This window comes from Eretmochelys imbricata, chromosome 7, assembly GCF_965152235.1.
Source record: "Eretmochelys imbricata isolate rEreImb1 chromosome 7, rEreImb1.hap1, whole genome shotgun sequence".
NCBI classification, from domain to species: Eukaryota; Metazoa; Chordata; order Testudines; family Cheloniidae; genus Eretmochelys; species Eretmochelys imbricata.
Window position 1 is genome coordinate 50040832 of NC_135578.1, and position 142017 is coordinate 50182848.

The 142017-nt window shown below is 51.0% G+C and overlaps 2 protein-coding genes across 12 annotated transcripts; both read left to right on the forward strand.

Annotated features, from left to right (window-relative positions):
• The first annotated feature begins 27567 nt into the window (after window positions 1-27567).
• On the forward strand, window positions 27568-52700 carry CAMKV (CaM kinase like vesicle associated). Its single transcript, XM_077822527.1, has 10 exons — window positions 27568-27662; window positions 42462-42593; window positions 43986-44060; window positions 45120-45258; window positions 45767-45887; window positions 47619-47694; window positions 48226-48362; window positions 49553-49631; window positions 49907-49994; window positions 52446-52700. The coding sequence occupies exons 1-10, from the start codon at window positions 27568-27570 to the stop codon at window positions 52698-52700; spliced, it is 1197 nt and encodes a 398-aa protein (XP_077678653.1).
• A 6153-nt stretch (window positions 52701-58853) lies between these two features.
• On the forward strand, window positions 58854-120720 carry TRAIP (TRAF interacting protein). Of its 11 annotated transcripts, XR_013346635.1 has the most exons (18): window positions 58868-58903; window positions 59720-59884; window positions 62051-62108; window positions 63520-63603; window positions 76279-76318; window positions 79049-79176; window positions 81243-81337; window positions 81853-81966; window positions 82948-83035; window positions 87304-87393; window positions 87694-87782; window positions 93642-93797; window positions 94051-94099; window positions 95649-95774; window positions 96474-96524; window positions 97234-97442; window positions 107353-108530; window positions 109711-109775. XR_013346635.1 is itself a non-coding variant. In XM_077821640.1 (17 exons), exons 2-17 carry the CDS (start codon window positions 59787-59789, stop codon window positions 119975-119977), a joined length of 1404 nt encoding a protein of 467 aa, XP_077677766.1. In that variant the 5' UTR covers window positions 58868-58903; window positions 59720-59786; the 3' UTR covers window positions 119978-120720. The 11 variants fall into 11 exon arrangements, 8 of the variants coding, with proteins under 8 accessions (XP_077677763.1, XP_077677766.1, XP_077677768.1 ...); XR_013346636.1 differs by lacking the exons at window positions 107353-108530; window positions 109711-109775 and adding an exon at window positions 119945-120720; XR_013346634.1 differs by lacking the exon at window positions 109711-109775 and having other exon boundaries at window positions 107353-108965.
• Window positions 120721-142017: the final 21297 nt, after the last annotated feature.

A 142017-nucleotide genomic window follows, 5' to 3' on the forward strand; every position in this document is an offset into this window, starting at 1 on the left:
TGTTATTTAAGGAATAGCATGTGCTGTCCTCTCCTATAAGATCAGAACATATAGCTTCACACATATATTGCATTGCCACTCAGGGAGTAATGCAGTAAAACCCTTACACCTCCCCATCCCCCATCCATCTGCCCTTATAAGGATATTCACACTCACTGTGCAAAACAAATCAAGCCTGGCTCTGAAGGCAGGAGTGAGTTAATGTTATCAGAGAGTCCCTGGGATTATTACTAATCATATTTAGTGCTGGTCTTCTCTCGCTCCATGCACTTTCTGCTCAGTGGATAAGCACTGCATGGGTGGTGGTGGGGGGCTGCCACACAGAAAGGGGAAGTGGCATGCTCAAGGTCCCATTGCAAGACGTGGTCAGAGCCAAGAATAGAAGCTGGGTCCCTGACTCCCAGCCTAGTGTCCTATCCCCTGGCTGTCTTTGCCTCCACACCAGCACTGTTTGTTTGCTTACCCTCTTCTTTCCTTAGCCCTGTTGAAATCTCTGCTCCCAAGGCAGGATCAGACTTTGCACAAGGCGCTAGCTCTGAGGCATAGTGGGGCAATCTGCATGGGGGGAAGTTAGTGTGACATGACTGGGGCCACAGAGGCCTCCCGTCTGTTCTCTCATCTACCCCTGTTAGAAGTACATACTTGGGGACAGGGAGCATAGAACAAGTGGCACATGCCCTTAAGGCCCTTGTAGTTATGGCATCCAATATCCTAAACAAAGGAAGGCTACATCTGTATGGACAACGGGAAGCTAGAACACAGGAACTCACTGTGCATAGACCGCCCAAATGAGGAAACACTCAAATCCCCACTTCTTAAGGTATGTCTACATTACAAGCACTACAGTAGTATAGCTATAATATTACCGATACACCCAGGGTAGCATACACACCTGCTAGAGCAACAGAAGAGGGTTTTCTAGCACTATAATAAACTCACCCCAGGGAAAGATATTGCCAGAAGAATTCTTCCATCAGCCTAGTAGCATCTATACAAGGACCCAGATCAGCTTGACTGCACCTCTCTAGAGTGTACTTGCAGCTAAATTAACCTAAAACATAGACAATACCTTAAACTCTAAGCCCCACAACTAAACCATAGTAACTGCTGAGCTTGTATTTCATCACTGAAACAAAGTTAACTACTCATGACATCAGTGTGACCTACTCACACCAGGGCATGTCCAGCACAACCTCTAGGCCTTGCATGACTACAGTAATGACAATAATCTGTTCTAATGTATACAATCCAAACATAAACAAAGGCCAGCTAAAGCAACAAAATTCAGAAGGTGGAATTCTGGGGAAACAATATTCTAATTTATGTCAATGGGTCTAGCCAGAGCTAGGTTTTCCCCATCTCACCTACAGGAGGAGCAGAGAGTTCCATTCCTCTAAATCAGGGGTGGCCAACCTGTGGCTCCGGAGCCACATGCAGCTCTTGAAAAGTTAATATGTGGCTCCTTGTCTAGGCACCGACTCCAGGGCTGGAGCTACAGGCGCCAACTTTCCAATGTGCCGGGGCGTGCTCACTGCTCAACCCCTGGCTCTGCCAGAGGCCCTGCCCCCATTCCACCCCTTTCTGCCCCCTCCCTAAGCCTGCCATGCCCTTGCTCCTTCCCCCACACCCAGAGCCTCCTGCACACCATGAAACAGCTGATCAGGAGGTCTGGGGAGGAGGCGCTGATCAGTGGGGCTGCCGGTGGGTGGTGGGGGTTCTGGGAGCGGGGGGGAGGTGGGAGGATGTGAGGTTGCTGACATATTACTGTGGCTCTTTGGCAAGGTACATTAGTAAATTCTGCCTCCTTCTCAGGCTCAGGTTGGCCACCCCTGCTCTAAATCTTCTGGCCTTGGGGCTGACATGGGAGATGGTGGGAAGCTAGAACCCAGGGGAGTTCCCTCTGAAGGACCAGGGTAGGCTGCAGGCCAGCTGGGTCCAATTTGCTCTGGGTTTTGGTGGTTTTTGAGGAACTAGGGCAGAGCTGTTTGAGACAAGGGCATTGGAACAGGGTGTTTGCAGGCAAAAGGCAAGGCAAGTGTGAGGGTGGTTTCTCTAGGCTGTGAGACAGTGAGGCAACCACCTCTAGATACGGGGGCAGCATCCATGGGCTGACAGGTAATACAGCCTTCCACCCTGAGAGCCCATGGGAACCCAAGCCACAGGCTGCTATTGTAGGTGTCCATGAGCCACCACTAGCCCACACTATTCGACATCTCACAGTACAAATGAGAGTAGGTTTGCTGCCCAGAAAATGCCCTGTGAAGATGGATTTCCCCTCCCCATAACTAGCACCTCAGTTTAAAGCAGGCTTGGTACCAGTGTGTGGATTTCAGTCTGCTGCAGAGCCCATTCTGTTACTCACACAGCTTTATTCCTGCATCCATTTGGGGGAACGCTGGCTCTTTCCACATAACATAACAAGCACAATGGGGCTGTAATCCTGACTGGGATCCTGAGACACTACTGACATAAATAAGAAACAAAGCCTAAGGATGATTAAATGCAGACCCTAATTTAACAACAGAGAGCCATTCAGCATAAGCTAGTAGTTAGACCCCAGGGATGACTCCCCGATTCCAATCCCAGCTCTGGCAGTGAGGCAGCCTTCACTATGCAGTGCCTCAATTTCCCTTTCTGTTACACTAATCTTGGTCCTGTGGGTGTGAGTCAGATCACATTTGTTAGGCACTTTGCCGCTATGAAGGGCTGGTGAATGTTTCAGCACCAGAACTAGCGCCCTAGTGACACTGAGGGCAGGCTGGTGCTGCACATGTGGGCTGCCCCCAAAGCTCACCTGCTCCAGGTCAGAGTGGATGATCAGTGTAGTCCTTTCTGACCCTATGGAGCACCCTGGGGGAACCTGCAGTGTCTGTGGGCCCCCCAGTGGAACTCCGTACCCTGGGAGTGCTCCTCTCCATGGCCTGCACCTCCCTCCCCATTACGGGCCGCTGGCAGCCCGGTGACGCCCCCAGCTGCCCTCCCCAGGCAGCCGACCCGGGGCTGCCCAGAGGGAGCTGGGGGGCCCCAGCCCAGGCAGCACACGGTCCCCAGAGCAGTAGGAACCTAAAGTTTGCCGGTTACGTCAGCGGGCCCTGGCCCCGCCCCGGGGCGGGTCCCTATCAGTCCAGTCCCTGTAACTTTCCCACGCCGAACTCTGGGGAGATGCTCCAGGTGCCCGGAGCCGGGAGCGCGCTTGGCTCCGTCTGCTCCCCCCTCGACCCCCCCACCCCGGAGCCTGCCGCTTAGTGACACCCGGCTCCCGCAGCCCAGGCACGGCGGGGCGGGCGGCACAGGATCCCTGAGCGTCTGGGGCAGGGCTGAGGGACCCGGCACCTTCCCGCGGCTGGAGCAGGCTTGCAGGTGAGCCCGAGCGGCCGGGGGCGCGGGGCCAGGCTCGGGCTTCGAACTCGTTCGATCTGGAGGGAGGGGGCGCGCCCCGCATGCCCCGCGCCCCGCTGTCAGTGCTGTGTGGAGCCGCGGGCTGTAATTCGGACAGGTGCTCGGCTGCCGCTCCTTCGCGTTGAGAGAGTGACTCCGGTATGACTCTCCCCCGCACCCAGGCAAGGGGACAGCAGCGCCCACGGCAGGGTGGAGGCAGGGAGGGTGCAAGAGACTCGCTGCGCCTCCCGGGGGGCGGGGCAGGGACAAGGAGCAGGAGGCGGCTGGAGCCGAGGGGGGGGGGGTGCCTGGACAAAGTTACCTGGGGAAGGAGCCTGCGGCGGTGCCTGGGCACTTTGCCGGGGAGCTGCCGCCCCCCCCCCAGTCACTAGCGGCTCCTTCCCCTGCAGCTAGCTGCAGGCGCCCGGTGCAGCATGTGCCGGGGGTGGGTGCTCTGCTCTGCTCTGCTCTGCTCTGGCAGGGAGCTGGCACCGGGCGGGAGCCATCGGGGAACAGTGCCCACGGGCCAGCGCCCCGGGCTGCCAGGCGGGGCTATCCCGAAGCGGGGGCGGCGGGGTCCCCCTGGCCAGGATCCTGGGAGCTGAGGGCTGATCTGCGCCCAGCTGGGGCTGTTTTACCTTCCATCCCCTCCCCCAGTTCACTCCCTTGTGCGAGACATGGCGCTAATTTCCATGACAACCGCTAATGTCACAAATAAAGGGAAGGGGGCGGGTAGGCTGGGCTCTAGCGGGTGCCCAAGTTTTGCCAGGCAGCATGGGGGGGGGCACGTCCTGGGCGAGGGGGTCTGTGTGCGTGGGCCGCGTGCTGTGCCAACGCTGGTGTGGGGGTGGGTGCAGCATGCCTGCATCTGTGGCCATGCCCGCCTGCGCGTGCAGGGGTGCGTCTGCCTTGCTCAGCCTGCGCGGGCAGGGGGCTCGCAGGCAGCCATCCTGAGGCGGGTAGGGGGCACCTGTGGGATCGTGCGCTGACTGAGCATGTAGAGTTGGAGGGTGTGTGGGGCCATTGCTGGGCAGGAGGGGAATATGTTATCTTATAAGCATAACAAGTAGATCTCTTCCCCCCCCCCTCCCCCCAGGGATGCTGACCTCCAGCAGGTGCAGCGACACGGGGTGAGGGGCCGGGCCCCGCAGCGCTGGCCGCCCAGAGGCGGTTTCCATCCACTCCGGCAGAGCCTTGCACGTGCTCAGGGCTGTGACACCAGCCATGTGTGCTGTGTTTGTCTCAGGAGAGGGGGTGCACATGTGATGGCCATTTATGTGAGAAGGGGGCAGGGTTTGAGTTCTGCCGCCCCCTGTGAGTCCCTAGCTGGAGCCCTCTCACAAAGCCAGATGTCCCCACCCCTTCCTTGACCTTCATTCGTGGGGTGTCAGGCACTGGCTCCTGCCCCAGACCCTCAGTGGTGCTGGTGTGAAATTGTTTCATCCTGCCCTCTGTATGTGGCTCTGGCTGGGCTCTGGTCTTCTGCAGGGTCATCTGGGCAAAGTCTGGAGGGTAGGGCTGGGGCAACCCTGTGGTCCTCCTCAACCTCCCTCCCCCCAGTCTGTCTGATCTCTCTACCTCCTCAGGATGGACTTTGCCACCTGCACTCCTGACCACCACCACCCCACCTCAGATCCCTCCTGCTGCCTTCCCTCGGCATGAGCTCCCTGATGCAGCCCCCAGGGGCTGCACTCTTCATGCAGTGGCTTTGCGTGCGCCCTCAGGGACAGTGGCACCTTGCCGCTGCTGGAGGCGCTGGAAGTTTGGTGTCATCCTGCCCACTCCTCTGAACTTACAGCCATTTCGTGGCATTGGGACCCATTGGTTCATGCTGCCTGGTGCCTGCACATTGCACTCCAGGGCACTGAGGAGAAATATTGACCTGAGCACAGCAGGCTATAGCCAGGAATCAGAAGTCTACCAGCAAACTGTGGTATAGGGAGTCAGCTGGCTGGGGGGAAGGAGGGGGCACAGAGCCCTGGAAATCACTGCTACACCTGGGGTGGGGTAGATCTTTAGCAGTGTCCCTGGTATCCCCAGACCCAACGTGTGCAGAGGAGGCGGACTTCATCTTACTGCTTTCCATGCCAGACCCCCAGGAGTGTCTGGGCTCAGTCTTGACCTAGTATACATGGGTGCAACTTCCCTGCCTGCAATGGAGTGGTGTCAGCTTATGCCAGCTCTGAATCTGGCCTGCTGGGGTCTCAGGGTTTCAACGGTGTGTTGCTCTTTTCTCCTTAAATCTCCATTGAAGCAGGTGCTGGGGGACCCTGACCCGGTCATGCTGTCCTCCCCAGCCTGGCCATTGTAAGATCCTTCCCTGCTTAGTTTTGTGCAGTTGTAGGATTCCCCCAGCAATGAGAGGTTATTTCTTGGCCTGATCTCCCTCTCTGTATGTGTTCTATTCCTTAATTCCAGCCCCATGGCCCCAGGTGATGGTGAGTTCTGGCCTCAAGACAGACCCCACTTCAGTGCAAGCCCCAGTGCTCAGGAACTGGTGCTGGGGTCAGGCGCATCGGTATCTCCTGCGGAGTGCAAGTCGGGCTTGGCTCGTGGAGGACCTAATGTTACCTGGGACTGTGGGGGGCACGTCCGAGCTGCCTGGGATGCTGCAGAGCCAGTGCTAGGCTGCAGGCCACTTGGTAGGAAGCAGCATGTGGACTCAGTCTCCCTCTTGCTTCCTGGGGCACTGTGCCCCAGCTCGTCTTTCACAGGGAGGAGCTGGTGGATGGGGCTGGTGAATTCTCTTAGAGTATTGTGAGTGGTTGTTATTGGGAGCCGGCAATGGTTTGGATGTATTGTTCCTGTCAGAGTTCATGGGCTGGGTTTTCCCCTCCCAGTAGCCCCAGCACCATGCTGGACCGCAGGGGGTGGGAGTGCTCACTGAAGTCAGAGATTGTCTGTCTGTCTGTCTCCCCTCCCTGGGGCTGGGGCAGGACTGTTGCTAAGCACGGGCCTTGCCCTGGTTTGGGACAGCTGCTGGAGGGGTTTGCAGAGCTCCATGTGCAAAGGCAGTTGGTTTCAGGTGTGAAAGCAGGAGTCAGACTCCCTGCTACCTTGCTGAGGAGCCATCAGTGACTACAGGCTGGGCTCCAGCCTCTGTGCTTCAGCCAATCACAGACACATGGGGTTAGAAGGGACCGCAAGGATCATCGAGTCTAACCCCCTGCCAAGATGCAGGATTTGTTGTGTCTAAAAGCATCCTTGGCCCCCTTAAAAATGCCTCCTAATGCACCTAGCAGGCTCTGCAGTGTTACTCAAACTTCCAAAATGTTTCTGTCCTTTTAACTCCCTTTCCAGCATGTGACTCATGAGTGTGATGTGGCAGTGAGTTCCACAGGTTGTCATCAGCTGAGACTCCCTCCTATTCTCCTGTTATGGGATAGGAAGGAACCATGTCATTTCCACTATATCCTTCAGGATCCTTACAAACCTCAGCCAAGTCCAATCGGAATAATTTGCAGTTCCAGATGCACTGACCCCAGCAACCCCCAACTCTTGTATGTAATATCCCCTTCCTTCTATCACCCTGATCTTCCCCCCCATCCCCCACTGCCTTTTCCTGATCTGTTCTCAACGTTCACCTCTAAAAGGACAGGATGCAAGTACAGGGTTTGAAGTGTGAACAAACCACTGATTTATAGAACAGCATTTTCCCCTCCCCATTCTTTTAATACAACCCAGCAGCCGATTTTCCTTTTTTCTGCTGCCATGACTGATGTTGAGGCTATTAGATTCAATGAAGGCTCTTTCCTGGGGTTTCTTTATGATCTGCAGCCGTCTCACTTCGGCTCTGTTCTTCTCAGATCTCACAAGCTAAGTAGGGTTGGTCCCTGCATGATACTTGGTTGAAAGAGCTTTGAAGGGTTCCCTGCATGGAGCTCTGCCAGTACCCCTTAGTCCCAATCTGCAGCCCCCTGCTATGCCAGCCCTGTGCTTCTATCCCATCCCAGCTCTGCCAGTGCCACTCAATCCCGACTTAGCGCCTCTGAGGTCCATGTCTGTTACTTCTTGCACCACCATGAACAATCCCTTTTAGGCTATTCTGGGGTCTGATATCACAGCCCCATTATTTAGGTCCATCTCGGAACCCTGATCAGTGGCTGTTGCTCTTCCCTCTGGGTACAGTCCCTCTCTAGTCAGACGGTGTCAGAAGAGAAGCCACTATTTCTGGAGAGGTAGCCCAAGCGCTGCCCAGAGCAGGTTGTCGCTTCCCGGGTACGTGACACCAGTGCCTCTGAATAAGCAAAATCGCCCCGCTCACTGCTCCATTCTCTGGCAGCCACCTGCCTAGCTGGAAATGGAAGCAGAGCTCCAGAAAGCTCTAGGCAGAGGCAGCTGCTTGTTAACCCCCAAGGTCGGGCTGAGGCTGCAACGGCGGGCTGGACAGATATGAAGCGAGTCAGGCGGGGGCTATGTGGATGGGCTGAGGACAGGTGAGGGCTGGGAAGCTAATTTAAAGCCGCAGTACAGCAGCAGGAATGTTTACGTTGAATCGGGCTCCTTGGCTTGTGAAAGCTGCGTCATCTCTTCATGCCATCCACGCCCTGCCTCCCACTTCCACAGCTATTGTGTCTTGCACTGTTGCGTCTTGTCTTAAATTAGATGCTAAGCGATTGGGGGCAGGAGCTGTGTATGTGTGTGCATAGTGGCCCTTCCCCAGTCTGGTTGGAGGTCTGCTGTGACAGAAGAGCATCAACAAACTCCTAACTTGCCCGCTCCCCTTGCCACCCCTAGGTCTCTGCTGGCATCATCAGGGTGCAGATCTCTGCCACTAAAGTGCCCATGACTAGAGTTATGCTCCTGCTGTGTCGACTGCAGCTGTCCCACTGCAAATCCCCTGGTGTTCCCTCCAGCTCCTTTGAATTAGCTCTGCCTCCCCTGCTCTTTGTGACACCACCTTGTGCGGTCTTGTCTGCGTGTTCACACAGTTAGCTTCCCACAGAGCTTTAACGAGGATGTTAGTGAAGCTGGACCTGTGCCCAATCCCCACACAGCCTCTTTTCCCCAGCTGGGTACATGGATGTAGGTCACTGCCCCAGGCCATCCATGGGGCCTGGTCACGCTCACTGAAGTCAATGGGAGTGGAGGACATGTGACCCCTTTAAGGGAGTACTCAGGATGTGCAGGATCGTGCCCAGCCAAGCCACGTGAGGTGTCGCTGGATGCTCTGGAATGATGCTATAAAATCTGAGTTACCCTGCCCCGGCTCCCCTGAGCAGCCGGGCCCATGATTAAAGAAACCCAAGAGCTGTCATGTTTCCCTGGCATGGCCTCTTCCTTTAGAACACAATGTGCTGCCTATTGTTCCTGGTTCCATTCTTCTCGAACGGCTGCCAGGGTCTTTCCTGGTTAGTGCCTATTCTGCCTGGCTGAGACAGTCAGACCTAGCGGGCAAAGCTCTCCTTTGCTATGTGAGAGCCTGGCTCTACATTCACTCTTCTCCCGACTTCTGCCTCTCTTCCTCCCCTTCCCCCACCCTCACACTCTCTTCCACCACCACCCCGTCCCTAAAGGTGCCATTGGTGGGGCAGTGGCTCTGTTCCAATTCCCTCGATATCCAAGTGCATGGGAATGCCACCTGATCTGTGGCTGTGCAAGCCCAATCTAATCCTCATGACACTACCCCCTGGTGGAGGAGACTGGAAATGCAGCATCCACTGAGGTAGTATTAGAAACTTGAGGTCTTCACTTTATTGCTTTTGAATTCTAGTAACACAATAACAGATACACCCAGGAAATAGCTCTGGTGTGTCTCACTGTTCTCTGAATTTTACACGGCCCCCACCTTTTTAATGTGGTGCAGATTGTGTTGACAACATCCACCTGCATTGACAAAATTGTTAGGATGTGTGCAGTGATAAGCTGCCAAAATCTTAACAACCAGTTCCCTCCTCACCCCACGAGGGGGTCGTGGCCCCCCCCGCCCCTGGGGACTCCTGCCCCATCCAACCCCCCACGTTTTTTGACACCCCCCCCCGGAACTCCTGCCCCATCCACCCCCCTCCCCTGTCCCCTGACTGCCCCCAGAACTGGGCAGGAGGGTCTCGTGGGCCACTGTAGTGGGTGCCCACCCCACCCCTAAGAGCCAGAGGGACCTTCCGGGGCGCAAGGTGGGGAGTCCTGGCGGTGCTTACCTGGGGCAGCTCCCAAAAAGCATCTGGCAGGTCCCTCTGGCTCTTAGGGGCGGGGGAGCGTCCGCTCCCCCCACTGATCACATCAAAAGTGGCGCCTTAGGCTCCAACTCCGTGGGTGCTCCAGGGCTGGAGCACCCACGGGGAAAATTTGGTGGGTGCAGAGCTCCCCAGCCCCAGCTCACCTCACCTCCGCTCTGCCTCCTCCCCTGAACGTGCCACCCCACTCTGCTTCTCCGCGCCCCCCACCCCCAGCTTCCCACAAATCAGCTGTTCATGCGGGAAGCCTGGGAGGGCTGAGAAGCAGGCGGCAGCTTTGCACTCAGGCCCAGGGAGGCAGAGGTGAACTGGGGCGGGGAGCGGTCCCCCCCGCCCCCCCCCAGCCTGGGTTACCTGCTGCGGTGCGGGTGGCCTTCCTCGCTCCTCCCTGCCCCAGCTCACCTCTGCCGCCCTGGGCCTGAGCGCAAAGCCGCCGCCTGCTTCTCAGCCCTCCCAGGCTTCCCGCATGAACAGCTGATTCTCGGGAAGCTGGCCGGGGGGCCAGCGGAGAAGCAGAGCAGGGCGGTGCATTCAGGAGAGGAGGCGGAGCGGAGATGAGCTGGGGCTGGGTGCAGGGCGGGAAGCTGCAGGTGGGTGCTCTGCACCCATCAAATTTTCACCATGGGTGCTCCAGCCCTGGGGCACCCACGGAGTTGGCAGCTAAGACGCCACTTTTGGCTGGTTGTTAAATTTAGAAGCCCTTTTAGAACCGGTTGTCACTCGCGGGACAACCAGTTCTAAAAGGGCTTCTAAATTTAACAACCGGTTCTAGTGAACCGGTGGGTGAACTGTCTCCAGCTCACCACTAGATGTGTGCATGGGGAGAACAGTGGTGGTGGGAAGGAGGAGGGGAATTTGAGATTTTGGGCTAAGCACGTTAGCTGGCTGTTTCAGGTGAGCCAAAGGGACACGTGCACAGCTATCGCTTGGGGCTGTCTGCAAACTCAGGCAGACACCATAAGGCTGGGTCATGTATTAAGGGTTTTCTTTGTGACTATAAGAATGAGGATTTTTAAAAAAACAAAATTAATCAATTCTGGAGCATGATTCAGTTGCAAAGGGTGAATTCCAGAACAAATTCTGTGGCCTGTGGATGCACAGGGCGCTGAAAACTAGGTTCAGATTTCCCAGTGATTTTTCCCTCCTTCATTTTCGTTGTCAATGACAGTTTTTTTTTAAAAGGCACTCAAATTACTCAGGAGTCAAAAATATTTCAGTCGCCATTCTTGTGAATTTTACTGTATGTCCCATGTTATTTGTTTTCCTTAAAGCCCCAGCTCCCAGAGTCATGTTATCTCTCTGGAAAAAGTTCCTTTCATTCCCTGGCCCCCTTTGGGTTTTGTTTGGCCTTGTCACTATGCCACCTCAGCTGATTCTGGGTTCAATCTCAGCTCCTGGACTGGTTCTAGTGTCTAGCCACATGGGCTCCAGAGGAATGGTGGGGGCTTGCACTCATGGGGAAGGATAGCCCAGTGGTTAGGGTGCTCCCTGGGATTTAAGACCTGGGGTTAGTTCCTGTGTCCACTGCAGACTCTCTGCGTGAGCTTGGGCCAGTCGCTTCATCTCTCTGGGCCTCAGCTGCCCCATGGGGACAACAGCCCTGCCTGGCCACCCAGGGGGCTATGGTGATACAGATGTGACAGATGGTGAGGTGCCCACGTACTAGAGTGATGGAGGCCAGAGACGTCCCTAAACCAGATGAGCATTACCAGGCTGCATTGTCTTGCTCCCCCTGCTGCCCCCCTGTCACTAGACTTGTGTCTTCCAGCATCCAGCACCCTGGCCCAGCGGTGCAGCAAACTCAGTTCTGTTCTGCTCTTGTCCAGTCCAGATACCCCCACACACGCCTGTTCTCTTCTGGCTCATGCCCTGCGTCCTCCCATGCCTGGGCAGGGCTCCCTTGGTGTTGCCCTGGAAGGTTGCTGCCGCAATTCTGCCACTGCCTGGCTCCTGCATAGGGTCCCCCGATTTTATAGGGACAGTCCTGATATTTGGGTATTTGTCTTGTTTAGATGCCAATTACCTCCCCACCCCCGTCCCGCTTTTTCACCCTTGCTATCTGGTCACCCTACTCCTGCAGCACAGGCCCTGGCGAGCAGATGGTTGCTGAATATGGGCCACTGATGGCGCTGCCCCTGTGACTAACCAGAGGAGGCCGGTTCTGTGTGCCGGCTCAGCCCACCAGAGTGCTTTGGAAGTGGACTGGTGCTGTGCTCCCCTGCCAGGGCCTGAGACTCAGTCGCTAATTCTGGCTTTCCTACTCCTTATTAGATCCATAAAGTAGTAGAGCATTTCATTATGGGCCGGAGAGCGGCAGACAATGCGAGTGAACGCTACCGTTCACAGCTCCCTCCGGTGCCGTTCCAACATGCTACATCTTACACATGCCCTGCCATGTGTGCCGCTGTGCCCAAGCCCCTGGGGCCCCACCTCAGTGCCTAACGCCATCCCTGCTCTCCAGGGGTGTTAATGCGGCACATCCACATAACCCCCATGGAGTGGGGCAGGGAGAAGAGAATCTCCCCCCATGACATGGGGCTCCAGCACCTTCCACATGCAGGCAGCTCAGGACTCTGCTACCTTGCTCTTCTCTTCACTGCTGACGGTGGACAGGTGTATGCAAGGGAGGCCCTGATTCCCCAGCAAAGATGGGAAGGGTCCATGGGATGCTGAATGTAGCAGGCAGAAGAAGCCAGGATGGCGTGTCTTGTACCTACGGAGCAGGAAGCTCCTGAGAGGGCCTGGGGCAGGCTGAGATGAATGGGTTGAGTGGGGGAGGAGAAAAGCAACTGGCCCAGGCTGAGGGGGCCCATCCTGGGTCCTGCTTTTGTTGGTGCATTGGCTGCCAACATGGCCAACACCAGGGAATTTGAGGGCTGGACACCTGAGTCTTTATGGCTTGTGCTAGAGCCAGACTCTATAACAGCCCCACTTCCTGCATGATGTGTAACCTCCCCTCCCCATTCATTGGCCAGTGAAATCTGCTGTCCCTTCCTGGGGAAGCTAGCTGAGGGTATAGGCAGGGGCTGGGCAGTCTGGGCAGATCACAAGGTGCCAGGCTGGCAGGCTTCCAGGGGACCCAGCCCCACATCCTGGGTAGGGCACAGGGTGAGTGCCTCCTGCTTCTGGTGTGGGTCAGGGTCCCTGCATACCACAGCTTCCTCTCAGTGCTGAGCACAGCCTGCCCCATGGCAGCTCCCTCCAGCAGGAGAAGGCAAGGCAGGATGCATGTGAATCCCAGGCCTTGAAGCTGCGCTGGGGCTCACCCTGCTGATTCTGAACCTATCTGTGAGGTGCAGCTCCCTGCCAGCCTGGCACAGTGTGTCCTTTGCCCTCCTGCCCAGGAACTGTCAGCACCCATCCCCCAACCAGTCAACCCCTGGCCTCCTTGCTTTTCCATTGCATGCTGTCTGTGCCCCAGCACCCACTAAGAACGGGGCACTGAGACTGAGTTTAAACTGTTGTTTAATGGGTGCGAATCTGGTACTTGTTAGTCACTGATAAAGCAAAGGAAAAGGAAAGCTCCTCCTGCACAGTTCTGCCAGTGCCCCTCACTCCTGCCTCACAGCCACCTGCTTGCCCAGCCCTGGGCTCGTCCCTGAGCTCTGCTGATGCTCCTCATTCCCGACCAGCAGCTTCCCTGTTATCTCAGGCCTGGGCCCCCGGATATACACCCTGCCAACTGGTTTGGGATGTGCCGAGACAGAGCAGTGAGATCTCCCTGAGCCCCTTCACTCCCCAGGACAGGAGTGAGTGAGGTCATGGCCCATGCCTCCCCCACCCAGCACCACATTCCTCCCTGCAGCCTGTCACGGACTTACAGGACTCGTGCTCTCTCCTGGCCCCATAATGTCCCTGGAAGGAACCCCCTTCAATGCAACAGCCCTTCTCAGGGGACCATTCTCTCTTGGGGGTTAAGCCGTAGGCCCCTCTGCCTCTTGCTAACACACCTCTCTGAGCCCTCAGCACGCCTGTCTCTCGCCATGGGCCCCTCAGGGAGTCCACTCTCTCTGGACCTCTGGGGCCTCAACGCCCAGAGGGAATAATGAAACCCTGTTCTCTAGACTGGAGTGACTCTCGTCCAGTGTAAAACAGGATGATTTGTGAGCATCTGAACCCAGCACAGGAAACTCTCCAGGCCTAGCATCCCTCAGCACCGTACATCTAGGTCTGTCCCGTGTCCAGGTGGGCTCTGGATGCTTTCTCTCTGTCTAGTCCAGCAGCCCCCTCCTTCCAGCCAATCATCCAATATCATCTCCCCCAACAGCTCCTCCCTGTCCTTTGTCTTCTGTCCCAAGTAAACAGGTCACTGGGGCTCTTGCTCTTCCATCCTTTGTTCCCCTCTGATGGAACTGATTGGTCAGGGCACCAGCATCCTCTCTCCTCAGCCCTTTGTCCCCCCGCTGGCCAGAACCAGCTGGCTGCCAAGCTGGGGTGGGCCTCTTAGTCATTAGTTGTTAGGGTTCCCCATCTCCAGGCCATTGTCTGGGGTCCCAGCTGCTAGGTGAGGTCCTCTGCAACAACAAACCCTCTCCTACCATCTTGCTAAACATGCAGCACACAGGGAAACTGAGGTATGCACATACCATTCATGTAAAACACTACAAAAATCCCAACCTTGTCACAGGGCCGTGTGGGGAGTGGGGTGTATATCACAGTCCGACTGGTAGCACCTCTGCCCTAGTGTGAACGTCAGTCTCATGGCCTCTGCCCACCAAACCCAGGCGGGATCATGGAGTTCCAGCCAGCCGCTCCCAGGTCAGACAGCCATGACCCTGTGGTGTCCGAGGGCTCCCATATCCTGGCAGAGTGCAGTGGGATACACCCATGGTCAGTGGGGTCCCTCTGGATGCCCCTGACCCCCCCCAGTCTATAATGCCCAGCAGTAGTCACTGCTCCAGGGGTGCCATGATTCCTCTTGACCAGCCCTGCCTGGGGAGCACCTGAATGGCAGGATGGGGTAGGGGCGTTTGCTAGCCAGGGGCTGTCGCAGGTTGAGTGGGGGAGCCAGAACTGGCAGCATTTTGTGGTGTTTGCCAGGTGCCTAGAGCAGATGAGTCACATTGGCGACAAAGACCCTGCCAGCATCTTAGCCCAGCTTTCGAGGGCTGGTACCTTGGTAGAATGCAGCAGCACGGAGCCAGCGTTATCAACGCGTACAGTGATGGCAGAGCAGCATCTATTGAGTGCTTGCCTTAAGCACAGGGGGACCGTGGCATCCTGAACAGAGCAATGCCAAAGCCTGGGCAGAGATCTGGCCTGCAGCTTCTGTCAAGTCTAGCCCAGAGCTCCGCTCCGTGCATGCCCCTCTGCGCTCCAGCATTGGGTATGGGATGGGGCTAGGGGAAGACAAGAGGTTTCTCCAGATCCTCTGCCCGTTTTTATTCTAGTGGGAATGAAGGTGTGTTCTTTCATCAGCTGAATTAACCTTCCCAGTCTGCAGCCACACCTGGGCTGCTGGGGAAATGGACTGATTAAAAGCAGCAGCATATCTGAGGGACCATCTACTCTCGTCTCCCCGAGCCCCACTTGAGGACCCATACCTGTGCTAGCTCTGATTGAGCTAGCGTGCTAAAAAGAATGGTGGCACCGTCGTGGCCCTAGAGTGGGAAAGGCTAGCTTCCCTAGGGCAATCCCATCCGAGAGGCTAAGCGTAGTTGGTTGGCCAGCTTCTTGCGTTGCTGCAGCTCACTCTGTTTTTAGCACCTGAGCTCCAGCAGAGCCAATGTGGGTCCATCTCCTTGAGCTGAGAATTTATTTATTTGGCGTATGCAATCCAGTCAAGCCAAGCCACAGCATTCTTATCAACAGTGTTCAAGGCACAAAGACCTCCAGGAAGTTGAGTCATTTTGCAGCTCTCAGCACTGGGAATTACGCCCCCAGCTCCGAGCATAGACGAGCCCTGACTCCAGGTGCAGAAAGGATGAAGGCTAAACTGGGAGTTTAAAATGCCTTTGCATCATCCCAGGTGTGGCTGTAACAGAGGGGAGGAAACTGGGTTCACACTGATGAACAGGGGCCAGATCCCTGGCGGGTGTAAATCAGCATCATCCCAGGGCAGCTGATGGGCCACATTCCTCATGGTGTAAATCAGCATCATCCAGCCAGTGGGGTGCCATCTCCCCAGACTCCCACAGACAGGCTACCTCTCCCTGCTCTGGGTGCAGGATCCCATGTGGAGGTCACCCCAGGGCAGGGTGCAGGGTCTCCCCCTCCTGCTCCGCACTGTAGCGATGCTGCACATGCACCCAACCCCTCCAGTGCCCCTTTCTGCTGCCTTGTGGCATTAATAAGAATGATCCTTAGCACCGCTCATCTTCAGAGCCCTTTAGAAACCCCAGCTAACGAACCCTCCCACGGGCCTGATCCCCATTTGCATTGCAAACCCCTCATTCCTGCTGTCTACTTCCCTGCATCTGGGCTCCTCCCGTCACTGGGCTCTGTGTTGGCATATTGCTAACCCTCCCCCCATTCCTATGCATTTGCTGCCAGCTGAATCCATGTTGCTGTTTCCTGCCAGCGATTTGAACCCTGGCTTTGGTGGCAGTTTCCCTGTCCTCACTGGGGCCTGCAGCTCCTCTTGACTCCACATCAGCTGTTGAGGGACCAGGACAGAGGCTGTGTTTGGCACAGTATTTCCTGCACAGACAGCAGCTGTTTTAAAAGGAAGATGGGGGGTGGGGCAGAAGCTCCCCACAGTGTTAATGGTTCATCAGCAGGCTTTGAACCCAGGATCTTGAACATCACAGTACAGGCCACCCCTGCATCAGCTAAAGAAGTGGCTCCATTAGTCAGGTGCGGTAGTAGGTTGTTATCCTCTAGTGCAGTGGCCCCTGATCCCTTCAGTAGCAAGACCCTCCTCTCATTAGCAATTTAGGGGTTGAAATGCCATCCAGGTTGAGAACCCCAGAGCTTGTGGACCAGTGGCCAGAGGGAAGCATGGCGTGCACCCCATGAGCACAGCACACTTTGCAGAAGGGGTGACCTCCTTTGTTTGGATTGGGCAGGGTTAGCTAGGCCCAGGACTTCTTGGGCAGGCATGTTGGGAAATTGTTGCCACGGACACTGCTGGGGAAGAAGGAGCAAGGAGGGGATTGGAGGAAGTGGGCTGGTGATTTGGGCCCAATGTGGGGGGCTGGAGAAGGCAGAGACCCTCCCCTCAGGTGGTCTTCACCCCTGACCTGTGTCAGACCAGACCTTCACCCCTGATCCTGTGTGGGGAGGGGTACCGAAAGGCCTGTGATATGTTTAGGGAGCATTGGGGGCTTATCCTGGTGTCCTAGAGCTAGGCTCCTGTTCTGTGAGCCAGGGGGCTGTTCCCCTCCACCACAGAGTCCAAGGGGCTCTAAGGCTGAATGTGTCCATGAGGTGCCAGGTACACATGGGAGCTGCTGGCAGTGCAGGCTACTGACTCGCTTGGGCGTGGGATGCTGGGATGGATCCGGCTGTTGCTCAGGAAAGTGTGTCAGCCTCATGCCTGTGAGTAGTAGCTACTGATGCTTTCCTGGAATAGGATTAGCATCAATGTAGCCAGTGCCAAATAATTAGTGCTAATGAGCTGTCAGATGGGAAGCTCTGGTCACTGAATTGCCCAATAGCGATTAGGAAGGGATCTTCCCAGATCCTAGCCAGCAGCATCGTTCTCGTTGTGCAGCACAGAGGCGCTGACTCTGGGGGTGCTCTGCGGCTGAAGCACCCATGAAAAATAGTAGGGGGTGCCCAGCACCCACCAGTCACAGTGGTTCTTGGCCAGGGCTGGCTGCCGATCAGCTGTTCAGCAGTCCCCCAGGATGGCCAGCAGATCAGCAAGCAGCTGATGGGAGGCATTGGGGTGGGGGCTCAGGGGAGCGGGGGCGGGAAGAGGCGACAGTGGGGCTTCAGGGAAGGGGGTGGAGCGGGGATGGGAAGAGGCAGGGTGAGAGCAGGGCCTCAGGGGAGGAGGCGGAGCAGGGCTGGGGCCTCATGGTGGAGCAGAAGTCGAGTACCTATTGTGGGGGTGTGGGAGAGTCAGCGCCTATGGTACAGAGTGTTGTGGTTGGCACTGCATTTGCAATCTGATGGGGCCCTGACACCCTGCAGCTTGTCCTGGCTCCCTTCGCAATCTTAACATTCTCCTAAATTGCCTGTTTCCAGTGTTACATGGCGTGGATCCCATGCTGAGGTGGTGCGAGCATCCTGCTAGGTGGGCACCGTGGGAGTCCAGGAATGGAAAATACTGAGAAGCAAGAGCTTGGCCACTGTTCCTTAGAATACTGCAGCGTGGCCTAACAGCTGAGTGCTTTCTGGAGTGGGGCACAGCAGGGTCTGGCAGTTGAGTGCCACAGTGGGGCTGGCTTCAGAACATAGGTGCAATGCCCCCAAATCCCTCATCAGTGCTCAGCCCCTTCATGGCAGAGAAGTTCTGGCCCTTCTGCAGCGCGTGAAAGCAAGGTGCCCAGGCCTGGACTCAGTGCTCCGGGGGAAACGCTTGCCACAGGGCGATCTGGGGAGCCTGCAGCCCTAGGAGGCCACAGAATCCATCCCTTTGCTGCAGAGTCGTGGCCCGGAATCACAGATTTCTTTGGAAAAGGATGATTCTGGCTCTCAAGCCTTTGAAATGTGCCCACCCGAGCATCACTGACATAGTGGCGGGTGCCTGAATCTGCAGCCAGCCCTTGCCAATCGCTTGGAGGTATGAATGGTTTAGCTCAGTCTAGTGACAGTGATTTAAAATTCAATACAAGGTTATTGAGCAGAGTCACTCACCTCCCATGTGCTCCTCCTGTGTCCCTTCCCACCCTGTCCCCCACCCCTCCGGCTGCCTGCAGCCCCAGCTAGCCTGTACCAAGCTGCCCAACCCTCCATTTCCCTGCCATCCAGTGGAAGCAAACCAAGCATTGCACTGGAAATGCGTGTTGTCACGGGCTCACAGGTTGTGCCCACTCTTGGCCTGTACAGTCCCTGGGGAGAACCCCCTTCACTGATACAGCTCTTCTCAGGGGTTTACTCTCTCCCCCAGGGGTTAAGCCCCTCCACCTCCTGGAACCACACCTCCCTGAGCCTTAGCACGCCTGTCTCTTGCCATGGGCCCCCTCAGGGAGTCCACTCGCTCTGGACTCCCGGGCCCTCCACTCCTGGTCCTTGTCCTGCCCCCACCAGTCCTGTTCTATGGGGCCCCAACCCCATCCTCATCCCACCCCTTCCACTCCTCTTCTGTGGGACCCCTGTCCTTGTTCTCCCCCACACCCACAAGCCCTATTCTGTGGGGCCCCAACACCATCCTCGTCTCACCCCCACCACTCCTGTTCTGTGGGACCCCAGCCAACCCTATCCTCATCCCACCACCACCAGTCATGTTCTATAGGACCCCAGTCCAGTCCTTGTCCTGCCCCCGCCAGACCTGTTCCAAGGGGACCTCAACCCAGTCCTTGTCCTGCCCCCGCCAGACCTGTTCTGTGGTACCCCAACCCGGTCCTCGTCCTCCCCGCAACAGCCCTATTCTATGGGGCTCCATCCCTGTCCTCCATAACCACCCCCCACCAGGGGATCCCAACCCCATCTTTGTCCCACCACTGCCAGTCCTGTTCTGTGGGGCCCCAACCCTGTCCTAGTCCCTGTCACGGACTCCCAGGTCATGCCCACTCTTGGCCCTGTATGGTCCCTCGTGGGAATCCCCTTCAGTGTGACAGCCCTTCTCAGGGGTCCTCTCTCTCTCACAGGTTAACCCCATCCGCCTCCTGGAACCACACCTCTCTGAGCCTTAGCACACCTGTCTCTCACCATGGGCCCCCTCAGGGAGTCAATTCCCAGAGGCAATAATACAACCCTGTACTCTAGACCAGAGCAACTCTCAGCTAGTGTGAAACAGGAGTGTTTATTGAATGTCTGAACACAGCATAGGAAACTCTCAGGGCTCCAAGGCCTGGCCTCCCTCAGCACAGTACATCTAAGTCTCCCCTGCATTCAGGTGGGCTCTGCCTACTCTCTCTCTCCAGTCCCAAGCCCTCCCCGCCCCCCCGCCCCCCGCCTTCCAGCTGGGCATCTGATATCACCTCCCCCAAGCCCCGCCTCTGTCCATTGTCTTCTATCCAGGTAAACAGGGTTGCCTGGGCCTCTTCTCCTCTCCTCTCAGCCGTCCTTTGTACCCCTCTGGCCGGAACCAGCTGGTCAGGTCATCGGGGTCCTCTCTTCACAGCCCATTGTCCTCCCACTTGCAGAACCAGCTGTGACTCCTGAGTTGTGCCTCCTGGTCACCAGTCACTGGGGTATCCATTCTCTCGGCCTTTGGTTGGGGTTCCAAGTTCTGTTGCCGGTCCTCTGTAACAACAAACTCCCTCTCCCATCCCCTCGTTAAACCAATAACACCCAGGGAAACTGAGTCCCACCACCCTCTGCATGCAAACCATTGGAAAAACCAAGAAAACCCCCCACTTTGTCACAGCAGGAACCGAGAGGAACCAAAGGGGCTCGAATACCCCAGAGAGGAAGCTGTGGCTGGTTCACGTGGCTGCACCTTCCATTCAGCCCCAGCCTCCTTGCTCTGCATTGGTCAGATCTTCCCCTTGATTCCCCACTGGCCCCAGAGAGCGGGGGCCTTGCTGGGGAGCCTGGATCCTGGCCTAGCTGGATCCTGCCCTAGATCCTTCGAGGGGCTGGAATTGCTGTTGAACCCCTAGTAGGGTGGATTGTGCCCTGGGGGTCTGGGCAAGCCAGGCTAGCTACCCCAGTGCCGCCTGGGGTCCCCCCCCCCCGAGGGCTGAGAGGGGGCCACTGCGCATGCCCTCCCAGCCAGCTGCCTGTGGGATGGCGAGGTGGGCACCTGCAAAACCAGACAAGCTCCTAGTGCCCCTGAGTTCCCCTGGATCCATGGCAGGGCTGGGACAGGTGAGGAGCGTTGGTCCAGCCTTGAGCCCTGCAAATCCCTCCCCATCCCCGCTGGGCCTGCTGCAGCCCAGCTCGGCCCTCTGAGCAGGAGTGGGGGGGCTCTGGCCTCTCTCTGCTGCTGCTCTTCCCCGGCCCGAGACACTGAGGTGCAGCCAGTGCAGGCACAAAGCTCCGTCCCGTGGGAGAGGGGGCTGCCTGGCACTGCCCGGATACTGCAGAGAGGCCCACAGGGGGAACTGGAGCTTCCCTGCCAGCCCTCCTCTCTGGCCTTTCTTTCCATCCCTCCCTGTCCGGCAGCCCTCGCCTTCCTCCCTCTCCTGTACCGCTGTGGGGAGTCACAGCTCCTTGGGCCAGTCATGCATGTGCCCATGCATGTGCCCTCCCCTGCAATCTTGCTGGCTTCCCCCCCATGGCTTTGAGTCTCTGGGGGCCCGGTGGCCCACAACTCTGCTCCCCCCACAATGTCTAGGGATGAGACCCAGCTGCACTGTATCTGCAGCAGGCCGGCTGGCTAGGCCCCTCGTGCTTTGAGTCAGCCCCTGGCTCTCAGCACAGACAGGGACCAGTGCCACACCCTGTCCCGCCTCATTCCCCATGGGGCCTGCCTCTGGCTGGAGGAAGTTGGGGAATCTGTCTTGCAGCGCCCTGTGGTGCCCGAGTGCCCTTGGTGCTACTCCCTGCACCACCCAGATGCGCCAGCTGGGCACTGAGACACTTGCACTGCCCCACTCAGCTCAGGGCTCTGGGCAGTGGCAGCTGAGAGGCGTGAGGCTTCCAGGCAGCAGGGATCTGTGCCTGGGGCCCTCCATGGGCAGGGTGAGGCGCAATGGACTTGGAGACTACCTTGCACATTATGACCAGGGCTCTCTGCCACCCGGCCCATCCTGCTGCAGGGAAAGGCCCTCCTTGAGCCCTGACCCAGGCACCTCTCTGCCTGGCCACTTCTCCATGCCCTGCCTTCCCAGGGCAGTAAGGAGGCTGCTTTAACCATGATGCCCTGCTCCCTTGCCCCAGCACCAGGCAGCCCAGGTGCCCTGCTGCAGCACTGGGCAACCACTGGCTTGGCCTCGGGAGCAGGTGGTGCTGATCTGGGCCAACTGCCTCACCAGCACCTGCGGCCATGCCTCTATACCATGTAGCCTGGCTGGGCTGTGGGGAGCCCCCTAGTGGTGACACAGGGCAGCACTGGCTGGGAACCAGAGCCCTTGGGAGAACCACAGGGTCTGTCTGTGTCCAGCAGCCTCTGTAGTGAATCCCGCAGCCCAGAGACCACCCCCTCCCCTGCTAATAGGGCGTCTCAGACCCTCCTCCTGCCCCTCCTCTGCCAACAGAGCATCTCAGACCCCCCACCACCACCGTTACCCCTTTTAACAGGGTGTTTCAGACTGGCCTTGCCCCTTCCTCATGGACTTGCCTTTACCCTGCTTGTACAATTCCCATTGCCATAGCAACAGGCTCAGTGCCTGGTACCCAGAGCAGCAAGCTCTGCACTCCCCACATGCCTCCAGCTAACAGGTGTAGAGACCCCAGCCCAGCTCCTCTGCTCCTCCCAGTTCCTTGGCCCGCTGTGTGCAGGAGAGAGGGAAGTAAAAGCACAAGGGGCCACCCCCCCTTGATTTGGGGGCTGTGCCCAGTGAGAGTCCCTGCCCCAAGGGCACTGAGACTGTGCAGGGTTTGGGGTGGGTGCTGCCCCTGGGCTTTGTGCATGCAGTGCTCTGGGGCTCCAGGGTTCCGCATGGCCATCCCCAGGGCAGGGTTTGGGCTTGCTGCCTCTCGGGCTCACACTGGGCATTGCCATTCCCAGACCAGGGCAGGGCTTGAGCATGCTGTCTCTGGGTCTGGCTGGGCAGGGCCATTGCCAGGGCAGGGCTCAGGCATGCTGCCCCTGGGGCTCGTACTGGGTAGGGCCGTCGCCAGTGCAGGGCTGGGTCCAGCACGCCGCCAGTCGCAGCAACTGGGGCAGTGCAGCTCTGCAGGGCAGAATGCCACGTAACCCTGGGCATATGATCCTGCCACGCTGTGGGCCGTTGTGGCGGCTCTGCATGTAGGGCTCTGCAGGGTGGAACCGCAGTGCGTTGAGGGGCAACGGAGAGCCAGGGTGGTGGTGTCAGCACTGATCCCATTGCACCGCACCGTGCTGGGGGAAGCTGTGCTGCAGGGAGGGGGCGGGTGGCTCTGCTGGGTCGCACTCTCCCCTCAGGTGGGGCTGACCCCATTGCTGGGCAGCAGGGGGTTGCTGTTTTCTGGAGCTGTGGCATCCAGGCCACATTCAGTCTGGGTGACGGCATGAATCCTGAATTCCGTCTGCCCGTTGGATACTGGCTCCTCTGCCCTTCCTGGCCTGAGCTGCTGTGCTGCATGGCTGTTGACAGTGGGGTGTCCCGCCCCAGCAGTGGCCATATTTCTGCAGCAGGCAAAGTGGTTCTTGTACAGAGATCCACACTCCAGCCCCCTTGCTAATCTGCTGGGCTTCACTGTTGGCTTCAATAGAAGCAGGAGGCAGCCCAAGCCTGGGGCCCCATCCCCCTTCTCGTTCTGGTGGTGTGAAGTAGACTATAGACTGGGGGCAGGGGAAGGGAATCAGGTTGACCATTGCTGGAGGCAGCCCTGGGGCAGCTGCAGTCCAGCAGTAACTGCAGCAACCCCCAACTTGTGCTTCAGGCCCACAGGGCAAGGGTCACCTGCCACCAATGCATCCAGGGCTCTGGGCCCCCTCAGGAGCAGGGCCCCCTCCTGGGGCTCTGGGCTGGGAATCACTGTGCCAGGAGCCTTAGCCCCAGTCAGCCTGCAGGGCCGTCCCTGCCCTCTTTCCTCCTCCACCGCCCCCGCCTCCGGAGACCCATGGTGCCTAAAATCCCAGTGTGCTGCATTGTTGGTCACTTCCCTGGAGTGTAATCCCCGCCCTGTGTGCCAGCTCTGGGTTCCCGATGCAGCCTGAGAACCGCTAATGGAACAGCCGCCTCACCCAGTGCAGGCCTCTCTGCCCATCCCTGAGCCAGTGCACACCTAGGGTGACCAGATGTACCGATTTTATAGGGACAGTCCTGATTTTGGGGTCTTTTTCTTATATAGGCTCCTATTACCCCCCACCCCAGTCCCGATTTTTCACATTTGCTGTCTAGTCATCCGACGCGCACCGTACAGCACCCAGCGCCTGTTCCAGGGGCTCAGGAATCCAGGCCTGTCCTCCCCACCCTCTGCGGGGTGCCCCGCTGGGGGCAATCCAGGGGCTCAGGCATCCAAGTCCTGTTTGTATTATCCATGTTTTAAATGACTAGTTGCTGGAGCTGGACAGTCAGAGGGAAACCATGGCCTGGATTTCAGATTCCTGCTGGACTTCAGCCCTGCTTCTGAGTTTTTTATGTAGCTCTCTGTCCCTTGCCCTGCCTGCCCTATGGTGGGTCTGGGGGCTGGTCCCTCTCTCCACAGGCACCGATTCCGTGGGTGCTCCAAGGCTCCGGGGCTGGAGCACCTAGGGGAAAAACCCACTGGCAGCTCTCCACTCCAGCTCACCTCCACCTCCTCCCCTGAATGTGCCATTCCTACTTCTCCACCCAGTGCTTGCCGCCACAAAACAGCTGTTTTGCAGTGTAACAAGCCCCGGGAGGGAGGGGGAGGAGCAGGAACACCGCATGCTTAGGGGAGGAGGCGGGGAAGAGGTGGGGCCGGGGCAGGGATTTGGGGAAGGAGTCCAATGGGGTAGGGAGGGAGCGGGGTTGGGGCAGGGACTTTGGGGAAGGGGTTGGAATGGGGCGGGGTGGGGAAGGGGTGGAGTCGGGGTGGGGGCAGGGCCAGGGTGGGCGGGGGTGTGAGCGCCTACTGGCGCCAGGAGAAGTTGGCGCCTATGCCTCTCTCTGCATCCTTAGCATGTCACTTGGATTGGGAGCACTGCAGGGCCAGGCTGGGTCTCCTGGTGTCTGTGCAGAACCTGGCACTGTGGGGCCCGTATCCTGGCAGGGCTCTGGGCACTCCTGCAATGTGCATGTGACACAGCAAGAGCTGTAGCCAGTGCCTGCATCCCCATCCCCCTGCAGCTCTGATCCCAGCCCCCAGTAGCTCCTGGGCCCTCTGTGACACAGCTCTGCCATGGGGCACAACGACACAGCCCAGCAGCAGGGCACTGTGCTGTGCTTTCACCCTAAGGACCAGAGGGAGTGGTCTGAAGGTCCAAAGGCTGTGGAGCTCCTGGGGAGAAGCACCAATTTGGATACGTTTCAATCCTGCCCCTTCTGGGCCTTCCCTCCTTGTCTGTCCCTCGTTAGCCAGGGTGCTGCTGGTTTTAGTCCCACGTTCTCCCCAGGGCGCTCAGGGAACAGCACAGGCCCAGCATTGTGGGAGGGTGCCCACTGCATGCTGAGTTACCTGCACAGACTCCTGTGTGGGGCTGTTGGCGCACAGTGAGCAGGGACACATGGCCAGCTGCTCCTTCAGCTGCAATCCCAGAGTGGCTGTGGTCACCATAGCCCTTAGAATAGAGCATGGGGTGCATAAGCCCCCTGAGGTCCACATGGGTGACGCATCCCCCTCTGCGCCTCAACCCCAGAGGATGTGAGTCGGGTACAGCCCCCATCTCTTCAGCTCCAGCTGGGAGCTCCAGAGAACCCTGGTTTGATCCCCTAAGGTGGAGCCCATCATGTAAGTGTGGACTTGGCCCTGGTTTGAACCCCAGCCCCTGAAACGGTGCAGGGCCCCCCAGTGGCAAGGTCTGTTACAGCCAGAGCCATGGGTGGTGCCCTGACCCATCAGTGCCTCTAGGTGATTGAACTGGGGCCCTCCAGAGAAGGGAGCTGGGGCCTGACAGAGTCCTGGCCTCATGGACCAGGCCCAGTGGGGGACCCTATAACACTGATGGGGGATGCACAGCTGTGACCATGCACCTAGACACAGCATAGCTGCCCTTCTGGTCACCCTGGTAACTGTTCCCTGTGAGAACTTGCTGGTCTGGGTGGGAGGGATCTCGCTGGTGCAGGGGGGCTGGAGAATCTCGCTGAGGCGGGGCATGTCTCGCTGGTGCCTGGGGGCTGGAGGATCTCGCTGAGGCGGGGCATGTCTCGCTGGTGCCTGGGGGCTGGAGGATCTCGCTGTGGGTCTGCGGGGGCATGCTGCTTATTCCAATGGGAGGATATAAAGCTTGTTCAAATGACTGAATGGCATCACCTGCTGGGAGCTGGCAGGGCCTGGTGGGGTTCACGCAGCACAGCCTCCATCTATAGCCCCTCTCCCTACCCAGCACCCCTCTATGCTGCAGGATTTGGGGGGGGATCTGGGACTCTACTAGAGAAATGCTGCATGTGGGCTTGGCCAGCAGCAGTTGGAGGTGGCACAAATGCTGCCCAGTTGCTTCAATGGGATTCCCTCAGGCCCTGTCTGGGTAGCGCCAGCCAGGATCAGTGAGGGAGGGCAGGCAGGGCTAAGAAATGGGGCTGGAGGGTGCTGAATCCACTAGGCTGGGGCCCCTTGACAGCACTGGTAGTGGGGGCTAGCATGCTCAGGAGGCCAAAATTCTAATCCAAGGCAGCTGGGGGATGGAGGGTGAGGGACACAGGGGCCAGAGAAGCCAGAGAGCATGGGGCAGGGGACACTTCGGGGGTGTGGTACAGGGTGGGAAGCTGAAAGGCTGGAGTGGGGGGGAGCAGCACTGTGCCTAAAGGATGCCATAGAAGCTCATGTGACCAACACCTAGAGAGCAGAGGCTCATGTTGCTGGTTCTGCCTGGGACACGAGTCCCAGGGCTGAGAATGGAACTACAGCCACTGCCCCAAAACTGCGTTAATGCCCACTCACAGGGGGGTGGCAGTGCAGGGTGCCCTTTCGGGGCGTTGAGTGCAGCCAGCCGCAAAACCGGCTCCAGGCCAGCCCAGCCCTCACTCAGCAGCACTTGCTCCACCTCTGGCCCTGAGGAAGCAGCTTTCAGAACAATCTTACTGTGCATATGGATTTTAGAGTGCTGGGAAAGATCAGTCCTTAATGAAAAAGCTTTGCTCCCAAGCGAAAGAAGCCCTGTGACACTGCCCCCACCCTGATGGAATTGGCACAGCTGACAAGCTCAGAAATCTGCAGAGGGCAGGACTTGAACTTCCTGCCAACATGTAGCTGTCTCCTGTTGCTGTGAGCTGCTCTGTGACTCTAGGGCAGCTGTGTCTTTTGCCCCCTGCCGACCAGCAGTCCTGCGGACTGCACTCCAACCACGCTCCTTGGCTTGTTCCCCAGACATGAGCTGCCTGGGGGATCTAACTCCCACTCCACTGCACACTGGAAATGTTGCTTTCCCAAGGAGGTGCCAGACACCAGCTGTGATCAATGCAGGGCAGGATCAGGGCAATAGTTTGAACCCCAGGTGGGTGCAAAAATTTTTATAAAAACCCTAAACACTTTGCTGTAATGCGATAATTTCAGGCATGTCTTGGGAACCCCGGGCTCAACTTTAGCCTGGATTTGGACCACCTGCCGTGAGCACTGCTGAGGCACAGCACATTTCTAGGCAATCGGAGTTTGGATATGGATTTCTGAGCACTCAGAAAAATCAGTTGTTATGCAGTAAGTTTAGTTTGAGCCTTAATTGTAATGGTGCTAGCACCAAGAACAGGAAATTGAGTGCACAGTGCTGAGAGAGATCAACAAGGCAGCGAAGTCTGACAAAATGGAAACAAAGAGGACCTCAGCTACCCACTTAGCAACTGGGAAAATGGAACCAAGATTAGGAAAACCATTTCTCAATGTGTTAAGTAGTCACTTCATGGACCAGCTCAGGCTAAAGCGCACAAGGAGAACGACTGATCTCGCTAACACAGAGGAGTTCAAGAAGTGACAGTAGCAGAGCCACTAAGTTACAGTGACCACACAACAGAATTAGGTTTGACACTCTCAGGGGTGGGGAGGACACCAAATGTGACCTTGACACCAAGCTTCAGAAAGGAAAATATCAATGAAATAAGGAGACTAATGCAAAGGGAGTAAATCCTTAGCGGTGGCATGAATGCTACTTAAAAAACCAAGGATGGAGTCTCAGCAACCATGTGTGTCCCTGAGCATGCCTAGAACCAGGAAGGCAAGGAGTAAAGCAACAGGGCCAAGTGGCAGGTTCATGCAAAACTCCCTCAAAATATGGAAATCTAACTCTCTGCTTCTTTGCCTTCCAGCACCAGACCCGGCAATGCCGTTTGGCTGCGTCACCCTGGGAGACAAGAAAGATTACAACCAGCCATCTGAGGTGACTGACAGATATGACCTGGGACAGGTCATCAAAACGTGAGTATGAACCGGATGCTACCCGCCCTCTCCCCCACACCTCTTGCTCTGCTGTCTCCATTGCTTACACTCTCCCATCCCTTTTGCAGTGTGTAGGAAGTGGGTGGTATTCCTTTATGGCTCACCTAGATTGAGAGACTGGAATAGTAGATCATCTATAACAGTATCACTGGGAAGACAGAAGTGGCAGATTTACTAAGTGTAAAGGGGGTTAAAATGTAGGATCTGCTGCACAGCTTACCAGTCCCTACTAATCTCACAGAGAAAATGTTTGCTGCAATTGTGGAAATTCAGCCAACAATACACCCCGCCCCCAGCCATCGGTGAGCACCAAGTGTTTCCGCTGTTACAAAAGGAATCAAAAAGAAGCTGAGAAATGTTGTGAATATGGGGCTGGCTCAAGGCTCAGTGTTACCAGGCTTCAGAGAGTTGAAATGATGCATTAAGGGGCCAGTTAGTGTATGGTACACACACTGAAGCAAGCCAAAAACACCCAGTGATGCTGGCTTGACCTAAAACACACACCAGAAATTTCTGTATCTACTGTGTGTAGCTATGATAGATGCCAGGGAGCTGCAACAGCTCCATTTGATCCATACAACAAATAAACTGTGGGTCAAGAAGAAAGCACAGTGTGAGCAATGCTCAAGGACTGTGTGTCCATGCGACAAACAGCCGCACAATGCAAATGGTAGTTGGGTCAGGGACAAACCCTGGAGAAACTGCAAGAAATTGGGGTGAATGTAGGAAATGTGCTGGGGATTGCAAAAAGCACACCCCATCCCTCTAAGGGCCATCCCCGAGGAGTTCAGCATTGCAGATGATAACAGGGAGACTGTGGAGAATACTATATTAAACTTCATTGCACCACGACCCCTTCTGACAACAAAAATTACTGCATGGGTAATTGGACTTGGACCAGGCTTCAGTCCCAGGCTGCAGTGAGACATTAAAATGGGGTCAGGACCCACTTTGGGTCCCAACCCACAGTATGACAACCACTGCAGCATCTCTACAGTTACTTACATTTAGAATACAATAAATGAAGGGTTATTTGGATTTCTTTCCAATGGGAAGGGTAAGATACAAAATGGAGCTGGATTGAGGCTCTGCTGTGACTGGGATTTCACAGTGTGGTTATCAGAGAGCAGAAAATCTCTGTGTAACTAGAAAATATAAAGAGAAACCCTCTCTCCCCTGGGCATTATTACAGGGAAGGTAACATCTATCTGTAACGAGCAGCTGCTAAATCTCTATGTTGTGAAGTGTGAGGGTCCTGCATTGTTTGAGAGATTCAGCTGGCCTGCCATGGCAACACAAACACACCCATGCAGCGGTAAAGAACTGCGGAGCTCCAGACTGACACGCAAACAAGCGGAACTTTGGGACAAGGCAGCTGTTTGCATCGGGAAACAAATGAGGAAGCTGGAAGAGAGCGAGCGATTTGGGAGTTGTGCAAAGCTCACCTGGTACCTTTGGAGACACGGCCAAAGGGAGAGGCAGAATTTCCACTCTTTGAGGGTGCTGGAGTTCCAGCCAAGGAGCTCCCGAGAGAGCCAGCAGTGAAATGAATTGAGGTGTCTGAAACTGGTATGATTTCAAGATTATCCTTAGCCATTGCTGCATGCAGATCAGTGTCCCTGGACTCAAATGGAGGCTGTCTTTGCCTCGTTAGCCAGTGAGCAGCATTTCTTCAGGACCGACTTCGTCCAAGCCTGCCTACAAACGGAGGCTGGAGGCAGTGCCAAGAAGAACCTCACAATTATCACATACAAGGGCTTATTTCAGTCTAACTGGCTGGTGTTTGCAATAATGGCCGCATTTGCTGTTTGGCAGGGAGCCCTGGAGCAGGTGCCACGGGGCATGGCTGGTACTCCATCTCACGAGGACGAGAGCATGGGTATGAGGCCCCCACAAAGTCCCATGTGATGGTGGCTGAGCAGAGGCTGAGAGCAAAAAGGAAGAAATGGAAACCTTTCCAAGATTCAGCTGCACAGCATGGACGCATTTGTCAGGGAGCCAGCTGCAGCAGGGTCAGACAAGACAGTGGATACAGCGGACTCTAGCAGGGGCTGCCCAGTTGACGGCACTTCCCGACTGGTGGTGGAATGGAGCTAGCTACTGCTTGACCCTGCCACAGCCTGTGCTCGTGGTTGCTCAGCGCCTTCCCTGTCTGCAGCTGCATTTGGTCCTGCTCCTGGCCCAGTTCCTGCCCTTCTCTGTATTTGACACCCCTGGCTCTGGACTCCAGCTCCTCTCCCCAGGCACATCTCCAGCTCACCCATCAGCTTTGTTTTTTGGCTTCTGGACCCTGGCTCTGACCTATGGCTCTGCTTTCAACTATGTCCCGGAGCAGCCTGTGGTCCTGATTCTTCACGCCAGCCCATTTCCGCTCTAACCTCCAGGCCTGGCCACCCCTATGGCTCTGACCATAGGCCCAATAACCCACATCCCAGGCGTGATCCTTACAGTGCCATGGACAAAGCTGGTTTGTATAAATCACAAGACAAGTCTTAAGTAGGGCCGTTGATTGATCGCAGTTAACTCACGCAATTAACTCAAAAAAATTAATCGCGATTTAAAATGAATCGTGATTAATCATAGTTTTAATCGCACTGTTAAACAGTAGAATACCAATTAAAATTTATTAGATATTTTGGATATTTTTCTACATTTTCATATATATTGTATTCTGTGTTTGTAATTGAGATCAAAGTGTATATTTTTATTATAAATATTTGCACTGTAAAAATGATGAAATAGTATTTTTCAATTCACCTCATTCAAGTACTGTAGTGCAATCTCTTTGTCGTGAAAATGCAACTTACAAATGTAGATTTTTTTTTTTGTTACATAACTGCACTCAAAAACAAAACAATGTAAAACTTCAGAGCCTACAAATCGACTCAGTTCTACTTCTCCTTCAGCCAATCGCTAAAACAAACAAGTTGGTTTACATTTACGGAGATAATGCTGCCCTCTTCTTATTCACATTGTCACCAGAAAGTGAGAACAGGCATTTGCATGGCACTTTTGTAGCCTGCATTTACGTGTCAGATATGCTAAACATTTGTATGCCCCTTCATGCTTCGGCCACCATTCCAGAGGACATGCTTCCATGCTGATGACACTCTGGGTTAATTAATTTTGTGACTGAAGTCCTTCGGGGAGAATTGTATATCCCCTGCTCTGTTTTACCTGCATTCTGCCATATATTTCATGACATAGCAGTCTTGGATGATGACCCAGCTTGTTTTCGAGGCTGGAATATTGTGAGTGACAACAGAACTCCATTCACATCCAAAGAGTTTCAGTTGTTGTCAAAAGAACAAAGATGCCACATCAGCTCCTTCCCAACCTGCCACAGATGGATTAGTGGAAAGGTTTGTCTAGACATTCTAGCAAGTGATCCATGCTATGACCCCGGATAAGGGTAGCTTACAACACAAGACTGCAAATTTTCTATTTGCCTATAGGAATGCACCTCATGCTGCTACAAATCAGACACCAGCGAGGATGTTTTGGGGACATAATTTAAGATAACACCTGGACTTCTTAAAGCCTGATCTATAGAGGGAGTTCACAAGAAACAATGTGATCAAATGGCCACAGATAGTCACACATGAACACACAGCTTTCACGTGGGAGAAAAAGTCGTAGTAAGAGACGATCAAGACAATTGGTGGAAACCTGGAGTGATTGTGTCACAGACTGGTCCCATGCCTTAACAGGTAGAAGTGGCACCAAACATGTCCTGGAGAAGACCCAGAAACTAGCTTTTGAGCACAGGTTCAGCAGGAAGTTTTACACCTGTTGAAAATATTGAGCCTACAATACAACCACAGATGGTGACTTGTGATAGCACCAGTGAGTCTGCAGGTGACCCTGGCGCTACAGAGCAGGGAGATGTTGCTGAGACAACTGCACAAGAAATACAGCTGCTGTTCCAAATCCTGCTGTGCTGCCTGTGAGCTGCTAGCTAGAGAGAAGTCGTCATCCTCCGCTCAGACTGGACATGCAGCATGCTGCACATGGAATAAGAGTAGCTTTGATAGTCCTGCATTAGTAACTACGTTATGTCCTTTTTCAGACTGAAGGGGGAGAGATATTTAGAGTATATTAGGCGGTAATACCATGGTATCCTAGGCACTGACTCCGTGGGTGTTCCGGGGCTCAAGCACCCACTGAAAAAAAAAATACGGAGTGCTCAGCACCTGCAGGGCCTGATTAATCTTTTGTGGTCCCCGGTGCCTGGACCGAGGCCCACCTGCTGCTCCACCCAGAGGCCCTGCCCCCGCTTGGCCTCTTTGTTTCTGAGGCCTCACCTGAGCTCCCGCCCCCACTCAGCCTCTTCCCTTTGAGGCCCTGCCCGCTGCTTGCATGGAGTGGGTAGGGGTCAGAGAGGAGCGGAGGTGAAAGTAAGCCAGTACGCCCTGGTACGGAGTACCAGTAAGAGCCGGTGCGCCGTCCTGGGACCGGCTTTCCCAGACAGCAATTTAAAGCCTTGGGGTAGCAGCGGCAGGGCTCCGGCGGGGATTTAAAGGGTCCCGGAGCTCCAGACACTGCTACTTCCCCGGCTCTTTAAATCCCCACCGGAGTCCTGCTGCCAAAGCCCTAGGGTAGCAGTGGCGGGGCTCGGGAGGGGATTTAAAGGGCCGGGGCGGTAGCAGCTGCCGGAGCCCCAAGCCCTTTAAATCTCCGCCTGAGTCCTGCTGCTGAAGCCCTGGGGTAGTGGCGGCGGCGGGGCTCAGGCGGGGATTTAAAGGGCCCCGGAGCTCTAGACGCCGCTACCGCCCGGACTTTTAAATCCGCACCTGAGCCCTGCTGCTGAAGCCCTGGGGTAGCAGCGTCGGGGCTCTGGAGGGGATTTAAAGGGTCAGGGTGGTAGTGGCGGCTGGAGCCCTGGGGCCCTTTAAATTCCCAACAGAGCCCGGCCGCCGCTATCCCAGGGCTCGGGCAACAGGGCTCAGGCGGGGATTTAAAGGGCTCGGGGCTCCGGCAGCCGCTACCACAGCGGAGCCCCAGGCCCTTTAAAGCTCTGCCAGAGTCCAGAGCCCCGGGGTAGTGGTGGCAGCCGGGAGCCTCAGAGCTCCTCAGTGATTTAAAGGGCCCAGGGCTCCGCTGCGGTAGTGGCAGCTGGAGCCCTGGGCCCTTTAAATCACCCCCGAGCCCTGGGGCTCCCAGCTGCCTCTGCAGCTGGTAGGTCAGGGGTGATTTAAAGTTCCCGGGGATTTAAGGCCCTGCCTCTTCCGGTTAAGGCCACATCCCTTCTGGTTGAGGCCATGCCCCCTGCTCAGGACTCCGGCGTACCGGTAAGTCTTCTAACTTACTTTCACCCTTGGAGAGGAGCAAGCACCCACTGACAAAAACAAAACTCCGCACCTGTGCGCAGTATCCCTTTAAATAGCTAGCAAGCCCTGTAGTGGGCCTTGCTGTCTTCTGTGTTTGAGCCTGCGTGCCCCCTGCCAGAGCTGTAGTGTGAATGTGTGGCTAGGCCTGGCATATTGTGTGTGGTTGATAACTGTGGTTATTTGGACCCCACCGTGCCTGTGCGGTTCCTGCATGTTACAGTCGTTGTGTGACACGTAAAAGACGCAACACTCTCCTCTTTTTATGTGTGCCCACCTCCCAGTTGGTATGATCCAGGGCATGGGGCGGGAGCAGGAACACCGTAGCAATGGAGACCGCCCCGTGGGCAAAGGGGTGATAGCGTGGACCTGGCTACAGGGCTGGGAGCAGGAGCAGGGGATAATGAAGTTGGTGCCAGTGCAGGGGGTGACTGGGTGACGGTGCCAATGCAGGGGCGAGATTGGTAACAATATGGCAGTGATGCTCATGGTAGCGGTGTGGTTGCTGCTGGGGCCGACTGACACCAGGGATGGCTGCTGGTGGAAGCTGGGCAGAATATCCCAAAGTCTCTCTAAGGACCCCTGCTCCAGTTTGTGACACCCCTGTGGGAGTCACCAGGCTTTGAGTTCCCTCAGCTGGTTGCTCTCAGCTGGCTGGTGTATGTGACTGTATCACAGCGAGATGGTTCCCAAATGACATCCATGGCCATTGTGGAAAGTATTGTCCGTTGTCCTGTGTCTTTGGTGACCTGTGTCAGGGGAGACTGCTTCTGCTGTGTCAGGGGAGACTGGAGATTTTTCAGGCCTGCACAGCTCTCCCACGATGTCCACTAGCCCCTCCCAGCAGGAGCTCTTGGGAATGTGTTTGCATGAGGATCCGGAACACTGTCAGTGAACGCCCTTGGCACATGCCTCTCCAGAAGGCGGAGGAAGCTGAGCAGCGGCCCACTGGAGCCATCCTTTCACTGGCAGGAACATAAACACCCTACCCTGGAGCACCTGCCTGGCTCAAGGAGTGACGGTGCGATTGGCAATGGTTTTGCACAGCCTGTGTTGGTGACCCCATGGCAACAGCGCTATCCAATCACAGGGAGCAGCGCCATGGGAACAGAAACAGAGACTGCAACAGAATGGAGAGACAGCGTCAGCTGAGGCGCCCTGTGGTGAGCAACAGCGATGATCACAGGGCTACGTGCAACCACCAGGCTCATCACAACCGCAGTGCCTGCGGCCATGGTTTCATTCCACACAAGAGCTTGGCCTGTCTATTGTATTCAGCTTCTGATATCTCTAAATCAGGTAACGGCATCTTTAATGTACAGTGCCACCTCCTCACCTCTTTTACCCATGCTATCCTTCCAGAACAGGTTAGAACCAGGGATTTGAACATGCCACTCATTCTGCCCAGTTTCAGCAATGCCAATTGTATCAAATTTCTTCTTATCAATGAGAATTTCCAGTTTTTCTTGCTTGTTACTCAGACTGCCGGCTTTGGTACAGAAGCAATGGAAAAATTTCTTTGTACATTCTTCGTCCCATTGGTTCAGTTTGTTTTGTGATACACTGAGTTTGAGCAGGTACTGTATTTGCCCCGAAGCACTATCCCTTGGCATTGCTAGTGTAACGTTCTCCTGGGTACTCCAGCTAGCCTCCAGCTGAGAAGATTAGCATCTCTCCCACTTATGAGATGCAGGCTGTCCAATTTGGGCCACATTCCATGGAGAGAGGGTGCTATGCAATGTTCCACAAAACCAAACCCTTCTGCTTCACACCAGTCATGCAGCCAGTGGTTCACCTCCAGTATTTTCTGCCTTCTCTCGCTCATGGGACCAGAAGAACTTCTGAGATCACTGGAACTTTTCTCTTCATCAGCTCCTTTCCAAGGTCCCTGACATCTTCTGTGGCCTGTGTAGTTCCATGTGATGCTGTGTTATTAGTCAAATAACCGACCCAATCTTGCAGTAACATCTTGTATTTTCATTCTCGAGGCACACTGCACTGTTATCTGTGTGTCCTTTGCTGAATTCTCTGCCCACTGGTCTTACTAGGGAGTCACCAATGATAATTACTTACCTTCTTAGCACAGAGTCCACAGCTAAGCCATCTGAAACTCTTCTCTTTGCCACATGGTACATCCCTCCAGGATGGGCTTAAGCCATTCTAGCACTCCTGCTACCTCCTTTAGGGAGGTCAGCATTCTCTCCTGGTTGGCAGTGTTCAGTGCTGCAGAGAGGTCCCATAGGATGAGAATGGATGTGTGCCCTCCATTTGTAGACACCAGGAGTCATTCTTCTGTCCCATCTTCTGGCCTGGATCCTGACTGTGCTGGGTTTAGGATATTAGCTTAAATTTGGTGAGTCTGTAGTTGGCCGTTGTCTGCTTCTCTGTGAGCTTGCTTAGGAACAGATGGTTTGATACCACGCGGCAGTGGGCTAGAACCGAAGCATTCCGAGTGGGTTTCTTCAGTGTTGGTAGCACTATTGCAGCTCAGAAGGAGGGAGGGAAGATTCCTCCTCTGATGGAGGTGTTGGCTAGTCCTGGCAGGAGCAGCACCCATTGCTCCAGGCTGTCTGCCACCAGCCAGAAAAGGGGTGAGTCAGAGTCTTGGGTCCAGACTCCTTTACGGTGTCCAGTACTTTGTGAGGAGCAACTGCACTGAGCTCCAGGAATGCAGGTGGGTTCTTCTTTGGCTGGTACAGACAGAGCAGATCTAGGGTGTGTGAGAAACCTCCCTGAATGCACACTATCTTTTCAGCACCATAGGATGATAATTCTTCCCAGCACTTGGGGCTTGGCTCAGATGCAGGGTGTGGCCTCAGGATTGATGAAGCGATCTACCACCCAGGTAACTCCTTGGGACAGGATCTAGCTGGTCATTTCAGCAGGCTGATAGGAAGGTTCTCCTAGTGATTAATAAAGCCTTAGCATAGGCATGGAGGAATTCATTCTGTTTCATCCTGCCTGTATCAGCCTTTGTTTTCTGCTATCTGCGCTCAAGTTTCTGACTCTCTCTCACTCTCTCTCTCTCTTTATCCAGTTCAGGGTGTCAAAACCACAGAGACCTGTGTGGGTGATGGGGAGCAAGGGCCCACTTGGGGCCAATGGCCAAGGCAAGTGTAGAATGACGATGAGTCACTAGGTCCTGGACTCCTTGTCCTGTGGAGTCCTGCTGAACTTGGCAAAGTCCATGAGTCTTTCTGATGCTGGGTCCTGGAAGAGCGCTGTTCACTGCCTTAATGAGCTGATGGTCTGCCCAAGGCAGTGGCTGGGTTTTCATGTCTAATATTGATATCTAGACCAAAGAGCAGGTCCAGGCTGTGCCCAGCTGGGTGAGTTCACCAGAGATGAGGACAGGAGTTTGCGGGGCGGGGGGGTTGTCTTTGCAGCCTTTTCGACATGAATGTTGAAATATCCCAAGATAACCATCGTTGTCAGTGAGTTCCTTCGTGAACCCTTTCATCTTTGGTCTGTAAATGAGCATAACATCTGTGTTAGCTTTGGCTCTTGCTTCTATTGTTAGATTAATGAATTTGAATGACCTTGTCTTATCTGAGGCACCCTTTCTTGGATTTGATGTTTGCAGAGGAGATGAATGCAGTGCTGTTTGCCTTCTTGTCCTGTCTGGGTCTGTGATGTACCGAGTATCCTGGGGGTGTGCAGGTGACATACCCTGAGTGTCTGTATGTAACTGCAGCCCACCAGCCACACTTGGGTTATACTGCAGCTCTTACCATCCTGGGTTATACTGCAGAGTGACTCCAACATACCCCCAGCGCCAGGTTTCCCCCAGAAATGTATGTCCTGTACTGCCCCACCCTCTCCTGGACAGTACAAATATTTTAAGTTTATTATTCCTTTAAGGGATTAATATGACATCTTATTATCTCAAATAGTTATTCAGACACTCTGATTTAAACACACTGGATTAGATAAAACAGTAAAACAAGGTTATTAACTACAAAGAGAGAGATTTTAAGCAAGTACAAGTAATGAATCATAAAAGTCAGAAATGGTTACAAGAAAAATAAAGATAAGACATTTACTAATGCCTAATTTAACAAACTACCATAGATTCAAGCAAAGTTTCTTACCACATGCTCTAGAAGTCTTACTGACCAAACTCTCAGGTCAGGACCCCTCCCCAGAGTCCAAAGCCTGCTTCCTTTGTCTCTTCAGGTGTAGAGAATGTGATGGGAAAGGAGTGTTTGTTCCTCCTTATGGTTTCAGTCCCCTTCTTGAAAAACATTTCCAGTTGAAAATCAGGAGCCAAAGACTTGATGTGGAAGGATTTTCCCTGTTGGTTTTTGTACCTGTTTGAACTTCTTTGTCTTACCTTCCTGCTTGATAACTCTGTTTACTGGTTCAATGCAAATTAAGCAGAGCACACATTCCTTTCTTTAGTTCAGGCCTGTTTGCTGACTTCTCTTGGGGCAGGGCTGTAGGGATTGGAACCTGTGTTAACAAAACCCAGAGGTGAAAGTAAGCCAGTATGGTGTGGTATGGCGTACCGGCAAGAGCCAGTATGCCATGCCGGACCAAACCGGCTTCCCCAGGCTGACGCTTTAAAGGGTCCGGGGCTCCCCAGGGGCTCTGGCAGCAGGGGCTCAGTCGGCACTTTAAAGGGCCTGGGTCCCCCAGCCACAGCCAGAGCCCTGGGGCCTTTAAATCTTGATTTAAAGGGCCGGGGTATTAAAGGCTCCGCCTCTTCCGGTTGAGGCCACGCCTCTTCTGGTCAAGGCCACGCCCCCCTGCTCAGGACTCCGGAGTACCAGTAAGTCCTTTAAGTTACTTTCACCCCTGACAAAACCATACAGTAGAATGTTATAACTTCACATACAATGTTGCCACACATATTTTACCAGGACAGTACTGCCCAGCAAATTATGAGTTTTCAAATGATACCTTAAAAGGCTTCCTTTGTAAAAAGATTAAAGGGTGTGAATGCAAGGGTGTGATCTATCCTGAGGGGTTAGGTGGGCTAGGACCAGCAGCATATTATTGCCTAGGCCGACAAAGCCTAGGCCCAGGGTGGCAAATTTGCAGGGGCGGGAAATTTATAATAGCAGCATTTTTGTAATCGCAGCCTCAGTGACGCTGCGATTCTACCAATCATAGCGCGTATTGATACCACCCATGATGGCACGACACCATTTAGTAAACATACTTGTGAGAATCCTAAACATTAATAATATGACTGGAAGGAAGAAATTAAGCGATTCTAGTTCCAAAAAAATGCTATACAAAAGAAAGAAAGGGAAAATGAAATGATAGCAAAAATGCACAAAATAGATTCCTTTGTTGTACCAGTTAGTGCTGACAGTGAGACAGAAAAAATAGTTGAAAGTAGTAGTGAAGTAAAAAGTGAAAATATTGGTGTTGATATTGAGAATATTGATGTGATTAAAGTACATATTGAAACTAATGAAGAAATTCTGGCTGCGGTTAGTGTTGAAGAAAATGCTCCAAACACGAGCATATCAGAGACGACCGGGAATCATGTTGATCTGGATATCTTTGACAATACTGCAGAGATTTACGAATCACGTCAATCAGAAATTCAATCTGACATTGAAATATCTACCCTAGGTGACGACCTGGCCCAATGGACATTGAATGATGCTACAATTGAGTATTTATCAACGCATGGTATTAAACAAAATATCGATAGTGATTTTACTAACTCAAAAAGACAATATACTGATAAAATGCATGTTCTAACAAATAATGTGTTTGAACAACATCTTTTAAATGGTGAAGTAAAGCCACAGCAATATCTTGTATATTTGGAGAGCAAAGGAGCCGTGCCCCATGTCGATTATTCGGAGGGATCTCTAGTCTGGCGATGAGTGGATACCATGACTGGAAAAACATATCAGCTCAACTACGTGAACATGAAAATTCGACTGAACATAAAATGGGTGTAATGACAATGGTGAAGAGAGGCAAGATATCGGGAAGAATTTATACGAATTTAAAATTTCAAATGGAAGAAGAAATTATTTATTGGCGAAATGTAATGAAGAGGATTGTAGCAGGGGTAGGGAAACTTTCAAGCAGAGGACTTGCATTTAGCGGTAAGATGGAAAAATTTGGATCACCTTATAACGGCAATTACATGATGGCCCTTGAGCTTGTCACAGAATTTGATCCATTTTTAGCAAATCACATTGCACGTTACAGAAATGAAGGTTGAGGTAACGTATCTTATTTTTCATCCTATATATGTAATGAATTTATGAAAATCGATGGCTTCAAATGTGATCTCAAATATTATTAAAGAAGTAAAAGAAGCCAAATATTTCTTGATAAGCATTGACTCAGCTCCCGACATATCTCATGTTGATCAATTGGCTTTTATACTGAGATATGTAAACGATGATGACATACCAGTAGAGAGGTTTCTTTGTTTTTTACCAAATACTGGCCACAAATCAGAACAGTTAGCTGATGCTGTACTTTCAACTGTGAATTGTTATGGATTAGATATCGCAACTGCCGTGGCCAGTCGTATGACAATGCCACTAACATGTATGGTGTATATAGCGGGTTGCAAGCAAGAATAAAGACTATAAATCCTTATGCTGTGTATGTGCCTTGCTCTGTGTATTCTTTAAATCTGGTTGGAGTATGCGCAGCAGAAAGTTGTCAAGAAGCATGTTCATTTTTCTCAACTGTCCAACATCTTTATTCATTTTTTTCTGCCTCTAATCACCGGTGGGAGATTTTACTATCTAATTTGAAGCCAGGCAGTAAAGTAATAAAAAGACTTCCTGAGACTCGATGGTCATCTCGAGTGGAAGCTTGTCATAATTTGAGTGAAAACTGGAATGCTATTAATTAAAGCCTTAAATACAATAAAGGAAGATGCTACCTGTTACATGTAATGAAGCTGCAGGCCTTCAGTGAAAACTCAATCGACTTGAGGCAGCTTTTATGGCTATATTTTGGAGCTCACTCTTGGATCAATTTCATATAACTAGCCAAAAACTGCAAAATGTTAATATTGATATACAGACAGTTGTAGAACTCTACAACTCACAAATAGGATACATTAACTCTATATGGGACTTGTTTGATATGTATGAAGAGAAAGCCAAAGAAAAATCTGAAACTGAAGACTACAAATTTGACACAAGGCGAAAAAGAAAGCGTAAACTTCAATCTGATGAGACACGCGAAGGTGAAGTGGAAATGTATGGTAGAGATAAATTTAAAGTAGATACCTTTTTAACAATACTAGACCTTGTATGCGCTGAATTAAAACACAGAAGTAATGCATATCAAGAAATTTATGGCAGATTTCAGTTTCTCTCTAATGTTACCAATACTTCAACAACAGATATAACAGGAGAGTGTGTGGCAGGGGGAAGAAAACCTGGATTTGTGCTGGAAATGGCCCACCTTGATTATCATACATTGTAAGGAGAGTGATCACTTTACATAAGCTATTACCAGCAGGAGAGCGGGGTGGGGGGAGAGAAAACCTTTTGTAGTGATAAACACCCATTTTTTCATGATTTGTGTGTATAAAAACAAACATCTTCTGTATTTTCCATAGTATGCATCTGATGAAGTGAGCTGTAGCTCACGAAAGCTTATGCTCAAATAAATTGGTTAGTCTCTAAGGTGCCACAAGTACTCCTTTTCTTTTAACAGATATAACCGTTCACGCTAAAAAATTACAGCTATGCTACCAAGGAGATTTAGAAGAATCATTTGTGAATGAATGTCTACATTTTCGATCGTATTTGGAAGGTGTCAAAATTCCTGAAAATGAAAAGAAGTCAATTTTAAGATATTGCAGCCTTCTTTGAAATCGAAACATTCATTCAGTATATCCAAATATTGATATTGCCTTCCGAATGTTCATTTGCACACCTGCTACAAACTGTTCAGCGGAACGATCATTTTCGGCATTAAAAAGGGTGAAAAACTATTTGAGGGCTAATCTCAGTGAAGAAAAATTAAACTCCCTTTCTCTCCTGACAATTGAAAAGGATCTACCAACTTCTCTGGATTACACAGAATTAATTAATACGTTTGTCGCTCAAAGGTATAGGTGTAAACAAATGTAACTACTTACTATTCACATACTTATATTTCTTTTATTGTATCTACACAAAATAAATATTTGATATACACCGGACCCCTGCTTGAACGCAGGGTTTTGGATCCATGCGCGGTCACGCGCTATAAGTGATATTGCGCTATACAGACGCACGTTCAAGCGGGGGTCTGCTGTACTTGTAATTTTATTTATAATAAAACTTGTAAATGTTCAATTATTTTAATGATATTTAGATTCATTTTAGTTCAAATGAATTTGTAAAAAAAACTAAAACAAGTTCATAAGGGGCCGGGCGCAGCAATTATTTCAGGGCCTAGGGGCAGCAAAATCATTAATCCGCCACTGGCTAGCACGGGGCTCCTGGCATCATCCAGCCTTGGAGATGCAGGCTAGATCAGGGGATTCATCACTGGCAAGGTCATGGGTGTTGGAGATGGAGCTTGCATTGATTGGTGTCAATATTAGTTCATGTAGCTCTGTGCTGCCGGCTTTGGGCCCATGCCTAGCTAATGTTCCCAGGCAGTGGACAGGTGCTAGATGGCTGGAATCTGATTTCTTAGATCTGCTCTCTTTTGGTGCTAAGGCCTGGTTGAGTCCTGGGAGTGGGTAGAGCTGGAGCAGTCAGTCCTGGGAGTAGTGGTGGGTGTGCTGCAAGCATGATACTAGGCAGAGTCCATTCCAAGCAGAGGAGGGAGTTCATGGCATTAGACACCCATTTCCTTGCTGCACTTAGCTGGCTTTCCAGGGGTGCAAGGGAGACAGCACTTCCAATGTAGCATGTGAGTTTCAGCTGTAAAAAAAGCCCTCCTGGCCAGAAGGTGATGGCAAAGCCTGGAGAAGCAGGACTGAGGCCCAGAGTTCCTTCCATATAAGAGAGGCAGTGTCCTATGGGAGCCTGAGCCCAGGTCGGGGTTCTGTGCTGGAGGGAGAAGTCACAGCCTCACTTTCACATTGTAGCAATTCTGTCTGGTGCTGGAATTTCCTCAAGTGCAGGGAGGTTTCTCCCACTGCGGCGGGGTGAGTGTGCTGCCGAAAGCCACGACAACTGAAGGTGCAACATGGAGGTGGCACCCAAGCAACCTTAACTCTTCCCCCCAAGGAGTTCAGCCTCCCACCTGCCTCGCGTCCTGTAGTGTATGCCCCTCGCAGCATTGGTTGGGTAGCTGGTGTCACACAGACAGTTCTTTGACGCTAGTTCGATGAATTGCCACCACACTGATCTGTGCTCTGACAGCATGATCTGGGCACCAAGGTAGCAGTTAGGGAAGCAGATCCATGCACCTCCCTCCCAGAAGGTAACACACAGGGCTTCTTGCCAGCACTAGCCCGACATGGGGCAACCTGGGACAGTCCTAACAGGGCCCATGCTGATTCGTTCCCCAGGGAGGAATTCTGTGAAATATTCCGGGCCAAAGAGAAGACGACAGGAAAGCTCTACACGTGCAAGAAGTTCCTGAAGAGAGACGGGCGGAAGGTGCGGAAGGCGGCCAAGAATGAGATCATCATCCTCAAAATGTGAGTCACTGTCCCTTCCCATCCTGGGGATTGAGCGTGAAGCTCTCAGCATTAACGGCATGAGTCGCTGCGTATACTACAGGAGTAACTCTGTTAGCTAGCAGCTGTAATAGACTCTTATCCTCTTCTGCGGACCAGCCAATGGAGGGGGACAAATGTACCAGGGGGAGCTACGTCTGCTGAAGCCATGACACAACCTGACCAGGCTCTGCTAATCCGGTCTCCTAACGGGCCCCCTGCTCAGAGCATTCCTGCTGACAACAGGCCTCTTCTACGTGTAACTGCACTTGTCCATCTGTGGGCCCCCAACATCGCCTGCTCCAATGCTGGGAGGGCTGGGTAGGGCAGCCCCACGGCTCCTTTTGTTATGCCTCTGGTCCCTTGGGCCAAGCTGACCTAGCACTACATCTTGCTCACAAGCTGACCTCTGTGCGTGATCAGTGCCAACTTATAGAAGAGCCCTTTCTTCTTGGGACATGCCCACAGTACCCTTTGACAGTCAATGGGTACTCTTTGCCTCCCCCACTGCAGGCAATATAGCAGGGACTGTGAGGGGAGACAGGGTGTGTGTTACAGCGGGGAGATGAGGCTAGACACAGAGGGTAGCCTGAGTTGCCCCTGCCCATGTGGCTATGTGGCCAGGCGAAACCAGTGCTCCCCTCCCTTGGGTGCTGGCAGTTGGCTTCATCCCCACGCCCCCTTCTACTGGACTTGCAGTGCATGTTGCCCAGCCCCAGCTCCCCAGCAGGCATGGCCAGGCCTGGTGCCAGGCTCCAGGTTGGGTTAAGGTGGGCACAGAGGGGAAGGTCTGGCCTAGGCCTCCAGCCAGTCCGAGGCAGAGTCCAGCTAGTCCAGCCCCCAGGCCAGCCTGACTCAGAGGTGGGGGCACCAGGGGTTCCAGCAGAGTTTGGGGCTGCGGTGGAATCCCTGGCCCCCACCCACCAGTCTCCGTCCTGCTGCTGGGTGGGGCCAGTTGGTTTCACCCTCCCTCTCAACCAATCAGGCAGCCTCTGTGCCTCCAGCTCCTCCCCCTCCTCCAGTGGGAGACCCTGAGGGACTGGGGGAGGAGCCAGAGGAAAGGGTGCTGAGCAGCTGGCAGAAGAAGCTGGCCACAACTGAGTGAGGAATCTTGCCCAGCCTGTACAGTGCTCAGCGTTCTCCCTGCCCTGTCCACCGTGTTGTACCCAGCTCTCCCGCGGCTTGGCCTCCCCAGTCTTCTCTCCCCTCTGACCTGCATGGCTCCCACAAGAGCCTCCAGTGCCTGCCCTGCCCTAGTGGGAGCAGAGCAGGGGGCACAGTCTCTGTGTCCTGGCACAGACAGGTACCCCAGTGACGTGGTGCCACGCTGGGCAGAGTCCGCTAACCCCATGTTCTCTTGCTCTGTGCTCCCAGGGTGAAGCACCCTAACATCCTGCAGCTGGTGGACGTGTACGTCACCCGCAAAGAGTACTTCATCTTCCTGGAACTGTAAGTCAGTGCTGCCTGGTACCCGGCAGCTGTGAGATTGGCCCCAGCCGGCTCTGACAGGGCCCCTGCCCCTCCCCAGAGAGACCCTGGCTCTGGGGTCCCAGAGGGAGCTTGCTATGGCTGTAATCCCTCCACTGCTGCTCCCCAGACACGTGTCTGGGGCAGCCACACCAGACGCCCCCTGGGAAATTCCCAGAAGCCCCTTTCTCCTTCTGGGAGGCTCTGTTTCCATGCAGATCTGCCCCACAAAGCTGGCCTGGCTCCCCTCCTGGGACTGCTCTTGCCCCATGGCCAGATGCTGTACTCATTAGCAGGTCATTCTAGAGGCAGCTCCTGCTTAGAATTACAGCTCAGCTCTGAGCTGAGGACTGGCCATGCGCCACAGCCAGGGCAGCTTATGGCTGGCAGCACAGGGCTTGTTGATTTCCATGTACAGAGGGCTGGAGCTATCAATTAACACAGGTCTGGGACCCTTCTTTATCACACAAGCCATACAGGAGAAAGAACCATGCTGGGAAGGTCAGGGGATCTGTGGTGACTCTGTGGAGGCTGATTCATGTTCCTCACCAGATTCAGCTGCAGCCTGCTGTGGGGAGCTGTCAGGAATGCTCAAGCCCCTGCTGTGAGCATGCTTCTTGGGTAGGCGTGGCTTGGCCAGCTTCACTGAAACTCTTGACAGCAGGGGCCTGGGGGGTTCAGCTGAGCACCCAGAAATGCAGAGGCTGCTCCATAGCATTACCTGCAGCTCTAAGATCCAGCACTCTGATGAGATGCTGTGTCCTGCCTCTGGCTGGGCTGGACTCCTGGACAGTTCCTCTTCCCTTGCCATGCTTCCTGCTTTTCCTAACCAAGCCAAGGACCCAGCTGCCTCTGCAGCCTGGGGCAGCTGCTGTTGTTGGATGGGGAGGGTTCTGAGACCCTGCAGTATCTGGGGTGCTCATGTGAGTCTTGGAGTGCTCCAGCCATAGCTTGGGGAGTGTTGGGTGCAAGGCCTGCCCCGCAGGGCAAAGGCCTGACCCTGCTGCTCTCTCAGGTGTGGGCTTTGTCCCCCCACTGCAGGGCCACAGGCCGGGAGGTGTTCGACTGGATCCTGGATCAGGGTTATTACTCTGAACGGGACACCAGCAATGTCATCCGACAAGTGCTGGAGGCCGTCGCCTACCTGCATTCACTCAAGATTGTGCACAGGAACCTCAAGGTCAGTCAGACAGCTCCCCCACTGGCCTGCATGCCCCGGGACAGTCTGTTACCTGCACGCCCCATCTGCCCTTGCAGCCCCCAGCCATCACAAGCAATTGAGCTCTAATGTCGCTCCCCACTCTCATACCTCTCCAGGGGACGGGGCTCTGGGGGGGCACCTCACTGTGCTCCCCAGTAGATGCTGCTCAGCCCCATAGCCTGGCTCCCTGCTGCAGGCTGGTTCGTGGCTCCCTGGCCTGGTGTGCCCAGCAGTGTAGCTTCTCTATATGGCAAATGGCCTCTTCTCTGAGCCATTCTCCCCTGGGGCAGGATGGGGTGCTGGCTGATCCACAGAGCCCTGGGTGAGATGCACCTTGGTGCCCAGGGAGCATTATCAGGCCCTGGTGGGCATGAGGCACAAACACCCCCACCCCAAACACACACACACACAGCAATGTGCCCATCCCTGGGCTGGGTTGTGCTCTCTCCTTCCACTCCTGCCTTTCTTTCGGTATGGGGACCTGCAGCTGGAGAACCTAGTGTATTACAACCGCCTGAAGAACTCCAAGATCGTAATCAGTGACTTCCACCTGGCAAAGCTAGAGAACGGCCTCATCAAGGAGCCCTGTGGCACCCCAGAGTATCTAGGTAAGAAACAGCGAGGTGGGCATCGGGGGGCATTTGGCAAGGGGCAGCAAGGGACAGAATAGGCAAGAGAGGGCACAAAAATGAAATATTTCTGCTCAGAAACCAAGGGTGTGCCACAGAGTGAGAAGCTGCCCCCAGAGCCTGCTCCAGGGGCTCAGTAATCTAGGCTGGTCCTCCCCACGCCACCCCCCATCCCCGGCCCAGGGGCTGCCCCAGAGCCCCTTCCAGCGGCTCAGGAATAGTTAAAGGCTGGCTTGTGCCCTGAAGCATGAGGGCTGAGGTCCCTTCCATCCTTTTGCTTCTCCCACGCAAGGGCAGAATTTCTGACCTGGAAGAGGTGGACAAATGGGATCTATGCACATTCTCCTGAGCTCTTCCTCACCTGCCTGCCCCCTTCCTTCTCCACAACCCTCCTACCAGCATGCTCAGCCCAGGATTGCTCCAGCCGGGCCTCCTTTCACATGCCATCCTGTACCCTCTGCAGCTGTTCCGGCCCCTTTGCCCTCCTCCAGGGGAGAAGTCACATGCACACAGGGTCCTCCTGGGCATGGCACTGGCAGGGGCTTTCTCCCTGCAAAGATCTGAGCTCCCTGTCGTCGAGGGAAGAGGTTTCCACAGTCTGCAGAGAGCATGGGCACAGTAACCTGGGAGCACTGATGTCCGCTCAGAAAGCGGGTGGCTGCCCACAAAGAAGAGCAAGGCCAGAGCCCTCCAGGAGCTAAGAGCACTGGGGGTGATCAGGTGAATTCACTCAGGTTGTAACACCTCCAGAGAGCTTCCCCCACCGGGATAGAGGCTCACACCGGATTCTCCAGGGACCAAGAGACACAGGAGGATTTTTAGTTAAATAGCCTGAGTTACACTGGACCCAGAGCCTTCCTCCTGATGCCACTAACAGGCAGGACCGCTGGTCTATGGCAGACTCTGATCCTTAGCTAGGGCTGGAAGGACTTTGGCTCACTGAGGCCCCACACCACTGTGGGCGTGTTCTGAGCAAAGGGTGTTATGAACTGGGAAGCACAAGAAAATCCCATGATGGCGTTCGAAGGGCCGCTCACCTGCCCGAGCCCATGCTGGAGCTGGGGGACCGCTGGTAAGCTTAGTAGCTTGTGTGTAGGTTCTTTTCCTCTCTGTGGTGCTTTTCCCTCAAGAATCAATGGGTTTGCTTCACAAGGGCCAGGAGGTAACATCACCATGGCAGTTATACTGTGTACCAGCTTGGGGAGAGGAGTGAGGCAGGCCTGCTGAGGCAGCCGGTCTTTTGCTGGGGAGGTCACAATGTAGGCAGAAAGTCAAACAGCTTGGAAATGCCCCGGTGAGAAGGGAGAAACATGGGTCACCAAGAGAGGTGATGGCAGGGGAATCGGGAGCTGAGGCTGGGTGTCCATGCTAGCCCACAGAGGGGGAGTCCAGGCACAGCCTCGCGGCCAGAGAGAATCTTCCAGGGCCAGAAGGCTCGCTGCCAGCTGCAGTGCAGACATGCACAAGGTGAGGCCCAAAATGGCAGGCGGAAGGGAGTAGGTAAATGAGAAGTAGCCCTAGCTAGCCAGATGCTGACTGGCCCTTGCACCACTGCTGACGTGGGAACGTCCAAGGTGGGGGCTGCTGTGTGTAATGGGCTGGGCACCCGCCGGCAGCTCTGCATAGGGCACCAGGGCCTGTAGAGAGCCTGAGATGGAACTCCTGCCACTGCCTGGGTGTGGGGCTCACCTTGCTGTTGGGCCGTTGCAGCTCCGGAGGTGGTGGGACGCCAGCGGTATGGACGGCCTGTGGACTGCTGGGCTATCGGTGTCATCATGTACATCTTGTAAGTATATGGAGGGGAACACAGACTGGGGTCCTGGAGTTCTGAGCCTGGCTTGCAGGCTAGCTGAGGATGGGGCCAGCCAGAGACTGGGTCAGGGAGCAGAAGATATGTTTGTGGAGGAGATGGTAGTTGGAGAGATGAGTATGGGGGGTGGAGCCAGAAGCTCGGCCAGGAAGCTGATATTGGAGGGACAGGGACAATGGACTGGGCTGTAGAGTCAAGGACATGGTGCAGGGGTGACAGCCAGAGACCACATCCAGGAAACTAGCTGAGAGAGTGAGCCAACAACCAGGGCCTGGACCTGGACCCTAGGGAAGAGGGCCGGAGACCAAAGGGGCCCTGGGGAAGGGGGCCAGAGAGCGAGGGGACCAGAGACCAAGGGTCCCCAGACCCCAGGGAGGGGAGCTGGAAGGGCCCCAGGGAAGGGGGCCGAAGACCAAGGGGCAGTGATGGGGTAAGTGGAGCCAAGGTGTAGTGAGCGCTGGGCCAGGCCAGGCATGCTCACTGCCCCGACGTTCTCGCCCCACGCAGGCTGTCGGGGAACCCACCCTTTTATGAGGAGGTGGAAGAGGACGACTACGAGAACCATGATAAGAATCTCTTCCGCAAGATCCTGGCCGGCGACTATGAATTTGACCCGCCTTACTGGGACGAGATCTCCCAGGCGGGTGAGGCTCGCTCGCCTGGGGGCATTGCTGGGCATCTGGGTCCAGAACCAGCGTGATGCTCGCTCAGAGTCCCACTCGCAAACCCAGCCCTGAGAGCCAATGGAACAGAGGAGCCCATGTAGGCGAGATTCACCCCCATGCAGAGCCTGCAGAGCCCCTGCTGCGGGGACCCCATACACTCCTACCCTCCCTTGAGAGACCACTCAGTGGGAGAGAGGAAAACAACAGTTACTGCCAGTCCTGCTCTACGGCAACCCCAACCCAGTCCTCGTCACCTCCCCTCCCCCCGACCCCGCCCTGTTCTACAGAATTGCAACCCATCCTCATCCCACCCCTACCAGTGCTCTTCTACAGGATCCTAACCCCATCCTCGTAAGCCCCCTCCCCCCCACCAGTCCTCTTCTGTGGGAAGCCAGCCAACCCCATCCTCATCCCGCCCCCGTCAGCCCTGTTATATGGGACCCCAACGCCATCCTCATTCCACCCCCCCACCAGTGCTGTTCTGTGGGACCCCAACCACGTCTGCGTCCTGCCCCTGCTAGCCCTGTTCTACAGGGACTGCAACCCTGTCATCATCCCACCCCAGCCAGTCCTGTTCTCTGGGATCCCAATCCCGTCCTCTTCCTGGCCAGCCCTCTTCTACGGGGTCCTAACTCCATCCTCATCCTGCCCGTGCCAGTCCTGTTCTATGGGGACACCATCCCCTCCCCCTCCTCAGCCAGTCCTGTGGGGGTTAGTGACTATCCAGGAAGTGCTGTCCCTGGAGTGGGGGGTGGGAGGCAGGGCACAGCGGGATGGGGCCTGCTCCAGGAGCGAAGGCCCAGTCCCCATCCCAGGCTGCCCTGTGGGAGAGGAGTCGGATAAGAGCTGTCTGAGCAGCCTGTGCAAGCCTGGTCCCTGGGGAAAGCAGTGACCAGCCATGGCGGGCGCATGCTCCCTGCCCTGCACAGACCTTTCCTGGTGATCGGTCGGTAGAGCCCCCTGCCACCCTTTCCTCTAGCAGAGCAGCCAGCCACAGAGGGCTTTGGGCTCCTTTGTTCCTCTCCATTCTCCGCCAGCCCCAGCTCCTTTGCGGATGAGAACAGGGAGCTTGAGCGTCCACTACCCGCCACCATCCCCTTTCGAGCTGTGCCCCAGCACATGGCCGGCCTGAGCACTAAGCGCCTTCTTCCCACTTGCTGTCTCTGCAGCTAAGGAACTGGTGACCCGTCTGATGGAGGTGGACCAGGACCAGAGGATCACAGCTGAAGAAGCCATCTCCCACGAGTGGTAAGGCAGCGCTGGTGACTCCAGGCAAGGGGCCTTCTGGCAGGAGGTCCCTGGAGGGATGGAGGGGACACTGACTAGTATCGTGAGAGTTGGGAGGGACATGAGACCCCAGCTCCACTTACTGGTGCCAGGGGAAGAGCTGGGTGCAGGCTGGAGGTGGTGGGGACTGGGTGGGTGGAGCGCCCCACGGGCCCCCTGGGTTAAGGGGGGAAGCAGAGTGTGGGTGCATGGGGCTGGGAGGGCAGCTGGTCATTGACGTGTGTTTCTGCTTCCAGGATTTCTGGCAACGCCGCCTCTGATAAGAACATCAAGGACGGCGTCTGCGCTCAAATTGAGAAGAACTTTGCCAGAGCGAAGTGGAAGGTACATAGCTCTCGCCCCATGCTCAGGTGCTTCCACCCATGGGGAGCCCTGAGCAGAGCAGAGAGGAGATCTCAGCCTCCCCCTGCACCGTGTTCTCCACAGTCAGGGTAGGAAGGGTAATCTGGGAGTGGGGAACTGGCCTGGGATTGCACAGATCAGCAGTCAGTTCCCAGCTGAGCCACCGACACCCTGGGCCAGTCACTGAACCTACCCTGGGTCTCAGTCCTGCTCTGGACCACAGGGTGTGGTGTGGAGGGAGGATCTCACAGTGACGGGTGCAGAGAAGACAGGAGGGCCAGGTGAGTACCGAGACAGAGAGGTCTTTGGTGTCCCGCTCTCAGGCAGGGCTAGGAAACCAGCCCGTCAGCAGGCAAAGCTGCTCCCACTGCAGCTCCAGCCCCTCTGCTGCAGCTGTCCGGGGAGCTGCCAGAAAGGGATCCATCAGGTGAAGGGCCCCAGAGGAAGGCAGAGGATTAGTATGCTCAGAGGGGGCTTGAACTGGGCTTTTCCAGACCCAGTTGCCACTGGGTTTCTTTCTTGTTTAACATTCACTCTGTATTTCCTGGCTTTGTAATGCTCAGGTCTCACATCAGGGGTCTCAAACACGCGGCCCGCAGAGTTATTTCCTGCGGCCACCAAGCTCCTCTCCCCCACCGCCTCCCCCCCTTCCCCCCCAGCACTCTGCGTCCCAACTCCTCTGCCTACCTCCAGGCGCTTTCCACCACCAAACAGCTGTTTGGCGGCACTTAGCACTTTCCAGGAGGGAGGGGGGAGGAGCGGGGACCCACACACTCAGGGGAGGAGGCGGAGAAGAGGCGGGGATTTGGGGAAGGGGTTGGAATAGGGGCAGGGAGGGGGCGGAGTTGGGGTGGGGACTTTGGGGAAGGGGTTGGAATGGAGGTACGGAAGGGGTGGGAAGAGGCGGGGCAGGAGCGAGGCCTTATGGAAGGGGTAGAGTGGCGGCGGGAGGGGTGTCAGTGATGCGGCCCTCAGGCCAATGTACTAGTCCTCATGTGGCCCTTGTGGTGATTTGAGTTTGAGATCCCTGTCTCACACAAACTCTCCAATAGCAAGGTCCTGCCATAGCCAGCATTGGACACTGCCTCAGTTTCCCTAGAGTTTCAGTCAGTCACTGACTCCCAGTGCTGGCTCATCATTGTAGTGACCTAACCCTCTGGAGAAGTCTGAAAGAGCCACCCCTTTTGGGGTAATCAGAGTCTGTCCATTGTCCCCTTAACAGCAGGGGTCACTGCACCCCCCCACACACACACACACAGGGCGGCAGCCTAGGGAGAATCTGTGCGCACCCCCTGCTGAGGGTATCCAGAGCCCTAACAACTGGGCTGTCAGCCCCCTTAGTCCAAATTACCCTGTGTCCATCTCAGAACCTCTCCTTATGCTCCCACTCACCCCTGGCCGGCCAGGGCTGCTGTCCTGGGGATCTTCTCCAGTCTGCCTGGACCACAAGCCTGTACCTCTCCTCCACCTGGGAGGGCAAGCCAGGTTTGGGCCAGCTCACCCTAGGGCACCTCCCCAAGCAGAGTGTTGACCCCAAAAGGAGGCTCCACAAAGTCCACTAAGGGCTTCACTGTTGCTATTGATTTGCATGGTTGGAGCCCCGGTACTGTGGTGATGGGTGGCTGTATACAAGCCCAGGTCAAGCAGGCAGTATGACACCATATAATTCTGGGGTAACTGCAGCATCCCCATAATGTCTGTTCCCTTTGAGACTTGGTCTACACTTAAAATGTAGCAGTGCTCAGAGGTGTGAAAAAATTCACCCCCAAGGGCTGTAGCTAAGCCTACCCAACCCCCGGCATAGACCCTTCCATTAACCTGGCTACCACTGCCTGGGAAGGCACGTTCCCTGCAGCAAGGGGAGAACCCTTTCCATCAATGGAGGAAGAGTCTACACGAGGTTTCAGAGTAGCAGCCATGTTAGTCTGTATTCGCAAAAAGAAAAGGAGTATTTGTGGCATCTTAGAGACTAACAAATTTGTCTCTAAGGTGCCACAAGTACTCCTTTTCTTTTTGCGAATACAGACTAACACTGCTGCTACTCTGAGACCTGTCATTATGCAAGGCACTGAATTTAGCCGTATGGAGTGGAAATCTATTAAAAATGTGTTAGTCTCTAAGGTGCCACAAGTACTCCTTTTCTTTTTGTCTACACTAGGGCACTCAGTGGTGGTGCTGCAGCTGTACCACTGGAGCACTCATGGTGTATCCATCCCCTGAGTCACTGGTCACAGAGTCTGGCTCTTGCCCCTGCACGCTGCACTTGTTTGGGGAGCTGCAGGGCTGGGAAGGCTGGGGCAGACAGAGGGGCACGGAACAGTGGGCAGGATGGAGGAGGAGGTAGGAGCTCAGTGTGGGGGCAGAGGGCCAGTCAGCAATGGTGAAAGACCACCCATGCTGTAGTGACCGATGGGATTCCTCCCCTCCCCGCAGAAAGCCGTGCGAGTGACCACGCTTATGAAGCGGCTCCGTGCACCCGAGCAGGCTGAGCCGGCAAAGCCGACCCTGCCAGCTGCCGCCATGCTGGACAGTGCCACCTTGCCAGCCCCCGCCACTGCCACGCAGCCTGCGGCCACCGCCACACCTGACAGCACTGCCCCAACAGCGGGAGCCCCAACTACGTGTAATGGAGAAGAAGCCACTGCCCCCAGTGCCACCCCCGAGGCCTGGACCGAGGAAACCGGCTGAACAGGACGGACGGGGTGGGGAAGCACTGGATCTCTCATTGTACATAGTTGCTGGCATGGTATCCAAACCTCCCTGGTTCTCTGTCTGTCCCTGCTATGTGCCTGTCTGTCTGACTCTGTCTACCCCCAGCTGGGCCACTGCACAGAGCTTCTATTTTCTATGTTCCTGAGCCTGGAGCGACCCAATAGGCCCAGTTGGACAGACAGAGGCAGAAGCAGAGCCCCTTGCATGGAGTTTTCTCTCTCTCCCTTTGCTTTTCTTTTCTCTGTCTCCTTTGGTGGCTTTGTTGGTTTCCTTTCCTCACTGGAGGCTGCTCTCTGAGTCTGCCCACTCACTGAACCACCTGATCCCCCATCACTGGGCCAAGCGAGAGGAAGCCGGCACGTCAGGATCAAACACAACCACCCTCCTGAGTTCCAGATCCAATTGGGAGCCTGGGCACAGATCCAACTGTGTCCATACCCAGCACTTGTGTGTGTGTGCATTTACATACAGCTGCATGTATGTGCTGTGTGTCCATTGCAGTGTATGTGTCTCCAGACATGGGGTGTTTGTGTGGGTGTCCATATGAATTAGTGCGTGTCTGGGTGTCTGTGATTATACATTGGTGTGTGTGTATGGGTCTCTGGGTGGGTGGGTGTGTCCATATGTGTATCCATGGGTGAACAAGTGTGCGTTTATTGGGTGCATTCACCCTGGGAGTGGGGAGAGAGGCAATCCTGAGCCATTTAGGGAAGGATTTGAGCACCAGTCTGGAGAGCAGCAGCTGAGCTGAGCTGGCTGGAGGGGTGGGGTGACAAGGAGGTGGGGAGGGCTTGAGATTCAAGTGGCCTAGGACAGGGATGCTGCACTTAGATCCCAGATAAAGCTTCCCATGCAATTGCTGGCACCAGTGGGACTCCCCCTCTCATGCCTACAGGTTCCTGTTGAATCATAGGATCATAGAAGATTAGAGTTGGAAGAGACCTCAGGAGGTTATCTAGTCCAACCCCCTGCTCAAAGCAGGACCAGCCCCAACTAAATCTTCACAGCCAGGGCTTTGACAAGACAGATCTTAAAAACCTCTAAGGATGGAGATTCCACCACCTCCCTAGATAACCCATTCCAGTCCTTCACCACCTTCACTGAGCTTGCTTGGAGCTTTGGGTGATGTGCAGAGAGCAAGTGGCCTGGGTGTCCCTCCTCCCTGCTGTAATGGTGGCATCTGGCCCCATGGACTGCAGACCTGCCTTCCTCCCCGTGGATGAGGGAGACGCCTGAGCACCAGCGCTGCCTCACCCTGGCCAGTAAGCACCGGGTATGTCCTGTATCTCCCTAATCTGCATCCACAGCAGGCTCCAGAAGGGGCTGGATCCACGTGGGGGTGAGACACATCATCCCTACACTCTGCTCCGCTGCTTTAGAGCCCGAACCCACGGCAGATACAGACCAGACTCCACTGACTCACAGTGGCATCCTCCCAGCATGACACTTTTGGTCTCACTGCTGCCTTCGCAGGCTCACTGGTGTCACTGACAGCAATGGTCCTGCTGCCAGGCTGTGGGCACCAGGGCTGCCTGTGGTGGCTCAATGTGTGGAGGAGCCCAGCATTTGTGCATCACGGCCACCGCTGGAGCAGCCCTGGGAGGAACAAGGGGGCTGCTGGGAATGTCCAAGGGGCTGCAGACCCCTCACAAGAGGTGCCTCTGTAGCTGTCCAGTGGCCATCACAAACTCCGCATGGCCAGGGACTAGAACCGCAGCCCTGCTGAAAGCTGGCCCCCAATCCCTGTGTGTGCTGATCCAAAGGCGTGCAGGAGCTCTGGGTTGGCCTGTTGGAACAAGGGGGAGCAGGGAGGGGTTGGGGGTTGACTCATCGCCAAAGCACTGTCCTATGCCTCTTTCTACAAGAACAGCTTTGCCATTGTCCAGGCTGATTGTGGTGTTTGCAGCCCACGTGTGACAGCACACAGCATGTCTATGGGAGCAGTATGGTGAGTGTGTGAGACTTATATGGCACAGCTCTGGTCCCGGCTTTGGCCGTGTGAGATTCAGCCCCTGCTGGATGTGTTTATGGAGGCTCTGGGGGTGGGAGTGGTGTATATACTCTTGTTGTGTGGATGTGCATACATAGTGACCCACGTGTGCCCTGTTCAGCACTGTGTAGTCTTATTTCCTCCCGGAGGCTTAACCTGGGGGACATAGAGGTTCTGTACTGTGGAGGCTGAGGCCTGGGCCCATCCAGTCCGAGCGGGGCTTTCCTGACTGTAGCGCTGGACAGTGGCCCCTTGCAGAGTTGTGTTCCCTTGCCCCGACCCTGAATTGACAGTTTGCAGAACTAGGGCTGGCCTTAGGGAAAATGGTGCCCTGGTCCCTGCTGCCTCCTCTGGCCCCTAACCCATCCTCCCTGAGCCTTGCTGTCTCCCCCAGCCCCCCATCGCCCCTGCATCAGCAGCTAGCAGTGCACATTTTACCATTTTAGGGTGGGGATGAGCACTGATTGGACAATAAGGTTCTATCAGGATAGCCTGATACGAATGTGGCTTCTGGAATAGAGTGGATCCAAGGCGATAAGATGTTTGGCACGTGGCTCATTGAGCCACTCTTCTGCTCCCACCCCTGATTGTGCTCCTCCCCCATTGCCCTGAGCTCCCTTCTGTGGCCTTGCACCCCAGTCCTGCCCCACTCCTTGTCTCTTTCCCACGGCGCCCCCCGCCCTTCACCCACAGCGCCCACCCTATAAGGCTGGCCCTGTGCTGAACTGTAGCAGCAGGGGGCTTTGTCCTCTTGGGGAGCACATGGTCCGCTCTGGTCTCCAGGCCCATTATAGTGCCCATCCCATGGAGCCAGCCCTGCCCAAGGAGACTTGCTCTGGGCTTGTTTTGTGCTGGGCTGTTTGGGCATATGGCGGTGGAAAGGGATTGGTTTTAGCTGCTGGTAAGCAGAGTCTGGGATCCTACTCTAGCACAAGAGAAGATTTTTCTAGTTTCCTGAGTCATTGCCCATTGGCAAAAATGTGTTTTACAGCTAAATGTTCTAGAGCACTCTGCACTTGTGAAGGTTCTAGATCATCCTAGAGGAGAGCTCCTGACAGCTCTAGGGCATCTCAGGCATCCAGCTTGTGAAGGTCTTGTCCTAGATCACATCACATGCTTGCCAATAAGTGATCTAGATTGCCACCACCCTGTTGAGGTTCTAGAGTTTCCAGTGTGAAACCTTATAGGGGCTATAGCAGAGGTGGGCAAACTACAGGCATCATGCCTGGCCCCTGAGCTCCCGGCTGGGGAGGCTAGTGGCCCCTCCCCTGCTGTCCTCTGTCCCCCACCCATCTCCCAGGCTTTCCAATAAGCCTGTCCTGCTGCTCTGAGCGGCATGGTAAGGGGGCGGGGGGAGGGAGGTTGGATAAGGGGCAGGAGGTCCCAGGGGGCAGTCAGGGGATGGGGGGCGGTTGCGGGGGGTGGTCAGGAGACCGGGAGCGGGGGGGGGGGGGTTGGATAGGGGGTGGGGTCCTGGGAGGTTGGGGGATCCTGGGAGGGGGGACAGGGAGCAGGGGGGGTTGGATAAGGGGTAGGGTCCTGGGAGGGTAGTTAGGGACAGGGGTCCCGGGAGGGGGTGGTCAGGGGACAAGGGGAGGGGTTGGATGGGTCAGGGGTCCCAGGGGGCCTGTCAGGATGCAGGGGTGTGGATAAGGGTCAGGGCAGTCAGGGGACAGGGAACGGGGGGGTTGGATAGGGGGTTGGGACCCGGGGGGGCGGTTAGGGCTGGGGGTGTCCCTGGAGGGGGCAGTCAGGGAAGCAGAGGGGTTGGATGGCTTGGGAGTTCTGAGGGGGGCAGGAAGTGGGAGGGGGCAGATAGGGGGCAGGGGCCAGGCTGTTTATGGAGGTACAGCCTTCCCTACCTGGCCCTCCATACCATTTTGCAACCCCGATGTGGCCCTCGGGCTAAAAAGTTTGCCCGGCCCTGGGCTATAGAGTGCTCCAGAAATATTGCATTCTGGTGGAATGCACAGTCTAGAGCTTGGATCAGGATCTGTCCCACCCCACCCCAGTTTAGGGTGCAGCCTTATCTAGTGCTCTAGTGAATGAGCCATTGGGTGCTGGTTAGATACCACTCTACCATGTGGTCACAACCGTGGGAGCCTGAACAACCCCACCCGATGCTTTAGTTCAAAGGCCTAGAAGTAGTCTTGTGAAGGCATTTGCCTGCCTGTTCCTAGGTGCAGGGTGCTTGCAGCACTGGCTATCAGTTCTTTGAAGGGTAGGGGAGAGCAGTCCAGATGAGAGCCCTGTGAGCTATGCTCACTTGACGAGAGCCCCTCAGGTACCCCCAGGGTCAGGCCTGGCCCATCAGCCCCCTGTGTCCCCTTCCCCTGGCCCCAAACTAAACACAGGAGGGAAGCCTGAGTCCCGCTGTGACGGGCCTGCAGAGTTGACCTGCCATCAGTGGGGCGTTCTCCACAGCTGCCTGCCCCAGGGCCCTCCCAGCCTGCGGTTTTCTGGGCTATGGTCCCACCACTCCAGCTTTACTTTCCCCTTGTCCTTGATTTGCAGCTGCATGTTTGTAGGGTTGAGTTCTGTCTATGAAACTTTTATTTCCACTACGACCACCCAGAAGCTCCTGTGTGATCGCTGCACTGTACCACTGGCAAATAAAGACCTTCTGAGGACAAACCGAGAAAGCACCAGCCATACCTGCTCTGTCTCTTTGTCTGCCCTGCCGATGAACTCTGCCCTTCTAGGGGCCAGTTCATACACCAGGCTGCTGCCAGGAGCAGATCCTCTAGCCAGCTGCCATGCATGCCTCTGTGCCTCAGAGCTGAGCTGGGGGAAGAGTGGGTGGGACACAGATGCTCTGGGGGCTGGAAGGAACAAGGGGTGGGGTAGGTAGAGGTGCAGCTAAGAGGAGGTTAATCACCGAGTCTTGGGGATTCCTCCTTCCCCCCCCCCCCGCCTCTAAAATCCAGCTCATCTGATCTCTGCTGTCCTGTGGGCAGGCACAGCACCCCCTCTGTCTGCTATGCACAGACTGCAGCACAGTCTGCTCCAAAAGGAGTTGGGAAACGGCTGGGAGCAAGCCTCAGAGCACCAGAGTGTCTGGCATGGCAGCAACTCCCCAGATGTTCTTCCCCCAGCCCTGGGCCAGGATGTGGCCCTGGAGAGGGGACCCCACCTAATAGCCACTGCATGCTCCAGGGATGAGGAGCAGATCCCCTAGTTCTCACTGATATCGTGCAATGGGGCCAACAGTCCTTGTGAATGGGCAAGGAAATGGGATCAAAAAGGAGGATTGCGATCCAATCATCGGCCACTCCCAAGCTGATGTTTCAGATGTTTCCCAGAATCCTTTGCACTGGTGCTCCCATGATGCTTCATTGGAAGGTCTGTGGGAAGCAGGATGGTTTGTTGGGTTCTCCTGGCATATGAGGAGACAAAGGCTTGAGACGGCATGCTACAGCAGGAGCCGTCTGTTAAACAAATGGTACATCATTACAAATGTAAGAGAGCTGGATGGTGTCAGGGTAGCTGGAGATTTTGGAGGATGAGTAAGGATCAGCTGGGACTTAACGTGCCCACAAAGCCAGGGGAGTCCTTGTGAGCACATGATTAGATGGTCCTGCTATAACGATTGGCAGTGGGACAGTTGGAGTTGATAATCAAATCACCATCATTAGGTTTCAGATTTAACACTGCCACAGAGATGGATGGAGCAGCTCACACCTCCCGGAGCTATGGTGTTGGGCTTTTTGCAGCCCTGGACACATGGCAGAGTCAGTGACACTCAGGCCACATTTGCCAGGTGGTGGGCTGGAAACAGGATTGTTTAATGGAAGGTGAGACTCTGCACCCAGTCCCCTAAGAAGAGACAAACCGTGTTCCATCCCCCAGGTCCCGCCCCTTGAGTCTGCAGGCCCTGCCCCGACTCACACGCCCCACCCCATGAGCGGGCCTTACAACAACGCACACCGCGCCCCTGAATGTGCGGCCCCCGCCCCACGCCCCAGCTGTGCGCTCCGGCCGGTCAGGCTGGGGCGGGGCTAAGACCCCGTGCTCCCGTTAGTCTCGCCCCAGAGAGCCCGCGGGGGCCAGGCGGGGGAGCAAGTGGAGGAAGCCGGCCCCGCCCCCTCCTCAGCCATGTAGCGCGAAGGGGCGGGCCCCGCGCCTTTCCCGGGGGCGTCATTTCCGGCTCATGCCGGAAGCCACCTCGGGATGAACCAGATTTGAACTGGTAACGCGATGCGAACCGGGGCGACCTCCCGCTCCGGGACCGAGCCCATCTCCCGCGAGGGCCCCGTCGTCAGGGGGCGGGGGATGGCTGGGGCAGAGCGGGAAGCCGGGCGGGAGCTGGCCCGAGTGCCCCGCTCGGGCTGCCCGCCGTTTCCTCGGCGCCCTGTCCCGGAGAGAGCCGCTGCCGCCTACACCCGCGCGTCCGCCCAGCCAGGCGGGCCCCGACCCGGGCAGCCTCCAGCCTGTGCTCGGCGCGAGTCCCCGGCTCGTTCCCTGCTGCAGCCTCCAGCGTGACAGCTGCTGTGACCCCGACGGGACGCTGGGCTCGGGCCCCGGCTCGCGCTGGGAGCTAGCGTCGCCCTTCCGGGCTGGCTGCAGTCTGGGGGGGCACGTGGCTCCCGGTGGGACAAGTCTCTACAGCCACTAGGGCAAAGTCAAGATTCTGCCCCATCTGGGTGTATCGTGCTGGGCACAAACACGTCGTGTGGGCTGGATGTATCCTGGGGACAGTATGTTTGACACCCGTGCCATATACAGCAACATCTTAATCCCCACCCATGCCTGGCCATGAGTACCATGAATAGCAGCATGCCATGCATGCCCTGCATATTATACCCGACAGTGCCTTCTGTGCCATCCCTCTGACCTGCCTGCAGCTCATAGTGGGTCCCCCCGTGCCATCCTAAATGTCAGGTTATGCCCTGTGTATAGCAGCCTGGCCCCTATGCCAGCTAAAGATCCAAGCTTGTGAGGCTGTTTGGTGTTGGTTTGGGAGACAGCCCCGCTGAGGCTGGTGTGTTCATCTCTCCTTGCATAGGCCAAGGAGAGGTGCTTCCCTGGTTGTGCTGTGGCAGCCTCTTGGATGTCAGTCGGAACAATAGAGGATGCCTATCCGTGCCCACTGTACCATCTGCTCGGATTTCTTTGACAATCACAAGGATGTGGCAGCTATCCACTGCGGACACACCTTCCATCAGGAGTGGTGAGTAGACATGAACAGCATGACAGGTAGTGGTAAAAACATGCATCTCCTTCAACTGCTGAGTTAATATGTCTTATGATGATGTGAGTATCTCTAGCGAAACAGAGGAAGTGCCTCTCCAGTGTTTTGTTCTTGTGATAATCTCTTGTCTTTCTGCATTTCAGTCTCTGAACTCTTCAGCCTCCTCTTCTCCAATCCTGCTGTTTGCAAATGTTATAGTTGAAGGGGATGAACACAGACATAAGGATGAGCACAGACATTAAAAACCATGCACCTTATGCCTGGCTGACCCTTCTTGCTTTTTGAAGGGGTGGTTGACAGATTGTTAGTTGGCCATCATCATAGTCCAGGTTTCTGAAAGTTGGGCTTTTCCTGTTTCTGAGAGATGGAGAACTAAAATAACAAGAGGTTCTGTGGGTTGGCATGGAGCTACGTTGGTATAGTTGTGTATTAGGAGCACTGGAATTGCAGGGGAGCCGCAGATCAGCATTGAAGGCTGTGGCAGAGTTGTAGTGCTGCTGAGGGCTGTAGTAGGGAAGCGGGTGCAGTTCTGCCAATGCAGTGCAAAACTGAGCAATGTGGGAAATTCTGCACGGTTCTTGACTAGTTAGTGCTGATTGTAGCTAGGCAGATTGAGTGCCTTATACTCAAAAGTAGTAAAAAGTACTTAATTTGTCTTAATGTTGTTTTTTGTAACATGGCATCCTTGAAGGCTCTCAGAGTGCTTTTTGAATATTAAAGTCCCACAGTGCCACTGTGAGGTGGGTAGATATCTCACCTCTTCATTTTAGTGATGAGGAAAAGTGAGGCAGAGTGGAAGTTAACTTTCCAAGCTTACAGTAAGCCAGTATCCGTTTGGAAACAGGAATCGAATCCTAGTCCTGTGCTGTTAATACTCTGAGACTAAAGGAAATGTGGATTAGGCCCATCAATATACAGACTTCAAGATACGTTTTTTCCCTGTGATGTTAAATTGAAACTCATTTTTTTTTTCATTAAAATGGAGAAATGCCAAACACACTAAATATGTCTGTATGCCACAGGCTCTCCCCTCTTGAGCCATATGTTAAAGAAGCTTTTTTCATGGTGACCCAAACTAAGATTCTGTACCAGGGCCTAGTGTCACTTGTTGGCTCATATGATTCTCCTTGGGAAGTCTTACTTCTGAGTTTCTCTTGACTGCCAGACAAATAAATAACTCTGGTAACTGAATATCCTCTTTCCTCTTAGCAGCTTCCTTCCCTTGTAGAAAACACCTCTGCTGTTCAAGTCTTTCTCGTCTCATTTCTTCCTTCCATCTTTTGTGTTTTGTCTGTTCTCTCTGTCTTCCACAATTCCCTCTCTCTCCCCTGAACCTCCTTCTCACAGTGACCCTTCTTCTGGCTAAGGGTATGGTGCTTGGGCTTCCTTGATTGATTTTTCACTTTGTTGGAGGAATATGCTAGAGTGAAATAGGGCTGAAACTTGCAATGTTCTTGAACTCTGATGCAGGTGCTGCTCCCTCCCCCTTCACGCTTGTCCCTTCCCCATCTGTGGTCTTGGTTTCCTTGCCTTCTCCATCAGAGATGATACCATTGTGTTGCTTCTACACAAAGTGCTTGTCTATGCGCTTCAGCAGGAGCAGGCTAAAGACAAAACAATCCTAATCAATTCCATGCTTTTGCTGGAGTTCCTTTGCAAGTGATTTGAGCTGGAGGCATGTGCTCTTCCTGTGGGATCAATTGAGTGTGTGGGGGGAGGGGGGCAGAGGGGACATGTTTTACCAGGGTGTGCTCATCCACATCAAAATGAATCACCCTGGCGATGGTCACTGACTTTAATGAAAAGAACATCTGGGGATCGCTTTGCTCAGTAATGGTTTGGCGGGGGGGTAAGGGGAACTGTGCCCTTTGGATATGACTGGCTAAGCTATTTGTTTTGCTGCCAGTAATCACACAGTTCTTAAGGTGCTCTGAAGACCCAATTCCTAACATCAGACTGCACAGTCTTCTCCACATGCTGTTCTCCTGGGGAGCTTAAAGCATGTCCCAAACATCCTCCATTTGATAGAAATTATTCCTCTGCTTCCTGGTAGGTTAGCAATGTAGCCCTTGGTTGACAACCTTTAGAACAGATGATCTTAAATTCTAACAATTCACTGTATATTTTTTTCTCTTTCTCCCGCAGTCTCATCCAGTGGTTTGACACTGCTCCGAGTCGGACTTGTCCACAGTGTAGAATCCAGGTAAATCCTTAATCCTGAATAAAACACTGTATTTCTACATCCCAGTGCTGTCTACCAGCACTGTCAGAGCTCAGGCCTGAGGGCACAGTGATGGCTCACAGAGGCGTTGATGGCATGCAGAGATTGGCTGTCACCTCTCAGTCACCATCAGACTGTGCTGGACGTCACTACTTACACTCTAGCAGAGAGGCTAAGGAGTGAATGGGCCATGGAGACTGAAATCCTCCTTCGAAGCCTCTCCAGGCCAGATTGGGGCACATTGGGAAGCATGTTTTGCTACTGCCAGGCCTTCAGGGCTTTTACTGTGGCAAAACTTCACTAGCACTAAATGGAAAAGGGGTGGAGGGAGCTAGGAAATAATCTAAGCCTGAGATTTTTATTACAGTACTTCCTAGCTTCCCCAGCTGAGATCAGGACACTGCACATACACACAGTGAGAGACAGTCCCTGCTCTGGAGCACTGAGCCTAAAGAGGGGAAAAAAGACAGCGGGTGGGAGACAGGAAGGATTATCTCCCTTCTACAGATTAGGAACCAAGGCACAGAGATTCAATGACTCACTCATGGTCACCCAGGGAGTCTGGGCAGAACCAGGAACTGAACCCAGCTCTTCTGAGTCCCAGTCCAGTGCCTGAACCCCAAGACCATATTTCTTAAGTTAGTCTGGTTCTTGTGCCTCACGTTACAGTGATTATCAAGATTGGGGGTCTTGGCTTGTGCTAGGCTGTATTGGCTGTACTCTGAGCTGAGTTACATGGAGGAGTCAGTTCGCAGCCAGCATGTTAATTTTATAGGTGTGCTCCTGTCTTTTTCTTTTCTTTCAAGGTCTTGGCCCTTGTTTCTTCCCTGACTTGTTGATTCCCTGTATTCTTCACCGCCTCTTACATCTCTGGGTTACCATGGAGTTAGTCACAAAATAACATCTTATGTAGCAGTAACTATGCAATTAGCTGGTGTCATGACTGCATATAATACTTAAAACACAAAGCTGTAACGGCATGGGGGAGGTGGGGAGAGCTACTGCACTCAATTAGAGCACCCTCTGCATACAGAGAGCAGCACGTACTTCTGTGTTTGGATTTGGCACTGGGTGAGTTCAGCATCAGCTGCTGGGTCTGAGCTGCCAAAGAATGAGCTGCTCTTGACTCAGAAATGCCTGAGTCTTTCTGTCATAATTCCAGGATCTTGCCTGGAGTGATGGCTGTAAATCTCAATGCTTGGGTGACAGATCCAAAACAGGATTTCACCATAGAGATGCCAGCTGTGTGAACTGACCTCCACCAGCCATACCACACATTAACATCTTGTGATGGGACAGTAACCTTCTCCCATTGTAGCTGTCTGCCTAGCAGGAAAGGCTCTCCCTGCATTTTCACGCTCATGACTCTCGTCCTTTTCCATGTCTTACCTAGGTCAGCAAAAGACACATCATCAATAAGCTGTTCTTTGATGTTGCCCTGGAGGAGCAGACATCACTGGATGCAGAAAGCCTACAGGTATTCTGATTGAGTTCTCTTAACAGCAGCCTGGAGCCACAGTCTGTCCCAACAGCTTCTTTCAGTTACTGGTGGAGTCTCTAAACAGTCCTGGGTTTCGAAGGTGGATGTTGGTGTTTTCTCCTGTTTGCCTCTCTGCTTTCTGTCCTTGTCCTCGCCACTGAGGTCAGCTCAGCTCTTCCTGCTGAACACCTTCACGTGGTGCTTCACGTGGTCCCTGCTTTTCTTTCAAATGAGGAAGCCATCTCCACCCCTTCGCTACTTCCCCTTCACTTGTCATCTTCCCTGAAGCCCTTCCCATATGTTATAACTGTTCAAACTCCTGTTCTTGAGGCTTCTTGATTGTTGTGGAAGGCTGGGAGACAAAGCTTTCCTGCAGCCTGGTGTGGAGGGAGTCCTGAGTTCTATCAAGCCAGTCAGCAAACCTTAGAGAACCTGGGCATAGGAGGATGATCCTCTAACTCTCCTGGGGAAGGGCCTATTAAAGGTACACTCAATTTGTTCACTTTATGCATTTAACAGTCCTCTGTGTTTAGATGAGTGTCATGGACTCGCAGGTCATACCCGCTCTTGGTCCCGTACAGTCCCTGGGGGAACCCGTCAGTGTGACAGCCCTCCTTGGGGGTCCCCTCTCTCTCGGGGGTTAAGCCCCTCCGCCTCCTGGAACCACACCTCTCTAAGCCTTAGCACGCCTGTCTCTTGCCGTGGGCCCCCTCAGGGACTTCACTCACTCTGGACCCCCAGAGCCTCCACTCCCAGAGGAAATAATGCAACCCGTTCTCTAGACAGGAGTGACTCTCAGTCAGCGTAAAACTGGAGGGTTTATTGAGCATCTGAGTACAGCATAGGAAACTCTCAGGGCCCTCAGCACAGTACATCTAAGTCTCTCCTGCATCCAGGTGGGCTCTGCCTGCTCTCTGTCTCTCTCTCTCCAGCCTCAAGCCCCTGTGCTTTCCAGCTGAGCATCTGATATCCCCTTCCCCAAGCCCCACCTTTGTCCATTGTCTTCTATCCAGCTAAACAGGGTCGTCTGGGCCTCCTCTCAGCCGTCCTTTGTTCCTCTCTGGCTGGAACCAGCTGGTCAGGTCACTGGGGTCCTCTCTTCGCAGCCCGTTGTCCTCCCACTGGCCAAAACTGGTTGTGACTCCCGAAATGGGCCTCCAGGTCACCAGTCGCTGGGGTATCCATTCTCCAGGCCATTGGCTGGGGTCCCAAGTTCACTCGCTGGTCCTGCTTAATAACAAACTCTCTCTTCTATCACCTCAGTAAACCAGTAACACTCAGGGAAACTGCATCCCCCTCCTTGGCATGCAAACCATTGGAAAAAAAAAACAATAAAACCCCCCACTTCATCACATCTCTCTCTCCTTCAAGTCTGAACTGAGCAGGACTGACCTTAGGGAAGTTCAAGGCCTTCGCCCCATGATAAAGCATCGGCTATAACATTGGCACTCCCCCTCACAAAGCTAGGACCACGTCATAACGCTGGAGGAGCAGGCTCCATCTCAGCAGCTTGGCATTAGCCCCTTTCATTTGGTGCAGCCATGTCAGGAGCGAACGGTCAGTGTACACAGTGATGCGCTGCCCAAATAGATATGGCTGCAACTTTTTAAGGGTCCACACCATGGCCAGGCATTCCTTCTCTATGGCCACATAGTGCTGCTCCTGGGGCAGCAGCTTCTTGCTCAGGTACACAATGGGGTGTCTCTCCCCCTTAGTATCCGTTTGCATTAGCTTAGCACAGCACTGCACCCAGCCCAGTGTCTGAGGCATCGGTGGACACCAGGAAGGGTTTGTTAAAATCTGGGTTTACCAGCACCAGGCTTTGGATGAGTGCCCCATTCAGCGCACAGAGAGCCTTCTGGCACTGATCAGTCCAGACCACCTTGTCCGGCTTTCCCTTCCTACAAAGCTCCATGAGGGGAGCTGCCAGGATAGCACAAAGTGCTAAAGTGTGGCACAAACCTCTGGTAGTACCCCTCCATCCCAATGAAAGCCTGGACCTGCTTCTTAGTCTGGGGAGTGGGCCAATCCTTGATTGCCTCCACTTTGGCCAGCTCTGGCTTCAGGTGGCCACTCCCCACCTTGTGGCCCAAGTATGACACCTCTGCCATCCCCACCCGTGCACTTTCCAGCTTTTATGGTCAGTCCTGCATCCTGGAGGTGACCCAGCACCCTCTTCACCTTGGACACGTTCTTCCCAGGTCTGGCTAAAGACACAGATATCATCAATATACACTAGAGCAAAGTCCTCCGTCTCCCTTAGTAACTGGTCCACCAAACGCTGGAAGGTGGCAGGTGCCCCCTTGAGGCCAAAAGGCAAGACCAGGAACTCGAAGAGCCCTATTGGGGTGGTGAAGGCAGACTTTGCCCTGGCCTCTGGGTCCAAAGGCGCCTGCCAGTAGCCTTTGGTGAGATACATGGTAGTGAGGTACCAGACACCCCCCAACTTGTCTATGATCTCATCGGTCCTACACATGGGGTAGGCATTGGACATGGTGATCGCATTGAACTTCCAATAGTCCACAGAGAACCGGATCGACCCATCCTTCTTGGGGACAAGCACCACGGGAGAGGCCGGGGCTGGAGGATGGCTGGATCACCCCTAAAGCCAGCATATCTCCGATATCTCTCTCTCTCTCTAGGTCCTGGGCTGTTTTCCCAGTGACCCTAAATGGTGAACACGTGATTGGAAGGTTGGCTCCCATCTCCACCTGGTGAACAGCCAGGTTAGTGAGCCCAGGCGAGTTGGAGAACAGCTGCCAGTATGAATGCAGCACCTCTCTGATCTAAGCCTGCTGGGCAAGGGTTAGCTGGTTTGAGAGGGGAATTGATTCCAGTGAGGGGTCAGCCCCTACCTCAGGGAGGAGTCCCACCAGGGGATCCTCTCCCTTCTCCTCCCACTGCCCACACACAGTGAGCACCAACTTCTGCCTGTCCCAGTGGGGTTTCATCATGTTGACATGGTACTCCTGGTGGCGCTATGCGCGATTGGACAGTTCCACTACATAGTTCACCTCATTAACCTATCTGATGACCTTGAAGGGGCTGTCCAAGGCAGCTTGGACCTTGCTCTTCCTCACAGGGATGAAAAGCATCACCTGGTCCCCAGTAGCATAGGAGCGGGCACCTGCTGAGCGATCGTACCAGACCTTCTGCTTCCTCTGTGCCCTGGCCAGATTTCCCCAGCCAAGCCAATGAGCTCCACAAGCGTTTTCCCAGAAGGTCAGTACATACTCCACCACTGATTCTCCATCGGGAGAGGTCTTCCCCTCCAACTCGTCCCCCATCAAGTCTAGAGGTCCCCTTACCCTACTCCGATACAGCAACTCAAACAGGGAAAACCCTGTGGATTCCTGGGGCACTTCCCTGTATGTGAACAGCAGGAGGGGTAAATACTTGTCTCAGTCTTACGGGAGCTGGTCCATAAATGCTTTCAGCATCATCTTTAAGGTCCCGTTGGACTGAAGGTGATATGCTGAGGCCCAGGTGTGTCTGACCTAGGGTGACCAGCTGAAACGGACAAAATATCGGAACAGATGGGGGAAGCAAAAAAAAAGGCGGCCGGAGCAGCCAAAGCCACAGAATCGGGACAAATGGTGTCCTGATCGTGCATCTGTCGGGATGCAGGACAAAGAACTAAAAATCAAGACAGTCCCATCTGGTCACCTTAGTCGGACCCCACACTTCTCCCACAAGCACTGGAGTAGGATTGACATGAAGTTGGACCCCTGGTCTGTAAGGACCTCCTTGGGGAACCCCACTCTGCTGAAAATGGTCAGCAGAGCATCTGCCACAGTGTCTGCCTCAATCGAGGACAAAGCCACCAACTTGGGGTAGCACGTAGTGAAATCTACCACCACCAGAATGCATTTCTTCCCCGACCAGGTCACCCTGCTGATGCCCTGATGCCTTTCAAGGGGAATATTGTGGGCCAAGAACAACAGTCTGCGGTGGTACCTCTGGGGAACCACCAACTGCCTCCTGGCTTTCCAAGCTTCAGTTTGCCCCGAACCAACCCATTCCTGGTACAGGACTCCCTTCTCCCACAGGAATCTCTCCTGGTGGTTATCCCCCTGGGATCCTGCACCGCTGTGGCCAGCAAGCCTTCTCCAAGGAGGGATCCTCCTGCAGCTTCATCTGAAATTCAGCTGCTGGGTTTGAGGGTACAGTCCTGGTTGGTGGTGCTTCAGTTTCCCCACCTTGGGATGGAGGCTCCAGCCCCAGCCCTGTCAAGCCCTACCCTCAGTGCTTTGGTCCCCCCACTTCCGGAGGTCCTGCATTCCGCTCTGGCGCCAGGTAAGGACCAGGGTGCTCTGAGTACCATCCATCCAGTTCTCCAAGTCATTACCCATTAGCACCTCAGTAGGCAGGTGATCTTTGGGATCCCTCGTTGGCTCCCCATTTCAGGTATATCCTTGCTACAGGCACCTTGACGGAGGGCCCAAACACTCTCCTCAGGGTCATGTATGCATTGGTCCACCACCTCGGGCCACGCAAGTGTCGACTCTGCACCCATGTCCCAGAACCCCTGGACGCTCCTTCCCCCCACCTCAGTGGGGATGATGTGGCGATTGTCCCCCGGGGCCTGTCCCACGCTCACCCAGCGGATTGAGTATGGGCACTCTGGACCTGGAGCCCCACCTTCTCCTGCTGGCCTCACCTGGCACAGCCCTATCAACTGCGGCCCCCTGGACTGGCAGTGCCCCCACTCAGTGGGCTTCCACCCAGTTGACACCTAGTTCTGCTTGGCTGCCATTTCCTTCATCTTCAGGGATTGTACCACCTTGTGTCCTTTTTGGCCACAGCAATTACATTTCAGGTCCCTCAAGTCCCACGAGGGGCGTCGGCCCACCCCGGCATTCATGGGCACCCCTGAGTTGGGCTTCCTGGAGTCTCACCTTTGAGAGGTCTCTGGGTGATTCCCCTTCTGAGTCCCTGATGTGGGTCTCCCTCCTGCCCCAAATTTGCTGTCCAAAAACTTATTCGCCAGTGCACCTGCACTGTGCAGAACTTTATGCTTCCGGTCAACTAACCACATCTTAAGGTCTGGAGGGCAGATGTCATACAGCTGCTCCAACCCCTCACCAGGTTATAAGAAAAGGAGTACTTTTGGCACCTTAGAGACTAACAAATTTATTTGAGCATAAGCTTTCGTGAGCTACAGCTCGCTTCATCGGATGCATGAAGGTTATACATGTCCTCTGCGGTAGTGGCCCCTGTGCCCTTCCTCCACTTAGATATATTCCCCCAACAGATTGGCGACCTCCTTGTAAGTGACACCTGGGGTTCTGAGTACACCCAGGAATCGTTTCTTGTATGCCTCGGGGGTCAGTTCAAACTTCATCAGCAAAGCCTGTTTGAACAGGTCATAGTCCCCTTGTGATGTTCCCCTCTGGTGTTGTCTGGACCAGTGATCTGCTAGGCCACTCCAATCCTTGACTGTGGGAGACAGCCTTACCCTGCTCTGCTGTGAGAACCTCCACTCCTGGGCTGTTCACACACAGACTCTGGCATGTAAGCTGCTCCCAGCTACTTTTGGACCCAGCAGGGGGGTTAGACAGCGGAGCCTGTGGGGGTCAATCTAATTCAGATCACAAGCCTTCTCAAAGGCTGTGCAGTAGGCATCAATATCCCCTCCTCCTTAAGCTGGGGCAGTAGTTTGGTATCTAGAGAACCCACAAAACTGGTGTCCCTTTCCCACTTACTCCCCAGCAGGCCCTCTTGGCCCACTTCTTCTCCAACTCATGCTTTTGCTGTCCTGCACAGTCTGCCAGCCTCTGCTCCTCCAGCTCCTTTGCTTTCAGCTCCAGCCTCCGCAGCTCATCCAGGGAGAAACCTGCCTGGGGGCCCCCTGTGCTGACTGGGGAATCGGATCTGATAGATTCCCAGATGCTACACGGACTGCCCCCATGGCTACTCCCTGGTTCTCAGGGCATCCTGGGAGCCCCCCCTGGGATCTAGAGCCTGTTCCTCAGACTGGTCATTCTCTACAAGCTGAGCCACCATCTGCTCCTTAGTGTGTGTGTGTCTGTCTGTCTCTCTCCTCCCCCCTGCCTTCCCTCCCTCCACAGACGTGCCAGGTCCCTATTACGGAGCTTCGTATAGGCCATTTCCACAGTGGTTCCTTCAATTCCCTCATTTTATTGCTGGCAGCCACTCACTGCAAAGCGCCTGTGCTCACAGCCAACCATCTACAGGGTGTGTCCACGAACGGTCCTCTGCTACCACAGACTCACAGGTCATGCCCACTCTTAGCCCATATGGTCCCTGGGGGGAACCCTCTTCAGTGTGACAGTCCCTCTCGGAGGTCCACTCTCTCTTAGGGGTTAAGCCCCTCCGCTTCTTGAAACTGCACCTTTCTGAGCCTTAGCACGCCTATCTCTTGCCGTAGGTCCCCTGAGGGAGTCCACTCCCTCTGGACCCCCAAGGCCTCCACTCCCAGAAGGAATAATGCAACCCTGTTCTCTAGACTGGAGTGACTCTCAGCCAGCTTAAAAAGGGAGGGTTTATTGAGCGTCTGAACACAGCATAGGAAACTCTCAGGGCCCCAAGGCCTGGCCTCCCTCAGCACAGTACATCTAAGTCTCCCCTGCATTCAGGTGGGCTCTGCCTGCTCTCTCTCTCCAGTCCCAAGCCCCTGTGCTTTCCAGCTGGGCATCTGATATCCCCTCCCCCAAGCCCCACCTTTGTCCATTGTCTTCTGTCCAGGTAAACCAGGTTGCCTGGGCCTCTTCTCCTCTCAGCTGTCCTTTGTTCTCCTCTGGCTGAAACTGACCGGTCAGGTCACCGGGGTCTTCTCTTCACAGCCTATTGTCCTCTCATTGGCCAGAACCAGCTGTGACTCCTGAGCTGGTCACCAGTCACTAGGGTATCCATTCTCCAGGCCATTGGCTGGGGTCCCAAGTTCCATCGCTGGTCCTCTGTAATAACAAACTCCTTCTCCCATCCCCTTGTTAAACCAGTAACACCCAGAGAAACTGCATCCCACCCCCTCAGCATGCAAACCATTGAAAAAAACAAGAAAAACCCACTTTGTAACAGTGAATCACTATTTCCGTGTATACTCAGGCATTTTTTCCCTGTTTATGGATCTTGCACACAGTAACAACGGTGGAGTGATTCATAGATTCCAAGGTCAGAAAAGACCATTGTGATCATCTCGTTGAGACTTCCTGTGTCACAGAGACCAGAGAACTTCTCCAAAATAATTTCTAGAGCAGATCTTTGAGAAAAACATCCAATCTTGATTTAAAACTTGTCACTGACTCCACCACGGCCTTGGGTAAATTGTTGAAATGGTTAGTTATTTTCACCATTAAAAATTTACACCTTATTTCCAGTCAGAATCTGAGCTTCAACTTCCAGCCATTGGATGGTGTTAGACCTTTCTCTACTAGATTGAAGAGCCCATTGTTAAATATTTGTTCCCTGTGTAAGTACTGATAGACTGGTCAAGTTACCCCTTAATCTTTTCTTAAACTAAAGAGATTGAGCTCCTTGCGTCTATATAAGGCAGGTTTTCTAATCCTTTAATAATTTTCATGTCTCTTCTCTGAGCCCTCTTCAATTTATCAACATCCTTCTTGAATTGTGGACACACAGAACTGGTCACGCTATTGTAGCAGCAGTTGCACCCATGCCAAATACAGAAATAAAATAACCTCTCTGCTCCTACTTGAGATTCTTCTGTTTTATGCATCCAAGAATCATGTTAGCCCTTTTGACCACTACGTTGCACTGGGAGCTCATGTTCAGCTGATTATCACCACTACCCCCAAAACTTTTTTTTAGAGTCACTGCTTCCCAGGATAGAGTCCCCCATCCTGCAAGTATGGCCTACATTCTTTGTTCCTAGATGTATACATTTAAATTTAACCATATTAAAATGCACACTGTTTACCAAGCAATCCAGATCACTGTGTCAGTGATCTGTCCTCATCACTGTTTACCACTCCCCCAATTTTTGTGTCATCTGCAAACATTTTCAGTGATGATTTTACGTTTTCTTCTAGGTCATTGATAAAAATGTTAAATAAAATAGTGCCAAGATCCAGTCCCTGCAGGACGCTGCTGGAAACACACCTGTTAGATGATGATTCCCTGTTTACAGTTACATTTGGAGACCTATCAGTTAACCAGTTTTTAATCCATTTAACATGTGCCAGGTTAATTTTACGTTCTAGTTCATCAAAATGTCATGCAGTACAAAGTCAAATGCCTTACAGAAGTTGTTTCCATGAATGCTGTTACCTTTATCAACCAAATTTATAATCTCGGCAAAAAAAATCAAGTTAGTTTGACAGGATTTGTTTTCCATAAACTGAGGTTGATTGGCATTTAATTATACTACCTTCCTTTAATTCCTTATTAATCTAATCCCATTATCAGCTGCTCCGTTATGTTGTCTGGGAACAATGTCAGACTGACAGACATGTAATTACTCAAGCTATCCAATTTACCCTTTTAAAAGAATTGGCACATTAGCTTTCTTCGTCTTCTGGAACTTCCCTAGATTTCTGAGACTTATTGAAAATCAACATTAATGGTTCAGTGAGCTCCTCAGACAACTCCTTCAAAACTCTTGGATACAAATTATCTGTGCCTGCTGATTTAAAAATGTTTAACTTTAGTAGCTATTTAACATCCTCCTGAGATTCTAGTGGAATGGAAAGAGCGTTATCAAATGGTATGACTACCTCCTCTGATTTTATTTTTTTTTTCCCCTCTCAAAACCCCACATTTGACATGGGAGCAGGTCTGGTACCCCAACCTACTTTTAACTCATTGAAATTGACTAGAAATGCCTTTAAACAAAGCAGCATAGGGAAATCTGTACCTTTATGCTTTCTCTCTTAAAATGAGCATCAGAGTAACACTGTGACACACTGGTAACTGTAGGAAAACTGCTTTGATTAGGGATGTATGTGAACAAATCTCCTGATAGCAGTGTGTATGGTGTTTAGCTTTGGAAAATTCTGAATGCAAAGAGTTAAATCTGGATATTATGGTGCTCTGTCTTCAAGTCAGTAGTTTAGCATTGACAAAGTCCTACTTCTGCATGTGTCAAGGTTCCTTCCCCACTCTGAACTCTAGGGTACAGATGTGGGGACTTGCATGAAAACCTCCTAAGCTTACTTTTACCAGCTTAGGTTAAAACTTCCAAGGTACAAACTATTTTACCCTTTGCCCTTGGACTTTTGCTGCCACCACCAAACGTTTAACTGGGTTACTGAGAAAGAGTTGTTTGGAAACGTGTTCCCCCAAAATCTTCCCAACCCTTGCACCCCACTTCCTGGGAAAGGTTTGGTAAAAGTCCTTACCAATTTGCATAGGTGACCACAGACCCAAACCCTTGGATCTTAAGAACAATGAAAACGCATTCAGTTTCTGAAAAGAAGAATTTTAATAGAAGTAAAAGGAATCACCTCTGTAAAATCAGGATGGTAAATACCTTACAGGGTAATTAGATTCAAAACATAAAGAATCCCTCTAGGCAAAATCTTAAGTTACAGAAAGACACAAAGACAGGAATATCCATTCCTTTCAGCACAGCATATTTCCTCAGCCATTTAAAGAAATCATAATCTAACGCATATCTAGCTAGATTACTTACTAAGTTCTAAGACTCCATTCCTTTTCTGTTCCCGGCAAAAGCATCACACAGACAGAGAGCCTTTGTGTCCTCCTCCCCCCCCCCGCCTCCAGCTTTTGAAAGTATATTGTCTCCTCATTGGTCATTTTGGTCAGGTGCCAGCAAGGTTATCCTAGCTTCTTAACCCTTTACAGGTGAAAGGGTTTTTCCTCTGGCCAGGAGGGATTTTAAAGGTGTTTACCCTTCGCTTTATATTTATGACAGCATGTCTGAGTCAACTGTTTAAAAAGAAGAAAATCGCCTTGACCTTGGTATAATGGGATTCTTATACCCTCTTGTGTTTAAAATCAGCATGTGCAGTGATTATCATAATTAGCATCATCATGGCAACTGCTGTGTATTTCATATATATGAGTGTGGGAGGCAGGGGGGAGAATGCAAGACATTAACATAGGTAACAGTGTCATCTTGAGATACAGCTAACATATTTTGAGGGCTAGAAGAGATGTGCAGAAGAGATGAAGACCTCCTATAAAACATGTCTAACTACCCATAGCTACCTAAAACTATGACTTGGAGCAGATAAATGCTGCCTTTATGCTTGCAAGAACTAGTTTGAATGCATGCTAAATAGATGAGTGGCACTCTCTCTGTGGGCTGGCTAGAGAAAAGGTTTCTCTAGAAAAGCAATTTTTCTTGCCACTGACTGTGTTTTTAACACTTTTGCAGCTCTTTCTGGGGTCTAATTCTCTTTCCACCTAGCTTCCTCTTCCTGCTTGATTCTTCAGTGAAGTCTTGCTCCTGTGCTCCTAGGCATTGCTGTGAAGGCACTCTTTTTGTCCTAAACACAGATACTTGAGATTAATGTGCTATGCCCATACAGAACGACTCTTTCAACTACAGGAGCAAGCCATTGGCTCCCCAGCATGCATCTTTGCTAATTAGTAAGAAGCGGGGCCCTTTAGTACCAGGAGAGAACTGCAGGTCTTTGTATGCAAATAGTTTAATTTGTTTCACATACTGCTTAACCTCAGTTTACTGTTTATATTAACAGGGTACGGGGCAAGCTGAGCAATACAATCACATTGAATGCTTCCTGTTGCTCTGCAATGTTTTCAAAATAGTTCAAATGTGTAATGTTGAGCTTCTGGAGGAAGGTTAGCTTGCAGTGCTTGTGTATAACTATCATGTACAGAATCGTAAACCGTCGGTACGGGTGATGGAAAAGCCGCCTTGGTTACGCAGTTTTATCTTCGTGTCAATGCAGGAGTAGCCGAGATGGCAGGCTTTCCTTTTTCCTTTGGAGACTATTCTAAAGCCCAACATGGCTCACTTATCCTGTTGTTCAGCCTAAATTTTCCTAGTCTTATCCCATTATTCTTATGTCTTGTCTTTATGGGGAAATTGACCAGAATAGTTCCCCAAGTGGACGTTCTATTTTAGAATAAATCACTTTATTCTGGAATAATTAGTGCACTATCTGAGTACACTAATTATTCCAAAATAGGGTCCACATGGGGAGCTATTCTGCAATAGTTAATTCTGGTCAATTTCCCTGTGCAGACAAGCCCTTAATTATAGCCATGTGCCTCACAGTAACTAGCTTCTTTCCATCCAGGATGTTTACAACTTTCAAATAGGTATAAACTGTAATCCTGTGGCTTCTGCTCCCCCATCCCTTAGCTGTCACTTAGCCAAATGTCAGTCTCGTCCGTCCAGGTCCCTGATCATTTTTTGTTGCTGTTCTCTGAATTCGTCCATTTCTCAATATCTTTCTGGCAAACAGATGACAGAACTGAACACAATATTCTAGGTACCATGTAGAGAGAGAGGGGCTCTGACAGGATGCCTCTGCATATGTAGCTTCTGCGTTGTGTTGGCATTTCTTGCTGTCTAGTTATATTGCAACTCTTGTCCAGCTTGCTGTCTCCTGTCCCCTGCGGGTCTCAGTATTACTGCTTTTCAGGTTTCTTTCTCCCATTAAGTATGTTCGATTTTTTTCCCCAGATGTATTGGCTTCACTTGATTATTCTCTGCCCACTTTTCCAACCTCTTGTAGGTCCCTGTTGTATCCTCACTGGGTCTACAGCATCTACCAATTTAGTATCTGTTAATTAAATTAACATGCTATTTTCTCCCTTCTCCAGCTTGCTAATGAAGGTACACTTGACCCTCGCTAAACGTGGGATTTGGGATCCATGCATGGTACTGCGTTAATGCGGGGACCGCATTAAAATGAATTCCAATTAATTAAATTTGGGATCCATGGCCGCGACCACGTTATATGCGAATTCGTGCTATATAGACACGCGTTCTAGCGAGGGTCCGGTGTATTTAATAAGATGTGTTCTTCCCTGGATCCCTATGATACTTGCCAGACACCACCTCCCCTGACTTGATACTGATCAGTTTATGGTTGCCCTTTATTTAGGTTGTTGCAAGCCAACTATCAGTTCACATAAGCATCCATATCCAAGCTGATCTGAATGAACGCTGAATATGGTTTTTGCTAGACACTTGCTGACTCCATTTTCTGTCTAACTGGGCATTTTCAAATCTTCCCGTTGTTCTGGGTATACGGCCCAATTTCATTGCATCTATTGTGTTCCCTTCAACCACTGAACTCGTAATTCTAGTTAAAAATAATCAACAATCTAGTTCTGTCTTTCGAGATCCTTGCCTTATGGCCTTGTTTAGTTAAGATGTTATGAAAATTCTTCCTCTGACTTCAAGTGTTTTCCCCAAGAGGCCTTCCAGATTTATTCAACTCAGTCAAAATGACTGACACTGTAAGAAATGAGAGAATGACAAGGATAAGACAAGACTGGGATGTTCTCTGTGGCAGTCTTGTTCTTCCCCTGAAGCACTGCCAGTTTGAGGTTCTCCCCCATGTCCTGCCGTAGCACTTGGGAATGTTGCATATAACAAGGGCATTCCTCACTATTTTGTTCTGCTCTCAGCATCTGGTCATGTAACTCACCAGGAGAAAGCATTTAGGAATCATAAAACTCTCCTCTAAGATTACGTGAAGGTTACTGGGTGGTGCTGCTCCTCATTCAGTTCTTTGTGTTGCATTTCAGAATGAACTGGACAAGGTGAAAGCACAGCTCTGTGGGAAAGGTGAGTTCAGAAAGGAAACAGAAGAGCACTCTGCCCAGCAGTAAGGGTGCGGAGAGAAGGAACACGAGATTGGCAGGCTACTGTTTTTTGTTTTGTGCAGAGGCTTTCAGGTCAGTTCGCAGCAGAAAAGTTGAGGCATTTGTATATGAGGGTGCTCTCTGAGCCTACAGTACAAATGGGGTCTGCCTCTATGAAACTGGTCGGACAGAGCAAACTGGGGATCATGAGTCTTAAGCTTGCTGGGCCAGTAAGTAGAATAGAGGGACCTGTAGACTTTGTTCAACGCTAGGGCTCTTATGTGATACAGCTGTGCTATAACTATGTCCCTTGCAAGATTGCCCTAGCTGACATACCACTGATGGCTCAGTGTAGCACTTATTCCAGGTGGGAATCGGTGTCAAGCAAAGATTGTTTCATTGAGTTAGACCTGTTCGTTAGGAGACCCACAGCTGCCAGATGTCAGTAGCTCATTTCTTCAAGTGTAAAATGGCAGAAGAGGGTATATAATTGGGGCCCAAACAGAAATGGGAGAACTTTGGGACTTATTCAGCTGCTGCGATGCTGCATCCCAATTTGATGTGTGCATTTCCATTTTCTCATTGCTTTAAAGAGCTCGGGCTCTTTAATTTTAGAGTCTGTTTGATGGAGGCAGGAAAGCGAAAACCCTGGGGATGGTGTCAGTGTGTTTTAAGCATTGTCTGTAGGCAGCCTGTCATCAGAACATGAGTCATGAGCAGCCAAAGGAAAATGTCAGTCAGTCTGAGTGACAGAAATCCTGAGACATGAGTTTGCAATAAGCAAAATAAAAAAAAAAAAAAAAAACACCCTTTAAAGGGAGCTTGGAGTGGGGAGTTTCGGCCATTTCCGCTGTCCTGTTGGGTCCTCTGCCCTCTCACACATGCAAGGCAGAAATAGCTGACTAGATCTATTTATTAGCCTGAAAAGAGTTAGAAAATCTCTCAGATGCCTATACCAAGGCCCCTCCTTGCAAGCAGTCCAGAGCGGTGACATAGTGAATACCTTCTGGGGAAGAGTGCTGGGACTCCTATCAGAATGCTCTCCGAAGGAATTGCTTTGCAGATTTGCTTTTTTATGTTAGCTAGGAGGTGCTGGACTTGAAGGCCTCCCTGATGGGAAGGAGGAGCTTTCTTCTGTCCTGTGTCCTGACTGCATATAGGCTATTACTCCTGCCCTGTGAGCCTCAGGGACTCTGTCCCCACTGCCTCCATCTTCGATTTCTCCTTTTTCAAGAATCTGCCTTCACTTGTAGCTTTCCCCAGCAGCAGAATGAAGGTAGCCTTGTCAGTTTCACAGTGGCCACAGGGGGTTCTAAAGAGCAGATGTGTACCTGAGAAGAGTGTTGTACACACCTGAGACCAGCAGCTGAGGTGCTGGATCTGTCTGCAGAGCCCAAGAGGCATTGCTGCACTCTGGTCACATTGGAACATTTTCTTCCCGTCACAAATACCAGAAATGAAACATCTGTTGGCCCTGAAAGCTTCAGCCTTGCAGAGCTTGCCTCCTGCCACCACACCAGGGGAAGTCCTGCCTGAAAGTTTGTGCAGTGGGATGCCTCTCCAATAATGGTCAGCTACTACCAGGGAGCTGATGGAAACCGGGAGGATGAGCGGATTTAAACAGTGCTTAAAAATAGTGCTGCTTTGCTGTCCATGTCTTGCTGTAGTAGCACTGCAAGAGGTGGGGACCACTGCCTTATGCTGCTGCAAAACAGGAGCTTTCCAGTGATGTAAAATGTTCTCTGCTGCCTCTGTCAGCTCATGATACTGGTCAGTCTGACCACCAGCTGGCTTTCCTGCTGCCCTCTGGAACATGCTTCAGTTCCAGCAGGATCTGCGCACCCGTGTATCCCACGTGGCTGAAGGCAGGCACAAATACACCTTCCAGGCCAAAAGGCTTTATTGCTGGCAGCCAAGGCGTTGGAATTGAGGATATTAGTGTGGGGGAGGGGCGATCAGAACAACAGGATTTTAAAGCCTTGTGATGTGCAAGGACTGGAAATGTTCCAGAGTGATAAATCTGCCTTAATCAAGTACCACGTGGCCTTTAAGAGCCCCAGTGCATTCTGCAGAGCTGTGCTTTAATGCTGCTTCGCTTGTGTGTTTGTGATCTCGCACCCAGAGAAACACAGACTGTGGTGAGGGTGAGTGACAGCAGCATAACTGCACAGCCGCGTAATTGCTCTGCATGTAGGCACTGTGTTCCTGTGCACAGCAGCGGCTGTCAAGCCTATCTAAGCATGTACCCCGCGCACACGACTTCTCGCTGGGAGAGCAGCATCAAGGCAGCTCACTAGAGCTTTGTAGTTCTATAAATGTTTCGTTCAGTCTGCAAGGATGCTGGCTCTTTGCACCCAAGCTTGACTTTGGGAGCAGCTGGGGGATAGCGCATGATAGTTAGCTCAGTCCACATTAACTGGGCAAGCTAGGACAGTGCTGAAAGGCCGTTGAGGGGCATTTCTCTTGACTGGTAAAGAAATGTTTGAAGTCTACTGATGCTGGGTGCAGGGATTGCTTAGCACAGGTCCTGTCTGACACATTGCATTTGGCAGGGAGGGGGTCTGATGGGAAATGACTAAGTCTCGGAGAGTTTCTCAATCTGAATTTACGTATCCTGTCTGTCACTCTGGCTGCATATCTGCCCTTAGACCCATGGGTCTTAGGGCTGCCCAGGGCAAGGCATTCCAAGTGCTATGTGAGCATTTCCTTTCAGAGAAGGAGAAGCGAGACTGCCAGTCTATAATAGACACACTGAGGGAGACTGTGGATGTTCACAACGCCACCATCGAGTCACTCCAGAAAGCCCTATGTGAGACGGAGATGCTGTGTTCCACTCTCAAGGTACCTTTCTCCATGGGCAGCATACATCTGATCTACCCCCTATGTGGCTAGGGTTACAGTCTCACTGGCTCTTCCTCTGCGTCATGCTATTCTCATGCCTGTGCAGAGAGGACAGGTGGCTCAGCGCTCGGAGGTCGAAGTTCTGTTCCTGGCTCTGAAACCAGCTCCCTGTGACATGTGTGGGCCCCATCTCTCGAGATGTGAAGTGGAAGGAGAGCAGTGGGGCTGTGTTCCCATTTAAGACAATCCTTTAACCTTGTCTGAACTCCTTGAGGAGGTGGTGTTATAGAAGATCCAAGGGGGCAAAGGGTTAACGTTCTCTAGGGCAGCAGTACTGTTTTAAGGCGATGTCTTTCAGTTCTAACTACACAGCACCCTGGGACAGTAATCTCCTGAGGTACCTCCCTTGGACCCAGGCACCTTGGAAGAGGTGAGAGATTGGGGAAACAATACACTTATTGGATGAATCTAAAGCAGTTGGAGTACTTGACATGTTAAAATATTGGGTCTTCTCTGTGCTTAGCCTAGGTGATTTGTGGCTGGGGTGGGTTGTTAGAATCCTGCTTAAAAATGGCATTCCACTCAAGGCCAGGGAATGAAAGGCAAAAGTGCATGCTGACGTGTTCAGCCTGCGATGAGCTGGGCATGGCTTGTTGATGCAGTGTCAGTATTGATCTTCCATCGCATCAGTGTGAATGCCCGCTTAGGAAGAGAGACTCCAGCTTCTGTTAAGGACTGACACTAGTGCCCTGCATTAAATCTTTCTGTAGGCCTGGTGGGGTTCAGTGTGAATTGGTTAATGTTAATCAATGATTTCCTTCTCCACCCATGCAAGTTAATTGAAATGTACAGAGAGAAAGTTACAAGTTTAGGCTGGGTTGGACCAACCCTTGTGCTGCTGCCAAACCTGTTCTGTAGTCAAGCCACTAACAGGAAATAATCTCTGTGTGTGTGTGTGTGTATATGTATATAGTCATAACTCATGAGTGAATAATAGCTAGGACAGGCTTAAGTGGGATGGCCACTTCACTGTGATGCCCCCCAGGGAAACCGATCTAACTAATCATAATGATTGGTCTTTGCTGCTGCTTAATTGAGATGATAGTGCCATAAATTCCACGTTTTGGGGGTGCACTTTGCCACTGAGTAAGCTGTGCTTCACCAGCTGTGAGTGCGGAGCTGCATTCTTAATGCACCTAAGTTAAACGGAAGAAAAAAGGTGAAACTGTGAAAATCACTCTTCACCCCAAGGGTACTTTGTCCCTGACTTTTCATGTTTTTCAGTGGTTTTATAGGTCACTGGGGTATCTCAATGAACAGAATGTGTCTGTGAGGCTTATTGGCATTTCCTATTCTTGCAAACACTCCAGTTGCTGTAAAACTCTAAATCAGGGTGTGCTGTTGCAGCTGATACAAATGAGCTGATACAAAAAATCATCCCAAGATGATTTTGCTCTAAGTGATTGGGTTTGCTGCTAGGTTTGTACACACCCTCTCTCCTGGGCTTTCCCTACCCCAGATTCAAGGTGAGATTCGGAGCTTATCTTTCCTCTGACTGTAATTGCTCTCTGACACGTGAAAGCCCTTCTAGCATAATCTGGGAACGTTAGAAGAAAAGGCACCATGCTGGTTGCTTCTTTTCCTCTTGAAAGTGTCTGAGATCTTACAGCAGAGTTCTGTGCACTGTTTCTCCTCAGACAGTTTAAAGCAGGGGTAGGCAACCTATGGCATGCGTGCCAAAGGCGGCACGTGAGCTGACTTCAGTGGCACTCACACCGCCCGGGTCCTGGCCTAGTAGGAGCAAATGGAATAGGGCAGTTCATGGACTGAAGTATCTGATGGCCAGCGCTGAGAATTTGCCACATGTTAGGAGCTGAGTGAGTGGTGCAGCTGGGTGGGAACCTATGGGGACCTTGCTCCTGGGCTTTTAAAGATGGTGAGAGCTTTGAGGAGCCTGACTGCTGAGCGGGTTGTGCAAGTATTTCAGTGCACACATGCTAGCTGTATGTCTCCATAGGAGTCCCCATGTGCCATGCTAACTACACACGTGCCTATCTCTGTCTCAGAAACAAATGAAGTACCTGGAGCAGCAGCAGGAAGATACCAAAGGTGCAAAAGAGGAGGCCCGAAGGCTGAGAAACAAACTGAAAACCATGGAGAGGTTAGATACAGGGCCTCTGCTGTGTACATATATGTGGGCTGGAGCCAGCATGCTCTTCAGTGGTCCGAGTCACTTACTTTCTTAGACGTCTTGCGCAGTAGTTCTGAATGCTACAAACACAGAGCTACTTGGGTTCAGCCTCAATTCCTGGTGCAGATGGAAATGTCAGTGCTGTTGCACTGTTGAGCTGGAGGTTTGGGAACCTCCTGCATCAGTGCTGGTGTGTTTTCATTGGTCCTGACCTGTCCAAACTCATCACCACCTCTTCCCACCCCTGGCACCTCTGGGCAGTTATTTGCTCCCTAAATAATATTTGGCACTCAGCTAGAGCTTTTCATCCCTAGCACTGGGAGCTTGGCTTACAGGTGGGGTAACCAAGGCACGTTGATATTGATGTGAATTGCCCAGGGGGATCAGCACAGTAGTGGCCCAGGTAACGACCCAGCACTCCAACTCCTTTCCCAGCTCCACTCTTCATGGCTATGTGGGAACCTGACAGGACGTGTCTGTTTCAGGATTGAGATGCTCCTGCAGAGCCAGCGCCCGGAAGTGGAGGAGATGATCCGTGACATGGGAATAGGGCAGGCAGCAGTGGAACAGCTTGCAGTCTACTGCATCTCACTGAAAAAGTAGGTGCTGAAAACTTGGCAGTAGACTTGTTTGTTCCATCTCTTTGATACGTGTATAGGTAGAGCTCCCCCTGCAGGGTACTGGAGAAAAGTACAATGGTTTAGCTGCCGTGACTGCCTGTTTGTTACTACACTGGGCTTTGACCGACAGAATCAAGGCTACTTAGATTGGAGGCTGCCACTCAGAATACTTCCACTGATACTGTGGACAGAGGCATTACTACAGGAACAGCATTCAGAGCTGTGTCAGTGCAGGTAGGTGTTGATTATTGGATGGTAGTTGAGGGAACAAACCATTGACCTACTCCTGGGGATGGTGGCACAATCCCTGAATGTCTCATTCATGCGGCACATAGTACTTGATAGCAGTGCTGCTGTGGCTCCAATTGTTCAGCTCACAAGTTTTTGCCATACTTATCTGCGCTGGCTCCAGCTCCTACACAGAGATCCTTCTGCTCACATGGTGTTAAACCACATCTTTGCCTGCTCCAATCTGATGGCAGCTCGGTGATCGTGATTTTATATGGCACTGCCACTCAGAATGATTGCACCTGCATTGTAATTGGTAATGAGCTTGCATAGCAAATATCCCTAAGTGCCTCTGAACTTCACTTCTTAACCAGTGCTACATGTGCCCCTTCAGCAGGGAGGCTGCATTGTCCCCCAGGTCACAGTCCCTTTCCATTTTGCAGTCAGGGACTTTCACTTTTGCCCCTTCCAGTCACTTGAGCGCAGTCTCTATCTAAGCCTGTTCTCTTACCAGCCCAGTGCTGTGCTGGTGGTTGCCACGCTGCAGTTTAGCATTGGTTTATCCAGCGTTGGCTTCTCCCCAGTGGGGACTCTTGTATACTAGCCTTGCACCTAAAGTTCCGCAGCCGTGGAGCTGTGAATCAGGTATCTGCAGGCAGCATGTGATCACTGACTCCAGTTAAGAACTCTATCTCAAAAGCCCAGGGTGATTGTAGTTTGGGCTCTTTCCAGGGAATATGAAAATCTGAAAGAAGCTCGGAAGGCATCTAGTGAGATGACTGAGAAGCTGAAAAAGGAGCTGTCTTCTTCCAATAATAAGGTAAGGAAAGTGCAGGGAGTTGCACATCAAAAGTGTCTGGGTGATCTCTGTTCTGTAGGTGTCCAGCCATGGCCTCTGCCTTGCACTCACAGTAAGCGCTGCTTCTGTCCAACCAGCTGTATCAGTTACTCTAGCCACTGCTTGGTAAACTGAAAAATTCAGCTGGTGCTTCCTTGTGCTTGGAGCACGTGTTTGAAGAGCCCCACTGAGTGGTCAATCTGTTATCCTAAGCTGTTAAAGAACCCAAGTAAATCTCTTTATTCTTTACAAGTCCAGTGCTTGTAACAGAACAAATGCTATAATTAACCCCTGATGGAATGTTCTGCCCTCTTGTGTATAAGGCATTTGTGCCCTGCAGCAAGCTACCATCCCTGCCCTATATAGCTCACTGTCTGAAACAGGTGCCTTTGCAAGGTGTTCTTGGGGGCTGAAGTGACATTGGTAATGTACTGTTGAGTATCCAAGCAGCCATGGCCTTCCCAGCCCCGATGATCTGGCAGGTCCTGGCCTGGCCAGTGGCATTCCTTGATAATTTGATTGAGGTCTGTGGCTGCTGACCCAGACTGGAGGTAGGACTGAGTTGCGACTTGAAACTTGTACCTGACTGATGATGAGGCACAGTGGGGAGTGCATTGCCAAATACGAATCTCTCGGCCCTCCAATGTCAGCAGAGCAGATGTATTGTGATTTTGAGTGGCAGGGGATGAATACAGGCTGCCCTTGCCTAGGAGTAGCCAGGCAGTATAGTCACAGTATGACTGAAGTCCCATAATGTCATAGTCCAAGGTCCTAGAACAGAATTGTTTTCCTGAACTCCTGTTGGGTAGCACTAAGTTAGCCCCAGTACTAGTTGAATTAGTGAAGTTGCAGTGACTGGCATGTTTGTGTTCTAATGCTGATGCAGCAAAGCTGCTGTCCCTGTGGGAGTGGTGAGGCCACATCATCACCATCCTGCAAGGTGGCAGTCCTGATTCCCTTTGATCTGATGCCTCTCAAATCAGAGGGAGGGATAGCTCAGTGGTTTGAGCATTGGCCTGCTAAACCCAGGGTTGTGAGTTCAATCCTTGAGGGGGCCATTTAGGGATTGGGGCAAAAATTGGGGATTGGTCCTGCTTTGAGCAGGGGGTTGGACTAGATGACCTCCTGAGGTCCCTTCCAACCCTGATATTCTAGGATTCTGTGAAATCCTGTAGAAACTCAAATTATTGAACCAAAGTGCAGCTGCTGCCACCATGTGTTAAACCACAGAAAAGCTGTCACCATTGGGCCTGAAAGCTCAGGAAATCACCTGTGAAACTTCTCTGCTGGAGGCTGGGTCTGAGATAAACCACCATGGGATTCCTTCTGCAGAGGACTTGAGGGAATGAATAGGGGTGGCTTGCTTACCCAGGAGTAAGCCAGTAGTCTAGGCCAGTACTTTTCAAACTTTTTCCTTGCAACCCAGGTGAAGAAAATTGTTGATGCTCATGACTCCACATAATATCTTTTAACTAGTTTTCATAAATCATAATATTGCAATACCTTCTGGCTTAACCCACTTTACATAACTAACACTAGACACTAGCCTTAGTAAGCCTATGATAAGGAGTGTAGGAAGTGGCCCAGGGTAGGGCAGAGGGTGGGGTGAGGGCTCTGTCTGGGAGTGAGGGCTCTAGCGTGGAGCTGGGGATGAGGAGTTCAGGGTACGGGAGGGGGCTCAGGGCTGGGGCAGAGGGTTGGGATGCAGGGGTGTGAGGGCTCTGGCTGGGAGTGCGGGCTCTGGGGTGGGGCCAGGGATGAGGAGTTTGGGGTGCAGGTAGGCTGCGTGAGGGCTGGGGCCAGAGGACTCCCCGCCAGCAGCAGTTAGCTCCCCTTGGAAGGCTGTTCCAGAACTTCAGTCCTCTGAGGGTTAGAAACCTTCGTCTAATTTCAAGTCTAAACTTCCCGATGGCCAGTTTATATCCATTTGTTCTTGTGTCCACATTGGTACTGAGCTTAAATAATTCCTCTCCCTCCCTGGTATTTATCCGTCTGATATATTTATAGAGAGCAATCCTATCTCCCCTCAGCCTTCTTTTGGTTAGGCTAAACAAGCCAAGTTCTTTGAGTCTCCTTTCATAAGACAGGTTTTCCATTCCTCGGATCATCCTAGTAGCCCTTCTCTGTACCTGTTCCAGTTTGAATTTGAATTCTTCAACATGGGAGACCAGAACTGCACACAGTATTCCAGGTGAGGTCTCACCAGTGCCTTGTATAACTGTACTAACACCTCCTTATCTCTACTGGAAATACCTCGCCTGATGCATCCCAAGACTGCATTAGCTTTTTTCACGGCCCTATCACATTGGCGGCTCATAGTCATCCTGTGGTCAACCAATAATCCGAGGTCCTTCTCCTCCTCTGTTACTTCCAAGCGATGCATCCCCAGCTTATAAGAAAAATCAATAATTCCTAAATGCATCACCTTGCACTTTTCACTATTAAATTTCATCCTGTTACTATTACTCCAGTTTACAAGGTCATCCAGATCTTTTGTATGATGTCACAGTCCTTCTCTGTGTTGGCAATACCTCCCAGCTTTGTATCATCCACAAACTTTATTAGCGCACGCTCACTTTTTGTGCCAATGTCAGTAATAAAAAGATTAAATAAGATTCATCCCAAAACTGATCCCTGAGGAACTCCACTAGTAACCTCCCTCCAGCCTGACAGTTCACTTTTCAGTAGGACCAGTTGTAATCTCCCCTTTAATCAGTTCCTTATCCACCTTTCAATTTTCATATTGATCCAATTTAGCTACTAATTTCCCATGTGGAACCGTACCAAATGCCTTACTGAAATCAAGGTAAATTAGATCCACTGCGTTTCCTTTGTCTAAAAAAATCTGTTACCTCCTCAAAGGAGGAGATCAGGTTGGTTTGGCACGATCTATCTTTTGTAAAACCATGTTGTATTTTGTCCCAATTACCATTGACCTCAATGTCGTTAACTACTTTCTTCTTCAAAAATTTTTCCAAGACCTTGCATACTACAGATGTCAAACTAACAGGCCTGTAGTTACCCGCATCATTTTTTTTAACTTTCTTAAAAATAGGAACTATGTTAGCAATTCTCCAGTCATACGGTACAACCCCTGAGTTTACAGATTCATTAAAAAATTCTTGCTAATGGGCTTGCAATTTCATGTGCCAGTTCCTTTAATGTTCTTGGATGAAGATTATCTGGGCCCCCTGATTTAGTCCCATTAAGCTGTTCAAGTTTGGCTTCTACCTCGGATGTGGTAATGTCTACCTCCATATCTTCATTCCTATTTGTCGTCCTACCATTATCCCTAAGCTCCTCATTAGCCTCATTAAAGATTGAGACAAGTATTTGGTTAGATATTGGGCCATGCCAAGGTTATCCTTAACCTCCACTCCATCCTCAGTGTTTCGCGGTCCCTTCTTCTTTCTTTTTTTTCTTATTTATATGGCTATAAAACCTTTTACTATTGGTTTTAATTCCCTTTGCAAGGTCTAACTGTACTTGACTTTTGGCCTTTCTCACTTTATCTCCACATGTTCTGGCCTCAATAAGGTAGCTTTCCTTGCTGATTCCTCCCATCTTCCACTCCTTGTAGGCTTTCTGCTTTTTCTTAATCACCTGTCTCAATGCTTCTCATCCAGCTTGGTCTACAACTCCTGCCTATGAATTTTTTCCCCTTTCTTGGGATGCAGGCTTCTGATAGCTTCTGCAGCTTTGACTTGAAGTAATTCTAGGCCTCCTCTGCCTTTAGATCCACAAGTTCTTCAGTCCAATCCACTTCCCTAACTAATTTCCTTAATTTTTGAAAGTTAGCCCTTTTGAAATCAATAACCCTAGTCACAGATCTTTTTTTGTTTATCCTTCCCTGCTGCAAGGCCCTTTAGAGCTGCTGCAGGCAACGATCTTTATAATTTAAATCAGCAGGGCCTGACATTTCGCAATCCGTACTTTGAAAAACACTGATTTAGGTGATTTAGAGCAGTGCTACTCAAAGTGGTGGTCCATGGACTGGGACCGGTCTGCGAGCCATCGGCTGCCAGTGTGCGCACACATTGGGAAAAAAAAATTGCTGGTCTCCCACATCAGATAGCTTGAGAAGCACTGACCTAGAGTGGCTGCCCTGCATCTCCACTATGGGGAGGTCAAATCTCAAACAGTAGGGCCTGAAAGCTGACTGGAAAAGATAGCTTGTGCTTGTTGTATACCTGATATGTGGTTGCGATCTTTGCCTAAGATTGCACTGTTGAACTGTTCTTACTCTGCAGCTGCAAAAAACATTCTTGGAGTTGGAGAAGATGAAGGAGGAGTTAAAAAGCACCCAGAAGGATCTGAGTAACTCAGACAAGGAGATAATGGTGAGATCCTCCAATCCTCCAGCCTACAATAGCTGGCAGCAATCCATGGCCTACAGTTGCAGAGTCAGGACTCGTGCCAGCTCTAGCTAGACACCTAGCTCATTGTCTATCCCTATTCTGTTGCCTCTGTCCTGATCCTGTTTGAGACTCTGTCTGTGCCCTGTGTTGCAGCCTGTGTGCTTTCCTGAGTATTATGGGCAGGAGGATGCAAACTCTCTCTGGCACAGGCTTCCCATTTCCTCATATGTGCTCTGTTCTTTTGTTTTGTTTTTATTGTTTTCTTTTGCTTTTTTTCCCCAGAGTTTGAAGAAGAAGATTGGAATCCTGCAGGAGACCCTGAAGGTGCCATCTGTAACCAGCGAAACGCTCAGCCGACTAGTCTTCGAAAGGTTAGATGGATACATTCCCTGGGAATCAGTGTAGTGCACATAGAGGCATTCTGTGTGCTCTACAGACAAGGATAGGGATGAGATCTTGGCTCCAAAGAGCCTTCCGCTTAAATCGGAACAGAAAGCTGGGGTGTGGGATGCAACAGAAAGCAGTAGCTAAGGGTGAAGTAGGGCAGCTATTGTGGTAGCTTAACCTTTGTTAGGCAACCTTCAAGTGGCTCTGCACATTCACATTCCGAACTGCACTGCCTGTGATGCCTGGCCATGGAACCTTCTTCTAGCAGGGTCATCTAGAGCTCTCCTGTGTCCTACCCGTCCTCTGTGTCACTGACATCCTGACAGCAAGACTGGATGGGGTGCAGCGCCCTCACCACCTCACTTCCTTCCAACTCTGTCTGGATGGACATGAACCTGGCCTGGCTCTTTGGAGCCTGAGTCATTCTCTTTTAGAGAGCTTTGCACTATAGTGAGTGTGTTTCACAAGTCTGGTGGACTCAAAGAAGCAGAGGAGGCTGGGATTTAGGAGGTGCATTTCCTGCCCAGCTGGCTTCCCAGCATCTGACGATTACATGTGGTCCCTGGGAGAAGGTGCTCGCCTTCTGGGTGTTCGACTTGTCAGACCTTTGCTCCCAGAGCCCTCAAGGACAGGGAGACTTGTTTTTAGCGCCTCCTTGTCAAGGAAGCTCTCGATGTTAGACCCTTTGGATCCCATTACTCCTCAGATCCAGGGTCTAAGAAACCGGTTTCGGCTCCTCTCGCTTCTAGTGGCTCCCAGCGATCGAAGGTTTCCAAGAGACCTCAGACTGTCGGGGTCAGATTGGGTTCCTGCAGCTCCCTCAGTCAAGCCTCCGAAGCTATGCGTGTCCATACCGAAGACCACATGGTCAGATCCAACTGCCCCAGTTCTGGAAGAGAGTTAGAGACAGTTTGGCCACCCTCACTGGTGCTGTACCTGGTGCCTCGTAGATACCTGATCCCCATAGCTGCCACTCCTGCTGCAGGTCCAGGGTCAGTTCCAAATTCCACTTCCAGATCCAGGAAGATGGATTTGATTGGTGTGTCAGAATCGGGGTCATTGATGCTTTCATTTCTGTCTGTCCCATCACCGAAGGAAAAGAGGCATAGGGACAAAATGGCTACTGTGCATCAAACTTTCAGATCCATCTGATTCTCCCAAGACCACTACAGTTCCAAAGCAAAGACCTGTTCCACCCCGTAGCGTCAGTCTTCTGATAGGAAGAAGAGATCAGAGTGTGCTGCTGGTTCTTCCTGTGAACACCTTATGCTTCCTCCTCCTAGGGCCTTTATAGGGTCCCCACAAAGAACTGGATCTCCATACTCTTCTCCAGATCTGCAGTTATCCCTGGTGCATTCTATGTCTGTTACAGACCTGGATCTTTACCAGGAAGGAAGTAGAGGAAGAATGCAGAGACCTGTGGCTCAGTTCATACCACCCTATAGTCCACCTCCTGCAGGCATGTTCCTGAACCCTAGTTGCTGGGGGAACTGGTTGTCCTGTGGCCCATCGCCTTATTGGGGGCTACCTCAGGAATTTTATTATCTTCTGTGTAGGCAGAGGTAATTTTTTCTTCTGCAAAGGATCTGGGAATCCAAAGGTCCTCGGATTGACACTACAGATGGTGAGGCTGGAAATGCTGTCTGAGGAGGAAGATGAAGAGGTAGCTCCCTTCTTTGAGTAGTAGCAATTGGAAACGGATTATGAACCTGATTTATCACCAGATGAACGTGGGGGTGGCTTCAGCCTCCTCTCCTGAGGATGCTACACAGTTCCACAGTTTAATGGATTGTATGGTATCTGCTGTAAATCTTCCTGCAGTGGCTGTGGAAGAGACTTCTCACCTGGTGTTTGATATCCTTGGATGCTTCTTTAAGGAGTAGACTTCAAAGAGTAGTACCTATCTTAGATGGTTTGCTACAGCCAGCTAAATCCACGTGGACCTTGCCTGCTGCTTGTCAGCCTGTTTCTAAGAAAGCTGACAAGTTATATCAGATGCCCTCCAAGGAGCGCTCCTACTTCCATACCCATCCTAACCCTAAGGGCAAGTCTACACTCTGGGGCTAAGTCAACCTAAGTTATGCAACTCCAGCTATGTGAATAACGTACCTTAGGTCAACTTATTGCTGGGTTGACGGGAGAGCGATCAGCTGTCAATTTAGCAGGTCTTGATTGGACAGTTAACTACTGAAAGTTAGTGTGCATGAGGACCTATTACACCATATTGCTTTGACAACCAGTCTCCTTTCAGACCTTGGGCTCCTTCTCAACCACCCAAAGTCAATTCTATGCCCTACTTGAAGGATTCCCTGCATAAGCTCCATACCAGAGAGCCTTGCTACTGGAGGACAGATGTCTTCAGATGAGCCAGAATCTATTAAAAATTCAACAGGGTCCTACTCAGAGTAAAATTATTTTGGGGTCTCATTAGTCTTATCGCAGCCGCTACTTATGCGACTCCATTTGTGCATCTGAGAATGAGAGCTATGCAGCACTGAATGTCCCACTCTACAGACCAACTTGGGACAGACTTCATATGTGGATCTCCATGCCTCAGAACATGGTACTCGCTCTCAAATGGTGGTCAGTCAGAATGCATGTGCTCAGTGGTGGACTGGATCCATCTTTGACAGGAACTTCAGATGCATCAAACATTTGACAGTTCGAGGGTGTAGTAGAGAGAGCCTGGAACACTGAGCTTGATGCAAGATCTGAGTCCTGAACCAGAGGCTGTGAACCAAAGTCAAGCCATGTATTAAAGCAGATGGTTACAAGTTTGCTGTCCAGTACTTGAACTTGGCAAAGCTTTTGCTAGTGTACTAGGCACTAGATATTTTATATTCCAGCTAGTACAGATACATCCCAATCTAGTACAAGATAAAATGGTTTGACAAATTAATGATTAGGGATGTTTCGTCCGAAATATCAGGAACCAGGGGAGGTAACAAACGGATGTCATGAAACTCGTAAGGTGGTCTTTCTGTGTCTTCCTCTGTCTCCAGACCTACTATCTCAGCAGGAGGACAAGATCTTTCACCCAGACCCACCGTCTCTTCACTTGACAGCATTGCTGCTTGGACTTCACTCTTGAGCAGTCACATTCTTTGTCTGTTCAGGGCAGGCTAATTAACTGTAGAAAACAGTCCACTAGAGCTATTAGCTTTTAAAGTGGACCAGATTTTAAGCACAGAAGAAGGGAAAACCTGATTGCTCTGTATCTGCTTTCATTCCTTGTGTTCTGGAATACTTAATGTACTTAAAGTCTGGGGCTTATCTAACTCATTGTTAAAAGTCCCTTTGACAGCCATTTCTGTGTAACATACTTTAGTAGTGGATTGCTGTTTGTTCATTGTTCGGTCAAAAGGTTTATGAAAAGTATATTAAATGTATACTGTCTGTTGGCCATGCCCCTTGAACCCTGGGCTGAGTGTTCTTTCTAGCATTTATCTATCAAAAGAGCTTTTGTTATTGCCATCAAGTCAGCTAGGAAAGTGAGTGAATTGAATGGCCTTGTGGCTGATCTACCTTTCACTCCTTTTCATAAGGACGAGGTAGGTCTCAGACCTGATCCCAGGTTCTTACTGAAGTGGTGTCTGATTTTCATAGGCAGTGTTATCCTAGCACCAACACTGCTACAATATTAGAGACAAATTGGGTGAGGTAATATGTTTTGTAGACCTACTTTGTTGATGAGAGAGACAAGCTTTCAAGCTTATACAGAACTCGTCTTCAGGTCAGAAGAGCTCTGCATGAGCTTGTCTCTCTCTCCAACAGAAGTCAGTCCAATAGATATTATCTCACCAACATTGTGTGTCTGATTTTCCTGTCAGTCAGACAAGTAATTTGTCCTCCCCGCGCGCATGCGCGCCCCCCCCGCCCCCAAGTGCACTCTAATAAGGGGGAATCATCCTACACACTCTGTGTGCCAGACGGGCTCTCTCCTACTATTTAGATAGAACTAAAAATTGTCATAAATCGTCTAGATTGTTTGTGCCGTATGCTAAACACCACCTGGGTTATATGGTTTCTTCCCAGCCTCTCCCTTGATTAAACAGTGTATTTCTGACTGTTACATGCTAGCAAAAGTTCCTGTACCTGCTTCAGTGTGATCACATTTCCTTCACTTGTCACAAGCAGGTGCCAGTCATTGAAATTTGCAAAGCTTCAACCTGCACTTCGGTGCACACTGTAACCATGCACTATGGTTTGGACTTGGTCTCTAGGGCAGATGCTGGATTTGATAAAGCGGTGCTTCAGTCTCTGTTCAGTTAGGACTCTGCTCCCATCTCCAGGTGAGTTTGAGCAGTGCTCCTCAGTCTGTCCCATAGGTGGCAATATGCAAAGCCACTTGAAGAAATGAACTTAACTTGTAACCGGCATCCCTTGAGATGGCTCTGCCTGCTTACCCTTCCCACCTGCCTCCGCCTCTCTGTCAGAGTCCTTGTTTGTTCTGTTTCTGGCTTTGCAGTGGAAGGAACGCAGGTGGTGAGGACTCTCTGCCCCCTTTACCGCCTTGCCCTCAGTGTGTTGGGATGGTGTGGGAGAGCCCTAGCTGACACCACTAGAAGGAGACTGTGCAGTCCCTATAAGTATGAATGTGCAGAACCATCTCAAAGAATTTTGGTTTCGTTATCTTTGTTTTTGTATCTTTCTCATCCCCTCCCGCTTATGCTAGGCTGATGGGAAGACAGGGGTTTGCGGGTATCCGGAAGCATGTGTTCAGAGAGGGACTCAGGTGTGATTTGGAAAGCTCTGAGGGAACAAAATGAAGGGGTAGGTTGAGTGAAACTCCAGTTTTGCTCCTAGGGGCTGTTGTTATAACCCAACACTAGAGAAGTGTCATTGTAACTACTCTGGATTTGTTAGATTTATCAACGTGGGGATCCAAGTTAAGAACGCTGGGGTGAAAGGCTGTGCTGAATAGGAGTTCCCAACAGGCTAGCTTGCATATTAGGCTTGAACGTGATGTGATGATGCTGGAACGCACTTGAGCTTACAGTGCCTTCCAAACAATGTAACTTCCCCACCTCTGGATGGCAGATGGGGTAATCTAGATTGAGCAGCAGCATTCGAGGTGCACTCCTATAAGGAGCATGGGGTACAGTTTCCTCAGACGGGGCTCAGGCCCTCTGGGTGGAAAGGGCTTTGGGTATAAATAATAATATTGACCCAAGTGCCTTCAATTTAGGCTTGGAAGAATTTGACTTTTATCAATAAATGTCGACGAACATCTATTTCACTGTACATACACAAACCTACGCCAACATATTTCCATCAGCGGTAATGATAATTTACAGCTAGGCAAAGAAAAATGCTGTTTGAGAACTGGTGATTGATGTAAGGCTGTTGTGGATTTTGATGTGATGTTGGCCGTTTTTGTGTTTTAATGGTTACAAATCCTTAACTTTTTGAATCTCTGCATCTGTTGTCATTAAATTGTCTGACACCCCCCCACCCCAATAATTTCCTGAAATTGTGAAAATTTAAATTGAGAATTTTAAAAAGCATAAAAATAAACATTATCTATCAAAATTATAACGAAAAAAGGAATTCTGCCAAGCCTGCTGAAATTGAAGGGAAGAAGCTTACATGAAGGCGTGCAGTTCTGTGGTGCAACAAATGTTAGATCTGTGCTGCGTCATCTGAGACCTCAGTTTCTGTGTTTGTGCAATGGGGTATCCATCCTGAGCAGGGGCTGTGGTACCATGACAAGATATAAATATTTACAACCACTGCTCCTGATAGACAGCGTAACTTGGAGCATTAAAGTCTTTCTCTTGTTTGTCTGGTGGACAGTATGTAATTTGATGTTGATGGCTGACATGTCTGAAATGGCCTTGCAGCCCTGCTCCTGTGGAACTGCTGAGCCCAAAGCTCCACCGCCCGGCCCATAGCGATAAGATCGACCTGGACGCCGCCTTTGATGTTGAGACGCCTGAGCAACAGCCTCACAAATCAATCACAACCCCTGCAAAAAAACCCAAGCTGGATAAAAAGCCGTGAGTACTCTCCTTTCTGCAGCCCTAGGTGGGACCAAGGGGACTAAGCTTAAGTCCCTCTGATGCTCACGTTTCTGCTGAGCATCAGGATCTCTGCCCATTTCATTCATTGCATTAAGAGACATTAATCTTTGTTTGGCCTTCCATCTATCAGTTTCTCTCCCCTGAAAACTCTCTGCTAGCAGCAGCAATCCTCTGAAGCAGTGAACCCACAGCAGATAGATATCCAACTCACTGATCTGATTTCTTACAGGCCTCCTGTGACAAACGTAGCAAAAAAAGTTCTGAAGGAAACAATGGAGGTAAAGTAACCAGTTGCTGGCCTCTTAGATCCCCCTGCTTTTCTCGATCTGGTAATAGACTTAAAAAATTGACCAGAATATCCCTCCACTTGGGCTGCATAACCATCATGCTCTGATCTTAGTACTGCAATACATGCTCCAGGGTGCATCGCCTAGACCACCGTTTTTCAAAGTACGGGTCCCGACATTCGCAGAATGCCCGGCACTGGGTTGTCTCACTGATTCAAATCATAACTATCGTTGCCGGGCAGCAGCTCTAAAGGGGCAGCAGGGACCTGGAGAGGAAAGAGGTAGGGGGTGGGTGGGAACTGGGGAGAGGAGCAAGTTGGGGCTTGCAGGGCTGCTGTGGACCTCTCCCCCGGCCCTGGAGCCTGCTGCTGCCAGTCAGGAAAGAGAGGTCGAGCTCCGTGCAGAGGGAGAGAGAGGCCTTCCCCCGGTGCTCTGTGTTGCCAGCTGGCAGGGGGAGAGATGGGCTTCTTCCCCTGGAGCTCCATGCTGCCTGCCTGCATGGGGGGAGAGAGGCCCTTCTCCCGGAGCTTGGTACTCCGTGCTGCTTGCTTGCTGCTTGCCAGCAAGGAGAGAGAGGGGCTCCTTTCCCCGGAGCTCTGTGTTGCCTGCCAGCAGGGGGCGACAGAGGCCCTTCCCCTGGAGCTAGCTGCTGCCAGTGGGGAGAGAGCTGGGGGGAGTCCTCTGGCCCCAGCCCTGGGGCAGGCTGCACCCCGAACTCCTCATCCCTGGCCCCACCCCAAAGCCCGCACCCCCAGGCAGAGCCCTCCCCCTCCCCCCATGTCCTAACCCTCTGCCCCAGCCCTGAGCCCCCTCCTACATCCTGAACCCCTCATCCTGAGCTCCACGCTAGAGCCCTCACTCCCAGACAGAGCCCTCACCCCACCCTCTGCCCTACCCTGCGCCACCTCCCACGCTCCTTACCATAGGCTTACTAAGGCTAGTGTTAGATATGTAAAGTGGGTTAAGTGGAATGTATTGCAATATTATGATTTCATGAAAACTCTAGTTAAAAGATATAATTATGTTGGGTCATGGGCATCAACAATTTTCTTTAGCTGGATCATGAGGAAAAAAGTTTGAAAACCACTGGCCTAGACAGTGTTCAGACGAATGCTCTAACACAGCTGCCCAAGTCCAAGGGCTATTCTAGGCTTTCAGGCCATCCATTCTCAATAGTGTCTGGGCATTTCTACAGTGCACTCACCTGGCGCACACGCTATTGCTATTGCCAGTTACACCAGTGGTGGTAAACTCTGAGGATCCTGGGGGCAAACACTTTGTAGAGAGCTGGTCTTGCTAGCCACATGAAACACAAACACTTGCTCCCAAGCTTTGTTCTTAATAGCAAGAAACCACAGATATTGATACTGAGTAGCTGAGAAGCTGCAGTTCCATGGTCCACCTTAAAAGGGTAAGCCATGGGGTAGAGGAGCAATCATTCCTAAGTTGCCTGGTGGGGTATTCAGTGCTACCTGTTTCTGTAAATGAAATTCAGGGAGTAAAGCTGCTCATGCTGCCTTTCTTCTCTTTCCTGGGACAGAACTGGGTAGGTGAGCCAGAGGATGACCCTCTAGAAGAATTCTTTCCTGCGTTCATCAGGAACTCGGTTCTTTCCTGGAAGCCACCCATGGGCAGCCTGCTGGGGCCACACAAGAACACAGGAGCTGTGAGTATGTGCTCTGGCGGATCAGAGCAAGGATGCTGCTCCCTGCCCTCCGGTGGTGGAGGCTTGTCAAGGGTCAGTCATAGGCATTCTAGCCTCCTGAGTGATCTAAGTGGGAGTGAATGAAAACGAGACTCTTGCTTTCCCTGTGGTTTGCGAATGTGAGAAATGTGGCTAGAGACTTCCCTTTAGAGCCCTCTGTCTTCCCGCATGCACTACCAGCCACTTCCTCTGAAGCTATTCAGATGGCCATAGCCCTTCACTGAGATCCTGTCCACCCTCATTGCTCTAGCTCTCGGCGGCTTGTGTAGCTACCCCACGTTTCCCAGTGACTGGGCTTGACTAAACGTCCTATTTTTTTTTTTTAGAGGAGGTTCTGTCCATTGTGTGAGGTTCCATCAGAATATGGCCAAGTTCTTCAAAAGTGACTTTGGGCGGCCAACTTGGAGACCCTCAAAGGGTCCTGATCTCGAGAGGGTGGTTGCTCAGCATTTCCTGAAGCTCTGGCTTCTTTATTGTCTCGGGTTGGACACCTTAGTTGTTAGTCTGCTTTGGCCAAAGCATTCTGTACATTTTAAGGTGCCTGTAACTGTCCCTCCCTTCCAGTACTTCGCAAGCTTCCAGCTTGGGTGAAGTACCTAGCATCACCCAAGTGAAGAGGCAGACCTTGCGTGGTGTTATATCTCCTCTCTTCTCTTCTAGGTGAGAATGGGGTACGATGGCTTAGGAGGTAGAACTAAGTTCATACAGCCCGTATCCTTTCCCACTATCTGCGCTGTGGAAATAAGCAGGCAGGAAGTTCTGCTTTGCTTCCCTCTCATTTGGGGCGAGTAGCTAGGGTGAATAATGCATGGGCTTTGCTTGGGAATGGGCTGGGGACTCTTAAGGGAGAATGTGGTGGAACTTGTTTAAGCGAGCACTTTGCCCACAGAAAAGGCTGATTTTACTTAATCTGTTTTCTATGCACCAAGTTAAACTGCCCACCCAACATGGCCCAGGTGGGAGAGCAGAATATCTTACTACATGTCTGGTTAAAGACACTGTTCTGGTGTGTAGATCCACAACACAGCTCTGTTCTTCAGGCACTGGGGGAGGAGGAAGGGAGACGGATCAGCTGATGGGAACTCCTGAGGGAAACTGATCAGGATCTTGTAAATCTGGGAACTTGTGGCTCAGATACTGTGCTGCTGTGGGTCTTGTATGTACCTGGGCACAGGTCCTGGGGCTGTATTTGATCTGTATGTGAATCAGGTCATTCACAGGGAATTGGGGATCTGAATCATCTGATTACTATGGAATAATTGGCAGCTCTTGGACTGTCACTTGTGTGGCCATGTTCTCTGGGCAGGTCTGAGACCCTTCCACATGGTCCTGATTTAAAAGTTAGCCTAGCCCGGAGCTGGTAATAAATCGTCCTGCTCCACATTTTCAGACTTGTTTTCACTGACAGTTTTCCCTTCAGACAAACCCAATGGAGATCCGTCCCTTAGCTGTAAAGAGCAGGAAGAGGAACGTCTCCAGGCCAGCATCCACAACTGCAGCAGCTTCCTCCTCTGGCACGAGCCAGGTGAAACTGGACAGCTTCCTTCAGTAAACCCAAAGGCTTTCCTGGTCACTTAAGCATGCTTGGGCAGAAGACTTGGGGCTCATCTATGTCTCTGCAGAACCAAGGTGCTGGGACCAACACACAGTGTCAATCAGAACTCTCCCATGTTGTTTGCTGTTGATCCAGTCGAGGCTGACTATACTGTGAGGATGGCGAGGCAGGATGTGCCATGTGCTGCCAGCTGTCCTGGGAGATGGGGCTCCTGACACTGAGCAACCTGCCTGCCTTTGCCTGACGTGCAAGGTCACTGGTTTGTGCTCAAGAGCTCAGGACTCCCAGTGGGTGGGGTGTGTGGACCCCTCAACTCTGCCTGGTTTGACTCATCTCGGCCTCACTCCTAGGCAATGCAATAAAGTGTGGGACAAAGCAGACTTAAAAATCTCCTGGCTGCTGATTTCACAGAATCCTAGAATATCAGGGTTGGAAGGGATCTCAGGAGGTCATCTAGTCCAACCCCCTGCTCAAAGCAGGACCAATCCCCAACTAAATCATCCCAGCCAGGGCTTTGTCAAGCCTGACGTTAAAAATACCTAAGGAAGGAGATTCCACGACCTCCCTAGGTAACACATTCCATTGTTTCACCACCCTCCTAGTGAAAGTCTTTCCTAATATCCAACCTAAACCTCCCCCACTGCAACTTGAGACCATTACTCCTCATTCTGTCATCCGCTACCACTGAGAACAGTCTAGATCCATCCTCTTTGGAACCCCTTTCAGGTCGTTAAAAGCAGCTATCAAATCCCCCCTCATTCTTCTCTTCCTCAGACTAAACAATCCCAGTTCCCTCAGCCTCTCCTCATAAGTCATGTGTTCCAGTCCCCTAAGCATTTTTGTTGCCCTCCGCTGGATTCTTTCCAATTTTTCCACATCCGTCTTGTAGTGTGGAGCCCAAAACTGGACACAGTACTCCAGATGAGGCCTCACCAATGTCGAATAGAGGGGAACGATCACGTCCCTCGATCTGCTGGCAATGCCCCTACTTATACATCCCAAAATGCCATTGGCCTTCTTGGCAACAAGGGCACACTGTTGACTCATATCCAGCTTCTTGTTCACTGTAACCCCTAGGTCCTTTTCTGCAGAAGTGCCGCCTAGCCATTTGGTCCCTAGTCAGTAGCAGTGCATTGGATTCTTCTGTCCTAAGTGCAGGACTCTGCACTTGTCCTTGTTGAACCTCATCAGATTTCTTTTGGCCCAATCCTCTAATTTGTGTAGGTCCCTCTGTATCCTATCCCTGCCCTCCAGCGTATTTTCCACTCCTCCCAGTTTAGTGTCGTCTGCAAACTTGCTGAGGGTGCAATCCACACCATCCTCCAGATCATTAAGGAAGATACTGAACAAAACCGGTCCCAGGACCGACCCTTGGAGCACTCCACTTGATAGCGGCTGCCAACTAGACATTGAGCCATTGATCACTACCTGTTGAGCCCGGCAATCTAGCCAGCTTTCTATCCACCTCATCGTCCATTCATCCAGCCCATGCTGCTTTAACTTACTGGCAAGAATACTGTGGGAGACGGTGTCAAAAGCTTTGCTAAAGTCAAGCAACAACACGTCCACTGCTTTCCCCTCATCCGCAGAATCAGTTATCTCGCCATAGAAGGCAATTAGATTAGTCAGGCATGACTTGCCCTTTGTGAATCCATGCTGACTGTTCCTGATCACTTTCCTCTCATGTAAGTGCTTCAGAATTGATTCCTTGAGGACCTGTTCCATGATTTTTCCAGGGACTGAGGTGAGGCTGACTGGCCTGTATTTCCCAGGATCCTCCTTCTTCCCTTTTTTAAAGATAGGCACTACATTAGCCTTTTTCCGGTCACCCAGGACCTCCCCCGATCGCCATGAGTTTTCAGAGATAATGGCCAATGGCTCTGCAATCACATCCGCCAACTCCTTTAGCGCTTTCGGATGCAGCACATCTGGCTCCATGGACTTGTGCTCGTCCCGCTTTTCTAAATAGTCCCGAACCACTTCTTTCTTCAGAGGGCTGGCCTTGTTTGGGCCTGGCCTTACGTTTCCCCCAGGAGCCTCTGTTGGCACAGAATAAACAATGAATTTCCTCACCCTGCTGGCCTGTTCTGAGGCTTTGGCGTTTGTTGTGGTGACGGGTCCCTTGGGGGACAAACAACTCTAGCTTGGTTTCAGGAGCAGCGTAGACCTGAAGATGGAGGAAGTGTCTGTTAGCCTGTAGCATCCAGGGCTGCATTTCCAGGACAGGGATGGGCAATTTCCCCGTGCTGGGTGTTTCACCTCCAACTGTCCTTGCTAGTAGGGTGGCATGGCAATCCTCTCCATAACCTAGAGTCTTTGGGCCAGAGCATGCCTGGTGCAAACCCCCCTGAAAGGAGGGGTCTGCCTCAGGCACAAATCTGGTTTTTAATCTGATAGCCAGGGGAGACACCTTGGCCAGTCACATTGACACCTCACACCCAGGCATGGCAGCTGGGGACTTAGCCTAGCCTAGCAGGAGACTCTGCTTTGGAAGGGATGAGGCCGGAATCCATGGCAGACCACCATTCTATGTTGCTGTCTTTGCCATCCCAGCAGGTATCCGGCTTGCCGATTGTCCATAGAGCAAAACTGTATGTGATTTGTTGCTATACAGTGGGCGTGCGATAGGCACTGTACTGTTGGCATGCACAGGTTTGAGGAGGAGGTGGGTCTGTAATGAGGCAGCGGGAGGTGAGGGTTAGGGGTGATCTTAACATTTCTAGCTCAGCAGCACCCGGAGCAGGTGGCCTTTCCCAGCTCGCCACTTCTGTAGGGCTTTATTTTCCAGAATCGAGAGAACGTCATGTCTCTGTACCAGGCTCTTAAAGAGGCAGGCACCTGTGTGACTTTCGGGATTCTCTGCAAACTTTGGTTTGGAACTTACATTTTTTAATCAATTTTTGTAAATGATATTGTGAGTTTACAAATGCTTCTCTGCAACAGATCCCTCCCTACTGCTGCTTGGGTGTTAAATACAAAATACCAGCCCCATTACACTTACTGGGGAAGAAATATGATGGGGCTGCTGATTGCTAGGGGAGGGCTTTACTCCCCTTCATTGGCCTTAAGCTCAGTCTTTTGTCTCAGGTATCCCATGTGGTTCTGTTCCAGATCTTGCCCTGATTCAGTGGAGCCCTCTTTAAATGGTGCTGTTTATAATGAATTGGCCAGTGAGCATGGCTAGTTAGAGAGCTGGCTGGACAGATCCAGTATTGGTACAGGCTTATCTGGAAACCAAAATGAATGGATTAAAGGCAGAGCAGTAACTCCACTGATTTCAGCATCAGCAGCGGTTTGTGTCAGCACCCAGCCCATGCAGTGTGGGCGGCCCGATTCCTGTATGTCCCTGAGAACGTGTGCCTTTATTAAATAAATATGGTGTACACGATGGAGCCATCTGACTTGTAACCTGAGGTGGCTGCTGCTGTCTCTTCTCAGTGAAGGTCTCGTTCCTTCCATTGCATTCAGGGAGCCAGGTTCTCACTGGGAAGCAGAATTTGAAAGTAGCTGAGACACTCTTGCAGATTCCTCTGAGCCAGCAGGTGCAGGCCACTGATGGAGGCAGGGACCTGGATTTTGTGGGCCTCAGCTGTGAGCCAGTCCAAGTCCTGTGGGGCCTATTGAAGTATTGCAGCTGCTGTGCCCTAGTATCTTACACCCTGCTGTCTGTGGTGGTAGAGAAAGGGGAGCACCACAGTCCATGGAACACCAGCCACTGTTCCCAATGAATGCTGAGGTGGGCATTAGCAACACTAGAGGCAGGCATGGAGAAGGGCACTGGGCAGGGCATGAGTTGTGTTGGTTGCTCCATCTCCAGAGTGTGAGCAGGCACCCTTGAGTGGAGCTGGAGCTCTGCGTGGGGGGGCTTTCCAGCATCTGCCCCTCCCACCTGCTGCTGCCAATGTGGAGTGGAGGCGATGGGTCCCTTGGCAGTGGGGTGGCATAAGAGCATTGGACTTGAATCCTGGATGGCTCCCTAATTTCCCCTCCTTCCAGCAGCTCTGATCGATGGGAGCACTGGGGCAGTGAGGGGGAGATGACCAGTGGGGAAGTTTGGCTGAAGGGAGGGAGGGAAAGGGGTCACCTAGAAATGTGAGGGGGCCTGGGGCACATGGAGGTTAAATGCTGCAGGGTATCAAGGGGGGAACAAACCAGCTCTCTTTGGAGAAGGATGGGAGCTAGTCAGGTGCTGGGTAGCTGATCTCTCTAGTCTGGCTATGGAGGAGGGTGAGCAGCTACTGGGAGCATGGGGATGGAGCCAGGGAGCAGGTCTGGGACAGGAGTTTGGCTACAGGGCGGGGGACCTGGTGGCAGAAGGCCCGGCGCTGAAGCTTTCTAGCCGGCACTGAGGCACTCACCCCGAAGTAGAAGGCGCCTGACAACCAGACATTCCAGGAATTGAAACTCCGCACCAGCTTGGAAATGGTCCTGAGGGGAGTCAGGATGCCCAGCTCCATCCCCTTTTCCTCAGGCAGCTCCTGAGGCTGGGAAGGAGGCCCTTGGAGGCTTGATAGACCTGGCCCTCAGCTCAGCACTGAATTACAGGTAGATTAAAGCCAGGTGAGGGCAGGTTAGCTTGACCATGTGTTGGTGCTACACAACAGTGGTATGTCTACGCAACATTAAGTCAAGTAGGTCGACCTACAGCCACCACAGTAATGAAATCAGCTGTTCATGTCCACACTACACTCGTTCTGTAGGTGGTGCACGTCCTCACCAGCAGCACTTGCACCGACTGAGGTGGGGCACTTTGGTTAGGTGTGCTAGAGAGGACAGATGATCCAGTGGTTTCATTAATAGCTTTTAAAGCCAAAAGGGACCATTGTTACCTACTCTGACCGGCAGCGCACAGGCCTAAGAACCTCACCCAGATTTCTCCATCAAACCCATGACATCTGTTTATGCTAGAGCAGCTCTTGGAAAGACATGCAGTCCTGACTTGGACTGGAGAATCCACCAGGCCTCTAGCTAAACTGGTTAGGATGCTAGCCTGCTAGCGGGTAGATCTGGGGTCTACCCAGCTCTACACCAGACTGCCTGTGTGGCCTTGGGCAAGTGACTTTAGTCTTTTTGTGTGTCAGCTTCCTATATGCATAATGAGACTATTTCAGCCCCCTGAGGTGTGCCAGGGCTCAGAACTTCTGCTCTGTGGGGTGTGTCGAGGCTCACAGCTTCAGCCCTGCGCGTTTGAAAATATTTACCAGAGCTCGGCTCTGGCTGAATTTAAGCCCTGGCTGTGTGCATATATCTAGAAACAAAGAATGTAAGTCATATTTATAGGTGGGGGACTCTATCCTGGGAAGCAGTGACTCTGAAAAGGATTTTGGGGGTGGGAGGGGGTGGATAATCAGCTGAATGGGAACTATGTGATGCTGTGGCCAAAAGAGAGAATATGATCCTGGGATGTGTAAACAGATGAATCTCAAGTAGGAGTAGAGAGGTTATTTTACTGCTGTGTTTTGGCATTGGTGCAACCACTCCTGGAATCTTGTATCCAGTTCTGGTGTCTACAATTCAAGAAGAATGTTGATAGATTGAAGAGGGGTCAGCAAAGAGCCATGAGAAGCATTAAATGATTGGAAAATCTGCCTCTTAGATTGAGCTCCTTGAGTCTATTGCTATTTAACTTAACATAGAGACAGTCAGGGTGATTTGGTTAGTCTGAGCCCCTACATAGGGAACATATAGAATATTAAGGTTGGACGGGACCTCAGGAGGTCATCTAGTCCAAGCCCCTGCTCAAAGCAGGACCAATCTGCAACTAAATAGAATCATAGACTTTAAGGTCAGAAGGGACCATCATGATTGCCAAGTCTGACCTACTGTACAACCCAGGCCACAGAATCTCACCCACTCCTGTAATAAACCGCTAACCTATGTCTGAGCTATTGAAGTCCTCAAAACATGGTTTAAAGACTTCAAGGTGCAGAGAATCCTCCAGCAAGTGACCCGTGCCCCACGCTGCAGAGGAAGGCAAAAGACCCCCAGGTCTTCTGCCAATCTGCCCTGGAGGAAAATTCCTTCCTGACCCCAAATATGGCAATCCGCTAAACCCTGAGCATGTGGGCAAGACTCACCAGCCAGACACCCAGGAAAAAATTCTCTGTAGTAACTCAGATCCCACCCCATCTAACATCCCATCACAGGCCATTGGGCATATTTACTGCTAATAGTCAAAGATCAATTTATTGCCAAAACTAGGCTATCCCATCATACCATCTCTTCCATAAACTTATCAAGCTTAGTCTTGAAGCCAGATATGTCTTTTGTCCCCACTGCTCCCCTTGGAAGGCTGTTCCAGAACTTCAGTCCTCTGAGGGTTAGAAACCTTTGTCTAATTTCAAGTCTAAACTTCCCGACGGCCAGTTTATATCCATTTGTTCTTGTGTCCACATTGGTAGTGAGCTTAAATAATTCCTCTCCCTCCCTGGTATTTATCCGTCTGATATATTTATAGAGAGCAATCCTATCTCCCCTCAGCCTTCTTTTGGTTAGGCTAAACAAGCCAAGTTCTTTGAGTCTCCTTTCATAAGACAGGTTTTCCATTCCTTGGATCATCCTAGTAGCCCTTCTCTGTACCTGTTCCAGTTTGAATTCATCCTTCTTCAACATGGGAGACCAGAACTGCACACAGTATTCCAGGTGAGGTCTCACCAGTGCCTTGTATAACTGTACTAACACCTCCTTATCTCTACTGGAAATACCTCGCCTGATGCATCCCAAGACCGCATTAGCTTTTTTCACGACCATATCACATTGGCGGCTCATAGTCATCCTGTGGTCAACCAATACTCCGAGGTCCTTCTCCTCCTCTGTTACTTCCAAGCGATGCATCCCCAGCTTATAACAAAAATTATTAATTCCTAAATGCATCACCTTGCACTTTTCATTATTAAATTTCATCCTATTACTATTACTCCAGTTTATAAGGTCATCCAGATCTTTCTGTATGATATCCCGGTCCTTCTCTGTATTGGCAATACCTCCCAGCTTTGTATCATCCACAAACTTTATTAGCGCACGCCCACTTTTTGTGCCAAGGTCAGTAATAAAAAGATTAAATAAGATTCATTCCAAAACTGATCCCTGAGGAACTCCACTAGTAACCTCCCTCTAGCCCGACAGTTCACTTTCAGTGTGACCAGTTGTAGTCTCCCCTTTAATCAGTTCCTTATCCACCTTTCAATTTTCATATTGATCCAATTTAGCTAATAATTCCCCCTGTGGAACCGTATCAAATGCCTTACTGAAATCAAGGTAAATTAGATCCACTGCGTTTCCTTTGTCTAAAAAATCTGTTACTCTGAAACCTGTCCTTTGAGAAGGTAACAGCCGTGTTAGTCTGTATTCGCAAAAAGAAAAGGAGTACTTGTGGCACCTTAGAGACTAACCAATTTATTTGAGCATAAGCTTTCGTGAGCTACAGCTTATGCTCAGATAAATTGGTTAGTCTCTGAGGTGCCACAAGTACTCCTTTTCTTCTCAAAGGAGGAAATCAGGTTGGTTTGGCACGATCTATCTTTTGTAAAACCATGTTATATTTTATCCCAATTACCATTGACCTCAATGTCCTAACTACTTTCTCCTTCAAAAATTTTTCCAAGACCTTGCATACTACAGATGTCAAACTAACAGGCCTGTGGTTACCTGGATCTTTTTTTTTTTCCTTTCTTAAAAATAGGAACTATGTTAGCAATTCTCCAGTCATATGGTACAACCCCTGAGTTTACAGATTCATTAAAAATTCTTGCTAATGGGCTTGCAATTTCATGTGCCAGTTCCTTTAATATTCTTGGATGAAGATTATCTGGGCCCCCTGATTTAGTCCCATTAAGCTGTTCGAGTTTGGCTTCTACCTCGGATGTGGTAATGTCTACCTCCATATCTTCGTTCCCATTTGTCATCCTACCATTATCCCTAAGCTCCTCATTAAAGACCGAGGCAAAGTATTTGTTTAGATATTGGGCCATGCCAAGGTTATCCTTAACCTCCACTCCATCCTCAGTGTTTAGTGGTCCCACTTCCTTCTGTTTTCTTTTTATTTATATGGCTATAGAACCTTTTACTATTGGTTTTAATTCCCTTTGCAAGGTTCAACTCTACATGGCTTTTGGCCTTTCTCACTTTATCACTACATGTTCTGGCCTCAATAAGGTAACTTTCCTTGCTGATCCCTCCCATCTTCCACTCCTTGTAGGCTTTCTGCTTTTTCTTAATCACCTCTCTGAGATGCTTGCTCATCTATCCTGTTCTACAACTCCTGCCTATGAATTTTTTCCCCTTTCTTGGGATGCAGGCTTCTGATAGTTTCTGCAACTTTGACTTGAAGTAATTCCAGGCCTCTTCCGCCTTTAGATTCACAAGTTCTTCAGTCCAATACACTTCCCTAACTAATTTCCTTAATTTTTGAAAGTTAGCCCTTTTGAAATCAAAAACCTTAGTCAGAGATCTATTTTTGTTCATCCTTCCATTTAGTTTGAACTGAGTTAGCGCATGATCGCATGTTGTTCCCTACAACCATTTCTTCTATGAGGTCCTTGCTACTCACTAAAACCAAATCTATAATGGCATCCCCTCTTGTTGGTTCAGCAACTACTTTATGAAGGAATCCATCAGCTATTGCATCCAGGAAAATCTGAGCCCGCTTATTATTACTAGCACTTGTTCTATATCATCCCAGCCAGGGCTTTGTCAAGCCTGACCTTAAAAACCTCTCAGGAAGAAGATTCCACCACCTTCCTAGGTAACCCATTCCAGTGCTTCACCACCCTCCTCGTGAAAAAGTTTTTCCTAATATCCAACCTAAACCTTCCCCACTGCAACTTGAGACCATTACTCCTTGTTCTGTCATCTGCTACCACTGAGAACAGTCTAGATCAGTGCTTCTCAAGCTATCTGATGTGTGGGATCGGCAATTTTTTTTTCCAACATGCGCACAGACTGGCAGCCGATGGCTCGTGGACTGGCACCGGTCCACCAACCACCACTTTGAGTATCACTGGTCTAGATCCATCCTCTTTGGAACCCCCTTTCAAGTAGTTGAAAGCAGCTATTAAATCCCCCCTCATTCTTCTCTTCTGCAGACTAAATAATCTCAGTTCCCTCAGCCTCTCCTCATAAGTCATGTGCTCCAGCCTCCTAATGATTTTTGTTGCCCTCCACTGGACTCTTCCAGTTTTTCCACATCCTTCTTGTAGTGTGGGGCCCAAAACTGGACACTACTCCAGATGAGGCCTCACCAATGCCGAATAGAGGGGAATGATCACATCCCTCGATCTGCTGGCAGTGCTCCTCCAAAAAGGGCACACTGTTGACTCATATCCAGCTTCTAGTCCACTGTAACCCTTAGGTCCTTTTCCAGAGAATTGCTGCCTAGCCACTCGGTCCCTAGTCTGTAGCAGTGCCCATCTTGTTTGCCCATTTGCCTTTTTGATATTTTTATGTTCTTACTAATATGTGTGAAGAAAGACACTGTTATAGCTGCCCACAAGCAGAGGAAGGGGGGAGAGATAAGAGAGCAAAAGTGTTGCTGGGCAGAGTGGGAGTTTAATATACAAGTGTACACTTGAAGGACAGTCCTGCCTCAAACTCCTCTCCTGAAATAAGGTCAAGGAACCAGTCACAAAGGGCGAGGGGGGGAAGTATAAGAAATACTAAAAGGCAAAGGGTATGTCTACACTACAAAATAAGGTCAATTTTATAGAAGTTGATTTTCAGTCAATTGCGTATGTCCACACTAAGCGCATTAAGTTGGTGGAGTGCGTCCTCACTACCATAGCTAGCATAGACGTACAAAGCAGTGCACTGTGGGTAGCTACTCCACAGTTCCTGCAGTCTCCACCGCCCATTGGAATTCTGGGTTAAGTTCCCAATGCCTGATGGGGCAAAAACATTGTTGCGGGTGGTTTGGGGTACATGATGTCAGTCGCCCCTCCCTCTGTGAAGGCAACTCAGACAATCGTTTTGCACCTTTTTTCCGTTCAGACGTCATAGCACGGCAAACATTGAGTCCACTCAGCTCGCCCTCGGTGCTGTTGTGTCCTGGGTGCTGCTGTCAGCCAACAGTGCAGTAGGTCTGCTAACTGTCGTCATCCATCGCTTCCGCTGCAACTCTGCTCTCCTGCAGCCCAGGGGATCTGTTCTGGTCCTCCTGGGTGCTCCTAACAGTCGTCGTCCACCGCTTCCGCTTCAACTCTGCTGTCCTGCAGACGCCATACCACGGCAAGCATGGAGCCTGCACAGCTCGCCATCACCGCTACTGTTGTGAGCATTGTAAACACCTCGCACATTATCCTGGAGTATATGCAGAACTGGGCTAAGAGACACCAGCACGAGGAGGATTTTGATGAGAACATGGACACAGACATTCCTGAAAGCATGGGCTGTGACAATTGGGACATCATGGCGGCAGTGGGGTTGGTTGAGACAGTGGAATGCTAAGTCTGGGCCAGGCAAACAAGCACAGACTGGTGGGTCCGCATAGTGTTGCAGGTATGGGATGATTCACAGTGGCTGCGAAACTTTTGCATGCGTACGGCCACTTTCCTGGAACTCTGAGTTACTTTCCCCCATGCTGAAGCACAGAAATACTGAGATGAGAGCTGCTCTGACAGTTGAGAAGCGAGTGGCAATAGCCCTGTGGAAACTTGCAATGCCTGACTGATACCGGTCAGTCGGGAATCAATTTGGAGTGGGCAAGACTACTGTGGGGACTGCTGTGATCCAAGTAGCCAATGCAGTCACTGACGTTCTGATATCAAGGGTTGTGACTCAGGGAACCCCATTGCAGCAAAGCCATCCTGTATGACCTGCACATTTCCCAAACTGTCGTGGGGCAATAGATGGCATGCACATCCCCATCTTGGCACCAGACCACCTTGCCAACCAGTACATAAACGGCAAGGGGTACTTCTCAATGGTGCTGCAAACACTGGTGGATCACAAGGGACGTTTCACCGACATCAATGTGGGATTGCCGGGAAAGGTACATGATGCTTGCATATTTAGGAACTCCGGACTGTTCCTTCTTGCAACTTCTCGGACTTACTTCCCAGACCAGAAAATTACCATTGAGGAAGTTGAAATGCCAATATTTATCCTTGGGGACCCAGCCTACCCCTTGCTCCCATGGCTCATGAAGCTGTACACCGGCAGGCTGGACAGTAAGTAGTAAGGAGCAGTTCAACTATAGGCTGAGCAAGTGCAGAATGGTGGTAGAATGTGCCTTTGAATGTTTAAAAGCTTGCTGACTAGGTCAGACCTCAGCGTAACCAACATTCCCATTGTTATTGCGGCTTGCTGTGTGCTCCATAATATCTGTGAGAGTAAGGGGGAGACGGTTATGGCGGGGTGGGAGGTTGAGGCAAATCACCTGGTGGCCGATTTTGAGCAGACACCAGCGTGATTAGAAGAGCACAGCAAGGCATGCTGCGCATCAGAGAGGTTTTGAAAACCAGTTTCATGACTGGCCAGGCTATGGTTTGACTGTGTGTGTTTCTCCTTGATGCAAACCCACCCACCTTGGTTGATCTTTAATTCCCTGTAACCAAACCAAACCTCCCTCCCCCCTTCGAAATAAAATAACTATTGTTTTGAAACCATGCGTTATTTCTTTTATTAATTGAAAAAAAAAAAAAGTGAGATAACTGACAAGGTAGCCCGGGTGGGGTGGGGGAGGAGGGAAGGACAAGGCTACATTGCCTTTTGTAGCCACACTACAAATCAAACTGTTTGAATGGCAACCTTCTGTTGCTTTGGCCATCCTCTGTAGTGGAGTGGCTGGGTGCCCGGAGCCTCCCTCCATGCATTCTTGGGCGTCTGGGTGAGGAGGATATGGAACTTGGGGGAGGAGGTCAGCCGGTTATACAATGGATGCTGTGGAAGATCTGTGCTCCTGTTGGCTTTCTTGCAGCTCCACCAGATGTTTCATCATGTCCATTTGCTTCCCCCATTAGCCTCAGCATCGCCTCCTGCCTTTGCTCTTCGCGCTCAATTAATGCTTTCCTGGCCTCTAACACTGAATGCCTCCATGCATTAAGCTGCGCTCTATCAGTGCGGGAGGTCTGCATGAGCTCAGAAAACATGTCATCGCGAGTGCATGTTTTTCACCTTCTAATCTGTGATAACATCAGGAAGGAGATGATAGGGGGAGCATAGAAACATAGAAAGGAGTTTGCCTGGGAGTTCGCCTGGGGAGAGCCCACTGAGGCTTACATCTTGCCGGCTTCTCTGAGTAGTTACTACAACTCCTGAGGAAGCTCGTAGAAGGAAGGTGATATGGATGGGGGGTGTTCAGCTGTTGTGACCTGTACTGGATGTGCTATGATTGTCTTTCTTCCACAGGACAGAAGCGACTTTGTCTGTACAAAGTGCAAACTGGTCTCCATATTGGAAGAGAAGGTTCAAGGTCTAGAGCAACAGGTATCAACCCTGTGTTGCATAAGAGAAACTGAAGATTTCCTGGACAGATGTCAGGATATGCTTCTACGGGCACAAGGTTCTGAAGATTCAGAGCAGGCTACACAGCGGGGACCGGAGGCCGGTGAAGAAATTTGGCATCATGTGACCTCCAGAAGAAGAACGGGGAACGTCCATGTACCAGCAATGCAGATACAGGTAAGTAACAGTTTTCATGTTCTCTCCACAGGTACCAATGTGGAGAGTGGACCACATGATATGTCTGAGGGAAGGGAGCAGAAGGAGACTCCGCCAGTTGGAAGGCATGAGATGCACTGTCCTAGGGTTGGGGGTTCCATGACCACCGCTCCCAAGAGAAGGAGGCGGGTGGTGGTGGTCGGGGACTCTCTGCTCAGGGGGACTGAGTCATCTATCTGCTGCCCCGACTGGGAAAACCAAGAAGTCTGCTGCTTGCCAGGAGCTAGGATTTGCGATGTGACGGAGAGACTGCCGAGACTCATCAAGCCCTCGGATCGCTACCCCTTCCTGCTTCTCCACGTGGGCACCAATGATACTGCCAAGAATGACCTTGAGCGGATCACTGCAGACTGTGTTTCTGGAAAGAAGGATAAAGGAGTTTGAGGCGCAAGTGGTGCTCTCGTCCTTTCTCCCCATGGAAGAAAAAGGCCGGGGTAGAGACCATCGAATCGTGGAAGTCAACGAATGGCTACGCAGGTGGTGTCGGAGAGAAGGCTTTGGATACTTTGACCATGGGATGGTGTTCCAAGAAGGAGGAATGCTAGGCAGAGACGGATTCCACCTAACGAAGAGAAGGAAGAACATCTTCGCAAGCAGGCTGGCTAACCTAATGAGGAGGGCTTTAAACTAAGTTCACCGGGGGAAGGTGACCAAAGCCCTGAGGTAAGTGGGGAAGTGGGATACCGGGAGGGAGCAGGAGCATGTGAGATGGGAGGGCTCCTGCCTCATACTGAGAAAGAGGAGCGATCAGCGTTTTATCTCAAGTGCCTATACACAAATGCAAGAAGCCTGGGAAACAAGCAGGGAGAACTGGCACAGTCAAGGAATTATGTGATTGGAATAACAGAGACTTGGTGGGATAACTCACGTGACTGGAGTACTGTCATGGATGGATATAAGCTGTTCAGGAAGGACAGGCAGGGCAGAAAAGGTGGGGGATTTGCACTGTGTGTAAGAGAGCAGTATGACTGCTCAGAGCTCCGGTATGAAACTGCAGAAAAACCTGAGAGTCTCTGGATTAAGTTTAGAAATGTGAGCACCAAGGGTGGTGATGTGGTGGGAGTCTGCTATAGACCACTGGACCAGGGGGATGAGGTGGACGAGGCTTTCTTCTGGCAACTCGCAGAAGCTACTAGATTGCACGCCCTGGTTCTCATGGGAGACTTCAATCACCCTGATATCTGCTGGGAGAGCAATACAGCGGTGCACAGACAATCCAGGAAGCTTTTGGAAAGTGTAGGGAACAATTTCCTGGTGCAAGTGCTGGAGGAACCAACTCGGGGCAGAGTTCTTCTTGACCTGCTGCTCACAAACAGGGAAGAATTAGTAGGGGAAGCAAAAGTGGATGGGAACCTGGGGGGCAGTGACCATGAGATGGTCGAGTTCAGGATCCTGACACAAGGAAGAAAGAAAAGCAGCAGAATACGGACCCTGGACTTCAGAAAAGCAGACTTTGACTTCCTCAGGGAACTGATGGGCAAGATCCCCTGGGAGAATAACATGAGGGGGAAAGGAGTCCAGGAGAGCTGGCTGTATTTTAAAGAATCATTATTGAGGTTACAGGGACAAACTATCCCAATGTGCAGAAAGAATAGTAAATATGACAGGCGACCAGCTTGGCTTAACAGTGAAATCCTTGCTGATCTTAAACACAAAAAAGAAGCTTACAAGAACTGGAAGATTGGACAAATGACCAGAGATGAGTGTAAAAATATTGCTCGGGCATGCAGGAGTGAAATCAGGAAGACCAAATCACATCTGGAGTTGCAGCTAGCAAGAGTTGTTAAGAGTAACAAGAAGGGTTTCTTCACGTATGTTAGCAACAAGAAAGTCAAGGAAAGTGTGGGCCCCTTACTGAATGAGGGAGGCAACCTAGTGACAGAGGATGTGGAAAACGCTAATGTACTCAATGCTTTTTTTGCCTCTGTCTTCACGAACAAGGTCAGCTCCCAGACTACTGCACTGGGCAGCACAGCATGGGGAGGAGGTGACCAGCCTTCTGTGGAGAAAGAAGTGGTTCGGGACTATTCAGAAAATCTGGATGTGCACAAGTCCATGGGGCCGGATGCGCTGCATCCGAGAGTGCTAAAGGAGTTGGCGGATGTGATTGCAGAGCCATTGGCCATTATCTTTGAAAACTCATGACTATCCGGGGAAGTCCTGGACGACTGGAAAAAGGCTAATGTAGTGCCCATCTTTAAAAAATGGAAGGAGGAGGATCCGGGAAACTACAGGCCAGTCAGCCTCATCTCAGTCCCCGGAAAAATCATGGAGCAGGTCCTCAAGGAATCAATTCTGAAGCACTTAGAGGAGAGAAAAGTGATCAGGAACAGTCAGCATGGATTCACCAAGGGCAAGTCATGCCTGACTAATCTAATTGCCTTCTATGACGAGATAACTTGTTCTGTGGATGAAGGGAAAGCAGTGGACGTGTTGTTCCTTGACTTTAGCAAAGCTTTTGACACGGTCTCCCACAATATTCTTGTCAGCAAGTTAAAGAAGTATGGGCTGGATGAATGCACTATAAGGTGGGTAGAAAGTTGGCAAGATTGTCGGGCTCAACATGCTCCATGTCTAGTTGGCGGCCAGTATCAAGCGGAGTGTCCCAAGGGTCGGTCCTGGGGCTAGTTTTGTTCAATATCTTCATAAATGATCTGGAGGATGGTGTGGATTGCATCCTCAGCAAGTTTGCAGATGACACTAAATTGGGAGGAGTGGTAGATACGCTGGAGGGTAGGGATAGGATACAGAGGGACCTAGACAAATTTGAGGATTGGGCCAAAAGAAATCTGATGAGGTTCAACAAGGACAAGTGCAGAGTCCTGCACTTAGGACAGAAGAATCCAATGCACTGCTACTGACTAGGGACCAAATGGCTAGGCGGCACTTCTGCAGAAAAGGACCTAGGGGTTACAGTGGACAAGAAGCTGGATATGAGTCAACAGTGTGCCCTTGTTGCCAAGAAGGCAAATGGCATTTTGGGATGTATAAGTAGGGGCATTGCCAGCAGATCGAGGGATGTGATCGTTCCCCTCTATTGGACATTGGTGAGGCCTTATCTGGAGTACTGTGTCCAGTTTCGGGCCGCACACTACAAGAAGGATGTGGAAAAATTGGAGAGAGTCCAGCGGAGGGCAACAAAAATTATTAGGGGACTGGAACACATGACTTATGAGGAGAGGCTGAGGGAACTGGGATTGTTCATTCTACAGAAGAGAAGAATGAGGGGGGATTTGATAGCTGCTTTCAGCTACCTGAAAGGTGGTTCCAAAGAGGATGGATCTAGACTATTCTCAGTGGTAGCGGATGACAGGACAAGGAGTAATGGTCTCAAGTTGCAGTGGGGGAGATTTAGGTTGGATATTAGGAAAGACTTTTTCACTAGGAGGGTGGTGAAGCACTGGAATGCGTTACCTAGGGAGGTGGTGGAATCTCCTTCCTTAGAAGTTTTTAAGGTCAGGCTTGACAAAGCCCTGGCTGGGATGATTTAATTGCGGATCGGTCCTGCTTTGTGCAGGGGGTTGGACTAGATGACCTCCTGAGTCCCTTCCAACCCTGATATTCTATGATTTGCAGCTGGGGCAGAGATAAAAAGGGAGAGTAAAATTTAAGATGATATATTTCTGAGAACAAAAGGGAGACTCTCTCTCTCTTTCACAGTGAAGCAATTCACAGAAGACAGCACACGTGCTTTAGGTACCAGGTCGCATTTTGCCTTTTATGTTGAGCACCTGCCAGTATGGTGACACATCATAAACGGCTGGGCACCTGAATTCGGTTTCCAGGCAGCCATGGTAAGTCTTTTGGTATGTGGGGCTGGTTTCTTACGCCTTCATAACATGTGGGAATGGTTTCAAACTGCAGTGCCATCCTTTTCCCATAGCAAGCAATCATCCCATACCCGCAACATTATGCGGTCCCCCTAGTCTGTGCTTGTTTGCTGGGCCCAGAATCAGCGTTCCACTGTATCAACCAGCCCCACTGCTGCCATGATGTCCCAATTGCCACAGCCCATGCTTTCAGGAACGTCTGTGTCCATGTCCTCATCACAATCCTCTTTGTGCTGGCGTCTCTTAGCTTGGTTCTGCACATACTCCAGGATAATGTGCAAGGTGTTTACAATGCTCACAACTGCAGCAGTGAGTAGAGCGGGCTCCATGCTTGCTGTGGTATGGCGTCTGCACGGGTAACCCAGGAAGAAAGGCGTGAAACGGTTGTCTGCCATTGCTTTCAAGAAGGGAGAGAAGGGGCGACTGCCATGTACCCCAAACCACCGTCAAAAATGTTTTTGCCCCATCAAGCATTGGGAACTTCAACCAGAATTCCAATGGGCAGCGGAGACTGCGGGAACTGTGGGATAGCTACCCACGGTGCACCGCTCCATAAGTCAATGCTAGCCACAGTATTGAGGACACACTCCGCTGATGTAATGTGCTTTGTGGGGACATACACAACTGACTGTATAAAATCGATTTCCAAAAATTGACTTCTATAAAACCAACCTAATTTCGTAGTGTAGACATACCCTGAGAAAAACAACCTAATCTGGAATTAAAGTGAACAGAATTTTATTGGAAGTCAAAACTGGGCCTGAGCTTGTCTCTATAATTTCACCCAAATAGTAACGGCCCCTGCTATTTCATTAGGGAAACGGTCTCAGGAAAAGCCTGCTTCTTTTGGCTTTTCATTGTATTTATGCTACGACATCTTCCTTTGGCCAATTGCAGGAGCACACGGAGCAGACACTGACCCGTGGGTTGCAGAAGGAAGGGGGTAAAAGGTGCACAGATTTTGTCTAAAGGTGTCATTATTAATCATTGATTTGGACTGCACGAGTGCAAGGAGCCCCACTTTACGGAGCAGGACCCCACTGTGCTAGGCACTGTCCAAACACAGAACAAAAGAGATGGGCTCTGTTCCAAGGAGTATTAAGCACAAGAATCAGGTTGTTCTAAGCCTGCTCCCACTGGCCTCCTTGGGTGTAGGAGCAGACCATTTGTGCACAGGGTGTTAAGTGCTTTTTCTTCAACCCTCCCCTGGTTGTTGTTAGACAGAATGCAGAACAGAAGTCTGAAGTGCGGGCAATGCAATGTTTGTTAGGGTTAATTCAAGGAAGCATAGTGTTGCAGGTCTGGGACGATTCCCACTGGCTGCAAAACTTTCGCATGCATAAGGGCACTTTCATGGAACTTTGTGACTTGCTTTCACCTGCCCTGAGGTGCAAGAATACCAAAATGAGAGCAGCCCTCACCGTTGAGAAGCGAGTGGCAATAGCCCTGTGGAAGCTTGCAACGCGAGACCGCTACCGGTCAGTCGGGAATCAATTTGGAGTGGGCAAAGCTACTGTGGGGGCTGCTGTGATGCAAGTAGCCAACGCAATCAAAGATCTGCTGATATCAAGGGTAGTGACCCTGGGAAATGTGCAGGTCATAGTGGATGGCTTTGCTGCAATGGGATTCCCTAACTGTGGTGGGGCCATAGACGGAACCCATATCCCTATCTTGGCACCAGAGCACCAAGCCAGTGAGTACATAAACCGCAAGGGGTACTTTTCAATAGTGCTGCAAACACTGCTGGATCACAAGGGAGGTTTCACCAACATCAACGTGGGATGGCCGGGAAAGGTACATGACGCTCGCATCTTCAAGAACTCTGGTCTGTTTCAAAAGCTGCAGGAAGGGACTTTATTCCCAGTATAGAAAATAACTGTTGGGGATATTGAAACACCTATAGTTATCCTTGGGGACCCAGCCTACCCCTTAATGCCATGGCTCATGAAGCCGTACACAGGCAGCCTGGACAGTAGTCAGGAGCTGTTCAGCTACAGTCTGAGCAAGTGCAGAATGGTGGTAGAATGTGCATTTGGACGTTTAAAAGCGTGCTGATGCAGTTTATTGACTCGGTTAGACCTCAGCAAAACCAATATTCTCGCTGTTATTACTGCTTGCTGTGCGCTCCACAATATCTGTGAGTAAGGGGGAGACGTTTATGGCGGGGTGGGAGGTTGAGGCAAATCGCCTGGCCGCTGCTTACGTGCAGCCAGACACCAGGGCAGTTAGAAGAGCACAGGAGGGCGCAGTGCCCATCAGAGAAGCTTTGAAAACCAGTTTCATGACTGGCCAGGCTATGGTGTGAAAGTTCTGTTTATGTCTCCTTGATGGAAACCCCCCGTCCCTTGATTCACTCTACTTCCCTGTAAGCTAAGCACCCTCCCCTCCTCCCTTCAGTCACCGCTTGCAGAGGCAATAAAGTCATTGTTGCTTCACATTCATGCATTCTTTATTAACTCATCACACAAATAGGGGGATAACTGCCAAGGTAGCCCAGGAGGGGTGGTGGAGGAGGGAAGGACAAGGACACACAGCACTTTAAAACTTATTGAATGCCAGCCTTCTGTTGCTTGAGCAATCCTCTGGGGTGGAGTGGCTGGGTGGCCGGAGGCCCCCCCACCGTGTTCTTGGGCGTCTGGGTGAGGAGGCTGTGGAACTTGGGGAGGAGGGCGGTTGATTACACAGGGGCTGTATCATAGAATATCAGGGTAGGAAGGGACCTCAGGAGGTCATCTAGTCCAACCCCCTGCTCAAAGCAGGACCAATCCCCAATTAAATCATCCCAGCCAGGGCTTTGTCAAGCCTGACTTTAAAAACTTCTAAGGAAGGAGATTCTACCACCTTCCTAGGTAACGCATTCCAGTGTTTCATCACCCTCCTCGTGAAAAAGTTTTTCCTAATATCCAACCTAAACCTCCCCCACTGCAACTTGAGACCGCTGTAGCGGCCGTCTGTGCTCCTGCTGCCTTTCCTGCAGTTCAACCATATGCTGGAGCATATTAGTTTGATCCTCCAGCAGCTTCAGCATTGAATCCTGCCTCCTCTCATTATGCTGCCACCACCTTTCAGCTTCAGTCCTCTCTTCGGCCCACCACTTACTCTCTTCAGCCCCCAGCACCTCTCCCGGTCATTTTCTGACATTGTCTGCCTCCACACATTCATCTGTGCTCTGTCAGTGTGGGAGAACAGCATGAGCTCAAGAGAATATTTCATCGTGAGTGCATTTTTTTCACCTTCTAATCTTCACTAGCATCTGGGAAGGAGAAGATCCTGTGATCCTTGAAACACATACAGCTGGTGGAGAGGAAAAAAAGGGGACAGTGGTATTTAAAAAGACACATTTTATAGAACAATGGGTATACTCTTTCACGGTAAACCTTGCTGTTAACATTGCATACATAGCACGTGCTTTCGTTACAAGGTCGCATTTTGCCTCCCCCCACCACGTGGCTAGCCCCTCACCCCTCCCCATGGCTAACAGCGGGGAACATTTCTGTTCAGCCACGTGCAAACAGCCCAGCAGGAACGGGCACCTCTGAATGTCCCCTTAAGAAAAGCACCCTATTTCAACCAGGTGACCATGAATGATATCACTCCCCCGAGGATAACACAGAGAGATAAAGAATGGATGTTGTTTGAATGCCAGCAAACATACACTGCAATGCTTTGTTCTACAATGATTCCCGAGTACGTGCTACTGGCCTGGAGTGGTAAAGTGTCCTACCATGGTGGACGGAATAAGGCTACCCTCCCCAGAAACCTTTTGCAAAGGCTTTAGGAAGACATCCAGGAGAGCTTTATGGAGATGTCCCTGGAGGATTTCCGCTTCATCCCCAGACACGTTAACAGACTTTTCAAGTAGCTGTACTGGCCGCAAGTGCCAGGGCAAATTAATCATTAAACAGGCTTGCTTTGAAACCATGTAGACTATTTAAAAAGGTACATTCACCAGAGGTCCCTTCTCCACCTGGCGGGTCCGGGAGTCAGCCTTGGGTGGGTTTGGGGAGTACTGGCTCCAGGTCCAGGGTGAGAAACAGGTCCTGGCTGTCCAGAAAACTGGTTTCTCCGCTTGCTTGCTGTGAGCTGTCTACAACCTCCTCCTCATCATCATCTTCCTCGTCCCCAAAACCTGCTTCCGTGTTTGAAGGAGTCAAACAACACGGTTGGGGTAGTGGTGGCTGAACCCCCTAAAATGGCATGCAGCTCATCATAGAAGCGGCATGTTTGGGGCTCTGACCCGGAGCGGCCATTTGCCTCTCTGGTTTTCTAGTAGGCTTGCCTCAGCTCCTTAAGTTTCACGCGGCACTGCTTCAGGTCTCTGTTATGGCCTCTGTCCTTCATGCCCTGGGAGATTTTGACAAATGTTTTGGCATTTCAAAAACTGGAACGGAGTTCTGATAGCACAGATTCCTCTCCCCATACAGCGATCAGATCCTGTACCTCCCGTTCAGTCCATGCTGGAGCTCTTTTGCGATTCTGGGACTCCATCATGGTCACCTCTGCTGATGAGCTCTGCACTCACCTGCAGCTTTCCACGCTGGCCAACCAGGAAATTGAAATTCAAAAGTTCATGGGCCTTTTCCTGTCTACCTGGCCAGTGCATCTGAGTTGAGAGTGCTGTCCAGAGCGGTCACAAGGGAGCACACTGGGATGGCTCCCGGAGGCCAATGCCATCTAATTGCATCTACAATACCCCAAATTCAACCCGGCAAGGCCGATTTCAGCGCTAATCCCCTTGTTGAGGGTGGAGTAAAGAAATTGATTTTAAGATCCCTTTAAGTCGAAAAAAGGGCTTTGTCGTGTGGATGGGTGCAGGATTAAATTTGACCTCAACTCCTATTGTAGACCAGGGCTAAGAGTCCTCCTTTTACAACAAACCTGGACCTATTAGAAGAGCTGAAAGGTGGTGGGTTGCTCCGTGCCGCCGTCCAAGCTCTCTGGAGGCTTTCATCTGCTTCCTGCTCTGCCTGAAACTGCTCCCTTGATGCTGGAGACATTAGTTCCTCACTGGGTTGTGGACTTGGGCTATGTCCCCCTGGAAGCGATAAAGGTGATGGGGGTGTCTCCGACAATTGTGAACTGCTTTCTGCTGATGCACTAGGTTATATTTGAAGCTCTAGTTGAGCTTCTTGTGCCGGTTTAGCTGCTGTTGCAGGCGCTGTGGCGCCGTTTGGTGCTGACTACCCTGACTCTGGTGGGGTTGCAAGCATAGGCTCTGACAGCTCCACCAGTTCCGATCCTTGGGCTGGGTCCCAGGAACTGGATCTACAACTGCTGCCATAGACTTTGGTCTGGGGTCTGGTTCCACCACCTCTGGCTGGGTCCCTGTAGAAGGCTCAGGAATAGAGTTAGGTGTGGAGGCCTGTTTAGCCTGGCTCTGGGTGACCATCCCCACCCTTTTTGTTAGCCTCACATGGTTGGCTAAGTCTTCTCCCAGCAACCTGGGAATGGGATAATCGTCATAGACTTCAAAAGTCCATATTCCTGAGCAGTCCTTGTACTGGACAGGCAACTTGGCTGTAGGCAAGTTAAAAGAGTTGACCTTAAAAGGTTGCACCATCACTTGGGCCTCTGGGTTGATAAATTTGGGGTCCACCAGGAATCAGACACCTGTACTCCAATGTCTCTCCACGCAGTAATCTTCCTCCCACCCACACTCACAGTTTCCCTTTGCTCTGGGGGTATTTGCGAGGCATCTGGGCCTGAAGGCTCTCTTTGGGACCCCGGGGTGATAAACTGCAGTTGGTTGGTGCTCTTGGGGCAGTTGGCCTTCACATGCTCCAGCTCATTACATTTAAACCATCGCCCAACTGACTGTGGGCTGGGGTAAGGTGGGTGGTTGGAGAGTTGGGTGATGGGTCGAGAGGGCATCTGGGGTCTCCTTGGCTGTGTGGAGGGTTCCTACTTGTGAGGTGGGGCCTTGGGCTGACTCCAATGGTAGGGTGTCATCTCAGGTTGCCCCTTCTGGTATCCGCATGAACTGCTACTAGCTTTCTTCTTCTCCGCCACCTCCACCCATTTGGCTCCGATTTCCTCTGCCTCGGTTGTAGTTTTGGGCTTCCCATCTAGTATGTACCTTTCCATTTCCTCAGGAACACCCTCTAAGAATTGCTCCACTTGCATGAGGAGAGACAGATCTTCCAGAGACTTAACGCTTGCTCCTGATATCCAGGCATCCCAATTTTTCACAATGTGGTAGGTGTGTCGGGAAAATGCCACATCTGGTTTCCACTTATAAACTTATAAAGAATGTATTTAGTGTTACTGGTCTGTTGGGTCAACTGGTCACTAGTTGTAGCAGTTACTCATTGTGATGTTATCTGATTAAAACATGACCATGTAGATCATTGTTGCAACTACTATTATATGTTTGCAACAAATTTTATACAAAATGTGGCCTGTAAGATGTCATAAATATAAAGGGAAGGGTAAACACCTTTAAAAGCCCTCCTGGCCAGAGGAAAAACCCTTTCACCTGTAAAGGGTTAAGAAGCTAGGATAACCTCGCTGGCACCTGACCAAAATGACCAATGAGACAAGATACTTTCAAAGCTGGAGGAGGGGAGAAACAAAGGCTCTCTCTGTCTGTGTGATGCTTTTGCTGGGGACAGAACAGGAATGGAGTCTTAGAACTTAGTAAGTAATCTAGGTAGATATGCATTAGATTCTGTTTGTTTAAATGGCTGAGAAAATAAGCTGTGGTGAATGGAATTGATATTCCTGTTTTTGTGTCTTTTTGTAACTTAAGGTTTTGCCTAGAGGGATTCTCTGTGTTTTGAATCTAATTACCCTGTAAGGTATTTACCATCCTGATTTTACAGAGGTGATTCTTTTACTTTTTCTTCTATTAAAATTCTTCTTTTAAGAACCTGATTCCTTTTTCATTGTTCTTAAGATCCAAGGGTTTGGTTCTGTGTTCACCTATGCAAATTGGGGAGGATTTTTATCAAACCTTCCCCAGAAAAGGGTGTAGCCGGCACAGAGTGCCCGAGGCAAGCAACAGCTGGGTTCGTTGCCCGGTGTGCGTCACGCCAATGACCACAACGGGGTGGAGAAGCAGAGAGATTTATTTGGAGCGCCAAATAGGGCGCAGGGAGACTGAGCTGTCTCAAATCCTGCGGCAGTGCAACAGATTCCAGTATACATTTTATACCTTTGCCTACTTCACTACACAAGCTTATGCAACCAATTACCTGTTGCCCCGTACAATACTGTAGCCAATCAGCTAAAGCAGCCAGTTGTGTTTTTCCTCAGTAGCATTGCTCAAGCCTTGCCTTATTTGGTCCTATTTGTTACTGGTTTTTGCTAAACATTTCTGCCTTATCTATCTGTTTCTCAGGCCGAAGGTGGCCTTGGCTGGCGAGCCATGTGCAAACCTATCTGTTTGTGTGCTAGCTTCCTCAGAGTTATGCATGATCACAGAGGGTTCAAGGAGCAAAGGGGCCTTGGTTTATCCGGGCCTAAAGCAGGAGGGCTTCCTCGACACTCGTGGTCTTCCACCCTCCCGAGTTACCTAGTGTAGTGCCTAGTGTCACCAACAACTCCCTCCTTTGAGAATACTCAACAAGCTTGCAACTGAGTCTTCTCATATTTCCCTGGACAATAAGTGATTCCCAGTTTGAGCGCACGGGTCAGGGCTACTAGCTCAGCCAGCTGGGCAGAGGTCCCGGTGGGCAACCTCTAGGCCTCTGTGGTATCATGGAGGGTCACAACAGCATAACCCGCCCTCCTTTGCCCCTCCATGACAATGCTGCTACCATCAGTGTACCACTCATAATCTGCATTTGGGAGCAGCTGATCCTTTAAATCCTGGCGGCTGGTGTACTGGGCATCTATGATCTCTAAACAGTCATGTTCCTGTTCCTCTGTTTCTGGCAAGAGGGTGGCTGGGTTAAGGGAGGGGCAAGACGCCAGGGTGACCTCGGGGTTCTCTAACAGCTTAGCCTGATACCGACATAGCCGAGCCTGGGTGAGCCAGAGCCCACCCCTTGTGTCTCGCAGGGCTTGGACCATATGGGGAGTATAGATTTGCATAACCCTTCCCGAAGTTAGCTTCCTCAAGTACTAGGGCAATAGCTGTGACCGCCCGTAAGCATGCTGGCCAACCCTTTGCAACCTAATCCAGTTGCTTAGAAAAATAAGCCACGTTTCCAGGTCCCCAACAACTGGGTTAGCACTCCCAGAGCCACCCCTTTTTGTTCATGTATATACAATTGAAATGGCTTCCATCAGCTGGAGCTTCCATCAGCTTCCTTTTTAGGATTTTAAATGCCTTGTTGGTTTCTGGGGACCAGTGAAAGGGATTGTGGTCCGTTCCCTTGACACAGTCATATAACGGTTTAGCCCATAGTCCAAACTCTGGGATCCAGATCCTGCAAAAGCCTACCATACTTAGAAAAGCTCTGAGCCATTTGCGAGTGCTTGGGGTAGGGACTTGACAGATAGCTTCCTTTCTTTCGCTTGAAAGCTGACGCTCCCCTTGCCTTAGCTGTAACCTGATTCCACTCCACCTCAGACAACAGAGTTCTCAGGAGGATATTACAGTCGTCCCAGTCCGGCTTGTGACTACTGAGGCACCCCTCAAAGACTGAAATAAACCAGCTTGGGTTTGTGGAGAATTCCCCAGCCTGTGCTTTAAAAGCTGCTCGGTCTATTGGATTGAATGGCACATGGGTGTAAATTTGCATGGTGGTGGCCTGGCGTCCGTCTGCCCCTGGGCGAGCCACAACAGTCCCAGTAAGCAAAGGATAGAGTCCCACTGAGGGGGCAACCTCTGTAACCCGAGGCATCCTACCCTTATAAGGTGGGTTGTGGGGGCCGAAGGGGACACCGAATCTGCCATTACAACATCGGGGGAGTTCAGGGGGCTAACATTAGCTACTACCGGTCCTATTGGAGTCAAATTACAGCTCTGTAGAATGTTCTATCTCTTAAAGCTATAAACGCTTGTGTATACAGATGTTCATTCCATTTACCCGTTTGCTGACAAAACAGAACTAATTGGAGGATCGTATTATAATTGATTGACCCTCCCCGTGGCCACCGTTCCTGGTCCTCTAGCCGATATTGAGGCCAGTCTACTGTACAAAACCTTTTCAATTTGCTTTTTGTCATTGGATCTGATCCAAACGCTTTCCAGTTTGCTAGAATGCATTTTAGGGGCGTGCACTGTGGCCTGCCTGTAGTACTCTGTCCCTGTCCCATATTCCCGGACGACTCTGGGCATCCCCAGGTCTTAACAGAGAAAGTCCAGCCCACTGGACTGTTCCTACCTTTTCCACAGGACCGGTTCCTCACCATCGCCTGCAGTTGCTTCTCCACTATAGGGGTGCGTTGCACCGTTGTGCCCTCCGGGGTCGAGCAAATCGCGTCTCCTCCAAGTCCTCCCAGTGAACTCAACCGGTGTGCGCTAAGCGTCGGTTGTCGCCGCAATCTGTCAACCGCCAGGAGGGGTCCAGGCAAGGCTAAATAGCAGCCTCGATGCCCACCCAGGGACGCCAAGAACTGTTGCCGGCACAGAGTGCCCGAGGCAAGCAACAGCTGGGTTCATTGCCCAGTGTGCGTCGCGCCAATGACCACAACGGGGTGGAGAAGCAGAGAGATTTATTTGGAGCGCCAAATAGGGCGCAGGGAGACTGAGCTGTCTCAAATCCTGCAGCAGTGCAACAGATTCCAGTATAAAATGTCTTTGCCTACTTCACTACACAAGCTTATGCAACCAATTACCTGTTGCCCCGTACAATACTGTAGCCAATCAGCTAAAGCAGCCAGTTGTGTTTTTCCTCAGTAGCATTGCCCGAGCCTTGCCTTATTTGGTCCTATTTGTTACTGGTTTTTGCTAAACACTTCTGCCTTATCTGTTTCCCAGGCCGAAGCTGGCCTTGGCTGGCGAGCCGTATGCAAATCTGTCTGTTTGTGTGCTAGCTTCCTCAGAATTATGCATGATCACAGAAGGTTCAAGGAGCAAAGGGGCCTTGGTTTATCCGAGCCTAGAGCAGGAGGGCTTCCTCGACACTCGTGGTCTTCCACCCTCCCGAGTTACCTAGTGTAGTGCCCAGTGTCACCAACAAGGGGGTGTAGGGTTTGGGGAGGATTTTGGGGGGGAAAGACTATTCCAAGAGGGCTCTTTCCCGGTTATATATCTGTTAGATGCTTGGTGATGGCAGCAATAAAGTCCAAGGGAAAAAGGAAAATAGTTTGTACCTTGGGGAAGTTTTAACCTAAGCTGGTAAAAATAAGTTTAGGAGGAGGTTTTCATGCAGGTCCCCACATCTGTACCCTAGAGCTCAGAATGGGGAAGGAACCTTGACATAAGATATCTATGAAAAGGTTATGATTTGTTGAATATGTTTATGCTATTTGTATGCATGTATAATTTTTGTATTTGAAGTTATGAGTATTGGCGCTATACCTGTATTTCAAATTTTTGCTCCTGGAGTAATGCTCACAAGGTAGTTAGCCAGCACATCTTGAAGGGACTCATCAAAGTAAGTGGCTCATCAAGGCACACAACTCAGAATGGACCATGGGAGATGCCCATCTACGTTGAATGGACTTTCCTGTGGACAGTCCAGATGAAGTATAGGTAATGGCTGGGAGGTGATGGGGGAGGGGAGCCCAGGGAGCCCCTAGGAGCCAGGGGTGATGGTGCGAGGGGGAGGGAGGTGCCAAAATACAAGTCCGCCCAGGGCACCATTTTCACTAAGGCCAGCCCTGAATAAGACCGAAAATATATTATCTCTATATAAATCCATGGTACACGCACATCTTGAATATTGCATGCAGATGTGGTCACACCATCTCAAAAAAGATATATTGAAATTAGAAAATGTTCAGAAATGGGCAACAAAAATGATTAAGGGTATGGAACAGCTTCCATATGAAGACAGATTAATAAGACTGGGACTTTTCAGTTTGGAAAAAAAGATGACTAAGGGGGGATATGATAGATGTCTATAAAATTCTGACTGGTATGGGGAAAGTGAAGTGTTATTTTCTCCTTCTCACAATACAAGAACAAGGGGCCACCAAATTAAATTAATAGGTAGCAGGTTTAAAACAAACACGAGAAATATTTTTTCACACAACGCACTCTCAACCTCTGGAACTCCTTGCCAGAGGGTGTTGTGAAGGCCAATACTATAATGGGGTTCAAAAGGGAGCTAGATAGACATGGAAGATAGGTCCATCAATGGCTACTAGCTCTGGTTCTGGTGGAGCAGCTCGGATAGTCAGTCCCACCGGTGCTTCGGCAGTGAGGAAATCCTCCATCAGGGTGATGGCAGTGGCTAGCGTCGCAGGCCTGTGGCGGAGGACCCAGGCCCTCCTTTGTGATGGGAGGATGTAGACGAATTGCTCCAGAATAATTTGTTCAGTGAGCTCATCTGGAGTTCACCTTTTGGGCTGTAGCCACTGCTTGCAGGCTTTCCTCAGCTCCTGGGCTACCATCCAGGTCAGGCACCCATAGGGTATACCAGACTCTGGAACTGCTACCGGAAGGTCTCCGGGCTAACATCCAAGGCATCTAAGATCACTGCCTTTACCTGGGTGTAGTCCTGTGCCTCCTCCGTAAACAGGCCCCGATACACAGTTTGGGTGGTCCCGGTCAGGTACGGTCTCGGGCTAACCCTGTGACTAACACCACCCTTTCAAAAGTCACAAGGAAGGCTTCCGGATCATCGTTGGGGCCCATCTTGGTCAACCGGATTGGGGGGCTACACTGGGTGTTCCAGTGGTGCCCCCAGGCTGGGGCTCTGCACGATGGGGCAGCAGAGTCGCCAACTGCTGCGGGCATTGTTGCTGGTGGTCCTGGTTCTGGCATCCCAGCTCCAAAATCAGTTGTTGCTGTTGTGTTCCTAGCTGGACCAACTGCTGCTGCTGTTGGAGCTGGGCTGCTGCCTGCTGCTGTTGTTGGCTTTCGGTCAGGAACTTAACAAGCTTATCCATATCCTTGGTTGCCTGGGCACGCTCCCCCTCAGATCCCTTCTCACAGGGATTGGGGGACCAATGCCCACATTCTCTACCACATGTAGAGAGGGTTCATTGGGGCTCGTCCCTCTCCGGGGTGGCGGGGAACCACACCACCTCTGTACACAGCCTTTCAAGTATTTGAAGACCACTATCATGTCCCACCTTAATCTCCTCCCTTCCAAACTAAACATACCCAGTTCCTTCAGCCTTTGCTCATATGGCTTGTGTTCCATCCCTTTGATAATTTTTGACACTCACCGCTGGATCATTTCCAGTTTCTCTACTTCCTTTTTATACAGTAGTGACCAAAATTGGACACAGTACTCCAACTGAGCCCTAACCAATGCCGAGAAGAGTGGTACTATTACCTCCCATGACTTGCATGCCATGCCTTTGTTAATGCAACCCACATTTGCTTTTTTTGCAACAGCATTGCATTACTGACTCATGTTGAAATTGTGATCCACCACAACTCTTAGATGCTGCTGTGAAGCCAGTTATCCCCCATTCTGTATTTGTACATTTGGTTCTTCTTCACTAAGTGGAGTTGTCTTCATTGAATTCATTTTGTCGACTATAGCCCAGTTCTCCAATTTATCAAGATCCCTTTGAATTTTAGCTCTAGCCTCCATAGTGTTTGCAACCAATTCCCCCCCTCTCCCCCAGCTTTGTCTCATCTGCAAATTTGATCAGTCTGCTTTCTATTCCTACATCTAGATAATTAATAAAGATGTTAAATAATACTGGACCCAGAACAGATCCTTGTTCAACCCCAATTGAGACCTCTTTCCAATCTGACATAATTCATTAATAGTTACTCTCTGTGGTTGTTTAACCAATCATGTACCCATTTAATGGTAGTTCTGTTGAACCTGCATTTCTCCAGCTTACTTATGAGAATGTCATGTGGGACTGTGTCAAAAGACTTGCTAAAGTTCAGGTATATTATGTCTGCCACATTCCCCCATCCACCGAATCAGTTATCTTGTCAAAGAAGGCAATCAAGCTGGTTTGGCAGGATTTGCAATATCTAAGAAACGCCATCAACACAATGTTCATAGAATCATAGAATATCAGGGTTGGAAGAGACCCCAGAAGGTCATCTAGTCCAACCCCCTGCTTGAAGCAGGACTAATTCCCAGTTAAATCATCCCAGCCAGGGCTTTGTCAAGCCTGACCTTAAAAACCTCTAAGGAAGGAGATTCTACCACCTCCCTAGGTAACGCATTCCAGTGTTTCACCACCCTCATAGTGAAAAAGTTTTTCCTAATATCCAATCTAAACCTCCCCCCCTGCAACTTGAGACCATTACTCCTCGTTCTGTCATCTGCTACCATTGAGAACAGTCTAGAACCATCCTCTTTGGAACCCCCTTTCAGGTAGTTGAAAGCAGCTATCAAATCCCCCCTCATTCTTCTCTTCTGCAGGCTAAACAATCCCAGCTCCCTCAGCCTCTCCTCATAAGTCATGTGTTCCAGACCCCTAATCATTTTTGTTGCCCTTCGCTGGACTCTCTCCAATTTATTCACATCCTTCTTGTAGTGTGGGGCCCAAAACTGGACACAGTACTCCAGATGAGGCCTCACCAATGTCGAATAGAGGGGAACGATCATGTCCCTCGATCTGCTCGCTATGCCCCTACTTATACATCCCAAAATGCCATTGGCCTTCTTGGCAACAAGGGCACACTGCTGACTCATATCCAGCTTCTCATCCACTGTCACCCCTAGGTCCTTTTCCTTTTATACAAGTAAAGGCTGGGCTTGCGATTAAGGGCACAGGCTGGGATTCAGACAATCTGAGTTCATTTTGCAGTTTTGCCCTAAATACTCTGGAGAAATCACTTTGAGGCCCAGAGAAGCAGTTTTCCCACTGTAAAATGGGGAGCAGCCTCCCACTCTTTGTCTATTTAGCCTGGGAGCTCTTTGTAGCATGGACTCTACAAGTACCCCAGGGTCTATGCAGCACCTGGCTCCGTGGGAGCACCAACCTCAATCATGGTCTGTGCAGCTCCTAGCACAATGGGTCCTGATCTCAGTTGGGATCTCGGTGCAGTACCCAATACAACAGTGGCTCCCATCTGAGAGCCATATGATGATACAAGAATCTCCCATTTAGTCTTCAAGGTGAGACATGAAATGTGACTCAAAAGGCTCAAAAACTAGGAAAGTAGTAACATTACCTAAAAATGCAACATTTCTTAAAGGTCTCATGATTTGTAAGCTACCCTCAGGATTTCTGAGCTCACCCCCTGGTTATTGAGTGCTGGGAGCTGCATAAATAACTGGTATTGTGGTTAATAACCACCAGCCCAGTCCTGGCTGTGGGAGACATTCTCATCTGTCCTCTCCTCTCAGGTGGCTCATTGCCAAGGTCAGAAGCTGTCAGAGGATGAAGAAGGCTGCACCCTAAGAAAGGCATCACAAAATGAGGCTCTGTCTTGCCCAGTTAGTTACAGCTGCTTGGAGTCTCTGGACCTCCATTGCTCCTCCCATCTCCACCACTTTGCTTTGCAAACCGAATCACCCTGGAATGTAACACTGGCTGTTCCCACTCCTGAGCTTAGGCTCCCCTGCAGCATGGATCAGGGAGGGAGTGTTGCAGTAGCAGAGGGAAGGAAGAGGTGGGGAGTCCTGGTGGGTTACAGCAGGAGACTCTGTGATTCCAGACTGGACACCTGCTCTTCTCCTCACCCGCCCTGTGATTTCCTGACCGCACAGAAATGGTTAAAGCTACCACATGCTCTCTCCTTTTCCCTTCAGCTCGGTCTTATTGCTCACCCCTGCCCTGCCTTACCCCTAGCCCTCTGTCAGCATTTCCCCCCATGCTGAACTCTGGGGTACAGATGTTGGGACCTACATGAAAGACCCCCTAAGCTTATATTTTACCAGCTTAGGTTAAAACTTCTCTAAGGCACTAATTTCTTAGAGTGATATTGCTGCCACCACCAAGTGATTTACACAAAATATTCAGGGAAGGGTCACTTGGAATCCCTATCCTCCCAAAATATCCCCTCAAGCCCCTTCACCCCCTTTCCTGGGGAGGCTTGGGAATAAACTACCAACCAGTCGCCTTAGCAATGTGACCACAGACCAGACCCTTTGTCTTCAGAACACTGAAGTCAATCAGGTTCTTAAAAGAAGAACTTTATTTATAAAGAAAAAAGTAAAAGAATCACACCTGCAAAATTAGAATGGAAGGTGACTTTACAGGGTAATAAAAAGATTTAAAACACAGAGGATTTCCCTCTAGGCTCAGCTTCACAGTTACAAAAACAGGAATGAAACTACCTCTGTAGCATAGGAAAATTCACAAGCCAAACCAAAGATAACCTAATGCATTTCCTTGCCCTACTCACAGTTTCTGTGGTTTTAGATGGATTATTCCAGGTATATTTTCAGGAGATATTGTACCTGCTTGGCTTCTCCCTCCGCCTGGAGACTGAACAACAACAACAAACAATCCTCCCCCGCCCCCAGATTTGCAAGTATCTTCTTTTTTCATTGGTCCTTCTGGTCAGGTGCCAACTAGGTTATTTGAACTGCTTAACCCTGTACTAGTAAGGCAATCCAGTACAGCTGCCAAGGATACATAAAGGTTGCTACTCTTCCCCCTATATTAATGACACCCCCAAGTCAGAACCCACCAGGGGCTAGGTCCTCAGTCACCTGAACCCCTCAGCTTGGCACTGGGGTCTTGGCAGTGCTTAATTTGTAATGGAAGAGGAGACAGGGCTCAAGCACCGGTTTTACATTCGTAACTGACACAGCAAACCCAGAGGCGCCAGGCCAGGAGGCGTGGGGGGGCTGCAAAGTTCTGGACCTGGGGGCACCAGGCCCAGCCCCAGCGTGCACTGAGCCCCGGTGCCCTGGCTGTGACAGCAGCTCCATGCCCCCCAGCCCTTCCCCGCATCTCTCAGTTACATGGGGTCTGTGGCTTGGCAGAGCCCCACCTGGCTCCCACCAGAGCAACCCCGCGCTGGGCACAGGGGTCGGGACGGCCCCTCACAACTCAGCCCCGGCCACAGGTTGCCTCAATGCCTGGCGCTGCTCTTCATTCTCCCCGTCCCCTGCACTGCCCAAGCTGCTGGGGGAAGGTGGGGGCTTGAGCTGCACATGGCTAGAATGCCCCACATGTGGGGTGTTTGGAAAATGTAGTCTTCACCAGCTCAGCGCATGCGCATTTAGGACTATTCCTCCATCCCCTCTTGAGTCTGTTGCACTCTGTAATCTTGCATGGCTGGGGCTGTGTGTGCCTCTGTATAGCTCGCACACCCCCTGCAAGGTCTTCGGGTGCATTCTGGGGAGCTGGTACTCCCTAATGGAGAGCCCCATGGCTTAAGTGGGTGCATTATGGGTGGCTGGGGTATTAGAGAATCCATGTCTGGGGGCTTGTGGGTGCATTACAGGGGGCTGGGCTATTGGAAAGCCCCATGGCCTAGGGGGTGCGCTGTGGGGGACTGAAGGTGTATTCTGGTTGGCTGGGTTATTAAAGATGTTATATTAATTTCCGGGAGCAAAAGAGTGAAAGGTGTTATAAACTTGGTCATTGTCTAGCATAAGAACAGTGGTATAAAGAGGTCTGGGTATTTCTTTTACATCTTGGTTTACTCGTGTCATAAATATAAAGGGAAGGGTAAACACCTTTAAAATCCCTCCTGGCCAGAGGAAAAACCCTTTCACCTGTAAGGGGTTAAGAAGCTAGGATAACCTCGCTGGCACCTGACCAAAATGACCAATGAGGAGACAAGATACTTTCAAAGCTGGAGCGGGGGAGAAACAAAGGTTCTCTCTGTCTGTGTGATGCTTTTGCCGGGAACAGAAAAGGAATGGAGTCTTAGAACTTAGTAAGTAATCTAGCTAGATATGCATTAGATTATGATTTCTTTAAATGGCTGAGAAAATAAGTTGTGCTGAATGGAATGTAGATTCCTGTTTTTGTGTCTTTTTGTAACTTAAGGTTTTGCCTAGAGGGATTCTCTACGTTTTGAATCTGATTACCCTGTAAGGTATTTACCATCCTGATTTTACAGAGGTGATTCTTTTATCTTTTCTTTAATTAAAATTCTTCTTTTAAGAACCTGATTGCTTTTTCATTGTTCTTAAGATCCAAGGGTTTGGGTCTGTGTTCACTTATGCAAATTGGTGAGGAGTTTTATCAAGCCTTCCCCGGGAAAGGGGGTGTAGGGTTTGGGGAGGATTTTGGGGGGAAAGACGTTTCCAAGCGGGCTCTTTCCCTGTTATATATTTGTTAGACGCTTGGTGGTGGCAGCAATAAAGTCCAAGGGCAAAAGGTAAAATAGTTTGTACCTTGGGGAAGTTTTAACCTAAGTTGGTAAAAGTAAGCTTAGGAGGTTTTTATGCAGGTCCCCATGTCTGTACCCTAGAGTTCAGAGTGGGGAAGGAACCTTGACATGGTGGCAGAGCGGTGGGATTAACTTGAAATCAATTTCAGATTTTTTGAAGAAGCACAGATTTTAAAAAGGGAATTTTTTTTCCTTTGGGCTGCTGGAAAGCAGGTTTTCAGCTGAAAGCAGTTACAGTTTTTTTGTCTCTGCTTGGGGGCTAGAGCAGAGATAAAAGGGAATTCTCTTTTGTGAGCTGGAGTTTTCTCTACCTAAAGGCAGGGTAGTTAACCTCCTGCAGGGAAATTCACAAGTCTTCACAGACCTGAAGAAGTTTTTTTTACCTAAGAGCAACTAGAGGGGTTTTCTGTCTATTTGCCTGAAGACAAAGGTGTTAGGGTTTTTTTTAAGGATTTTTCTGTAGGCTGACAATCACTATCAGAGAACATAGGTATCCGGTTACAGCACAGCAAAATTTTACAAGCCAAGTTTTTTGTTTGTTTTATTTCTAACTCTGGGGTGTAAAGTTAGTTAAAAACAGAGAGGCAAACATGACAGAGCCCAAAACAGAAACAGCCCAAGAGGCTGCCCACAGGAGAGCTATGGAGGCAAAGGAAAAAGAATGGAAGCATGCTGAGGAGGAAAGGGAGGCTGCCCACAGGAGAGCTATGCAAGCAAGGGAAAAAGAAATGAAGCATACACTGGAGATGGAGAAGGCAAAGGCTCAGCAGAATAGCAATCCTTCTCCAGGTACCGCTTCACATCCCAGGAAGTTCCCCACCTACAAGGCAGGCGATGATACCAAGGCCTTCTTAGAAAACTTTGAAAGGGCCTGCCTTGGGTACAGCTTCTCTACAGACCAATACATGGTAGAGCTGAGGCTGCAGCTCAGTGGACCCTTAGCTGAGGTGGCGGCTGAAATGCCTAAGGAACACATGACCCAGTATGAACTGTTTAAAACCAAGGCGAGAGTCAGAATGGGGCTAACATCTGAGCATTCCCATCGGCGGTTCAGAGCCCTAAGGTGGAAACCAGACGTGTCATTTACCCGACATGCCTACCACATTGTGAAACATTGGGATGCCTGGATATCAAGAGCAAGTGTTAAATCTCCAGAGGATTTGCCCTTCCTAATGCAAATGGAGCAGTTCTTAGAGGGTGTTCCTGAGGAAATAGAAAGATACATCCTAGATGGGAAGCCCAAAACTGTAATTGAGGTGGGGGAGATTGGAGCCAAATGGGTGGAGGTGGCAGAAAAGAAAAAAAACTGGTCGCAGTTGGAGCAGATACCAGAAGGGACAACCTCAGACCACACCCTACTACCGGGGGCAGCCCAAGGCCCCAGCTGCTACGCAAGGAACCCTCCAGACACCTTATTGTCCTGCCACACCGTTCTCCAGCAACCCACCTCTCCCCAGTGACCCGTCAGCTGGACGATGTTTTAAATGTAACGAGTCGGGGCATGTAAAGGCCAACTGCCCCAAGAACCCCAACATATTACAGTTCATTGCACCGGAATCACACCAGAAGTCCTCAGTGTGAGTGTGGGCGGGAAGAAGGTCACCGCGTGGAGGGACACCAGAGCACAGGTGTCAGCTATCCATGCTTCCTTAAGTGGACCCCAATTTAATCAACCCAGAGATCCAAGTGACAATTCAACCCTTCAAGTCAAACTCTTGACTTGCCTACAGCCAGGTTGCCGGTCCAGTTCAAGGGGTGGTCAGGAACATGGACTTTTGCAGTCCATGATGATTATCCCATCCCCATGCTGTTGGGGGAAGACTTGGCCAGTCATGTGAAGCTAGCCAAGAGGGTGGGACTGGTCACCTGCAGCCAGGCTCAGCAAGCTGTCACGCCAGAAACTTCTACCAGGACCCGGTCAGAGGTGATGGACCCGGACCCCATGCCAACGTCTGCAACAGCAGTAGTGGATCCAGTCCCAGAGACCCAGACAGAGCCAGTCCCAGAATTGGAACCGGCGGAACCACCAGCACCAAAACCATTGCCAGCACTGAATCCAGTACTTACAACCCCAACACCAGAGGGCCCCACCAAACCTGAATCGGCCGCAGCCGATAACCCTACACCAGCTCATCCGGAGCCTGAACCCCAACATAGTGCACCAGCGGAGAGCGGTTCACAGTCAACGGAAACAGCCCCATCCCCTACATCGCTTCCAGAGGGACCAAGCCTACGTCCACAATGCAATGAGGAACTGATGTCTCCAGCATCAAGGGAACAGTTCCAGACCAAACAGGAAGCAGATGAAAGCCTCCAGAGAGCTTGGACAGCAGCACGGAGCAACCCACCGCCTCTCAGCTCTTCTAATTGATCCAGGTTTGTTGTAGAAAGAGAACTTTTTTATACAAAGAAACTCTTTCTGGTGGACACCAGGAAGACTGGCATCCTCAGAAATAGTTGGTAGTTCCAACTAAGTACCGAGCCAAGCTCTTGAGCTTAGCCCACGATCATTCTAGTGGCCATGCTGGGATGAACAGGACCAAAGACCATTTGGGGAGGTCATTCCACTGGGAGGGAATGGGCAAGGATGTTTCTACCTATGTCCGGTCTTGTGAGGTATGCCAAAGAGTGGGAAAACCCCAAGACCAGGTCAAAGCCCCTCTCCAGCCACTCCCCATCATTGAAGTTCCATTTCAGTGAGTAGCTGTGGATATTCTGGGTCCTTTTCCAAAAAAGACACCCAGAGGAAAGCAGTACATACTGACTTTCATGGATTTTGCCACCCGATGGCCGGCAGCAGTAGCTCTAAGCAACACCAGGGCTAAAAGTGTGTGCCAGGCACTAGCAGACATTTTTGCCAGGGTAGGTTGGCCCTCCGACATCCTCACAGATGCAGGAACTCATTTCCTGGCAGGAACTATGGAAAGCCTTTGGGAAGCTCATCGGGTGAATCACTTTGTTGCCACCCCTTACCATCATCAAACAAATGGCCTGGTGGAGAAATTTAATGGGACTTTGGGGGCCATAATATGTAAATTCGTAAATGAGCACTCCAATGATTGGGACCTAGTGTTGCAGCAGTTGTTCTTTGTCTACAGAGCTGTACTACATCCCAGTTTAGGTTTTTCACCATTTGAATTTGTATATGGCCTTGAGGTTAAGGGGCCATTACAGTTGGTGAAGCACCAATGGAAGGGGTTTACACCTTCTCCAGGAACTAACATTCTGGACTTTGTAACCAACCTACAAAACACCCTCCGAACCTCTTTAGCCCTTGCTAAAGAAAACCTAAAGGGTGCTCAAAAAGAGCGAAAAGCCTGGTATGATAAACATGCCAGAGAGCGTTCCTTCAAAGTAGGAGTCCAAGTCATGGTCTTAAAGGCGCTCCAGGCCCATAAAATGGAAGCATCGTGGGAAGGGCCAGTCATGGTCTAGGAGCGCCTAGGAGCTGTTAATTGTCTCATAGCATTCCCCACCTCCAACCGAAAGCCTAAGGTGTACCATATTAATTCTGTAAAGCCCTTTTATTTCAGAGAATTAAAGGTTTGTCAGTTTACAGCTCAGGGAGGAGATGACGCTGAGTGGCCTGAAGGTGTCTACTACGAAGGGAAAAGTGCTGGTGGCGTGGAAGAGGTGAACCGCTCCATGACCCTTGGGCTTATGCAGCGACAGCAGATCAAGAAACTGTGCACCAGCTACGTGCTGATGTTCTCAGCCACCCCAGGACTGACTGAACGAACGGGCATACCACTCCATTGACACAGGTAATGCTCACCCAATTAAAGTCCAACCTTACCGGGTGTCTCCTCAAGCTAAAACTGCTATAGAACGGGAGATCCAGGATATGCTACAGATGGGTGTAATCCGCCCCTTTGGCAGTGCATGCGCATCTCCAGTGGTTCTAGTTCCCACACCAGATGGGGAGATACGTTTTTGCATGGACTACCGTAAGCTTAATGCTGTAACTCGCCCAGACAACTATCCAATGCCACGCACACATGAACTATTAGAGAAACTGGGACGGGCCCAGTTCATCTCTACCTTGGACTTAACCAAGGGGTACTGGCAGGTACCGTTAGATGAATCTGCCAAGGAAAGGTCAGCCTTCACCACCCATCTCGGGCTGTATGAATTTAATGTACTCCCTTTTGGGCTGCAGAATGCACCCACCACCTTTCAAAGAATTGTAGATGGTCTCCTAGCGGGATTGGGAGAATATGCAGTCGCCTACCTTGAGGATGTGGCCATATTTTCGGATGCCTGGGCAGAACACCTGGAACATCCACAAAAAGTCTTCGAGTGCATAAGGGAGGCAGGACTAACGGTTAAGGCTTAAAAGTGTCAAATAGGCCTAAACAGAGTGACTTACCTTGGACACCAGGTGGGTCAAGGAACTATCAACCCCGTACAGGCCAAAGTGGATGCTATCCAAAAGTGGCCTGTCCCAAAGTCAAAGAAACAGGTTCAACCCTTCTTAGGCTTGTCCGGATATTACAGGCGATTTGTACCACAATACAGCCAAATCGCTGCCCCACTGACAGACCTTACCAAAAAGAAACAGCCAAATGCCATTCAGTGGACTGAAGAGTGTCAGAAGGCCCTTAACCAGCTTAAAGCGACACTCATGTCTGACCCTGTGCTAAGGGCCCCAGACTTTGACAAACCGTTCCTAGTAACCACAGATGCGTCCGAGCTGGTGTGGGAGCAGTTTTAATGCAGGAAGGACCGGATCAAGAATTCCACCCTGTAGTGTTTCTCAGCAAGAAGCTGTCTGAGAGGGAAAGCAACTGGTCAGTCAGTGAAAAAGAATGTTACGCCATTGTCTACGCTCTGGAAAAGCTATGCCCATATGTTTGGGGACGGCGTTTCCACCTGCAAACCGACCATGCTGCGCTACAGTGGCTTCATACCGCCACGGGAAATAACAAAAAACTTCTTCGGTGGAGATTAGCTCTCCAAGACTTTGATTTCAACATCCAACACTTCTCAGGAGCTTCTAACAAAGTGGCTGATGCACTCTCCTGTGAAAGTTTCCAAGAATCAACTGGTTAAAATAGTCCTTGAGATGTGGAAAATATTGTTAGTCTTTATGTACTTGGTAGTATATTTAGAGGTGCATGTGTCTTATTAACTCTGTTTTCTTTTAGAGCTCCAGGAAGAAATCACAGCCAGCGTTTCACCCTATCTGTGATTTCAGGGGGCGTGTCATAAATATAAAGGGAAGGGTAAACACCTTTAAAATCCCTCCTGGCCAGAGGAAAATCCCTTTCACCTGTAAAGGGTTAAGAAGCTCTGATAACCTCGCTGGCACCTGACCAAAATGACCAATGAGGAGACAAGATACTTTCAAAGCTGGAGGGGGGAGAAACAAAGGCTCTCTGTCTGTGTGATGCTTTTGCCGGGAACAGAAAAGGAATGGAGTTTTAGAACTTAGTAAGTAATCTAGCTAGATATGCATTAGATTATGATTTCTTTAAATGGCTGAGAAAATAAGCTGTGCTGAATGGAATGAATATTCCTGTTTTGTGTCTTTTTGTAACTTAAGGTTTTGCCTAGAGGGATTCTCTACGTTTTGAATCTGATTACCCTGTAAGGTATTTACCATCCTGATTTTACAGAGGTGATTCTTTTACTTTTTCTTTAATTAAAATTCTTCTTTTAAGAACCTGATTGCTTTTTCATTGTTCTTAAGATCCAAGGGTTTGGGTCTGTGTTCACTTATGCAAATTGGTGAGGAGTTTTATCAAGCCTTCCCCAGGAAAGGGGGTATAGGGTTTGGGGAGGATTTTGGGGGGGAAAGAGGTTTCCAAGCAGGCTCTTTCCCTGTTATATATTTGTTAGACGCTTGGTGGTGACAGCAATAAAGTCCAAGGGCAAAAGGTAAAATAGTTTGTACCTTGGGGAAGTTTTAACCTAAGCTGGTAAAAATAAGCTTAGGGGGTTTTCATGAAGGTCCCCACATCTGTACCCTAGAGCTCAGAGTGGGGAAGGAACCTTGACAACTCGATTTCATGGCAAACACCCACAAGCTGAAACACCTAAAGCTGAAAGTTTATTAATCACAGAAAAGAAAGAAAATTAGGCATATATACACTGAAACTAAATACTTGTGCAAAACAATCAACTCTTCCAAGTCTCTCACCTTTTGGAGGCAAAGTATCAGTCTCTCATTTTCAAAGCACCCTTTCTTTGAAGAGGATAGGGCAGGGTGGATTTGATTTAAATCATGATTTAAATCATGCATCAGGAAGACTCTATTTAATCATGGATTTCTACATAAAAGTGCATTCTTGTTGGTTGTTACCAACAAGGATGAAGATCCTGCATGTTCAGACATGTTCCTTTCATCATCTTCAACGCAGCTTCCTCCTGAGAAGAAACACTTCTCATGATGTTGTTTCATTTGGGCAACCAGGCCTTGTATTCCTTTGTTGCACTGTTTGCATTTTGCACGCATGCCTGTCTCACCCATGGGTAGAGGAACTTCATTAAAATATTCCCAAACTGGGTCTCTTTTACAGCCTGCTGTCATTATATTATTTCTCACCTCTCTATATTTATTTATTTATTTTAAAACATTTTTGCTGTTAACAAGCATGTTATTTCTGGAGAGACAGATCCACAGTTTGAGAACTGCAAAACTAAGCATCTCTGATGGTATTTTCTAGACCAGGGATGGGCAAACTATGGCCCCGGGGGCCACATCCAATCCACCAGACATTTTAATCTGGCCCTCAAGCTCTTACCAGGGAGCAGGGCTTGCCCACTCCAGAGGGGGGATCGAGGTCGGGGGCTTGCCCCGCTTTGTGTGGCTCCCAAAAGCAGCAGCAGCATATCCCTCCTCCTGCTTCTACACATAGGGGCAGCCAGGGGGCTCCGCACGCTGCCCCCGCCTCAAGCGCCCCCATGGCAAATGGGAGCTGCAGGGGTGGCACCTCCAGACAGGCCAGCGCGCAGAGTCGCCTGGCTGCCCCTATGCATAGAAGCAGGAGAGGGGACATGCTGCTGCTTCTGGGAGCTGCTTGAGGTAAGCTCCCCCACGAGCCTGAACCCCTACCCCCTCCCATGCCCCAACCCCCTGCACCACCCCGATCCCCGTTCCACCCTCACCCCTCAGTCCCAGCCCGCAGTACCCTCCTGCATCCCCAACCCCTCATCTTCAGCCCCACCCTAGTGCCCTCACCCCAGCCAAAGCCCTCACCCCCCCCTCGCACCCTAAACCCCAGCCCAGAGCCCCCTCCCGCATCCTGAACTCCTCATTTCTGGCCCCACCCCAGAGCCCACATGCCCAGCTGGAGCCCTCACCTCCTCCCACACCCCAACCCCCTGCTCAGCCCAGCTTCCCCCCCCCCACACTCACGTGGAAGTTTTGCTCCTAGACTGAGCACCGCAGCGCCGCAGGCAGGGAGGGACTCAGCTCCGCTCCAGGCAGCGAGCAGTGTGCTGCTCCACCAGTGACTGTCTCCGGCTGTGCTGCTCCCTGGGGCTGGGGCAGAGCTGGAACTCTCAGCTGGCTGGCTGAGGAACGAGTGAGGGAGGAAAGCGGGGGCGGGGAGAAGCCAGCCCACGAGCCCAGCGCGGAGGAGGCAGTGGCGTAGCTAGGACGGGAGTGGGGGAGCAGCCCCTCCCCCACTGAGCACAAGTGGTGCCATGTCAATGTCTTGGCGCCTTTTAAATTTTCCCCTGTTGAGGGAACAGGGGGAGCGATCAAAAAAAAAGGCACCACCCACTGCGGCGCTTTTACTTACCCGGCGCTGCTCTGGGTCTTCAGCGGCCGGACCTTCACTCGCTCTGGGTCTTCGGCGGCACCTCAGCAGCGGGACCTTCAGTGCCGAAGACACTGGGAGCGAGTGAGGGCCGGCCGCCGGAGCGCCGCTGGGTGAGTAAAAGCGCCGCAGCAGGCGGCGCCTTTTGTTTGGATCGCTCCCCCTGTTCCCTCCCCCTGGCTACGCGGCTGGGAGGAGGGACCAAAGAAGAGAGGATTCAGGCCACAGCCAGCCAGGGGAAGCCCGAGCCCCTTGTGGCTCCCCCCTGGCTATGGCCCAGTTTGCACTAGCAGCGAGGTTCCCCCACTGAGAGCTCAGCTGAAATCACTGAGAGCTGGTGGAACCTCAAGAGACCAACTCGCAGAGGTCAGAGTGGCAGGTGGCAGCAGAAGGTGATGGTGCAGGGCCATTGGCAACAGAGCCATGGAGAGAACGGTGGCACAACGAACAACAGCGGCCAGAGCGAACAGTGACCAGCTGGAGGAACAATCAAGGTGCCTTCTTGCCCTCCACCTGGGAGGTGAACTCGTGTGAAAGCACCTCTGAAGTCTGAGTCTCCATTGACCAAGGACAACACCACTGAGTGTTAATGAGGCTGTTAAGAATGCTGGAGACACAACACAGTTCATGCAAACAAACACGGCTGTGGCATCATACTTTCTATTTCAGCAAGAGACACCACACACTACAAACTGGAGGCAAAGGTTAAATGCATTGTGACTTGTTCATCCTGTACACTGTTTCTGAAAAATACCAGCAAATGCTGACTATCTTTCTGCAAGAAACTCGACTGACTGACTAGAAGCATGTGGTGCAACAGTGAAAGACTCAACAACTGAAAAAGTGAAGAACTCTCTCTCCACATTCAAAAAATTTGCATACATGGCTGATGAATGCACTGATGCAAATAGGCATCAAATATTAAGTCATTGTGTATGTTATCTTGCTGTCAGTGGTAGGCAAGGAGATGCATTTCTAGATGTTCAAGTTATAGAAGACGCATCGGCTGCATCTGTGACAACCCACATCTTAGAAGAGTTAAATGCTTGTCAATTGGACCCCAAACAGATGGCTGCTGGAAGACATGGTGGAGTACAAGCTTTGCTCGGAGAAAAGTATAATGCTAATCTCTCCTATACACACTGCAGAGGCCTTCTACTTCAACTAGCGCTCGTATGAGCTGCAGACTCTTCAAAAGACATTTAAAAACCTATCTTTAAACAGTGGAAAGGGGCAAGTCAAATAGTACTTGTAACTCAGGCAGACCATCAATCAAAACACCTGTCCCCACCCTCTCTCTTGATACCCTCAATCAGCACAGGCTAAGTCCAGTTCTACTGCCCTTTACTCATACAACAAGAAAAACAACATTCCATCCCCCCACCGCCAACCTCCACCCCATATTCAAGTGAGTTGTAACCAACCAGAGCCCAAATCTATCACTTGGGAAACAAAGCTCTGTTTGCTGGATACCTAGGTAGATTAGGTGTGAATGTAAAAACAATCTGGTCCTGAAGCCTTTGCCCCCAGCTGATCACTAGCTGTCAGGGAGAGCTCATTTAGAATTTACTTACAAATCATAATTTGAAATTATTAGGCTGGCTATCACCGAAATGAATGCACTGACATTGTCATAAAAAATAACAGCTGTATAAGGAAGCTAGTCTATGTTCATATTTTTCAAATCTATTATTCTTTTTCAGATACACATTTTATCATACACTTTATATGCTTTTAAAGTGCGTATTAATGTTTCAATTTCAATTCAAATTTCAAAACAATTACTAAATTGGCAACACTACATGTAACTAGTTCACAAACTGGGCGGGGAGTGTAGGGAAATGCCTGATTCTGTCCTCTATGTAAGGGGTAGATTGGTTCGTGAAAATTACAAAAAAAGCAAAACACATTAATGATCATTGCGGATGACAAATGTTTTGAAGAATCTTCATTCTAAATTGGTTGGGATTCTGTCCTGATCATTTATGATAGATCACTCTGTGAAAATTACCGACAAAGTCTTTACTGATCAGTGGTCTCTACAAATTTTTTATCAAATTTTCATCATATCTCAATTAGGATTCTTTCTTGATAATTTGGAAGAGATTGGTTTGTAAAAATTACAAAGAGATAGTCAAGTATCAGAGCGGTAGCCATGTTAGTCTGGATCTGCAAAAGCGGCAAACAGTCCTGTGGCACCTTATAGACTAATAGACGTATTGGAGCATAAGCTTTCGTGGGTGAATACCCACTTCGTCGGATGCATCAAAGAGATAGTCATTATTGATCAGTGTTTGGGACAAATTTTTCCACTAAAAACCCCAATCCTAGCTCAGAGAGACCTACACAGAAGAACCCTAACCCTAAATCCAATTGGCTTACCCATAGGAATCCTAACCATAGCACAGGGAGAGTGACCCATAGGAATGCTAACCTTAACTCCAAATGGCCTTAGCATATAAACCCTACCCAAATGCAAGTGGCCTAAATATAGGAAACCTTACACTAGGGTGGGGAACACTTTCTATAGCAACCTTAACCCTAAATATAAGTGGCCTCCAACCATAGGAACCCTAAGACTAACTCCAAGTGGCATACCTATAGGAACCCTAAACCTGGGGCGGGTAGGCCTGCCCATACGACCCTAACCCAAATTCCAGGTGCCCTAAAGACAGGAATTCTAACCCAAACTCCAAGTAGCTTTCTCATAGGAAGCCTAACCCAAGAGCATGGAGCCCTGTGCATAGAAAGCTTAACCCTAGCTAGCTGTGTCGTTGCAATAGGAGCTCTAATCCTAGGACAGGGAGTACTGCACATAGGAATCCTAACCTTCACTCCAAGTAGCCTACCCGTAGGATCCCTAACTCTAAGTAGTCTACTCATAGAAACCCTAACTGCATGGCAGAGAGTCCCTAACCCTAGGGTGGGGAGCCCTTCCCTTACAAACCTTAACCCTAGGGCTGGGAGCTGTACCCCTAGGAACCCTAACCCTAACTCCATGTGGCCTATGCATAGAAACCCTAACCCTAACTCCACATGGCCTACAAATTGGAACCCTAACACTGGGACGGGAAACACTACCCACAGAACACTAACGGAAATCCCAAGTGGCCTAAAGACAGGA

Coding starts and splice junctions, on each gene's coding strand:
- CAMKV (XM_077822527.1), top strand. CDS start 27,568: ATGCCGTTTGGCTGCGTCACCCTGGGAGACAAGAAAGATTACAACCAG. Junction 42,594..43,985: donor GAGATCATCATCCTCAAAAT/GTGAGTCACTGT, acceptor CTGTGCTCCCAG/GGTGAAGCACCCTAACATCC. Junction 49,995..52,445: donor TTGCCAGAGCGAAGTGGAAG/GTACATAGCTCT, acceptor CCCTCCCCGCAG/AAAGCCGTGCGAGTGACCAC.
- TRAIP (XM_077821637.1), top strand. CDS start 59,787: ATGCCTATCCGTGCCCACTGTACCATCTGCTCGGATTTCTTTGACAAT. Junction 83,036..87,303: donor TGTCTTCTTCCAATAATAAG/GTAAGGAAAGTG, acceptor CTTACTCTGCAG/CTGCAAAAAACATTCTTGGA. Junction 87,783..93,641: donor AGCCGACTAGTCTTCGAAAG/GTTAGATGGATA, acceptor ATGGCCTTGCAG/CCCTGCTCCTGTGGAACTGC.